The sequence below is a fragment of the Chlorocebus sabaeus genome, chromosome 8 (assembly GCF_047675955.1).
Source record: "Chlorocebus sabaeus isolate Y175 chromosome 8, mChlSab1.0.hap1, whole genome shotgun sequence".
In the NCBI taxonomy this organism is placed as follows: Eukaryota; Metazoa; Chordata; class Mammalia; order Primates; family Cercopithecidae; genus Chlorocebus; species Chlorocebus sabaeus.
This window is the reverse complement of record NC_132911.1, coordinates 29,095,110-29,239,288: the sequence shown is the minus strand read 5'-3', so window position 1 is coordinate 29,239,288 and position 144,179 is coordinate 29,095,110. Positions and strand designations below refer to the sequence as shown.

General features: G+C 44.1%; 1 long non-coding RNA gene across 1 annotated transcript; it reads right to left on the bottom strand.

Annotated features, from left to right (window-relative positions):
- Positions 1–87,504: 87,504 nt before the first annotated feature.
- On the bottom strand, positions 87,505–132,171 carry LOC140712297 (uncharacterized). Its single transcript, XR_012093825.1, has 3 exons — positions 131,792–132,171; positions 129,861–130,003; positions 87,505–88,512 (listed from the first exon to the last, which is right to left on the bottom strand). It is a non-coding gene; the product is annotated as an uncharacterized lncRNA (long non-coding RNA).
- Positions 132,172–144,179: the final 12,008 nt, after the last annotated feature.

Here is a 144,179-nt window from a genome sequence, read left to right as displayed (position 1 = left end):
GGAGGCCGAGTCGGGTGGATCACCTGAGGTCAGGAGTTCAAAGGCAGCCTGGCCAACATGGTGAAACCTCGTCTCTACTAAAAATACAAAACTGAGCCGAGCGTGGTGGCATGCGCCTGTAATTCCAGCTACTCAGGAGGCTGAGACAGGAGAATCGCTTGAACCAGGGAGGCGGAGGTTGCAGTGAGTCAAGGTGGCGCCATGACACTCCAGCCTGGGAAACAAAGCAAGACTCCTCCTCAAAAATAAATAAATAAATAAATAAATAAATAGTAAAACTTCACAGAAATAGCATTTGTCTCCTAAACTTCAGCAAAAATCCAAAGTTTTCTAGCCCACTGTGTGAGCAAAGGTGTTAACTGAGAAAGAGGCGCCCTTACACACTAGCAGGAGTAGAAATTGCAACCTCTGTGGAGGGCAGTAGGGCAAGATTTAGCAAATTACAAATGCTGCCTCTGCCCTGTGACTCAGCAGTTCCACTTCTGGGAATGTCCCTTATGGATATACTTAAGCATGAATGAAATGACACAAAAGTTTATGTAACATTTTTATAACGGAAATAACTCAAATGCCTACCAGTACGGATCTTTTAAAAACAAATGACAGCAAATACAATCAATGGAACACTATGCAGCTGTTAAAAAAAACAGGGAAGCATTTTATAAACAGTTATAAAAACAACCTCAAAAATATGTTCCTCTGTCACAAAAAATCAGGGTGCAATTATCATGTTAGCACCCCCATATCCCTGCTTCTGTATGCACTGACCATCCCGAAAAGGATAAGTAAGGAATGGGTGATGCTCACCTCCTCTGGAGATGGCTGAGGGGTCAGGAACAGGAGGAAAATTACACCTTCAGCACCCTTTTGTGCCTTTTGCATTTTAAATCATATATATGAATCAACAATGGAAAAAATAAAAACGCGATTATGGCATTTCTCTGTTAAGTGCATGCACGTGTGCGTGCTCTCTCTCTCTCTCTCACACACACACACACACACACACACACACACACACACACACTCTTCTGTTGGATACCACACAGCCTTCCAGATACAAGACAAATTATTTAGAGTTCTTCACCAGGCCCTTCCCAGTACAACCCCAGCTGATCTCCCAGCCAGACTCTCAATTTCCCATCCTCTCTCCCTCCACCCTGAACTTCTCACCCACTTTCCAACCCAGGCAGAGGGAGTGTGATGAGGTGCCATGAAAAAAATGAAGGCATTGAATCAGAAAAACTTGAACTTTAGTTATTTCTTCATAACTGACAGGCTTTGTGACCTTAACCACTCTGAACTTCAGTTTCTTCATCTATCAAATGGGAAGAATGATGTCCACTTTCCCGAGGTTCTGGGAAACATGAAACGAGATAACCCTTGTGAAGCATTTGGTACATAGGGCGCATTCAACCAGTGCTCCCTCCCTTCCACCTCCCTTTCCTATTTGTGCCTCTGTATAATTTCTCAATACTCTCTGCCTGCCTAGAATCTCTTTCTCCTACTCCTCTTGGCAAACTCCCACTCAGACTTAAGGTGAAATTCAAATGTCATCGCTGGTCCTTTTCTCTGCCCTGCATCTCTTTTCTTACAGGATGGATCAAGCTAGATGTCATTTTCTGCTTCCATTTCTGTCTCTACCACCAGAATGGAAGCTCCACAAAAGCAAAAACTATTTCGTCTTCCCCCCTCCAAGAGCTTAGCAGAGCATCTAAGGTTGAAGAACTTGTTCGAGTTCAGAAAAATCACTAAAACAGAGAGTCCTGTTAGGGACTTCCTGCTTTCTTACCCATGCTTGCCTGGCCCATTACCTTTGGCTGTTAACACTCTCATGGCATCTTGCTCCCTTGTAGTGTATTTCTCTACAAAAGGGAAATGGACTTTTAAACAGAAGGAAAGATTCATAAGATGAACACTTTCTTCATGACTGCCCACCAGCTACCCATGCTGCAGAGAAAAGTTGCAGGTGGTAGAGTAATGGGAAGGTGAACATTTCTTTAGTGCATTTAACACCTGCTTGAAAAGCAAGAAGCCCTTGCCCAAGCGATTTCTTCACATCAAACCCTCATATAGCATTCTTGCGCTTGTTAGCCATGTGGCATTTTGCAGTTTACTGTGGGGTTTAACCTAAGCTCTTCTCAATTGATGAGAAAGCAAATGAAAGCAGAATTCTGAAGCCAAGAGGGGTCTAAATTCCAGTCACCAGCATAGTGTTAAGGAATTCTTGGCCGAAGAGTGCAAGTGGTGTCAGAACATCTGACCCTTTGTCAAAATATGTGTCAAAATTCATGGCCCATTGCATCCCAAGGCAATCTGCATAGGTGAGTTCCTGCTTTCCTTGATCTGAAATTCTTGTAGGAAGCTAACATATCATCCTGTAAAAAACGCAATGAGAGGAGTGCTTATGGGAGCCTGACCCAGACTTGAGGGATCAAAGAGACTACAGCAGCTGAAATCTGAGGGTCTAGCAGGGTTGGCCTAGGAGTGTGGACAGATGTGTGTGTGTGTGTGTGTGTATGTATTTGTGTTAGTGTTGACAGGAGATAAGAATGGGCCTGACCATAAAGGGCCTTGGGAACGATGTTAGTTTATCCATTCAACAAATATTTATTGTGCTGTCATAATGCACTGTGATTGAAATATAACATAGACTGGGTGCAGGGGCCTTGGTTGGGCCTGACTTAATCACTTGAGCCCTTTAATTCTGGGTAGAGAAGCCAGAGACAGAAGTCACCCGTGAAAGGGATTTGATGCAAGGGAGAGTCGGCATGGCTAGCTTTGAAGATGAGTGACCTAGAAACAGCATGTAGGAGTTGAGAATGGTCCCCCAATGGCAGCCAACAAGGAAACAAGCACCTCTGTCCTATACCTGCAAGGAATTCAACTCTGTCAACAACTTTCTTGAGCTTGGAATAGAACTCCAAGCTTCAGACAAAAACACAGTCTGGGCGACATGTTGATATTGGTCTTGTGATATCCTGAGCAGAGAATCCAGGCACACCATGACCATATTTCTCACCTATAAAACTATGAGCTAATAAATGGGTGTTGTGGAAAGCTGCTAGGTTTGTGATAAATTGTTACACAGCAATCGAAAGCCTATATATGACATTTCACCACAAACTCAGATTTGACCAATATTTGGACATGTCCTCATAGGTTAGGGATGTTCATATGTGCCAAAATTTTTAATTTTCCCTTTAATCCTTCATGAACAATGGTACCTTAGTTGATATCGCCAGCAAACCCCTTCTCTACCATGAAGCAGTTGTACTGTTTAAATGGTATTCCTAAAATCCCCAGCTGAAATCCATTAGCAATTCCATCCCACATGCTATGGTGGTTGGTATAGAGAATGTGTGACTGAGGGAGGCCTAAGACGAACAGTGCCTGGTATCCGCCAAGTCAAAAAACTGGTTTAGGAGTTAGCACATGATGTAAGTTGGTCCAGTCAGGATGATGTATAATAATTTTGGCCAGTGATTGGGGAAGAGAAGTTCTTTATGTGATATGCCTCTGGGAGGCCTGGAACAGCTGCCACCATCTTTCTTCCAGGAGAAAAGCAAATGAAGAAGGGCAGAAACCAGAGACTCAGAGAGAAATGCATCTGGAACCCTGATCAAACCATGCCTGAAGCTTATGCCACTTACAAACTTTTTAGTAGCCGTGAGCTAATCATTTCCTACAGTATTTAAACCGTTTTGAATTGGGTTTTCAGTTATTTGCAAATAAAGCCATCCTAATTAATACATTATTATTTTTATTAGATAGATGAGAAACTGAAACTTAGGAATTATTTGCTAAAAGTTACAAAGCTAGTAAGTGGCAGAGTTGAGATTTAAAATCTAATCCTTCAGCCACAAGTTGATTGCTTGTTCTATTACACAAGTTGCTGCACCTGATTTTCCTTTGTCCCATCCTACTGGTAGATATGCTTTGCTCCCCCAGGAAAAAAAAAATTACTCTAGCCTTAGGGATCCTCGCTTCTAGTCACTGCTAGAAAGAGACCCCTGGATTTACAATCTACATGTTTTCACACCTCAACTTCTGGCACCATGCTATTTTCCCAGTCACAATAATTTTACCAGAAAGGGGCCCTAATCTAGACCCCAAGTGAGGTTCCTTGGATCTTGCACAAGAAAGAATTTGGGGCTAGTCTATAAGATGAAAGCAAGTTTATTAGGAAACTAAGGAGTAAAGCATGGCTACTTCATAGGCAGAGCAGCCCCAAGGCTGCTAACTGGCTATTTTTACGGGTATTTCTTGATCATATGCAAGATAGGGGGTGGATTATTCACTAGTTTTCTGGGAATGGGGTGGGCATTTCCTGGAACTGAGGGTTCCTCCCCTTTTAGACCACATAGGGTAACTTCCAGATGTTTCCATGGCATTTGTAAAGTGTCATGGCACTGGTGAAAGTGTCTTGTAACATGCTAATGTATTACAATTAGTGTATAATGAGCAGCGAGGATGACCAGAGATAACTTTCCATTGCTATCTTGGTTTTGGCCGGCTTCTTTACCTTATCCTGTTTTATCAGCAGGGTCTTTATGACCTGTATTTTGTGATCTCCTATCTCATCCTGTGACTAAGAATATCTGACTTCCTGAGAATGCAGCCTAGTAGGGCTTAGCCTTATTTTACCCAGTCCCTATTCAAGATGGAGTTGCTCTGGTTCGGACGCCTCTGACAATGTAAGCATATCTCTAAAGAGAACTTTCTGGTTTTACTCACTGCTTTTTCTCCAAAGGGTCATAACACGAAGTGCTGTGGGAATAGCACAGACCATTCCAGTTACGGGGAGAATGGGGGCTCAGGCCAGCACAGCAAGTGAGGAAGAGCTCCCCAAACACCCAGGGAGCCACTCTCTGGAGAAAGCTTCAGGAGGTGGGCAGTGAGTAAACAAAAGAGAAAACTCAGAGATAAATGAGAAAGCGCCGCCCTCTTCAGCAAGAAAATATCCCATTCATCAATGTCCAGACACCCCCACCTCCTACAGGGCTGGCATCTGAAACAAAATTAAGTAACCAAATACAAGTTCCTTCCTGTCAGTAGAAGGCAATATTATTAGCAAATTAGCGAACACATCCATCAGCGGTAAAAGAAAATCAATGGATTTTGGAGTTTTACAAAAACAGGAAAAAGGCTAGAACGAACAGCAGAAAGGTGATACACCCCTAAGAGAGCTTGACGTTTCTTTCATGGACATTATGGTTCCAGCCGGTTTCACACCCCCACTCCCACTTCCTTACCCAGAAAAGAAAGGACCTCGCCCTCTTTCCAGATACTGCAGTGGTTTCCCTCTGCTCCCTGCTTTCAGGAGCTAAGCTTAGGAGTTATTTCTTTGCTGGCACAATGGCTGGCCAAAGCCATGAGCCCCCCGCCCTGAGGGAAGTCTGTTGGAGACATCTCTTTTGAAGTCAGGGAGCAAGGGTCGACCTGGTGACTTTTTCATCCGGCATTCCCCCTCCATGGCAATGAATGGATATGCAGTCAAGAAAGAGCCTTCAAATGGCTAAGCCGGCAGGAGGGGATTGTACAGTCCCCTGCTTTTGGAAAAGGAGGTAGGATAAGAACAGTGACAGCAGAGACCGAACAAGGAATGGCCCCACTCAGCCCCTGAGCTGTGAAGCAGTTGGTGGACCTGGGAAACGGGCTTGATCTCCCCTCCCCTCCTCTCCTCTCCCCTCCCATGTCTTTTTCTTTCTTCTTCCCTTCCCTTTACCACCCTTTCCTTCCCCTTTCCCTTTTCCTTTCCTCCCCTTTCTTCCTTCCTCCCTTCCTTCCTTCCTCCCTCCCTCCCTCCCTTCTTCCCTCCCTCCCTCCCTCCCTGCCCTCCTTCCTTCCTTCCTTCTTTCCTTCCTTCCTTCCTTCCTTTCTTTTTCAATCTGGTACAAGCTACAAACACTATCCTTAAAAAAAAAGAAAAAAAATTTTCTGAGGATTCATGCACACATTGGGGGTTCAAGTACCCTTTGCTTTAAGAAAATTCACCATGCCCTGGAGTCAGACCCACCTGGCACCCTTCTCCACTGAAGTGCAGCTGAGGGCATGAACCTGGCACTTTCCATGAGGGCAGCAGGGGTTGCTTTGAACTAACCAAGGGGCGTTTAAATCATGGGATGGAGCGCAGCCTCCTTCCGACATCTGGAATTTTAATGAGCTCGGATCAGGCCGGCAGACCCTGAGAGCATGTTTAGGGCTCACAGAAAAGTTTTTTTTATAAGAATCTTTGTCCATTGTCCAAGCATTCAGTAGACACTAAAGATGTTTAAGAATTAGTTTGTTTTGTTGAAGAGCAGATTCCCTTAGCAATGGCCATTGCTAAATGCCTTCACCTCTAAGGAATTGGGCAATGTACTAAAACCCCCTCCCTCGTTCTACTCAATCATCTTATTTTTGCCTCACATAAAGCCTGGCTTAACTTTCAGGGGAGCACATGACTATCAGAGGCTGAATGGCCTCCTCCGCTTCCAGGGGCACTTGCACAGGTAGAGTACAGCTAGGCATGCACACATCTCCAGCAGGGTTCACCTGCCTTTCTGGAATCCCATTAGGTCCCAGGGGACAAGTAGAGAGCCTGATAACACTTGCCCTGATCCAACCCCAATCCACTATGTGAGGAGAGAAGAAAGCAAAGACTCACAAGACCCCATCTTCCCCCACCTTAAATACAAGCATTCCCTGAGTAATATTCCACATTTCCAAAGTCAGCCCTCTCTTCCACTTCTCTGCTGTGTTTCAGACACTGACTGCCCCTTTTCTTGGAGCCATGAACCATTTCTATAACAGGAGCACCCAAAAGGAGGCTGTTCTTGGTTCCCCTTTAATTAACCTCCTCTCTGCTCAGAACAGGCTTTTCCCTCCCATGTTACCCAACTCAATCCCCCCTCCAGGAATTTCTCTACCTTACGGGGATTAGGAGAGTGTGTGGGGAGCCCATTTTCTAATGGTGGCCTTGAGCATCCAGGAGTAGAGAGAATGTCTAAGGGACAGGTGCAGAAAGATCTCAAGCACCTTCCCCACTTCCGTCCCCTGTACAGGATGGGCCCCTCATCCCTGGTTCAAGATGTGTCCTCCAGGGTGCAGTGTGCATGACTCATTTCCTGAGTCTCAGTCAAGAGAGCTCTTTTTCCTGCCTCCTTGACAGGCTGGGGACTCGGGGGGATTTTCAGTTTCTTCCCTGATATAGGTATTGCCACAGCAAGAATTGCACCTGTTCCAACAGGAAGTACTGTTTATGATAATACAAAACTCAGAGAGATTCAAGAACATCAGAGCCTGAAAATAACTCTAGAAGATTCCTCCCTCGATGTCTGCATTTGATAGATGAGGACACTGAGGTCCAGAAGAGTGAGGAAAGAAAATTTGCTCCACTTGACATCATCCTCCACCTGATATTCAAGTGCTTTTCAACTCTAGACTTAAGTTGCTGCATCTAGGTCTTTCCATCTTAAATTATTATATTTTTTATTTTTGTAGAGACAGGATCTCACTATGTTGCCCAGGCTGGTCTTGAACTCTTGCCCAAGCGATACTCCTGCCTCGGCCTCCCAAAGTGCTGGGATTAACAGGCTTGAGCCACCACGCCCAACCAGTAGCTCTTTCCATTTTAGAAATGTCCATACCGAGCAAGTTTGCTGGAATGACTGAGGGCATAGATAGTGTGTCTGGATTTTTTTCCTTCCCGTGGGTTTGTGGTCTCACTGACTTCGGGAATGAAGCCATAGACCTCTGTGGTGAGTGTTACAGCTCTTAAAAGTGGTGCGAGCCCGAAGAGCAAGCAGCAGCAAGGTTTATTGTGAAGAGCAAAAGAACAAAGCTTTCACAGTGTGGAAGGGGACCTGATCGGGTTGCTGCTGCTGGCTGGGGGTTGCCAGCTTTCATTCCCTTATTTGTCCTGCTTATGTCCTGCTGATTAGTCTATTTTATAGAGTGCTGATTGGTCCATTTTACAAACCTCTAGCTAACCACAGAGGACTGATTGGTGCATTTTTACAGAGCACTGATTGGCGCATTTTACAAACCTCTTGCTAGCCAGGGAGTGCTGATTCGTGCGTTTTACAACCCTAACTACAGAGTGCTGATTGGTGCGTTTTACAAGCCTCTTATAAGACAGAGTCCCCACTAGACCCAGGATATCCAGCTGGCTTCACCTCTCAATAGAACAGTGCAAAAAGTTACCTAGCACAGACAGAAGCCAGGCTCAGAAGGAGGTGAGACTCCTGTCTCCCTATCACAGATAAAATGTGGTAGACAAAAGCTGATGACAACTGGGACAGTGTTAACAAGGACAGCCAGTTAAGCTAATTCCTCTTCCACATGCTGCATCTCCAGTGTAGTTTGCCACTCCCGGGCAGTCACTGTGGACCTGCTTTTCAAGTGGAAACCATAACTCTTAACATGTGAGCAGGAAATGAATAAGCAGGGAAACGGATCTATTCCAACAAGGAGGATGCAGCTGACTGTGGCCTTTTGGCCTTTTAAAATCTCTACATAAATAAAACTAGTTCTAATGTACCAGTTAAGTATTAAAAATAAGCTTTAAAAAATTCTTACGATTTAGCTAATAGAACAGTGCAATCAAGAACAGAGAAGGCCCCCAGCCGGTTTCCCTCCTTTCAAAGATGGTGGCCGCCGTCACCACCACCACCCAATCAGCAAGCAGGGCACATTTCTCTTTGCTCCACATGGACAGTTCATCTTTTTCTTCTCACGCCACCCACAAATGTTTGTTTGGCTTCAGAATTTTCAAATAATTTCTCGTTTTGGTCCGCAGGTTCCCTGGTGAAGTCTCTAGTCCAATAGAAATCACCAGAAGTGCAAGGGAAGTTGGATCTCACTGTTCGTCTGTCCCATCAGGACTCAGCTTGGGGGTAGTCAAGGCTTATCCACAGGAGGATGTGGGTACTGGGATTCGCTGGGGGCAGTCCGCAGCTTCCATTCTTCTCTAGCTAGGGAGAGAAGGAAGGCACAGCCATGGCCCTGGCCCTGGCCCTGGCCCTGCATGAGGCAGCCACAAGCCCACCCTGGTGGTGACTGTCTACTCTTCTGACAGATTTTCTTTCTCGTTCTCTGACAAGGCAACCCTAAGGTTTTTATTAATAGTGACTCTTACAAATGAGGGGCTTCAAATGTAATCTGGAGGAGAAAATGTGGTTTAGAGAAAGCGCGAGGAGAGCCGTAGGGTACCCCAATGCCAGTCACTGCATTCTGCAAATATCAACATCGATTTAATGCCTGCCCTGTACCTGGTACTATGTCCACAAGTACATGAGTAGGACAAAGTCCCTGTTTTCTAAGAGCTTGAAAGCTACTGGAGAAGACGGAGAGGTAAGCTTGTATTTTTAGCATATGATAATGGTTATAATAAAGGATGAACAAAACTTGATAGGGACCCAGAGTAAAGACCTCTTGTCTGTTCTGGGTGAGAGGGAGTTTCTGAAGGGGTGACACTTGCCCCCAGAAGGAAAAGATGACTAAGAGGTCAACGGGGAGAGGAAATGAGAATGTGGATACAGCAAGGTGTTGGGGGCATTCCGAGCCTGGGAAACAGCACACACAAACCCACAGGAGCTCAACCTGGCATGTCAACAAGTGTGAGCCCTGAATCCTCTCACCTTCAGGTTTTCCTCTAGACAACAGTTCCTCCTCCAAGCCGCCCTCTCTGATTATCCCCACCCAACCTCTCAGGGATCCCTTCCTAATCACAGTCCCCCTTTCCTGCCTTTTTGCTGATTTGAATTCTCCACTTAGCGTAAGCTCCATGAAGCAAAGTCAGTGTTGGTTTTGTTCACAGTTTTAGCTCAAGGCACACTGGCATGTAGGATGTGGTATGTAGTAATCTCTCAAGAAATAGTTTCTGTAGGATTAAGTCAAAATTTCTACCAAAATTGTATTGCATACATTTTCCGTATATTGCATATTGCGGTGTTTGCTTGTGTACATATATATACAAGCAGGAAAAAAAATCTACAATGTGCTCAAGGAGTTAGTTAATTTTAACTAACATTGTTAGGAGTTAGTAATTGCAAACGAAATTGTCCAGCATTTGCAATTTCCCTTATGTGAGATCTAGTTGGAAGAACAGGAGGCCTCGAGACTCAAGGTCTATCTCTATCACTAAGAAGTTCTGTGACCTCAGATAAGGTACCTCACTTCTCTGGAACTAACTTTCCTCCTCTGCAAAATAAGGGGATTTCAGAATTGTGTTTAACACTTATTCTTATCCTTATCTATGACTCTTATTTCCAGAAGCCTAAAGCAAAACCTGCCTCCAGAATTTAATGCAGCTGAAATTATGTTCAACCACTAACGCTCTTGAAATCTTCTCTTTGAAACACCTCCTGAAACATAAGCTTTCTTTTTGCCTTTCAAATAAAAGCTTCCTATTGAGCCCAATTCTCTATGAGAACACAGGACTCTGGCTCAAGGAATGACAATGACGTGGCGTGGGTGAGGATGTGGAGAGAACAGAGCTGGTAGAGCTTACTTACTTAATTAACTGAGAACAGAGGGACATCTGTGACCGTGTCCTTCTGTTCCCGGGACCTTTAGGAACCACAAAAGCGTGGCACATGCTGAGTTGGAGGATGTAACCTACCAGCAAGCTCTGGACTGAAAGCACATTCTCTTACTTTCACTGTTATTCAAGGAGTTCAGGTATATTTAAAATAAACAAACAAAAACAAAACACTTTTGTATAACCACACAGTATCTCCTCCAGCTTACTGGGGAAATTGCAGTTGTGTGTTCTGAAACTATAGAAATGACTTCTTTAGCTATAGAGCCTAGTGATATTTTAAATTAGAACCAGATTCAACAGATGAAAATTACTAGCTGAATGGAAGACATTGGCCTCCCAGTGAAATGAACGCGCCAGCTATATTCAGGGTTTTTGAAACTGTAAGATTCAAATGGGGAGTCTCCTGAGTATGGGATGAAGGTTAGAATCTCTCACCATCATGACTTGAAAGTAACAGGAATCCAGGAAAAACTGGATATTTCCCATTTTCCTCCCCCTAAAAAATTACACAACAAAGACAGATGTAAATGTGTTGCTAATGAGGCTAGAGCCTTTTCTAAACATTAGCCAAGGATTTAGAATATCTCTCCAAAAGGAAAACCTTCATTTAGAGAGCAAAATGAAAGATGTTATAATCTTGGAAACTGAAGCCTATCTGTTATCAGAAGTAATGTCACTATAGAAGTTTTAATAACTGGCCAGGAAGACTGGAAATGGAGAGAGAAATTATCAGAATGTGTTGGTGTCTCCAGTGCTGATGAGAGCAGAGCACTTGCCCTTTCTGGACTGCATTCCCTCTAGGTAGAATGGGTATATCAAGCAATCATAACTTGAAGGCCTAATTTCTTTATTAAACTCTATACCCACTAGGCAGCTTTCTTACATTGATTTGGCTTCTTAAGTACATTTCCATATGGAAAGAGAATGTGCAAACCTGCCAACAAGAGCCTTTCAGGACCTCCTTTGGAGATCTAGTTTTCAATAAAAATTGACTATTTGCTATTTTTGTGTCTGTAACTGGTTATAGGGAGAAGGCCTGGAAATTATCACCAGGCCTACGCAAAATTACAACGTTTTCCAGAGCTTATACACCTTCTAAGCTATATGTCTACTTGTAAGTGTGCATTCGTCTAAAGACGTACGTGATTAACTTCTTTTAATCTATAACTAAGGTCTGAGTCCTAAGAACCTTCCTTTGGAGCCTCAGTAAATTTATTTCATCTAAATGGGTCCAGGCGCTGGGGTGATGACCCTTACCTTGTCTCCTGCTAAACCATGGATGTTTGAGGGATTTCTTGTTAGTGGAACTTGTTTGTGGAGGCCCAGAGAGTTTCTTCAGACCCCCTATAAAACTTGTTTAATCCTAAATGGATCCTGTTAAGAATTCCTTCATTATTTTGTCATGCTTTAAGGCCCAGGAAAGGCCTAGGCAAAACTCTTGATGGGCTTTTGTTATATCCCAGCCTTTGTATGAGGGCACTGGCTTTTACAAGTTAACTTAACAACACAGTACTGAAACAGTTGTTAGTGAGACCTGGCTTGCACACCTGAAGAAACTGACAATAGTTTCTGAACCTTGCAGCAATGCCAGTAGGAAGCAGGCGTCCTGGGAAGCTGACATATTTCCTTGCTTCAATTTCAAGCTTTCTGTGCCCATGGGATGAACTAGTTTTGGCAGGATGCACATCCCAATGTATTTCCTCTGGAAGATTTTCTAGAACATTTTCCAAAGGAATGATTGAGAAATAAACAGATATTTATGGACAGGGAAGACAATACACATGATGCTCTTTTGAGTTACTGATTTGGTAACTTGCAATGAGAGGATCAAGCCACAACAATTACCATGGAAAGCACTCAATGGATATTTATTGCTCACGCCTGTAATCTCAGCACTTTGAGAGGCCAAGGCAGGCGGGTCACGAGGTCAGGAGATTGAGACCATTCTGGCTAATATGGTGAAACCCCATCTCTACTAAAAATACAAAAAAATTGGCCGGGCATGGTGGCACGCTCCTACAGTCCCAGCCACTTCAGAGGCTGAGGCAGGAGAATCGCTTGAACCCAGGAGGCGGAGGTTGCGGTGAGCTGAGATCGCGCCATTGCACTCCAGCCTGGGCAACAGAGTGAGACTCTGTCTCAAAAAAAAAAGGAAAAAAAAAAGACATTTATTTATGCAGTGCCTACCATGTGCAAGGTACTGTGAGGGATGTGAAAGGAAAATAAATCTGGGGGCCCCCAAATCACTAAACTAAAGGGAAAAGCAAAGCTGGGAACTGCCTAGGGCAAACCTGCCTCCTGTTCTATTCAAAGTCACCCCTCTGCTCATTGAGATAGAGGCATATCTGATTGTCTTTCTTGGAAAGGCTAATCAGAAACTCAAAAGAATGCAACTGTTTGTGTCTCCCCTATCTGTGACCTGGAAGCTCCCTCTGGCTTTGAGTCTTCCTGCCTTTGCTTCAAGTTGTCCCACCTTTCCAGACCAAACTAGTGTACCTCTTACATATATTGATTAATGTCTCATGTCTCCCTAAAATGTGTAAAACTAAGCTGTGCCCTGACCACCTTGGGCACATGTCATCAGGATTTCCTGCAACTGTGTCACGGGCACATCCTCAACCTTGGCAAAATAAACTGTCTAAATTAACTGAGACATATCTCAGATTTTGAGGGTTCACAGGGATATGGAGCTGAAACAAACACAGGTTTCCTTCCAGGAACTTTCAGCCTAGAAAAGGAGAGAAGATAATTTATGTAATAGAGAGCAGACACTGGTATGCACTATAAAAGATATGATTGAAGCCGGGTGCGGTGGCTCATGCCTGTAATCCCAGAATTTTGGGAGACCGAGGCCAGTGGATCACGAGGTCAGGAGTTTGAGACCAGCCTGGCCAACATGGTGAAACCCCATCTCTACTAAAAATACAAAAATTAGCTGGGCATGGTGGTGGGCACCTGTAAATCCAGCTACTCGGGAGGCTGAGGCAGGAGAATCACTTGAACCCAGGAGGCAGAGCTTGCAGTGAGCAGAGATCACACCACTGCACTCTGGCCTGGGCAACTAAGTGAGACTCCGTCTCAAATATATATATATATATATATATATATATATATATATATATATATATATAAAAATTGAAATGCTAATCGTTCAGAAAATAAAATATTATTTATTTTAACAAACATGTATCCCGTATGGTTCTAAGCACTTACTATGTATTAACTCACTTAATCTTCCTAACAACCTATGAGATAAGTACTATTTTTGTTTTCATTTTACAGATGGGGAAACTAAGGCACAGATACAGTAGGAAACAGCCAAAGTCCCATGGCTAGAAAGTGGCAGAGCTGGGATGTGAATTGCACTGGTCTCGTTTCAGAATCCTTGCTCTCTGCTACTACCCGCTGTCTTGCAACTGGCAGCTGGAGGGACCCAAGGAAGCTTTCAGGAAGGTGGGAATATTTACATAGAACCTCGAAGAGGGTGGGTGGCATTTGGATATGCAGACATGGAAGGAAGTACATTCCGGGTAAAGTAAACAGTGTGAAGGAAGGCAGGGAGTCTAGCATGCTTGGAATTATTGTTTCCTAGTAAGCCAACAATAGTCCCATAGCCTTAGCACAAGTTCAAGTTCAGAAAGAATAACTTGTCAAAATAAAGAATCTGAATAAAAGGTCAAGCATGAGGGCCAAACAATGGATGAGAATCTAGCGTTTTGAACTTCAATTTCCACAATTTCCATTAATTCTCTCTATCCCAATCTTTAGCTGAGTAATTGACTCAAAAAGAAGGCATGACTTTGATAGGAGCAAACGTTATTAGAGCCATTCAGATCATATCCTGACATGGCATGGAGCCAAAGGCAGGGCTAACCATTGCCCCAGAACCTTAGTTTGGTATTTCCTGATCTATGGGGAGGGGTTAACCGACCACATTTATTTTTATATATCCTACAGCAGAGAAGGAGGCAATACTAGGTAACCAGGGATCATGTTCTCTTTCTTAAAAAAAGTCAACCCTGTTTCAAAAGTAAGATCTATTCCAGAGTTACAAGGTCGTCTCATCAGGCTGTAAAATCAACTGAATCACAATGGTTGCACTCTTCATGAGCAACGAGATTACTTACTGAGTATTAATTAGCACTGAGTACTGAGCTTGAAGAAACTGTTAAAGGAAAATGCATATTATTACCTTTAACTGAATGTTGGGTTGCTTCATTTCTACCTCCTGAACTGGGATCACAATTAAAAACCGGGAAGACTGGCCAGGCGTGGTGGCTCACGCCTGTAATCCCAGCACTTTGGGAGGCCGAGGCAGGCGGATCACGAGGTCAGGAGATCGAGACCATCTGGTTAACTGTAAGATGTGAAACCCCTTAAAAGTATAAAAATTAGCCGGGCGTGGTGGCGGGCACCTGTAGTCCTAGCTACTCGGGAGGCTGAGGCAGGAGAATGGCATGAACCCAGGAAGCGGAGCTTGCAGTGAGCCGAGATCACGCCACTGCACTCCAGCCTGGGCTACAGAGCAAGAATCCGTCTCAAAAAAAAGAAAGAAATGAAAAAAACAAAAACAAAAACGGGGAGATTGAAGAACAGGTACATGATCCCTCAAAAGTGGACTCAGGACAAATGAGTAAGTATGCTAAGGTTAGGGAGCCAGACCCTTCCCTTCCAGGGCAATGTGTGTATGGTTGTAGTTTCTTCTTCTCTTTTTAGTTTTATTTTTATTTTTTGAGATGGAGTCTCGCTCTGTCGCCCAGGCTGGAGTGCAGTGGCACAATCTCGGCTCACCACAACCTCCGCCTCCTGAGTTCAAGCAATCCTTCTGCCTCAGCCTCCCAAGTAACTGGAACTTAGATACATACAACCATGCCCGGATAATGTTTGTATTTTTAGTAGAGACGGGATTTTGCCATGTTGGCCAGGCTGGTCTCAAACTTCTGACCTCAAGTGATCCACCCGCCTCAGCCTCCCAAAGTGCTGGGATTACAGGTGTGAGTCACTGCATCCGGCCTGCTGTAGCTTCCTTTGACGCATGCACCAGCCTCTGGCTCATGGCTCCAGATTCTTGCAGAAGGCACGGGAGGTGCATGGGGATGATGCCAGTAGATCACATTTGACTGAATGTGGTCCAGATTTCAGATTCTCAGGTTTGCCATCCCCATCCCTAGAGCCTGCCTGAGGAGAGGAGAATTTTGGCTCCAAATAGACCTTGGTGCAAATCCCAGCTCTGCCACATACTTGCTGTGCAGCCTACAGGAGGTGACTTCTTGACTTTGCTTGGGTGAATCTCAATTTGCTCACATGGAAAGTGGAGATTACAACATTTTATTTAAGAGGTGATTTGAAAAAAATCAAATGAGGCAATCTGATACATAACAGATGTTCAAACTCTTCCTTCTCTGACTCGATAAAGTCACCACATCCTTAGAGCACCAGGCATTCAGGGCATACAAACATTACAATCACTTCTCACGTCATTCAACAAGAGGCAAAACCTTGAAAATCAGAGACTCAACCCTTGCAAAGTAGAAAAGAAGCAGAGCTAAGCCCTAAAAGTAGAAGTGAAATTGGAGGCTGTTGGAGGCTTTGATGGGAAATGCCAGTAAGAGAAAGCCATCAAGATATAGTTGTTAGCATCTTACTCGTTATTTTCTGCATCTATTCACATAGATATGTTTACATAATTGAGATTAAATTATGCATAAAATATCACTTGAAATTTTCAGTTAATATATCATTAATAATTTTTCATGATGTTAATTATTATAATGTGTTCAAATGGAAAATAACTGCTTTTCCTCCCAAAGTGCTGGGATTACGGGCATGAGCCACTGTGCCTGGCCTACTATAGCTTATAAAAAAGAGTACATTCAAAAATTGTATCATAAATTGAAGTAAAAATCATGCCATCAATTCATACTTGACAAAGGTGATAGTTCCAAATGAGAAAAAAGAAAATGTTTTCATCTAATGGTGTGAGAGCAATTGGTTATTGATTTGGGAATTTTTTTCAGTTAAATTTTTATTTTTATTTCATAAACACAAAGAAATAATAGATGTATTATAGTGCTAAATATGAAAAGCAAAACTGTAACAACAATTAGAAGAACACATAGAAACATATTTTCCTGATCTTGAGGAAGAGAAGGTTTTAAATATGTAAGAAAATATCAATAATCAAAGTATTCATTGTTAAAAATCTTGTAAACCCTTAATTAAAAGATAAACAACCAAAGAAGAAAAGGGATGAAGCTTATGAACATGAATTTTCCAGAAGAAATGTCTAAAAAACATACGTAAAAGTGATCAACTTTGTCAGTTATCAGAGAAATGCAGATTAAAACAACATAAAGATGCAGTCCTTCCCTGTCAAACCAGCAAAACATTAGGAGATTTGTGATATGATTCTGTGTTGACAAGAGGGTAGAGAAATGGCTTTCTCACCTAAGATGAGGGGAGAGGTAAGTTAGTGTCACCTTTGTGAAAGACAGTTTGGCAGAAACTATCAATACTTAAAATGAATGCATTATTTTACCTGGCAATTCCATTTCAAAACCTTTATTCAGAGAATACACGCAACATTTACAAAGGGAACCAAACAAGGTGTTCACTAGTGCACTGTGGCTTGCAATTGCAGAAGACTGGATGCTTACTAAATGCCCATAAAACAAACCAGAATGCATCTATATTTGGTAATACATGCATATTAATGATGACCATGCAGCAGCTAAAAAGGACAGGAGGTCGGACACAGTGGCTCACGCCTGTAATCCCAGCCTGTAATGCCTGAATGTGGTCCAGATGTGAGACCCTCAGGTTTGCCATCCCCATCACTAGAGCCTGCCTGATGAGAGGAGAAGCCTGTGAGCTTTGGCTCCAAATAGACCTTGGTGCAAATCCCAGCTCTGCCACATACTCGCTATGCAGCCTACAGGCGATGACTCTGGGAGACCAACGTGGGTGGATCACAAGGTCAGGAGTTCGAGACCAGCCTGGCCAACATGGTGAAACCCCATCTCTACTAAAAATACAAAAATTAGCTGGGCGTGGTGGCAGACGCCTATAATCCCAGCTACTCAGGAGGCTGAGGCAGCAGAATTGTTTGAACCAGGGAGGTGGAGGTTACTGTGAGCCGAGATCACGCCATTGCACTCCAGCCTGGGTGACAGGGCAAGACTCCATCTCAAAAAAAAAAAGGACAGGAAAGTCATATGTACTGAAACAGACAGAAAGAACTTCAATATTGCCAAATGAAAAAAAGTAAACTGCAGAATATTATACATTGACTAATCTCACTTAATTTAAAGAATACATACAACTAAAACTGTGTCTGTCCATATGTGTCTTAAAAGTCTGGAAGGACACAAACAAAACTGAAAATGATAGTTATCTCTGGGGAGGAAGATAGGATTTGGTGGGGTGGGCAGAAGAGAGAAATAAAAAGAAATTCTGTGTTTTAATCTATGCAGTTTATTCCGTATTGCTGGGAGTTTAAAGATTGACAGTCTATTCAGGCTGAGTGAGGTGACTCACACCTGTAACCCCAGATCTTTGGAAGGCCAAGGCAGGTGAATCACTTGAGGCCAGGAGTTCAAGATCAGCCTGGCCAACATAGTGAAACCCCATTTACACCAAAAACTACACAAATTAGCTGAGTGTGGTGGCTCACACCTGTAGTTCCAGCTATTCAGGAGGCTGAGGCACGAGAATTGCTTGAACCTGGGAGGTAGAGTGCCAAGATTGTGCCACTGTACTCCAGCTTAGGCAAGAGAGCGAGACCATCTCAAAAAAAAAAAAAAAAAGAATGAGAATACATTCATATATTATTTTTGTATTTATGGATATGTAGACAGAGAGCCAGGATTGAGGGGTGAGGGAGACAGAGAATTCCAACACATAGAGCCAACCAATGCCAGCCTTTGGGTGAATTATCTTTTCATACGTCCCTCTACATCATGTATATAGGGACAAATTGAGATCCATAATGTGCAGAAGTGGAATTTATTCATAATTTACGCAACAAATACTCATGATGTTCAAGGTTCTGGTGTGCAACAGTAAGCTTACATTCCCTGACTTTAGGTTAGTGAGGGTGAAAGATAATAAAAAACAAAAACTACATAATTCAAGTGGATGTAAGTGCTAATAAGAAAATACACCAGTGACCATAATAGAAATGCAATCTATTCTCATCTTGTCATTATATTTTAATCCTTTTATGGCCTTTTGTTCTCATATCGGTACATACAAGTTTAAATCCTAATGTGTTAAAAAAGTTTAAAATACCACCATAATTTCAGAACTTTATATCATGCTTATCATACCATCCCATAGTATGAGAATCTTTCCATTTCAGTAAATGTAGATCCACAGTAATATTTTTAAGGGCTTTGCATTCCATTGTCTAGATGAACCACGGTTCATTGAAACGACTGTCGGATGATGAATGCTGAAGTTGATTTTACGACTGCATCTTTGTGCACTTATTATTTTCTCAGAAAATTTCTAAAAGTGGAATTTCTGGATGTTTCAGTGGTGATTATTTATGTCTAAAGACATTAATTTTGCATTTAAAAAATCTGGCAACCTTACGGAATTCAGTATTTCCAATAATTTTATTTTCTTGAGCATTTCAATGATGTGATCAGATCCCTTACAAATAATGAGTTTCCTTCCTTTATAAAATATTGAAATTATATTTCTTCACTCTTTTGTCTAATATATATATTAGACAAAATATATATGTATTTATATTAGACAAAATATACACAAATATATATTGTTAGACAATATATATTTATATTAGATAAAATATATATGTTTATATTAGACTATATATATATATATATTTATATTAGACAGACTATAGTCTCACTGTGTCACCCAGGCTAGAGGGCAGTGGTGCAATCTTGGCTCACTGCAACCTTCGCCTTCCAGGTTCAAGTGATTCTCCTGCCTCAGCCTCCTGAGAAGCTGGGATTACAGGTTTGTGCCATCATGCCCAGTTAATTTTTGTATTTTTAGTAGAGACGGGGTTTCACCATATTGCCCAGGCTGGTCTTGAACTGCTGACCTCAGGTGATCTGCCTTCCTTAGCCTCCCAAAGTACTGGGATTACGTGCATGAGCCACCGCACCTGGCCTTGTATAAATATATTGACTAGCACTTTCAGAGCAATGTTTAAGAAAGTAGGGGTGCCTGGGACATTGTTTTACTCCCAATTTGGGAGAGCATGTGCCTCATGCTTCACCAGTCCTATGCCTTGATTTCTCATGGCTGCACTGAACATGCAGGGTGTGATGGTAGACACAACGCAGTGGCACTGTGCACATGATACTGAAGATACTGAAGAGCCTCCTTCCATGCGATAAATCACCCTGTGGGTGGGGAGGGGAGCTGTTCTAAATGTCTCAAACTTCAGCAGAGAGCTGGAGATTCTTGGGTGAATCAGGGCTACCGTGGTCCTGTGTATATGTGTAATTTGCTCCCTTAGAGGTCCCAGAATTTCATACTGCATCGGGGTAGGCTGGAAGCAGCTGAGGGTAATTTCTATAATAATAAAGGAGTATTAGGAAACACCTGCTGTTTTTGGCCTCTTTCATTGCTACCTAACGCAACAGAGACTGTGACCAGGACACTGTGGGCAAATCAAGTCAGCAAGGCAGTGGGAGGACCCTGAATCCCACCTTCAGGTTTCCCTCTTAATTTGCCATGCTACCCAGAAGGTTTCTGGGGGAAGATTCTCTCTCTCTACCATATTGACATCAGAGATGAAGGGCCGAATGGAAAAATGTGCATATTGTGAGTCAAGCAATTGCTGTGTCAGGCTTTGGCCACAGCTTGTTTATGATGATGGCACTCAAATGTCCTAGGAAAGAACAATCACAGTTGCTGCCCTCTGGGTGATGACATGGGGTCTAGAACAGGGTAGTAAACATCACTCCTATCTTCTCTCTAAGGAACTTTTTCTTATGAGGGAAGCTATTATTAACTCAAAGACGAAGGTCACTCAAACAGGAATATCACTAGGAGTACTGAATCAAACCGTAGGGATGGCCGTACCATTTTGGGTCCTAATAATAGAATTGTAGCCCCATGAGGGAGAATGTTCCCTTTGGTGATCTCCTTGTACCGTATGCAGCAGAGAAAGGGCCGGAACGAGGGCAGAAGGATAGCCTCAGCGCAGAGGCTCTCATGAGTGCTGACCAGGAGATGAGACCTCAATCTAGTAACTGGAGTGCAAAGGAGCAGAGATGGTGAGGTTGCAAGGAAGATCATCGTGCTGTGCTCTCAGTAGGAGCCATGAGCCACCCCAGGAGCCCAGAGAAGCCAGGAGGGAACAACTTGTAGGGTTAGGGTCTGGTGTTTCAGCTCACAAGAGAAGAGCCAAAGACCATCACTGAACATCTCTCGAGGTCAATCACACTCAAGAAATGCCTGCCTTACACTCCTTCCAGGAAAAGACAACTTAAGCTTCCCAATGGCATCCATAAATTCTCAGTTTCAGAACTTCCCTGTGAAATGAGCCCCCATGGAAGCCACTGTTACTGTTTGTTCTTCCCTAAGTTAAATGTCGGGAGTGGGCTATGTTTGAAGGGACACTAACCTTCAAATTTTGCTATCATACCAGAAACCATGAATACAAGGAAAGTAAAATCCCCAACTGGCCAAGATGTCCTGTGACACCGGGCCACACTTTCCTAATCTGGTTTCTTCAGTAGTTGATCTCCAGAGTGGGAATCTGTGGGGTCAGTAGGTGTCGCCTCCACCAAGTAACAAAAATGGTGGTGAAAGGAGACCAAGGATATAAATCACAGTGTTCTAAATGTGTCTTGAGGCAGAGGGACCCTGCCACTTGCTGTCCTTATCTCTACTCCTGCGGCAAAGCCTCCCTCAACAGATACCAGGTAATGGCTAACACATGGAGAAAATCGAACACTTTGGAGCACTAGGTAGGTGTTCCATCAGGAAAGATGACTTTTGCTTTTTACAGAAAGCAGCCACCTCTACACCTGGAGTGAGAGCTGCCCTCAGGGTGGATTGTAAAAACAAGACTGGAATGGAAGGAAAAACTTACTCCTTTTGAAATAATAAACAGAACACAGAATAAGCTAGCCCTCCTCCACATGCAAATCATTTCCCCCTATATTTTAGCCAAAAGGCCTTTCTTGTATTTGATCATTTTTCTGCTTCGTCTGAAGGGCAGACCCCGCGAAGGCCCCCATGAGCACTTCAAAAGAACAGGGAAAGCCAATCTAGCCACATTGAGCGTGAAGGTTTCTGATTAGGCCGAGTTCTCTCTGCTGCAAATCCAGAATTACAAACCAGAGAAGTTAGCCTTGGCCTCCGCTTTTAATTGGAACTGGGGTGAAGCAGATTCTGGAGCTGCAGGCAACCAGGAGGCCAGAGAAGGAGGCCAGTCAGCCCACAAAGAGAGACGGAGAAGGCAGGTGGGCAGCAGGGGGCAGATCTGACCAGAAGACCACACCGGTCAGAGTCAACATCCCAGGGGTTTCCAGTCCCTGGTTCCAGGTCATTCTTTGACTTGGATTCTGGGAGACACCCTAATAACAAATTGACCCTGTTCAGTGCTGAAGTGAATTTGAACTGGGCTTTTATTGTTTACCACCAAAAGGGTTTTTTCTAAGACAGAAGCCAAGGTCATTCTTTACCTGGGCTGCTCGCCCACACCTACATCTACAGCGCTGACTTCATCGCCCTTGTTCTTGGTGTTGGCCACATCCCCCAGCCACTTCCACCTTATGGTGGTTGGCGTTCCTATATATATATATATATATATATATATCCTGCTTTATACCCAGCATTGAGGAATATACACAAAGACAGTTCTTGCCCTTGAGGAGGAAGAGAAAACGAGCACAAATGAAACAATTACTGATCTATGAATTCAGTGAAGAGAGAGAGGTGTGTGAGGCGGGATTGTCTGAGAATCTTCCTGGAAGGGCTAGGAGATTGAGATCAGCAAAGGAAAGAGGTAGAGAGCAGGAGAACCAGGAAGCTTGAGCAGGAAGGCAAGAGTGAGGCTTCTCAGGGCTGGGAGAGAGACAAGGATGACCAGGATGGAGAGAAGAGAGCAGTGGAAAATGAAACCAGACAGGGGAAGGGATAACTTATAGAAGACCTTAAAGATCAGATTGAGGAGTTTGGATTTGAAATGGGTTTTCTTAGGCTAGGCTGGGCTGTGGTAATAAAGAGACCCAAATATTTTCAAACACAATGCAGTTAATTTCTTGCTGATGTAGCTCAAAGTCCAATCTCATTGCTGGGTTGCTTTCCTCCTCTCAGGGATTCGGGGACCCTGGCGCCTTCATTTCCAAAGCTGTCATCTCCTAAGCTGCACTGTTGTCTGCTGATAGCTGATGTTTTTCTTTAAGTGTTGTTCATTTCACTCACATTCCACTTCCTGGAACTCAATTATCTGTTACATCCAAATACCTGGGAGACCAGGAAATGTAGGAGAGCCATGAGCCCAGGAAGAGGAAATGGATCTTTGGTGCCCATGCCCTAAGGAGCTGTGATAGCTGTTCTTGACACTCAGCTCATCACTTCATCATTTTAGCAGGACTTGGGAAGGTTTGGGGGAGAGAAATACCCATTGCAGATCGACAGCTAGGAGACCATGCATGATGTCCGGAGACCCAAAGCTGTCTGATGGCAAAAGAATGCAGAAGAAAAGAGGGTTCAGAAAAGAACCATGGAACTGGGGCAGAGGAGATTGACTTGGGGAATGAATAAAATGATGTTTAGTGAATTTACTAAATCCAAAGTGACTGCAGGGTCTGTGATGTCACAGCCTGGAGAAGGGTGAGAACTGTGACAGAGATTGACAGAGATGTTGGTGGTCAACACTAGACTGGGGCGGTCAGTCCGGGGAGAAAGAACAATCAGGAAGGGGACCAAGTGTCTCACAAAAGCAGTAAGAGTGAACTTCAACAAAACGGGTCAATGCCAAAGCATCTCAACTTTCTTTCTTTCTTTCTTTCTTTTTTTTTTTTGAGATGGAGTCTTGCTCTGTTGCCCAGGCTGGAGTATAGTGCATTGGCATGATCTTGGCTCACTGAAGCCTCTGCCTTCTGAGTTCAAGCGGCTCTTGTGCCTCAGTCTCCTGAATAGCTGGGATTACAGACATGCATCACCATGCCCAGCTAATTTTTGTATTTTTAGTAGAAACAGGGCTTCACCATGTTGGCCAGGCTGGTCTCAAACTACTGAGCTCTAGTCAGATGCCCACCTCAGCCTCCCAAAGTGCTGAGATTACAGGCATGAACCACTGTACCTGACCCATCTCAACTTTTTTTTTTTTTTTTTTTTGAGACGGAGTCTCGCTCTGTCGCCCAGGCTGGAGTGCAGTGGCCGGATCTCAGCTCACTGCAAGCTCCATCTCCCGGGTTTACGCCACTCTCCTGCCTCAGCCTCCCGAGTAGCTGGGACTACAGGTGCCCACCATCTCGCCCGGCTAGTTTTTGTAATTTTTTTTTTTTAGTAGAGACGGGGTTTCACCGTGTTAGCCAGGATGGTCTCGATCTCCTGACCTCGTGATCCGCCCGTCTCAGCCTCCCAAAGTGCTGGGATTACAGGCTTGAGCCATATCTCAACTTTCTTACAGAAACTGTGACCTCAACTCCTCAGGACTACGTCCCCCGTCCTCAGGTGATGAATTGAAAGACCACAGATCCACAGATCCTCAAGGGCTTTACCAGATAAAATAGTGCTATCCTAACCTTCCAATTGGCCCTTGACCATTTTAGACCTGGAGGAACCCATGCTCTGTTTGAAAAAGACCCCTGAAAAAGAGATGTTCCTTCCACCATCAAGTCTAATACCACAGCCCACAGCTGCAAATTCTAGCCACTTTCCACTAATCGTTTCCAAAGGCAATGGTTCCATAAACCAGCCATGGGGTAAGGTGTGCAGGATCTCCCACACAATAGGCCCTCAGTGATGTATATTGATGACATCCCATGAATCCAAGTGACCCACAGTTGACTCTTGAACTATACCTAATAAGTGACCCTATTAGGTGGCAGGTCATGTGGCTTTCTCAGACCTGTTGTTCCTAACAAAATCCCTACCACCACCCTTATACACACGTGGCCTCTCTCAGAGAGGGCATCCTTTTCCCTGGGTTCTGTGACTAATGTTTGATTCAGCTGCGTGCTTAGCTTCAAAGCTAAAAGCACATCCACCTGTTCTTTCCTCTCCACGTCAGTCTAGGGGAATGACTCACCTGATGTTTGCTGTTCCCCAACTCTTCCGACCTCCTCAACCTCCAGAGGCTGAAAGGGCTGTAGTGAGGAGCAGAGAGGAACTCCCTAGGAGTGAGAGAGCCCACAGCTACACCCTGGATGGAGAGCTGCATGATCCGAGGCACAGTGGCAGACCTGGGAGGAGGGTCTGGGAGCAGTAGTGGGCTGCGAGGGCAGGGGGAGCTGGAGAGGAGTGAGGAGAGGTGGGAGATCACAGCCTGCCTAAACCCTGAGTACACGGAGACGGCATGACATCCTTTTGTCCCTGCCAGGGCCTCTCCATGACACCCAGAACACCCTGGTGGGCTCAGTCCATGATTCATGATATGCAGTCCCACAGTGGCATCCAAGAAGTACTGGAACAAAGGAAAAACCAAAGGGAGAATGTTCTTTTTTTTTATTTTTTTATTTTTTTTTTTGAGACAGGGTCTTGCTCTGTTGCCCAGGCTGTAGTGCAGCAGTGTGATCTCGGCTCACCACAACCTCTGCCTCCTGGGTTCAAGTGATTCTCCTGCCTCAGCCTCCCAAGTAACTGGGATCACAGGCATGCACCACTATGCCCAGCTAATTTCTTTTTTTGTAGTTTTAGTAGAGACAGGGTTTCACCATGTTGGCCAGGCTGGTCTCGAGCTCCTGACCTCAGGTGATCCGTCTGCCTCAGCCTCCCAGACTTCTGGGATTACAGGAGTGAGCCCCTATGCCCGGCCCAAAGGGAGAATGTTCTAATGCAGCCCTGTGGGATGACTTGGCCACAGGAAGTTACATAAAGGTGACTTAGGTGTTACAGTGACATGAGAGACCTAAAGGCTGTCACCTCCACCCCACAGAGGATGTCCATCACCTGAGGATGAACCCACACTCCAGATCAAGATATAAAGGAGCAGGGTTGCAGCTCACCTGGGCTGGGGATTGCCTGGACTCTTCAGAAAACAAAATCTCCACTTTGTCATGGAGCAGCTAGAAATTCACCTCAACATACTCAATAATTCAGTGTATTTGGGCGCATATTCCATACCAGGCACAGTAGTGGAATAGGGACAGCTGGAAGGAAGTGGGAGACCCTCTAGCCACCAGGATCCCAGAGAAGAACCAAAGTGACTTGCCTAGAATACCAACTGGAAATGACAGAGCCAGAAGGAGAGCTCCTATTTCCTGTTTCCCGTTACCATCCGCTGCATCCCATCTTCTCCCAGGAAATTATTTTATAACACAGGAAACATGTTTGCTTAGGAAATCTCAAAATTAAAGGTAGGAGCGAGAAAATGTCCAGCCACTCTGCTGTGGTTTCTGGGCCAGTGAGGGCTGACCATCACTGTGGGGAGAGCCCAGTATTCTTGGTCCTGACCCTTTCTTTTGTCACTGGACGCGAGTGGACCTGTTTCCCCACTTTCTCTGCAAAACCATCTCCTACTCAAATTCATTCATAGCCCTAGAATCAGGCAGCCTCCTCCACCTGGTCATCTCTTAAATGTGAACAGCCACTAAGAAATGCAGCAAGGAAATCTGGTGGATCCATTTCCATAGCTCTTAATCCCTCTGTTCATCCTTCCTGGTATCAATATCACTTCCCCATTCTCCATTGCCTCCCCCCAGTTCGAGGAAATCTGACAAAGCAATGAGTCTACAGCAGAAGAAATTATTAGCATCGGGTGGACATCATTTGGATGCAACCTAAATCACTTACTGGCTGTAGGACCATGAGCGAGTTATTTAAGCTCTCTGTCCCAGTGTCTTCATTCACAAATTGAAATGGACCATGCCCACCCCTTGGGGGATTTGTGACAGTAAAGCCAAATAACTAGCACACAAATGGTGCCCAATACATAGTGTAGCATGCAAGTGGAACTCAGTAAAGACTCATTCCTTTAGTTGACAACTTATTCCAATCTATCATAGTTTTTTGTTTTTGTTTTGTTTGTTTGTTTTGGTTTGTTTTTTGTTGCTCTTGCTTTGTTTTGTTTTTTAAACCACAGGGCCAGAGCTGGGTCAAGGAGGAAGGAGAAGGAAGAGCATCCTTTAGCCGCCCTCTGACTCTGACTTTCCGGGTCTCGCTCCTGGCCTCACTTTAGACATCATCCCCAGGCACAGCTCCGCACCTCCTTCCTGCTATAGAGTGCAGTCCCACAGGTGAGCCAGCCTGGTCACAAACGCCCTGAGACTTGCCTCTTTCTCCTGAAACGGAGTGCTCTGGCCAGCTTTCGTATCCCCCTTAGCCCTGCTCCTCATCTCTGGGGCTGCTTTACCTGCAAAGCCCAATCAAGAAAGGGATGGGGACGCTGAGAAGGAGTCTTTACCCGAATCCTGTTCCCATTTCTACCACGAGCAGCACCCCTTAGGCAAGTTAAGTTTTGGGACCAAAGGGGTCCACTCGGTTTCTCTGAGAAACTGGCAGATCCTATTTTTCAGAGTCATCTGCAGCAATCCCACCTGGTCTCCTTGCAAAGTGGCTTTGACTCCCCCATAGGGAGGTGGGGCCTATATGTTCCCTCCCTCTGAACCTGGCTGTCACAGAAAGAACGCTCCCGTGACCGCCAAGCCCAGGTTGTAAAAGGTGCTACCGCTTCTGCCTGGCTGCCTTCTATCATTATCAAACTCACTGACCTGACACAGAGAAGTTCAACGTCCAAATGTTCAAGAAAGTGGAGGCGAGACAGGGACGAGGACTCGGCCACACTGTGCCCTGAGTCAGGATGCAGGGCTGGTTGTGGCTGATTCCCACGCCCCACAGCTCAACCCTTTTCCCCACTGGCACTTCGATCGACCTCCCAGGCACCTGACCTAAGTCCCTCTGGGGCGCAATGCTAAACAGGTGACATGCACCCAGAGACAAAAGGGGAAATGGAGCATCTCCCTGGGACAAGGCAACTGGTATAGTTACTGTTGGGTGACAGTTGCCCTGAAGAAAGGAGGGCTTGGTCCTGGGGTTTGGTCCTCCTACCTCTACCTTCACTTCCAAGACTCCTGCTGGCCTCAGAGCATGAAAGGTCCTCTGACCCTGGAATCTTACCTCGAGCACCTCTGCCAAGGAAAGGGGAGAGAAGTTGCCTTTCCACTGTAGGCCAACTTTTATGTCTTAGTAGAGTGCTGGGGTATTTTGATCCAGGGAGGCAGAAGGAGGCACAAGAGGAGACAGACAGACAGACAAAGGGAGGTGGAGACTGTTGACAGCTCAGGAGATGAGACTGGCTCAACGGGGCCTGCGGTTTGCCAGCTCTGTGCTCTGCACCAAGGGTAAAAAGATGCCCTGTCCTCAGGATACTTGAAATCTAGTGGGGATTTGGACACCAACATAAACAAAGTCATGCACTAAGGAAGCTGAGTTTGGTAAAGAAAGCAGAAGAGCTGGGCCCCACCAACTCTGAGCTCCGGAGAAGGCTTCAAAGAGAAGACTGAGTTCTGAAGGCTCTGTCCAGGGCATTTCACTCCTAGGCCTTTGTAGCTTTAACACAACATTTATGTCTTTAAGTCCTTGCTATGCGTCAGGCATGGTTCTATGCCCGTGACTTATTTGACTTCATTTAATCATCAACAAGCCTAGGTGGTTGATACTCTTACCTGTTTGTTTATTTATTTATTTTTGAGACAGGGTCGCTTGCCCCAGGCTAGAGTGCAATGATGTGATCACAGCTCACTGCCGTCTTGAATTCCTGGGTTGGAGTCATCCTCCCACATCAGCCTCCCAAGCAGCTGGGACTGCAGGTGTGCACCATCATGGCCAGCTAATTTTGTATTGTCTGTAGAGACAGGATTTTGCTATGTTACCCAGGCTGGTCTCAAACTCCGAGGCTCACGTGATCCTCCTGCCTCAGCCTCCCAAAGTCCTGGGATTAAAGGCATGAGTCACCACGCCCAGCTAGTGGTTGAAACTCTTAATATGGCCATTCTGCAGATGAGAAGACTGAGTCATCAGGAGGGCTTGCCAAGGTCACTCTGCTGGGGAAATACAGCCAGGATGTGAACTCAGGCTCTTGGGGTCCCTGCTGGTCACTGTAGCCCAGTGGCCCTTCTGAAGAATGTCACAGGAGAGCAAGGCTGAGAGGGTCTCATGAACTCATCCACGGCTGTCTCCCACACTGACCTGCACCTTTGGTTCCAGAGGTGCTTCTGAAAGACAGATCCTCAGATCCCTCCTTAGAGAGTCAGATTCAGGAGGTCTCATGTGAATGCCAGAGAGCTGCAATTTTACTGATGGCCCAGATAATTTTTATGGTCAGATACTGACCTAATTCCACCCAATTTCCCACTAAATTTTATAAATGAGGAAAGCAATGCAGAAGAGTTACAGGAAGGCCCAGTGTTACATGCCCAGGTCATGGCCCAGGGCCGAGTCAGCCCCAGAGGTAGAACCCTGGTTCTCTTGGCCTTCCCCAACACCTGTCACCCTGGCTGCTCCTCCAGGGAACCCTCTCTCAGGAGAAGCTTGAGCAAATGTTGATCTTCCCAGAATAGGAGTCTACAGAGTCTAGATGTGTTGTCAGCAGTCACATGTGTCCTGTGATTTGAGCGATTCTAAGGGATGCTACTCCACTGCCCAGCTCCTCCACAGCTCTGAAGTTCCCATCATTAGATTTTAGGCATCCTAGAAAAAGCCACTAAAATGCAAATTGCTTACTGTAAACAGTGAGATGCTGACAGCTGTTAGAATTTTGGTTCATCCACAGATCCAAACTTTGAATCGTTGAGACAAAAGATAGCTGTGCTTTGATAGAGAAGATAGATAACAAGAAAAGGGTGTGAAATCTGAGTGTCACAACAGAGGCAGAAGCAGATGGAAACTAGGTTTCTGGAGTAGGGGAGGTGGGGAACCAACTTTGTTTCTCCCAATTTTACCTTGTCCTAGTTGGAATCATCTCTCCTCATCCCAGCTGCAAAGCCGGAGAGGATTTACAGTCAAAGCGTCTACACCAGCGGTCCCTCTTACTGACCCTGATCAGACAGGGAGGCAGAACTGACAGAAAACACAGCATGGCATCAGAAGCACAGCTTGGGAGCTTATTAGCAGCAAAGTGCTGTTCTCTGGGGCATTTTCTGGGTGTTCCAGAAATACATCCCCTTGGATGGAGATACTACCAGGCCACCTAATGTGAAATTTTCTACCGGAGTGGTTAATGCTAGAGATTTCCTTGAAAAACATTGCCACTGAGAGAGGCTGGCTTCAAGTTTCATATATATGTATATGTATATGTATGTGTGTGTGTGTATATGTATGTGTGTGTCTGTGTGTGTGCATATATATTATATGCATATATATAATATATATATGCATATATATTATAAATTTATAATATAGTATATAAATATTTATATATAAATAAGTATATATAGATATATTTTTTTCAAAGTCAGGGTCTTGCCTGTCACCTAAGCTGAAGTGCAGTGGTGTGATCATAGCTCACAGCAGCCTCAAACTTCTGGGCTCAAGCCACCCTCCTGCCTTAGTCTCCTGAGTAGTCAGGACTACAGCCTGGCTAATTATTTTATTTTTTGTAGAGATGGGATCTAACCCTGTTATTCCGGCTGATCTCGGACTCCTGGCCTCAAGCAATCATCCCACCTCAGCCTCCCAAAGTGTTGGAATTACAGGCATGAGCCACTGCACCAGGCTGATGTATTTTTCCGGTGCAGAACTTGGGGGCCATTCCAAACAACCACACCTGCCTCCCACATGGGTAATAGTGACCGTGGCTATGACACCCCCACTGCAGGCCTGTTTATTTCTTCTGTTCTGTAGGAAAGGGCCTTCTCACCCACAGTCACCAGACACTAATTTTCCAAACTCACAACCTCCCATCTTCTAGAAGGAATGACAGAAAGCCAGCCATGAGACAATAATTTTTTTTATTAAAAATCACCAGAGTGGCCACTTCTGAAAAAGGCATCACACCACCTCTCAAGAAGAAATTTATTTCCTCCGCCATGGTAAATCAGCCAAGCTATTCAAAGGATGGTAGAGTACATCATCCCCAAACATGCTCCAAAGGTTTGAGGTAACCCACCTTCCCCACCCCCCTTGCTGGAATAATAAGATGTCAAAGATGGAGAAGACTGGAGAGGTGATGTTACCCAGAGGACACAAAGTTAAGATGCTCATAGGAGGCAGATAGCTAAAGTAATGAGGGACTCAAGCCAGGTGGGGACTACTGTGACTCAGAGAGTTCACATCCCACCCTAGGGAGTAACATTCAAAAAGTTCAAGACACCAGTCTGTCTGTCTCCAGATCCCATGCATCTTCCCTTAAGCCAGGTATATTAATTTCCTAGAGCTGCTATAATAAATCAACACAAATTTGGTGGCTTAAAACAATAATAATTTATTGTCATTCAGTTCTGGAGGTCAGAAGTCCAAAAATGAAGGTGTCAGCAGGGCTGTGCCTCCTCCGAAGGCTCTGTGGGACAATCCCACCTTGCCTCTTCCCACTCCTGGTGGCTACAGGCATTCCCTTTATATCTGCATGTTTATGGATGTGTCACTCCAATTCCTGCCTCCATCTTCCCATCACTTTCTCCTCTGCATGTCTCTCTTTTCCTCCTCTTTTGCCTCTTATAAGTTTGGATGTCATTAGATTTAGGACCCAACCAGATAATCCAGGACGATCTCATCTGGATATCCTTAATTTTTTCGAGATGGAGGGGGTCTCTCCCTATGTTGCCTAGGTCAGTCTCAAACCCCTGGCCTCAAGAAATCTTTCCCTGTCAGCTTCCAGAGTAGCTGGGATTACAGGCGTGCTGCCACAATAAGATCACGTTCACAGATTCTGGGGGCTAGGATATCTGTCGGGGGAGGGGACCATTATTCAACCCAGTACTCCAGAGAACAAATGAGCCATGCCGGGACCTGCAGGTGAATCTCAGCAATGCAACTTCCCTTTGTCTGATTTCTAAGAGCTATTTGCATCCACATTTGTTCTTCACTGTTGTTAGTGGAGGCGGTCCGTCCAACTTCTGTGTGACACCAGTGTCAGGTGTGTGCTGATCAAGAGAATCCAGGTTACCTTGAGCTGCAGTCGTTGTGACTAGTGTATTTTTTATTCTGGTAGCTCTCATCACGTTTTCTTCTTATGGAGAAGAACTTCTTTCTATTTTTTAGTTCACTCCCCTTGTCCCCCTGTGCTTTCAGGGCCATCTCCTCCTCATTCTAGAAGTTTCCCTAATCCCCCCCTCCCTTTTTTTTTCTTTTTTTTCTTTTTCTTTTTCTTTTTTTTTTTTTTTTCTTTTTTTTTTGAGATGAGGTCTTGCTCTATCACCCAGGCTGGAGTGCAGAGTGTGATCTCGGCTCACTGCAACCTCCATCTCCCAGGCTCAAGTGATCCTCCCTGATAGCTAGGACTGCAGGCGCATACCAGCATGCCTGGCCAATTTTTGTGTTCTTTGTAGAGTCAGGGTTTCACCATGTTGCCCAGGCTGGTCTTGAACTCCTGGGCTCAAGCCATCCTCCTGCCTCGGCCTCTCAAAGTGCTGGGATTACAGGTGTGAGCCACCGTGCCCGGCCCCTGGCTCAGCCCCTAATTCCTACTCTTTGCGGTTCCTTAGCAATTGCCTCCCTTGGGGTTCCCTGACTCAGTGTTTCTTAAACTTTAGTGTCCATCAGACTCACTGGAGGACTTATTCAAGTACAGCTTGTTGGGCTTCAACACTTGAGTTTCTGATTCAGTAGGTTTGGGAGAGGAGTTAAGAGCTGACATCTCCATCCTGGGTGCTACTGCCGCCACTAGTCCAAAAACCACAATGAGAACCACTGCTTTTGCTTGGCCCTTCCTCCTGCTCCTCTAGTGGTGTTCATTTCTGACTGGGACCTCATTACCACATCCGCCTCCCGTCTGCCACCCTCAGTGCCCTGTGGTCGCTTACTCAATCCCATCTGCTGGCATCATCTCCAAACAGCTGGGGCTACAACTAATTTAGTTTCTCTCCTATACCTTTAGACTCCCACTTAACCATTTCAGACCTCTAGGGCCCATCCAAAAACCTTTCCTCCAATTCTCAACCTTCTTTCTTCATTAAATCAAAGTTGTGGAAACCCAAGGAACTTCCAACTTACTTGGAAGCCCTCAGAAAACAGGAAAATCTGGTCCCAACCAGGGGAAATGGCAGCTGTGCTGAGAAGCCTGATTTTAGATATTCTCAATGGACTAATAAAGTGGGTAGTCTGGGGCTGGCTCCAGCCTGGCCGGAGACGATTACAGAGAAAACATCCACCCTCATCTCCACCCACCCATCCGCCCATGCTTCTCTGTCCTCACCAGACCCATGTGCCCTGGAGTACAACCACTCTTCTCTAGGGTGACCCCTCAGATGCCAGCAGACCGTCTTCCCAGGACATTGAGTAACTCTTGGTGAAGCATTTCCAGCATTCACGCACTCCCCAGCAGCCTGTAAGACATTTTCTCTAAGGAATTTCAACACACATAACTAGCGCTTTGTTCTGATGTGAATGAGGGTTTGTCTGGGTGCCAGCGTTTCACCATACAGGAGATTAGCAAACATGAGCTGAAGCCTCTTAGCAGACACATTTCAGCCTTAATGATCTTTCTTCATACTATGGACAAATGTCAAACCACTCTAGAAAAAAGAATGAGAGACGATGTCAGTCCCATTTGAAGATCTAATTAATCTGGACAATATGCTGCTACAAACCCTTTTAATGTCAAGTATCTGCTGTCAGTGTCGCTAACGATGGTCTGAGCTAAGCATGGCCAGGTACTGTCGTCAGAGTTCTGCTAATAGTGTGTCAACACTCAAGAGCTTCTCATACTTTCTCCCTATGCCCTCATAAATTCAATTTTTTTTAAAAAAAATAAGAGGTAGAGCATTAACGGTGATAGTTCACATGTAGCTGTTATGTCCCAAGTGAATGGTGGACTTCTCTACAAACAGCCCAGGAACCTAAGTGGAATGGAAGGCCTAACTGGGTGCTGGAATTAGATACAAGGGACAGCTGGGGTTGGGTTGACAGGTCTCTTGTTAAGGCATGATGATCCCTTATCTCAATGCCTTGCTCTGTGCTCTTTGAAAGTTTTAGTAAGAGGTCTGTATGAGTTGTCTAGGGCTGACATAACAAAGAACCACAGACAGCATGACTTAAGCAACAGAAATTTATTTATTCACAGTTCTGGAAGCTAGAAGTCTGAGATGAAGGTGCAGGCTGGGTTGGTTTCTTCTGAGGCCTCTCTCCTTGGCATGCAGATGGCCACCTTCTTCTCCCAGTGTCTTCACATGACCTTCCCTCTATGTCTGGGTCTGGGTCTAAATTGTATCTTCTTCTAAGGATGCCAGTCATATTGGATTAAGGTCTACTCATATGACTTCATTTAACCTTAGCTACCTTCCTAAAGATCCTATCTCCCAATGCAATTACATTCTGAGGTACTGGGGGATAGGACTTCAACATATGAATTAGGGGAAAAGACACAATTCTGCGTGTACCACTATGATCATTCATTTAAACTAATACTACACATGCAAAGGGTTTCATTATTTCTAAGATACATATTATTCCCCATTCTAACATCTGGGAAGTCAGGCTCTATCTAACAATCTATGATGCGGTCTTCATCAGTGGTATGTAAAGTAGTGATGCACCTTACAAGGGGTGGCATCTTGAATTTAATAAATTATGGTAGTCCTTGCAGTACCCCACTGAATTAGGTACTATTTTCATCATCATTTTACACGTTACAATTGAAGTACACAGGATAAGCACCTTGCCCAAGGAAACCATCCAGTAAGCAACGGAAGTGGGTTTCAGGCCCACCCAGCTCACCACTGTGCCAAACTGTCTTCACAGTGTTGATCTCAGGCTAAATGAGTTAGCTTCTACGAGGCACTTAGAACAGTGCCTGGAACAGAGTATGTGTGCAACAAATGTCAACAATTATTATTCCTTCTTGGGGGAAATCTAAATGGCATGACTTTACCTTATTATCACAGCACACTGAGTGTGTGCTCCTGAGAGCAGGGCCCCCTCCACAGTCATGTGTCATCCTGATGCCTTCTTTCTTCATGAGCGAAAATATTTGGCCTAACAAAATATAATGGAAGTTTATTTATTTGTCCCTTTCACCTGAATGTGTGTTTCCATACACAAGCTTTATCTTCCATAGGCAAGCTTTGATAAGCTTTGAAGGATTAAAGACAATGAATAAGGAAGGTCACCGTTTTTGAAGGACTTAGTATCAAGTAGGGGAAGAAGGCAGGTAGCAAGTCAGTACATGCCAAGGCAATGACAATTGCCACATAGGTGATAAAAGGGAGGCATTGTAGGAGTGGAGAGGATGGACATTGCTTCTGGCTGGGTGACCAGGTAGATGGTGTCTAAGAGATGAAAGCATTATTTGAAAAGGTTAAGAATGGGTCAGGAAGGTAGTTGGTGCTAAACAATAACATGGACAAAGGCCCAGAAGTGACCAGTTCCTATGGGAAGAGTTAGCTCAGTTTGACAAAGGCAATGTGCAGGGGAATCATGGAAGATGCATCCAGTAAGGCAGTGATACTGAGTGAATGCTTGTATCCCCAAAAATTCCTAAGTGGAGACCCTCACGTGATGGTATTTGGAGGTGGGACATTTGGGAGGTGAGGAGATTTAGCTGAGATCATGAGATAGGTCCCCATGGTGGGACAAGTGCCCTCATAAGATGAGGAAGAGAGATCAGAGCTCTCACTGCCATATGAGAGTGAGAAAGCAGCCGTCTGCAAGCCAGGAAGAGAGCCCTCACTGGGAACCAAATCTGCTGACACCTTGATTTTTGCCTTGCAGCCTCCAGAACTATAAGAAGTAAACGCTTGTTATCTAAGCCACCCAATCTGTGATATTTTGTTATGGTAGCCTGAGCTGACTCAGACAGTTTAAGGCCAGATTGTTGGGGGGCCTTGAATGCTGCAGAAATTAATTTAAACAAAGAAGAAAGCAAATTAAGTTCTTGAAGCTTGAAAGTTTTGGAGGCAGGAACAATGACTTCTTCAAAATTATGAATGGTGAAATTCAGTCAGAGACAGTGTGGGTAGGGACAGCTTGTGGAGAGAGGAGATTAAAGTCTGGGAGGCCAAGGAAGAACTCACTGCAGTAGTCTAGGATAGACAACCAACTCGTTCCGGTTTGCCTAGGGCCTTTCTAGTTTTAGCATGAAAAGTCCTGCTTCTCTCAGTCCTAGGCAACCAGGATGGTTGGAGTCCCCATCTGTAGGAGGGAAGGATGCCCTAAACCCAACTTCAGGAAATGGAGCGGGAGGAACCCCATAAAAGTGGGAGATACTGTGAAGGAAGAGCCCATCCCCGTGGGAGCTAGTTAGATGGAGGCAGGGCTAAAGGACAAGGGAAGTTAAGAATATGTCAGAGGTTTGGGGCCTGGCTATTGAGAAGAAGGAAGGGGGATGTCACGGAACGAAGCTGGGTGTGGGGAACCAGATGAAGAATCTCATTTTTACTCCATGAGTTTAGGTGGTCTAGAGCCAACCAATTGGGCTGTGAGTGTGTGGATGTGAGGATAGTCAGAGCTTCTGAGGACAGACTCCATAGCCATCCCCTGGAATGAATGGACCAAGGGCAGCCTGGCACAGGGACAGCAGAAGAAGAGTCCACTCCTCAAAGGAAAGATGGTCCATGGCCTAGACAACGTTAATCTTTACCATGGGAAAGAGTCACCAGGGGAGTATGTAGAAATGCAGATCTCTAGGTCATATTCCATTCCAAATCAGAATTTAAGGCTCAGGACCCTACACTTAAAAAAAAAAAAATGGAGACATAGTCTCACTGTGTCACCCAGGCTAGAGTGCAGTGGCAGGATCATAGCTCTCTGCAGCCTTGAATTCCTAGGCTCAAGTGATTCTCCCATCTCAGCTTCTTGGGTCACTGAGATTACAGGCATAAACCACTGCACCCAGCAAAGGATCGTACATTTTAAACACATTTTCCAAGTGATTCTTTTTCAGATAGTCCAAAGCCTCCAGTTTGAGAAACGGTGGCGCATGGGCATGGGATTCAGAAAGCAGACAGTGTCTGTGCTAAGTCACCATTAGTGGGGTGTCCTCTCCCACTTTCTCAATTCCTTTGGTGGACATATGGCTTGTATCTTGGCTGCTGTGCTGATTGTAAGCTCTGGTTGGTGGTGACACCTCTTTCGCTCCTTGACTGCCCTGTTCCGCAGGCCTCCTAGGTCTGGATGTGCCCAACACCCTACTTCCTGTCCCTGGTGTTAAGGGCCAGGAATAGCAGTTTGCTTCCATGAAAAACTCTCCTCCCCTCTTCCATCCGACCCCTAATTTTCCAAAATCCTTTTCCCTGCCCTCCAAAGACTGCTTCTTGTGTGTTCTGGATTTTATCCAGAGGGTCACTGTAACCTAAGCTCAAGAATTCTGTGGGTTCATCTAGCCAGGTTACCTGTTTGAGTGAATCACTTCCATCAGTCACCACCGCCGAACAGAAAGGGATGGCTGAGAAAGAGCCACAGTCAAACAAAGGTAAATCATATCTCTGCCGTTCTCCAGGGCGCCTGTGCTCAGACCACCAGAACAGGTTCAGTTACCAGCTGGGAGCTGCAGCCTGGAACAGACAATAAACAACCTGTGTGGAGGAAGGAGCAAACTGGCTCCACTCTGACACCTCTCCACCAGCCCAAGAGATTCAGTCAAAGCCGTAGTGCACTTCTCGAACACTCTCAATCGCATTCTACTTCAGAAAAGGGCAGGGAGGGAGATCAGAGCCATCACTGGTTGCCCCAGGCTACTGACAGAGCAACAAACCCATAGTACAATGTTCAGCATACTACTCAGTATACACTAATAATCTCATAAATGCCTGGGAGTATTACAAGGCCCAAGAACAACAGAGTGTTTGTTACTTCCAATGAACACAAAGTAAGGAAGCTAAGCTCTGCCCTTTTCACTGAACTTGAGGTTGAATTTATTCAACTTCACTTAAAGGAATCACAGAAACGGCTGGGCACAGTGGCTCACGCCTGTAATCCCAAGCACTTTGGGAGGCTGAGGCAGGCAGATCACGAGGTCAAGAGATTGAGACCATCCTGGCTAACAGGGTGAAACTCCATCTCTACTAAAAATACAAAAAAATTAGCTGGGCATGGTGGCAGGTGCCTGTAGTCCCAGCTACTCGGGAGCCTGAGGCAGGAGAATGGTGTGAACCTAGGAGGCAGAGCTTACAGTGAGCCGAGATCATGCCACTGCACTCCAACCTGGGTGATAGAGTGAAACTCTGTCTCAAACAAACAAACAAACAAATCACAGACACTTTCCTATTAACAAACATCAACATTCATGCTCTTATGTACAAAGCATCATACCTAGTGACTTCATGTCACAGTGTGCTACCAACAGATGATGTGGGTGACCATATTCAGTTATTTCATTTCCTGCCATTGGCTCCAGCCTCTATGACTTAATTTTCTTATTTTGTTCATTTAACAAAGATACACTGGGCACACACTGCATGCCAGGCATTTAGGATACGTGAATAAGGAACACAAACAAAATCCCTGCCCTGGGGGAGTCACAATTTATCTAGGGAAGGGTGAGAGTGAGAATGGGGAGACAGGTGATGAACAACTGACATGATAAATAACTAAATTATAAAGTAAGTTAAAATGAGGTAGGGGCTATGGAAATAAAATAGAACAAGTAAGGAGAGTGGGGTAAGCAGGGCAATAGCATGCAACTCTAAATAATGGTAGGCCTCATGGGAAGGCAACGTGTGAGTAAAGACTTAGGTTTTCTGGCCTGAGCAAGTGGAAAGATAGGGTTGCTGCCAACTGAAATCAAGGAGCCTGGAGCAAAGCTGGCTTGGAGAAAGAGGTCAAAAGCTCAAGTGTGGGACATGTTCCACCAAGTTCTAAGTAGACGTGTCAAGAAAGCAGTTGGATTTTTTAGTTTGGGGTCCCAGAGCAAGGACTAAGATATACTTTGAGATTCGGGAGCCTTTGGCATATAAATGGAGTTTAAAGCTTTGGTACTTACTGAGATTGCCAAGGAAGGGAATGTGGAAAGAAAAGAAAGGAGGAACAGAAAGTGGGCGGGAGAAGCCAGCAGAGAGGACGGAGACAGAGCAGGAGCATGAGCCACATAGGAGGAAAGGCAAGGGCACAAGTCCCTGGAAACCAACCCAGGAGCTTGTTTCCTGGAGGAGGAAGTGAACAACTGACCAAATGCTGTTGATAAGTCAACTAGAGGAGGAGGACCATTGGCCACGATCAGAGTCAATAATGTGACCTCACCAGTAGCCCCTGCTGATGAGTGAGGGATGTGAAAGCCTGTTGAGAGAGAATGAAAGAGGGACAGGAAAAACTGAACACAGTTAAGTTCAAACAATTCTTTCAAGGAATTCTCTTGGCAAAACACAGGGCAATAGCTGGTGAGGGAAGTGGGGTTAAAATAAGACTTTTGTTTGCTTTTTTAAGAGGGAGAAATGATGCAAAAGGGAGAGGTGAATAGTTGTAGAACAATAACTTCGGGAAAGCAAAAGGGGGAAAAGATCCAGTTGAAAAACTAATAGATTAACTTAAGATGGGGGCACAGAGAGTCCTTCTGCAGCAGGTGGAAAGGCAGAGGCATGGGCGCAGATGGGGGTGGGAGGCGATGGGGCTGTGCCATCTGCAGACGTTCTCTCTCAACCACTTATGTTTTCTCAGGAAGGAAGAAGCAAGTCATCGGCTAAGAGTGAGGCCAGATAGTGAGGGTTTGAGGAGGGAAGAGAAATCATGAGCTAATTGTTTGCGATTGTGGGAGAGGAATTGGGAACATGCTGTGTTCTGTTTTCTGACAGCATTAAAGACCTGACTGAGGATTGTAGTCATGACTTCAAGGTGAGCCCAGTGAGTGAGGCAGAGGACTTTACTCCAGCCATGTTCAGCTGCTCAGCTGCACATGCTTAACCAGGGCTGTGGTTCTGGCCAAAGGAGCTAAAGATTTTTGCAAAGGACTAATTATAACAATTAGCCATGGGGTATAAGCTGGGTAAGGTGGGGAAAAAAAAAAGGCCCAAAGGGATGCAGAATAATGAACAAATGGTAGGATAGAGGGAATGGGAGTTTCCAGTGAGGTCATGAACTCTTGGAGTCAGGCTCTTGGAGAGACCAAGCTGGACAGAGAGGAGGTGGTGGCCTGAGATTGGGATGCACAAGCCTGAAATATAGGGGAGTTGCAGTTGTTGAGGACTGATCTGGAATTGGACCGGGGAAGGAGGGAGGTAAGGAGCGGAGGACAAATCATCAGAGGAGAGGTCAAGATATGCAGAGTCCTGGGCATTAGAAAGATTATCTATGAGAATTCCAAAATCACAAACATTAAAAGGAGAGGAATAGTAGTGAGACCAACAGCAAATCAGGAGCTAAAATCTCCAAGAAATCAGAGAGGGACCCCCTTCATCCACAGCAGAAACAGTGAAGAGTATTGATAGTGTGATATAATCTGATGGGGGATTCAAAGCTGGTGCTGTTTGCAGGGGAGAGTGGGGAAAGGTCTTTAGGAGGCAGTGAGGTTCGGGGAGAACACTTAGCTCTCTTCCAGGCAGGCCCAGGGATACAAAGGCTATAGGAGAAAAACAACCTCACCCTAAGGGGCTGTAGGGTAAGCATTGTCCTGGGGAGAGATTTGGAGGAAAGAGAAGAGATTAAGGATGTATGGGATTTTGTTCATAATGGAACAGGAATTACAGAGGCACAGAAGACAGATTCAGCAAATAGGAATGGGAAAGAGGACAGAATTGTGGGGATGCAGAACCATAGAGGGATTAGAAGTTGTGAGAGGAGGGTGACCTGCCAGGCTGGCACTCCTGTGATAACTGAAATACACATGAGATTAGTCCTGCTGAACTCAAAACAAATATTGGTGCTCACACTGTAAGTATGGAAAAGTAGAGAGACGTGGGTACCTCAGGCCTCCCCTTGAGTCCCCAAAATGGAGGGATAGATGGCCAAGGGTGGCAAAGTCATAATTCCTGAGCTCAGGGACTGTTCTTTATGCCTGTAAGTGACTCGGAGATCCAACTGTCCTCCTTGAATCTTGTATATGAGGCTGCAGACATTTAGGAAAGCACAGAGAGACCTCTGCCTCACCAAGACCAAGTCTCCACTTGATCTCAGTCAATGAAGGGTAGAAATTTTGTTGGGTTTTTTTTTTTGGTATTTTGCAAATATTGTTAACTTCCTCATGTCTGATATAATAAAAAATATGAGAATATCCTAGTAACAAGAGAAAGAACTCTTATGGAAATGGATACAGAAATTAAAGAGAAAATTGAGAGTGGTGAAAAAAAGGCCAATTATCGCTTGTTAGGAGAAACTTTGAACTTGCAAAGAACTTAATTTAAGAAGAACCTTAAGGATCTAACCTGTTTACAAGTAAAGGAGCTCATAAATTCGCTAGCCAACATTTAGAACATCGTGTGCCCCAGGTAATAACACATGGCCATATTGCAGATAACTGATCTATAATTCACATCATTGTTACTCTTTTGAATCATTTTCTGATGTTAGTGCAATCAGAGGAAGAGAAGAAAGCCTGTTTGGAAGACAAAGCTCTGACCGCAAAGTACTTGTTGTCAGACTCACAGAACGATGGATGTAAAAACAGGGTCAAGGAAAATCATCTAGTCCCAGTGGCCCTTTTCTTCCGTTTCAGAAACAATCCTACCACTCAATACTTGGGAGATCTCAGTTTACACTTGCATTGAAATTTCCTTTTTCATGTATCTGCTTCTTTACTTTGAACCTGCTCACAAGCTTCTTGAGAGGGGGCTGTCCTGTGTATAATTCATGATGCTCGAACATTTCATGGTCAGTTGTATTCATTCAATCCCAATCCACAGACTCCAAGGGACTGCCTGAGTTTTCCTACACTACTGCTTTACCTATAGGATTACTTTCTTTTACCTATAGAGCTATGTATAGAGAGCCTTTCTCTTGCGACTCTGCGTTGGTGTTGACATAGACAGCATTTTTGCCAGTTTGACTCCAGGGTCCTGGAGCTTAGGTCTTCTGGCCATTTCAAAAGAGATCCTTAGTGAACATGAGTAGCATGAAACACCAGCAGGAGGAAGGTAGGTGAGAGCCCTGGGCGAGCCTCTGAAAGTTTGGAAAGTTTGTACCTCCTGAGGGGGTTTGGGAGGTACATGCCCTAATAAGACTCTCCTTTGCCCTTGACATAGTGCCTCTTATTTATGGTAAGGAGATGTTCAGACCTCTGCCACCTGGCTTGGAGTGTTTAGGCAAGTATCATGGAGGCAGTGACATTTAAGAGATGAACAGAACGTTCTTAAGCAAACAATGAGGGGAGCTGTCATTCAAACAAGTGAATAACAACATAAAGGATCTGTGCATAGGACAGAGTACAGGGGATAAGAACAAGGGACAGAGAATAATTCTGAGGGCAAAAATAATTTGGCAAGCACAGAAGGAAAGATGGATGTCCACTATTCTTTGACTTCTGAAGTCTCCCTCGTCGTTCATGCCCTGCCTAAAGACAACTCCTGCACATAAGGTATGCTTCCCTCATCTCTCTGCTCCCAGTCTCTCAGGGTATTCCTCCTGGTGCACAGATCATATTCTGCCTTCATTGTACCAATGCATCACTCGCAATTTTTGTCCTTCTCCTTTAGATGACGGGGATTACATCCCCTGGGTAGCCGTCTGTAAGCTCTGCTCCTAGCTAAGACAGTTTTCTACTTTTTAGAATGATAAGTGTGTGTGTATCCTACTATAGACTGAAAGCTCCTTGAGCACAGATACTTTATCCTTTGTGTTGAATGACAGCATTCCCTCATTGTTTGCTTAAGAAAATCCTATTTATCTTTTTGTTTTGTTTTGTTTTGTTTTGTTTGAGATGGAGTCTCGCTCTGTCACCCAGGCTGGAGTGCATTGGCACGATCTCAGCTCGCCAAAACCTCTGCCTCCTGGGTTCAAAGCAATTCTCCTGCTTCAGCATCCCAAGCAGCGGGATTACAGGCTCATGACACTGCACCCAGCTGATTTTTTTATTTTTAGCAGAGGCAGGGTTTCACCATGTTGGCCAGGCTGGTCTTGAACTCCTGACCTTTGGTGAGCCACCTGTCTCGGCCTCTCAAAGTACTGGAACTGCACCCAGTCCCTATGTATCTCTTAAATGTCACTGACTCTAATACCTGCCCAGATGCTCTGTGTCCCCAGCCCTCTGGTTCACATATTTCATAAATAAACTGATCGATTATACATTAACGGTGTTCTAATTTCATTAGTTACAAATCTATTATTGTCTTTTACTGAAAGGGTGAGACTTTGATGTTACTCATCTTTACATCTCTAGCTCTTTGCCTAATGACTGGAACATATTAGGGCAAAAAAAAAAAAATCCTTGTTGACCCAAACTGAAGAGATTTCCTGGGCAGAAGCCCAAGTAAATAAGGTAAGAATTACACCATATGACTTTAGGATGCTGAAAGATCTTTCCTTCCCCCAACAAGTTTTTTCTTAACCTTTGATCAGGGCAGGAAATTGTACCAGGAGGCCTCTGCCTCTTTAGTCTTGGGCTTTAATTACATTGCAGAGTGGTTGTCCTAGGAAGAGTTTCCATTTAAAGCCTCCCTATCCTGGAAGGTCGTGACTCTGAGCTTCCCAAGGTTGTGGGGTAACACACACTGGGCCCACTATACATCTTTTCATGGTATCAATGCCAATATCATGGTTCCCTAGAAGCAGCCCTGACCACGGTCAACAAGGGGAACAGGAGCGTAGACAGCTCAACCAGGGAAAATCTTTGGAGGAAGGAAATGGACTGCAAAGGAGATAAGAGAGAGGAGAACCCTTAGTTGGAAAAAATTGATTTACAACTCATTTTACACCATCATCACTACCACCCTTTCACCCACTCTGTTGTTTAAGTCCATTGCCCTATAACTTAAAAAATTCAAGGACTTCTCACGTTGCAGTGCATTTAACATACATTTAGAGGAGCAACTTAAGGCTCTCCAATGCCAACTCTCCTTACACAATTTAGAGATAAGAATCAGAAACTGGCCTCACCCTTGACAGAGTAATGCCGATTGCTTTGGGCAAGACAAGAGTAGGCTGACACACCAGTGCCAAAGTGAAGCCAACCTAGGAAGAAGATAGGAGGAAAATGAAATTCCATGCTGTTCATGTAGAGGCAAGTGCCATGTAAGAAGTGACTTTGCTTTTCGTTCATCTTCTGCCATGGTTGTGAGGCCTCCCCATCCATGTGGTACTGTGAGTCAATTAAACCTCTTTCTTTTATAATTCACCCAGTCTCAGGTTTGCTTATTACCAGCATGAGAACAGATGAATATATTCTTCTTTTGAAAAGCTTTAACTGGAGGGAAGGAGTCATGTGGTAGCCTAGAGAGCAATGTGGGATCGAGGGGGTTTTCCCCCAGTTTTTTTATGGTCCTTATTGTTGCTACTGCCTTAAGATGGGTTCAACATGAGCATATTAACAATCTAGGACCAAGAAGCCTATAGACCTGGCAAGGTTGAGAATTACAAAGAGGATAATTGATGGAGCAAGAAACTGAAAGAGATGAGAATTAGGAATTTAGATGGAGTTTTCAGTCTTAAACTTATTTCCCTGGCTCTAGAGGAAAAGCAGCCAAGGGTAATTTGACATGTGGAAGTGTGGTCTGAAGGTCTCAGGGTCTTTCCCAAAGGAGGAAAAATCATTATCTTCTGAGAGTGAGGGGGAAAGGTCTGAGAGGTGAGTTGGGAAAAAGTGATATAATTTTAAAAAGTGTAGATAAATGGGAGAAATGGTTGACTGAAGACAAGAACAGAATTGTTGGTTCATCATTCAAGACCCAGCTGAGAGAGTATGCCACTTGTAATAGTCTGTTCACATATTGCTATAAAGATCTTCCTAAGACTGAATAATTTATAAAGAAAAGAGGTTTAATTGACTCACAGTTCCTTGGGCTACACAGGAAGCATAGCTGAGGGAGGCCTGAAGAAACTTACAGCTATGGCAAAAGGTAAAGAAAAAGCAGGCACATCTTATGTGGCTGGAAAAGAAGAAAGAGGGTGAAGGGAGAAGCGCTACACACTTTTAAACAACCATATCTCGTGAGCACTCACTCCCTATCATGAGAACAGCAAGGGAGATATTCCTTGCCATGATCCGTTCACCTCCCACCAGGCCCCTCATTCAACGTTGGAGATTACAATTCAACATAAAATTTGGATGAGGACACAGATCCAAACTCTATCATCACTCAATTATGCACCCATATGCACGGTGTCTTGAGTTTCTGTAGATGTACTCGGCAACTGCTACACTCTACACTAGTTAAGAGTAGAGAAACAAGATCACAAAATTGATGGCTGTTTTCAGGGTTTGTTTATTGGGCCACTGAGCAGAATTTGTCTCCGTGTAATACATGCTGAATGAGCCTGTGATATGGATTAGTCTTTCCTACCTACCGTGCTTCTGCCAACAAGATCCTGTATGGACTTACTCAATGCCCTATTCACCATCACTGTATCACACAACATTCCCTCTCTCAAAGGAACTTACGGTGAAAGAAGTAAGGCCATGTGCTCATCCTCACAGAATTCATGGGTCTTACCATGTGCCCTTCAACCAGAAACAGATGGTCTCATAAACATGGAAATGGCCCTCTAAGGCCCAGTTACAGCATGAGCTGGGAGATAACACCTGACAAGGTTATAGAATGTGGTATATGCAAATCAGCAACACATAAATCACCATTTCTAAAACTGCAGCATCACCATTTATTTGTTGGCTGTGGTATATGCTGTATTAGTCCTGTATTAGCTCATTCTCACATCATATGCAAATCACATGCTGATTTGTATATACCATAGTCCACAAATAAATGGTGACTCTTCTCCACCCCAAATCAACAGAATATACATTCTTCTCAGCACCACATCGTACTTACTCCAAAATTGACCACATAATTGGAAGTAAAGCACTCCTCAGCAAATGTACAAGAACAGAAATTATAACAAACTGTCTCTCAGACCACAGTGCAATCAAATTAGAACTCAGGACTAAGAAACTCAATCAAAACCGCTCAACTACATGGAAACTGAACAACCTGCTCCTGAATGACTACTGGGTACATAACGAAATGAAGGCAGAAATAAAGATGTTTTTTGAAACCAATGAGAACAAATATACAACATACCAGAATCTCTGGGACACATTTAAAGCAGTGTGTAGAGGGAAATTTATAGCACTAAATGCCCACAAGAGAAAGCAGGAAAGATCTAAAATTGACACTCTAACATCGCAATTAAAAGAACTAGAGAAGCAAGAGCAAACACATTCGAAAGCTAGCAGAAGGCAAGAAATAACTAAGATCAGAGCAGAACTGAAGGAGATAGAGACACAAAAAACCCTCCAAAAAATCAATGAATCCAGGAGTTGGTTTTTTGAAAAGATCAACAAAATTGACAGACCACTAGCAAGACTAATAAAGAAGAAAAGAGAGAAGAATCAAATCGATGCAATTAAAAATGATAAAGGGGATATCACCACCGACCCCACAGAAATACAAACTACCATCAGAGAATACTATAAACACCTCTACGCAAATAAACTGGAAAATCTAGAAGAAATGGATAATTTCCTGGACACTTACACTCTTCCAAGACTAAACCAGGAAGAAGTTGAATCCCTGAATAGACCAATAGTAGGCTCTGAAATTGAGGCAATAATTAATAGCCTACCAACCAAAAAAAGTCCAGGACCAGATGGATTCACAGCTGAATTCTACCAGAGGTACAAGGAGGAGCTGGTACCATTCCTTCTGAAACTATTCCAATCAAAAGAAAAAGAGGGAATCCTCCCTAACTCATTTTATGAGGCCAACATCATCCTGATACCAAAGCCTGGCAGAGACACAACAAAAAAAGAGAATTTTAGACCAATATCCCTGATGAACATCGATGCAAAAATCCTCAATAAAATACTGGCAAACCGGATTCAGCAGCACATCAAAAAGCTTATCCACCATGATCAAGTGGGCTTCATCCCTGGGATGCAAGGCTGGTTCAACATTCGCAAATCAATAAACATAATCCAGCATATAAACAGAACCAAAGACAAGAACCACATCATTATCTCAATAGATGCAGAAAAGGCTTTTGATAAAATTCAACAGCCCTTCATGCTAAAAACGCTCAATAAATTCGGTATTGATGGAACGTACCTCAAAATAATAAGAGCTATTTATGACAAACCCACAGCCAATATCATACTGAATGGGCAAAAACTGGAAAAATTCCCTTTGAAAACTGGCACAAGACAGGGATGCCCTCTCTCACCACTCCTATTTAACATAGTGTTGGAAGTTCTGGCTAGGGCAATCAGGCAAGAGAAAGAAATCAAGGGGATTCAGTTAGGAAAAGAAGAAGTCAAATTGTCCCTGTTTGCAGACGACATGATTGTATATTTAGAAAACCCCATTGTCTCAGCCCAAAATCTCCTTAAGCTGATAAGCAACTTCAGCAAAGTCTCAGGATACAAAATTAATGTGCAAAAATCACAAGCATTCTTATACACCAGTGACAGTCAAACAGAGAGCCAAATCAGGAATGAACTTCCATTCACAATTGCTTCAAAGAGAATAAAATACCTAGGAATCCAACTTCCAAGGGATGTAAAGGACCTCTTCAAGGAGAACTACAAACCACTGCTCAGTGAAATAAAAGAGGACACAAATGGAAGAACATACCATGCTCATGGATAGGAAGAATCAATATCGTGAAAATGGCCATACTGCCCAAGGTAATTTATAGTTTCAATGCCATCCCCATCAAGCTACCAATGAGCTTCTTCACAGAATTGGAAAAAACTGCTTTAAAGTTCATATGGAACCAAAAAAGAGCCCGCATCTCCAAGACAATTCTAAATCAAAAGAACAAAGCTGGAGGCATCACGCTACCTGACTTCAAACTATACTACAAGGCTACAGTAACCAAAACAGCATGGTACTGGTACCAAAACAGAGATATAGACCAATGGAACAGAACAGAGTCCTCAGAAATAATACCACACATCTACAGCCATCTGATCTTTGACAAACCTGAGAGAAACAAGAAATGGGGAAAGGATTCCCTATTTAATAAATGGTGCTGGGAAAATTGGCTAGCCATAAGTAGAAAGCTGAAACTGGATCCTTTCCTTACTCCTTATACGAAAATTAATTCAAGATGGATTAGAGACTTAAATGTTAGACCTAATACCATAAAAATCCTAGAGGAAAACCTAGGTAGTACCATTCAGGACATAGGCATGGGCAAAGACTTCATGTCTAAAACACCAAAAGCAACGGCAGCAAAAGCCAAAATTGACAAATGGGATCCCATTAAACTAAAGAGTTTCTGCACAGCAAAAGAAACTACCATCAGAGTGAACAGGCAACCTACAGAATGGGAGAAAATTTTTGCAATCTACTCATCTGACAAAGGGCTAATATCCAGAACCTACAAAGAACTCAAACAAATTTACAAGAAAAAAACAAACAACCCCATCAAAAAGTGGGCAAAGGATATGGACAGACATTTCTCAAAAGAAGACATTCATACAGCCAACAGACACATGAAAAAATGCTCATCATCACTGGCCATCAGAGAAATGCAAATCAAAACCACAATGAGATACCATCTCACACCAGTTAGAATGGCGATCATTAAAAAGTCAGGAAACAACAGGTGCTGCAGAGGATGTGGAGAAATAGGAACACTTTTACACTGTTGGTGGGATTGTAAACTAGTTCAACCATTATGGAAAACAGTATGGCGATTCCTCAAGGATCTAGAACTAGATGTACCATATGACCCAGCCATCCCATTACTGGGTATATACCCAAAGGATTAAAATTATGCTGCTATAAAGACACATGCACACGTATGTTTATTGCAGCACTATTCACAATAGCAAAGACTTGGAATCAACCCAAATGTCCATCAGTGACAGATTGGATTAAGAAAATGTGGCACATATACACCATGGAATACTATGCAGTCATAAAAAAGGATGAGTTTGTGTCCTTTGTAGGGACATGGATGCAGCTGGAAACCATCATTCTCAGCAAACTATCACAAGAACAGAAAACCAAACACCGCATGCTCTCACTCATAGGTGGGAACTGAACAATGAGATCACTTGGACTCGGGAAGGGGAACATCACACACCGGGGCCTATCATGGGGAGGGGGGAGGGGGGAGGGATTGCATTGGGAGTTATACCTTATGTAAATGACGAGTTGATGGGTGCAGCACACCAACATGGCACAAGTATACTTATGTTGCAAACCTGCACGTTGTGCACATGTACCCTACAACTTGAAGTTTAATAATAATAAATAAATTTAAAAAAATAATAATAAAAAAAATAAAAATAAAAATAAATGGTGACTCTGCAACTTTAGATGTCGTAGTTCTCCGGGGGACACCAAAATGCTCCCATTGAACTAGAAGTTGAGACAGCCATTTAGCTAGTTTGAGCACTTCATGCCATTGAAATAATAGGCAAAGAAAATAAGGGAGATGATTGGTCTTCATGATCAAGATAAAAAAAGATTGTTGTTACACAATGAAGGCAGGGAAAAATAGGCCCAGAATGCAGGGGAACCTATGTCCTTAAAATGGACGTACCTATGGTGACAGTTAATAAAGTCTGTAGGAACCCTGTACAGACAAGACTGTCAAGGTCCAGACTACTCAGGAATAACTGTTTAGAGCACCCCACTAAGTAAAGAACCTTGACTGATTGAAGTATTGGCTGAGGGCAAAGGTATTAGCAGTAGAGGGGGGAAACTATAAATAGAACTATAACCTTGGTTGGGAATTTACAGAAACAAGGACTATAACAGATTCTCACATTTTCTTTCATTCACTCTCTCTCCTCTGCCTATTTATCTATCTATCTGTCTGTCTATCATCTACCTTTCTATCATCTATCTGTCTGTCTGTCTGTCTATCTATCTATCTGGTAACTTCTTTTATCCCTTTCTCTTTCTTTTACTGCTGTGATTGTGATGGCTATCTTTCTAACTTATTCCCTAGGTTAGAGGACAATAAAATTGGATTGTAAATGAGCTACAAGAGGCATAACTATTACTCAGAGATGGATGCTCTCACCAATAAGACTTTGGAGAAGGTAAATATGTGTATTACAGTCATTAATAGTTAATATTAAGCCCTATGAATTTGACATTTTTAGGTCAAGAAGTCAAATATCAGCAATGTCAAAAGCTTTAAACTAATACCTTAAGTTAGGCAATGTGATGGTTAATTTTGTGCGTCAACTTGACTGGGCCATTTTATGCATCAACTTGACTAGGCCCAGACATTTGGTTGAATATTATTCTGAGTGTGTTCATAAGGGTGTTTCTGGATGAGATTAACATTTCAATTAGTAGACTGGGTATAGCAGAGATGGCCCTTCCTATTCTGAGTGGGTCATCCAGTCCATTAAAGGTCTGAATAGAACAAAAGGCCGACCACCCATAAGCAAGAGGGAATTCCTCCTGCCTGATTGCCTTTGAACTGGGACATTGATATTTTTTCCTGCCTTTAGACTGGAACTGAAGTTTCAGCTCTTTCTAGATCTTAAGACTGCGAGCATTTAGATTGGAACCAAGCCATTGCAGGCTGCGGATCTTGCAATTAGTCAGCCTCCATAATCCCATGAGCCAATTCCCTAAAATCAGTATATATTATTGTTTCTGTTTCTCTGGAGGATCCTGACTAGTACAGGCAGAAACATCAGTTATTGTTTGGAAATTTAAATATAAGGAAAGATGTGTATGAATGTTGAATACCAAAGTGGCAGACTGTCACATTACTGGGGATTAGCTTGCTCAATACCCATTCCAACCCTCTCTGGTCCTGTGAATGCTAAATTTCTCAGACTACCTAGTAATGATGATTCTGTATATAGCTTGGGATCTACCGTTCTATTGTACTTGTATTGGTCTTCAATTGTGAGTTGACTTATGTGAGAAGAAAGACAGAGTGCAAGGCATTTATTTTCTGATGTGGATCAGGGTAGAGGTGTGCTTCTGGAGCCAGTAGCTACAGTGATGGCTTTCTGACTTCATGCCCTGATCTGGTGACTCCCAATCACACCAAAGGCAATAAGATTCTGGAACCAACCACTGCCTCTTCATGCTGAGGAAGCAACTCCCTTGGCAGTGCAGTTCTGCAGTGCGGGTTTTGGGAGTTGTTCCTGAAAGTTCTGCCTAGACTAGAGCATGGTTTCCAGCCCTCTCAGTGATTCTATACGCTATACACACCTTTAATAAATCTCTCAGCACTTAAACCAGCTAGAGTAGATTCTACTGCTTGCACCTAAGAATGCTATTCAATGTACAGGCCATTTGCAACTCAGCCCTGAGTTCTGACCCAGCTCTTCTCAACTCTTCCCATCCATGATGCATATGACTCTGACATGCAGCAGGAGAGCACCCACCATTCTCCCCTTGCCTGCTGTTGTCCTCATCCCTTCTCCCTACATAGCACCTTAATGTTTGACAAGGTTAGGGAATGAACAGTACTCTGGTCGATGTAATGATTTTGTTTAGTGATCTTCAGAATGTGATCCATTGGAAACCTAAGCAAACATAGACAGGTTGCAAAGGTTTCCTTCTGAACTCTTTTACATCAAATGCTATAAATTGCGTGGTATAGCCTTTGCTAAAAAACTATTTACCATGTTGAGATTCTGCCTAAGATTTTCTTTGAGAAAGAGAGTTCTACCACTAAAACGTTTTTAAAGCACTGTTCCAGTTACCAATTGCTGTACTAAAAGTGAGAGACACATTGAAAAATGCTATGAAGAAATGGCCTTGAAGCCAGGGCATCAGGCTTGTGGCTTTCTAGACAGATGAATTGCAATTACCTGTAGGCACGATTCTTTCTATGCAAATTCATTATCTGCAATAAGCCCCACACTGATAGGTGTGGGGCACACAGAGGTAAATCATATATAGTTTCCAATTTAGGAGCTTTCAACCTGGGACTTAGTATTTAACAGAATGCTATGTTAAACTTGTTTTGAAATGCTTAATAAAAGTGCTCTGTTCTCTGTGAAACCCAGTGAAAAGAGCTCTGGATTAGGAGCCAGATGCCCTGAAAATCTCTCCATCTCTTCATGCCTCAGTTTCTCATTGGTGACGTGGAGCTAATAATTCACTAAGCTACTGTGAGAGGCAAATGAAATATTAGATGTAAATTCACCCTGGAAACGTTCCTGTGCTCCACAAAGGTAAGGCGTTCTGATGATCATGACCTGAATCTTTCCCTGAAGACTTCAGAGTCAGGGATCTCAGAGGGCCTGGCTTATTCCAACGTCCTCCTGAGCTCAGGAGTTGGTCGGCTGTGGGACGATGGGAACAGCAGAGGCTTCAAAGTAACCTCTAACTTTCATTCTACCATTTACTAGCTTTGTGGCCTCAATCAGGTGACTTCCCCTCTCTGAGCCTCAATTTCCTCATCATTAAAGTGAGGCCATAGTTCCTCGGCAGGAGGCTCTTGTGCAGATAAAGTGAAATGGTGCATGCAAAGTGCCTCGTTCAGTGCCTGGCACACAGCCACTGTTGAGAAGAACTAAGACTTGCCCACTTCTTCAACTTCCCTCCCCTACCATCTCCAAGGCTCTGCCATGTGGCTCAGTCCGATCTAGCCTTCCAAACAGGCATCTACTGTCCAGGGGCAACAAAGAAAGAAAGGGTTCTAGGCTTTGTCATTTACTTTCAGCATAGCTTCTATTTAAGACAGATGTGCCACCACATCGAGAATCTTCCAGAGTGAGCAAGTGATCCAAAAACTGTCCCATTTATCCGATTTATTCAACTGATATTTATCGATTTCCTTTATCAGTTTCCCTCTGTGACATTCACATGGGGTACTCCTGGAGGAGAAAACCTCTGGGGAAGAACAGGTCGCTATTATTTCTCTGGCAAGAGCTACAGAGAGAGGAAAACACACTGTGCATGATAAGGCTGTCAGAGGACAATTGTTTCCAGGGCCAAGTAGTAAGGAACCAAACAGCATCTCAAGCCTCTGCGGGTGGCATTGGCGGCCTCCTGGGCAGCCAAAACATCTCGCCAACACAGCCCTGACACAAGTAGAAAGCCGGCTTGGCCCACCAGATCTTGCTGAAGTTCTCCAGCCAGGAACATGGCGCATTGAATGAAATCCAGACTGTGCACCTGGGTGACAGAAGGTGACAATACCGAAGGAAATGAGCACTGTCCCCAGGGCCCTAGCATTCTCACTAACACATGCATTTAAAACGTCTGGAGATGAGTGAGTTAGGCCAGCTGTGGGCTCCAGGAAACCCTATGCAATTACCTGGAGAGAGAGAGAAGTGCTTAGCATAAAGGAAGGGCACTGGCAGTCCTTGACTTTGGCACTGGAAGTGAATGCCTGTCAGGCAGCTGTCCATCCTCGGAACATATCCTGTCGCTACTGACTAGGTCTTGCCCGCTTTCTGTGGCTGACCTGTCAGCTCTCCAAGCCACCAGCAAAGGCTATGTTTGTGGTGGCAGACATCCACCTGAGGACTCAGCGGGCTTCACAGCTGACTTCTTGGTGAGTAACGACCTCAGGGAGTCAGGTAGACAACCTACAAGTTCAGTAACTCCACTGGAAATGATGCCATGATGTTTGAGCATCCTACAAAAAAAGGATGAGAATCAGAAGACATTCAAGGCATCCTTATTTCTGTGAAGTTCAGACCCATTATCTCTTCTCTTGACCATAATGGCTTTCATAACCCAAGAGCAAATATGCTAAAGACAGTTAAAATGAGTAATCCATGGTCACAGTGATCGCCTTAATTTTAGTTCTGTCTACTTAGACAGAACGAAGTGAAAACTCTCTCTTAGACACATTGGGACCATTGAGTCATTGGGTATTTCTCAGCACAAATCTAGATTAACCTCTTGTTTTTCTTTTTTTTTCTTTCTTTTTTTTTTTTTTTTTTTTTTTGAGACGGCGTCTCACTCTGTCACCCAGGCTGGAGTGCAGTGGCGCAATCTCGGCTCACTGCAGGCTCTGCCTCCCGGGTTCACGCCATTCTCCTGCCTCAGCCTCCCGAGTAGCTGGGACTACAGGCGCCCGCCACCATACTCGACTAATTTTTTGTATTTTTAGTAGAGACGGGGTTTTACCGTGTTAGCCAGGATGGTCTCGATCTCCTGACCTTGTGATCTGCCCACCTCGGCCTCCCAAAGTGCTGGGATTACAGGCATGAGCCACCGCACCCAGCCTTAGATTAACCTTTTTCTACAGAAATCCCACATGATCATTACAAAGTGCAAGAAGGTGAGAAGAAATGTCCTGGAATGTGGGGAATGGAGTTAAGGGATAGAATTGCAGAATAGACTATCTGTTGGTATAGACAAAATCCTAACACACAGTAAATTGTTTTCTTCTCCCTTTTTCCCTTGAGTCTCAAACAATAATAGTTCAAAATCCAACAGGCGGTGGAGTTCCAGACACCCAGTGCTATACTGGGAAATCCTCATTGAACAGGAAGCACCCACATATTCTGTGCAGACTCTACCCTACTACCTGGAACTTCATTTTCTGCAGTGGGGCACATTGCATTATTCAGAAGCATAATCAGCTGGTGAGTATGAGTGAGGTCAGAAACTCATCATCCCTCTTGTCTGTGTAAAATCCTCCCCACCAAGTATTTCTCAGCGCCCTCTGGCATGTATTTCATGTTTGTGAATAATTCTGAGCTTGTTGTTCTCCCATGGAGTTCTGCTGGGCATCTGTCGGATCTCCACTGTGGAGAAGCTGCTGTCTAGGGCCTCCACTGCTGTCTAGGGCCTGTATTCCTGAGTTCCTAAATTTGTGCCTGAAGGTTGTGTTTCCCCAGCCCTCACTGAACTAGAGCCAGGCTGGTGCTCTGCAGAAACGCAGAAATAGGGAGGACACTGCCCCTTTAGGAAGGGATTGAACTGGATAGCACTCAGTTGCCACCATCTCTTTCCTCTGTCCCCAGGTGTCTTAGCACCTCAGGCTTCCTACTCAAGGGTCCCCTTCTGGATCCTCCTCCCATGCAAAACAACTCACCTGGGACACTTGGGGGCCCCACGTGCCTCTTATCCATTCTCAGATTAAACTCAGCCAGGACCACGCTGCTCTAAGAAACCCAAAAAGCACCCAAGGACCCACAAGGCAGACATTTAGAAAAGACTTACAGGAGATGAGAGTTGAACAGGATTTTGAAGCAAAGGAGATAAATAGAAAAGAGGATGAGAAGATGGCACAAGAACTCAAGGATGTGTCATATCTGCTTTGTCATTGAGAAGAAAAAGGAAGAATGGCCAAAGAACCTGACATTTCCTGGGAACCCAGCCCCGGGCAGACTCTTTCCCCATGTATTATTTCATTTAATCCTGAAAACAACCTTATTAATTCCTATCATTGGTGCTTTACAGATGAGAAAACCAAAGCTTTGACTGATTAAGTCACAGCCTTTCTTAATACCATGAATTATACTTTGGGAAACGGTACTCCAGAGAAGTTCTTCTCAACCAAAGAGTCAGGATCTGGGGGGAAAAGGGGCTAAGCACAGACTGGAGGAATGAAGACACTTGGCTTCCAGCTTTTTGCATGTCAGTCTCTGTGGTCCACACCACAGAGCTCCTTTGGGCATCATTATATCTGCAAGATGATTGTTGTTTCTTTGCAGGCCAAGCAAGGTACCAAGTGCCAAAATGTTAAAAGAGGGGGCATTGGATAGAAATTACTGGACAACCTCTTTTCCTAAAAGAAGAAGATCTTTATAAGAAAATAAAGCTATTAATACCCCTGTTTCTAAATACAACCATTTTTATACCTGCCCTCGAGCTGGTTCACAGAAGAGGATACCAATTCCATGGCTTTCTTTGAATTGGCATATCTAACTTCAAACTAGAGGAATTAGTCAAAGTTCTTTAACACTCTAAACCACCCATAGGAATGGAACTCACCAATATAGGGGACAGACAAGCAGGTTTCTGGGTTCTTTAGTCATTGATGCAGACACTGCATTTACTGAGTGTCCTCTATGGGACAGCATCATTCCAGGTGCTGGACTAGGGATGGAAGCAAGAGGCAAAGATAAATAACTTAGGGTCCCTACCTTCAAGTGAATCTCTCTCAGTCTCTCTCTGTCTCCCTTTCCTCAAAACAGCTTTGTTTGGTCCCCACAAAACACAAGACGTCCCCTGAGATGGTGACATCATCAGGGCATCTTTCCTTATTGAAAACATTCTGGCCCATTTATACCCTCAACGGTTTTCAAACTCACTGGCAGTTCCATTCCTATATCCAAGTTTTAAAAACTAGTACACCAATGGGTTAAAACAATGCCACTGATGAAACAAGGAAATATTCAACCGGGCTTTGCAAATTCCAAACACAGTTTTCTCTGTATACAAATAAACCCGGAAGCATGGCTTGGAACAAAGATGACCCTGTAACACAATCCTCTCTGTGCAAATAAGAATGTGTGAGGGGGGTGATGTGCTCTTTGACCAAACTCCTATCCAGGGGGGTTGGGTCATGCCTTGGCCTTTCACCACAGTTTTCCGGGAGGTCAGCAGCATCCCAACACCTCAGGAGCAGAATAAGCTAAATTATGGAGGCTCAAAATCAAGGCTGTTTTCTTGCATGGCAGAAAATGAAGAGCACCAGACCAGGGTTCAAATAACACCGACCCGATATTTCAATTTGAATCACAGCTCTGCAACTTACTGGCCATGAGTTCCGAGGCAACTCACATAAGCTCTTGGATCTTCAGTTTTCTTATCCATAAATGGGGTGGAGGAAGCGGGTACTAATGCCAGCTCTGACGACCTCAAAGAAATATTGTGAGATTCTAAAGACAGAATGTGCTTGAAACCATGCTGTAAACTGCCTAATGCACCCCAAATATAAGAGAGTTCCATCATTATTACTCTAGTAGTCTCTACAGTGGTATGTTTAGAAAATTCAAGTAGTTCCAAGTGTGGCTCTATTTGCCTCCTACCATTTCCCTTCCACAGAAATAAAAAGTAGCTACCAGGGCCAGGCATGGTGGCTCACGCCTATAATCCCATCACTATGGAAGGCCAAAGTGGGTGGATTGCTTGAGCCCAGGAGTTTGAGACCAGCCTGGGCAACATGACAAAACCTCGTCTCTACAAAAAATACAAAAAAAATTAGCTGGGAGTGACGGTGTATGCCTATAGTCCCAAATAATTGGTAGGCTGAAGTGGAGAGGATCACCTGAGCCCCCATATGTCGAGACTGGTGAGCTGAGACTGTGGTGAGCTGTGACTGCACCACTGCACTCCAGCCCATGTGATAGAGTGAGACCCTGTCTCAAAACAAAACAAAACAAAAACAAACAAACAAACAAAGTAGCTACCTGCTAAATAGAAGACCAGCCCAACAAATAGATAGGCAATGATTTATGAATTCTGTTGAGTTCAGCCATTCTGCTTCCATCTAGTGTCAACTGAAGAATGTCACAAACATGCTTGTTACTATCAGGTTTCCTGCTGAAAGAGCAATCTGGACTTGATTTTCATTCTTGCCAAAAATCTGACTTCTTTTCTTGTACTACAGGCAAAGGAATCTGCCGGCTGGAGGCCCCTTGAGGCCAAGGAAGGAAGCCCAAGTTTTATTCCATCCAAGCACTACTATGTTGATGTGAGTGACAGCCCTTACAGGAGGCTGCAGCAAAGCCTCTACTACCATCCCTTCTGCCTTGTCCTGGGCTCATGATTCCCACTCCCTGGAGCAAAGCCGGCTGCTGCTATGAGAACAGGTCCTTTTGGTTTCACAGAGGACTTTCAGCAACTATGCCCTTCCTGTTTTATGATTAATAATTCCCACTTAGTTCCCCCAAAGCAGATAGGAGCTCAATCATAAAATACTCATCCTAACACCATAGTAATGGTTTTCTGTTGGCCAAAGAGAAAGTGTCAATTCCTCAGCTAGGTATACAGCCTCACAATTTGCTCCCAATCTGGCCTTTCAGCCCACACCAGTTACATCTGTCTCTCTATTAATATATCGTTCTACCTACCCATCTAGCTTCCTACCTATCTACTCCATCTACCTTTTCATCTGTTAGGTATACAATAAGAAGGAATTATTCCAAGTTCCAGAGGGACACACTGATGTAATTGTACCTGAAATAATATATATTTATGTCAGGTGCACCTAAACAATATATATTTATAATTAATTTGTGCATTGATTATCTCTGATAGCCATGCTACACTTATTCAGATATAAAACATAGTTGTTCAGATATTACACATACACTCTCAGTGTGGGCGGGAGAAGCTTTTGTCAGCTTTATTAACTTATTTTAGAGTGACCATTTCTTGTTTAGAAAAGTTGGATTTGAGCTGCCTTTTTAGATTACTCTGACTTGCAAAGATCTCCACTTGCCTTGTAATCCCCCGATACTCATCTGTTGTTCACACACAGTTTTGTGTTATCTCTAAGGAGGTTGAGTGTCCTCTTTCTGTCTTTGTCTTAGTTCCTGGTGAGTTTGCATCCACATCCAAATGGTCAGACAGCTACAGAACGTGCCCAGGAGGTGCCCAGCTTTACACGTAGAGTCTCCTGCCACCACCATACTGTGCTTGTGGATCCACTCCAACCACCTTTGTGAATTCACATTCTCATATTTTCAATCTATGATGCATGCTCAAATGCCTACTGACCAAAATTTGATTTACATCATGCCTTCAGTGGGTAGCCTCCATAGTTTACACTCATCTGAAAGCTGAGATCAAAACACCATCAATTTCTGCTTTAGTTCACAGCTCCTTGTAGATGTCCCAGCAAGCCTTGACTGGGCTTATATTTGGGGCCCACTTGACTCTGTCTTTGGTCCATTTGTGACTTCCATCTAGATTGCTGCACTCTATCACTTTTCTTATCAGAGTCCAACCCTCCTTCAAAATCCAACATAAATCCCACTTCCTCTGATCCTACTTCCTCTGAGAAGCTTTCTGCATCTATTCACAGCCAGATCTGACATAGCAGAAGCAACCACAGCACTTTCATCCTCTGTCCTGGTGTGGCACTTACTATACTAGTACCTATTTGTTACTACTTTTTTCTCTGATAATAGTGCCTGGAAGGCAAGGACTGTCTGCCCCTACATGACACTTTGCTCCTGGTGAGTGAGAGCGACTCCATTCTGGGTGCGATGACACAGGCATCTTGCAGGGCTGAGAAGATGAAATGCAGAAGTGTTCAGTGGAGGCCACGTGGTGATCTTGATTTCCCCATGCCTGCTTTTATGAAGAATGCTAGTTCTGGGGTCCCCAGATGAGCCTTGATCATAGAAACTTTGACTATACAGGCTCTTTGGAGAAAACAATACCATGCCCCTCTTTGGCCAAATGAGTCTACTAAAGCCAAGGTCAGGGTGGCAAGTTCTCATTCATGCAATTACGTAAACAACAGAGGTGAAACTAGAATAAGATGAAAAGCCACAACCATCCAGAATGAACAGTACCAATCTAAGTTCCTCACTGAAGAGTCTGAAGATTTAAAGAACACCATTCTTCTTCTTCTTCTTCTTCTTCTTCTTCTTCTTCTTCTTCTTCTTCTTCTTCTTCTTCTTCTTCTTCTTCTTCTTCTTTCTTTTTCTAGAGATAGGGTGGGTCTCACTCTGTCACCCAGGCTGGAGTGCAGTAGTGCCATCATAGCTCACAGCAACCTCAAACTCCTGGACGCAAATGATACTCCTGCCTTAGCCTCTCAAGTAGCTGGGGCTACAGGCACGTGCCATCACACCTAGCTATTTTTAAAATTTATTTGTGGAGATGGGGTCTCACTAAGTTGCCCAGGCTGGTCTCAAACTCCTTGGCTCAAGCAATCCTCCTGTCTCAGCTTCCCAAAGTGCTGGGATTACAGGCATGAGCCACTATGCCTGGTCAAAACATCATTCTTAATATTGGCTATCACTGTCACCAACATTTACTGAGTATCCTCCTCAGTCGAGGCTCTCCAGAGTCAAGGTAATGAAAAAGAGAAAAATTGGCCAAGCAAATCCACCCCTAGTTCAACAGGAGAAACAGAGTTATCACTGTGTGGGGGCTGTTCAGAGACCAGATGAGGCAGATGACCCTGGAGACGCAGTGTGGTCAATGGGGGAGGGAATTGGCTTGCCATTTGGGATCTGTCCCAAGCTAGCTGTACCGTCTTTGACTGGTTCTTCAAGCACTCTGAACTTTGGCTTTCTTATCTGGAAAATAACTGTGACCATCTTTTTTTTAGCTCGCACATTCTAAGACTGTTTCTCATGTAGTATATGGATGACAAGACCTCAAGCTTTTTATTCTGTGGCAAAAATTCAATGCCCGTTGGAGCCAACCTTATGCCTGTGTGTAGCTGGTGTTTACATTAAAGCCCCTCCATCTTAGGACTAAGTAAATGATTCCTGAATGTGAAAAAGGAGGCACTCACTCATGTCTTCCTAGCCCTTCCACAAGTTGACTTGATCTACTTTTCCCTTGCTTTGAATCTTATGGGAGGGAGGAGACATGCTCAAGTATAAAAGGTTGTGTTAATTGTATTTCTCAGCTCACACCACATTATCATCATTAGGCCCTTAGAAGGCCCCTCTCCTGTTTATGTGTTTATTTATTGTCTTCTAACTATATTTTTCACTCCTGTTTCCACCCCCAAGAGCAATCATCCAATGGATTTAATATATATCATTTTGCTTGGTTGTGCCCTTATAAAATGTGGATATTTGCTTTGCGTGTATGTATTTTTAAACTTCTATGTCCCTACATGACACTTTGCTCCTGGTGAGTGAGATCTGCTCTTTCTAGGTTGTATACTAGGTATTAGGTTGTACATTTCTATTTTCCTGGTAAAGTTGTTTTCACCAGGAAACAGCTTTCCTGTCTATTTTCCTGGTTGTATATTTCTATTTTCCTAGTGAAGCTGGCAAGAGAATTCCTACCTCTGAGCCCCTTCCTCTCCACCACAGAAGATGTGTTCAAGCAAAGGAGATCTGCCAAAACCACACTTTTCATTAAGTGATACAGCATATATTATTCATCCATACAACAAAAGGAAGGGGGGCAAGATGGCAAAGTGATTAACAACACAAGCTCTCGAGTCAAACGTGCTTTAGTCTGAAGCCTGCTTTTCCACATTTATATAACCACAGGCCAATTACTCAGCCTCCCAAAAATCTCCATTTCTTCATCTGTAAAATAAGGATAAGAGTAAATCATGAGGTAATGGTAAAGGTTAAATAAGATAGGCTTAGAAAAACAGGGGCTGGCACTGAGTACATTCTAAATGAATGACAACTGAATTTAGTAATAAATACTTACTGTAGTGCTCACAGATGCCAAGCCCTGCAGGTCTTGTGCAGGAGAGAGAGCTTAGAATGGAAGACAAACAGGAAGTGAAGACTTTTAAAGGCATGTCTGGGAACACAGAAAATTATACCATTAAAGTCTTCTAACTGTTAATCCTTTAAGTTCCAGGGATACAAGATTCCAGTGAAGATACTTACAAGTGTCGTTATTGGTCATTTCATTTTGTACACTGGCACAAAACGATGAAAGGAAAGGATAGTCTTCCATGTGTGAAACTTCTTTTTTTAAGGATAAAATCTATACTTGGAGGCATAGGTTTTGTGTCCACCTAACTTTCCCCACTTTCAAATGAGAGCCTCTCACACATGTAAATTGCCACCTGTCTGGTATCAGCTTGGTCAAGTATGTCATCCCAGGCTATCTCTATTCTGAGGCTTTTTATTCAAGGAAGCTTAGTGTTATAGAAAGTTGGCCAGAGCCTGGGGATAGGGGAGTCCTTAGAGACCATCTGCCCTACCCTTCCTTTGCACATGAGGACTCTGAGTAGATTAAGCAACTTCCATCACCAGCAGTGTTTTATATAATGTGCTCCAACAGACATGCAGCAATCATACAAATATGAACTCCCGTGAGTGATAATACTTAGCACGTTCTGCCATTGCCTCCAAGTTCATGGGCACCTGCACAGAGACAGCAGTGGAGGTCATGCACGACCTTGCCTTAGGACCAAGAAATACTCCACAAATCATTTCTGGTGTCCAAATATCTAGGAAAGAATGTGACCTAAACTTAGCATATCATGTGTTCTTCAGCCCTAAAGCCTATGCCATCTCGCCATCGATTTAGCCTTTAAAGGGCACACCCTGGGGAAACAATGATCTCAGTCATTGCCCTTCAGCAATGTGAACTCTGGACTGTGTATCTAAAACAGCTGGAGCCAGGTGCGTCAGAAAAGTGACGCCCAAAGCCACAGTGATCACTGCATGATTACGAAAACCACAACCTGTAGCGTTAGCTCAGAGAAGCAAGTTGAGTGCTTCCTCTAAGAAAAGTCTTTTGATGAGCCTAATGAGTCATATGAAATCAGGAAATATGTTATTCTTCCATTTATACTTTCCAAACTGGCTTAACTGTCTTTATTAACTGTTGTTAGCCCATGAAAAATGTTGTCGATTGACTTTTAGCAGAATGATGAATTAAACTTATCTTTTCTCATTGTTTCTCAATATAACACTGGTGTTATTACCCTCTTTTAAATGTCTGATCAGCATCTACAGATATTCAACCCCTTAAGTGGAGATTAGAAGAGTCGATACACACATAATTAAACCTAAACAGCTGAGATCCACCCTTGGTGGACGTTGGTCAATGAACTGTTGTCATAATTAATGTTAAATGTATAAGAAAGAACAATTTGACTTTATACTTTTCATGTTAAGGCAGCTAGATAGAAAAAAATATACAAAATCTTCCAGAAAAATCTTGAAATGGATACATTTTAGAGTTTCCTATGTCTTAGCATTCTACTTGTTTAAGATACTTATAGGGAGTTGTGAAAATGTGTCATATTTTGTTCTGATTAGTTTCAGGTTTTATAAATTTCTGCCTATCAAATAAACTGAATTTATTAAGACATAATTAACCTATTTTCACATTTTAATCATCTAAGACATATATAACTGTAATCAAAGTTTCAGATCAGCATGATAATCAATGTTATCAAACTGAATTAATTTAACTCTAATCAAAAGCAAAAATATCATGACATTCTGGTTAATTCATGCAGTTTTATTTTGGGAAATGTGCGATGTCTGTTGAACTTCTTGAAATAATGAAAATTATTCAAAAATCTCTCTTTCTTCCTTTAAAGAACTCCTATGGGCTCAGGTCCCCCAGGGGATGAACCACTGAGTTAGTGTTTCATAGAAGGCTCAGTAGTAGAATTCACATAGCCTTGTATTGGAGAAGGAGATCTGTCTTTTACTTTTCTGTCTTTGTGCCCCAAAAGCTGTGTTTGTGACCAAGACACAAGTCCAATGCTTACCTTTCCAATGTTTAAATTTCCCCATCTGAAAGTAGGAAAACTATGAGATAATTTAAGAAAAAAAAAAAAAAAAAAGAAAGGAAGAAAAGAAGAAAAGAAAAGGAAGGAAGGAAGGAAGGAAGGAAGGAAGGAAGGAAGGGAGGGAGGGAGGGAGGGAGGGAGGGAGGGAGGGAGGGAGGGAGGGGAAGGAAAGGGAAGGGAAGGGAAGGGAAAAAGAAGAAAGAAAGAAAAGAAAGAAAAGAGAGAGAGAAAGAAAGAAAAAGAAAGAAAGAAAGAAAGAAAGAAAGAAAGAAAGAAAGAAAGAAAGAAAGAAAGGAAGGAAGGAAGGAAGGAAGGAAGGAAGGAAGGAAGGAAGGAAGGAAGGAAGGAAGGAAGAAAGAGGGAGGAAGGGAGGGAGGGAAAATTTTGCACCTCAGGGCTTAACAAAAATTCTACAGGAAGAAAACAATTTGGGTGTTCTGAGTTCAGAGAACACCTTAGGATATTGCTCATTCACAACTTCTTCTGAGCACCAGATAAATGCAACCTGCTTGAGAATTTAAAGAATTCCAAAAATTCAACTAGACTTGATGGGTTCCATTTCAAGTTATTTGAATTCAATAATCTTCAGAAAAAAAGAGTACAATTCCAGAGGGAGAAATCGTTTTGAATTCTGGACCAGGGAACAAAGTCAAAAGTTTTGACTTGAGCCCTAAAGAGTTTCCAATTGCATTTCAATTGGAAATAAAAATGTGCCTAATTATGTCCACATCTACTTCTTTTGTAGTTTATATCGTAGCTGTTTGGGGTGACTTTCCTTAGGAAACAGAGCTTATGCCTTGATAGCTAGTGAAAGGGATGCTTTAAAAAGTGTACTCACATAGACAATAGTCCCCTCTGACTTTAGACTTTTCTAAAAGTCCCTCTCTGGGTTGAATCCCAAGCTACACATGTTCATTCTTATGCAAATAAACCAAATATCCAAACCAGGTGCAGAAAACAGGAAATTCCAACACAGAAACAGAAACTTTATTTACTCACAGAATTGCAACATTCTCAGTATTAACTGCTCTAACCTCATGAAGAATCACGTGCTGAGGGAATCAGGTGCTGGGGACTCACGACCCATGAATTTCAGCCTGAGGAGACGATGATGATCCTAACAAGATGAGATGCCCCAAGGGACCACAATTTCTGACCTTTGTGTACACAGTCCATTGGCCGACCATCTCCTCTAAAAGAGTCCATCTTGCAAAGAAGTGCTCTTGTTTCTCTGATGTTCTCATTGGAATCAAAAGAAAAGAAAACCTACAGACATGGTGTGTATCATGCTGCCATGGGTGACCTCCTGGTTTGCAGCCAACTGATAATCCAAAACAGTTGAGACGATGATTGTGTTAAAACACTGGTTTAAAGAAAGGCTCTTATTTTGGCCAACATGAGGCTGAAAAAAACCTAGCCAATGCCATTTTGAGACCAAATGGAAGAGCAGCAGGAATTCTGTCTGATTTAGAATGTTCCATGACACAATCTTTCATTAACTCCCACTTGGTTTACTTGTTATTTATGCTCACTGAAATAATTTTTAGAGAATATAGAGAGAATAATTTTTAGAGAAATATGCTAACCATGACTATTGTCATTTGCACCACAGAACCTTTAAAAAGCTCAGAAATTGGTGATACCAGGTTACTTTGGAAGCAGAGTTAATGGTAAATAGAATTGTTTAAAAGGCTGTTGACAAGCTGTTAGGAGTTCACTTCTAATAGAATAAACTTCCACTGGACCTCTCTGCCTCTAATAATAATAATAAACTCTGGACAACTTAAAAAAAAAAAAACTGAAAGCACTGCAGAGTGAACAAAAGCAGGGAGACTGTGGAGGGGAGTTGGCATTTGGAGGGAATGGCACAAGGTAGCAGAGTAAGTTTCCCTTTTCTTCCTATTTCTTGGACCTAAGGAAGGTGGCCAGGTGGCACTACTAAAACTCCAATAGAAATATCTGCGGTCTTTCTGGTCTGAAGAACCAGAGAAAAGAGTTCAGGGCCACTATAGCCACAACCACAGGGGAAATAAAGAGGTAATATTGGAAAGGAGGGGCCAAAGAAAGGGAGCCACAAATTAAGTGTGTTAACTCTGAGTGACTGCCTAGCTACACATGCACAGGGCAAACTGCACACAGAGTAGCTAAGTATGCAGTAACTGAAAGGACACAAAGATAGATGTGTACCCGCCCCCCCGCTACACCCTTTTGTTCTGCTCTCTAATCTTTGCACATACCAGAGATTTCGTAAGTTCTGTGAGTACCTGTTTTTTCTGCACGTACCAGAGATTTTGTTTTGCACATACCAGAGATTTTGTTTTGCACATACCAGAGATTTCGTGAGTACCTGTTTTTCTGCACGTACCAGAAATTTTGTAAGTTCTGAGGCAAGGTCACAAGATGTGTTTTAAGTAAGATAAACTATTGCTGCCATAAACCTGCTCTCCCGCCTCAAAGGTTGAACCGAAATATCAGAAATGGCGGGAACCAATCATAGTTAGCCAAATCGCCTTGTTCAAACACTAGCCAATCATATATCTGATTTGTATAATAATTCTATGCCCACTTTTTTAGACTATATAACACGGCTCGGAGCTCAGTGGGGGAGCTCTCCTGCCCGTCTCGTTTCGCGAGCGAGGGAGAGTTCCAGGTTCGAACCTGTAATAAAGATCCTTGCTGCTTAGCTTTGACTCTGGACTCTGGTGGTCTTCTTCGGGGAATAAACGGTCTGGGCATTACAAATGGGGGCTCGTCCGGGATTTCCCCCAAGCCCACCAGACCCCCAAGTCAATGGATCTTAATCTGTAGGTAAGCCGGCTTTGTCACTGTCTCTGTCTTTGTCTCTGTTTGTCTCCCTGAAATTTCGCGAAATCTGTAATCTGTAATCTGTATTGGTCTGTTCTGTAAGTGGCACGGTCTTGGCGGACGCGCTAAAAGACAGCCACTCGGGACTGGTGGGAGACGTCCCCCAGTGCCCATCTGGGGGCCTCCATCCTTGGTTGCCCCGTCTGACTCAGGTCGGAAGTCTGACGCGCGCTCGCGAATGCTCATCGTTTATCACTGTCTGTCTGTTATTGTTAAGTGTAAGTCCAAAACGAAACATAAAACCTTTTCTTCCCCTTCCAGGACTGGACCTGTCGGATACTCCCCTCTGCTTCACACTCATTTTCGTCCCTCCTTCTCTTTGTAGGAGCAGTCCAAAGATGGGCAACAACCAGAGCACGCCGCTCTCACTCCTTGTTACTAATTTCAAAAATGTGAAGGCTCGGGGGCGTAACTTAAGCGTAGAACTAAAGAAGGGAAAGCTAGTTACTTTCTGCCGTTCAGAGTGGCCCTCTTTCGGCGTAGGGTGGCCCTCCGAAGGAACTTTCTGTCTCTCTATTATTACTAAGGTAAAAACTAAGATTTTCTTGCCAGGGCAGTCGGGACATCCTGATCAAATTCCTTATATTCTAGTGTGGCAGGATCTTGTGGAAAACCCACCGCCCTGGGTAACTCCATTCATCCCTGAGCCCTACAAGGTCCTAGTAACGCGACCTACAAGACAAAGGACTCCCTCTGCTCCCTCGGCCCCTGTGCTGCCAGACAGCCAAGACCCCCTAACATTAGAACCCACACTTCCCCCACCATATCCGCACCTTATCCCGCAGGACCCAGTCCCCCAGGGTGGTGCTTCCGTAGAGGGAAACCGAGAAGCAGAAGCAGCCGAGAGCGAAAGTAACCCGGGGGGGCCGGCTGGCCGAACGCAAGGCCGTGTACAGCGGGACCAAGCTTCCCGACTCCCTGACTCCACTGTAGCCCTGCCTCTCAGAGAAATAGGATCGCTCGATGATACTGGGCTCTCCCGTCTCATGTATTGGCCTTTTTCCACTAGTGATTTATACAATTGTAAGTCCCAAAATGCTCGGTTCTCAGATAATCCCAAAGATCTAACCTCGTTGTTAGACAGTGTCATGTTTACTCACCAGCCGACATGGGATGACTGTCAACAGCTCCTCCGAATCCTGTTCACAACGGAGGAGCGGGAAAGAATCCAAGTTGAGGCCAGAAAGTTGGTTCCAGGAGATGACGGCCAGCCAACTGCAAATCCTGACCTCATTAACGCGGCTTTTCCTTTGACCCGGCCCAGATGGGACTACAACACGGCAGAAGGTAGGGGACGACTGCTCATTTATCGCCAGACTCTAATGGCGGGTCTCTGGGCTGCAGCTCGCAAGCCCACCAATTTGGCTAAAGTATATTCTGTGTTACAAGGTAAGACAGAAAGCCCCACTGTGTATTTAGAGAGGTTAATGGAAGCCTTCAGACAGTTTACCCCTATGGACCCGGAAGCACCGGAAAATCAGGCAGCGGTAGTAATGTCCTTTGTAAACCAGGCAGCGCCAGATATTAAAAGAAAACTCCAGAAATTAGAAGGTTTAGAGGGAAAGCAGATTCAGGACCTCCTTCAGATGGCCCAGCGAGTTTATAATAATAGGGATACTCCAGAAGAAAAACAGTTCAAGGCAACCAAAGAAATGACCAAAGTCTTAGTAGCAGCTTTCCCCCAGGCAGGGAATGGCCAAAGCAGAAAGCAAGGCTCTAGGCAAGGATTAGAAAAGGATCAGTGTGCTTATTGCAAGGAACGTGGTCACTGGATTAAAGACTGCCCAAAGAAACGGAGACCAGCTAACCCTACCTCCGTACTCGTTACCCAGGACTGTGACTAGGGGGAACGGGGTTCGGACCCCCTCCCCGAACCCAGGGTAACTTTGCAAGTGGAGGGGTCCCCAGTTCGCTTCTTGGTCAATACTGGGGTGGAACGCTCAGTCCTAACCAAACCAATTGGAAAAATGTCTAAGAAAACATCCTGGGTGCACGGGGCCACAGGCATCAAAAAATACCCCTGGACAACCCAGAAGACTGTAGACTTAGGAATGGGAAAAGTCTCCCATTCCTTCCTAGTCATCCCAGAGAGCCCCTGCCCTCTACTAGGGAGGGACTCGCTGACAAAAATGGGGGCCCAAATCCACTTTGAGCCAGAAGGGCCCAAGATAACTGATTCCCAAAACAGGCCAATATCTATCCTGACTGTCACCTTAGAAGATGAGTACAGACTCCATCAAGAGCAAAAGCCCCCCGATCAGGAAATTGACTCTTGGCTCCAGCGTTTCCCTGAAGCGTGGGCAGAAACTGGGGGCTTAGGGCTAGCTAAACATCGACCTGCCATATTTGTGGAAGTTAAGCCAGGGACGGACCCGGTTCGGGTTCGGCAATATCCTATGCCCCTGGAGGCAAGAGAAGGAATTACGCCCCATATCCGCTGACTCCTAGACCAGGGAGTCCTACGGGCTTGCAACTCATCCTGGAATACTCCACTGTTACCTGTTCGTAAACCCAACAGTACGGACTACAGGCCAGTACAGGATTTAAAAGAAGTTAATAAAAGGGTCATGGACATACATCCCACTGTGCCCAACCCATACACCCTTCTGAGTGCTTTACATCCCGAAAAACAGTGGTATACCGTTCTTGATCTAAAAGATGCTTTCTTCAGCCTTCCTCTGGCTCCCAAAAGTCAAGAACTCTTTGCATTTCAATGGACGGATCCTGAGAGGGGCATCAACGGTCAGCTAACATGGACCAGGCTGCCACAAGGGTTCAAGAACTCGCCAACCCTGTTCGATGAAGCCCTTCATGAAGATCTGGGTGAGTACCGGCAGCAACACCCTGAAATAACTCTTTTGCAATATGTTGATGATCTCTTAATAGCGGCCAGATCCCCGGAAACTTGTGTTCAAGGGACTGAGGACCTCTTGAAGACTCTGGGGGAGCTAGGCTACCGAGCCTCAGCAACAAAGGCTCAGATCTGCAAGTCGGAGGTAACTTATCTGGGGTACCTATTAAAAGGGGGGCAACGCTGGCTAACCAAAGCCCGAAAGGAAACAGTCCTACGCATCCCTAGACCCCAGTCGACACGGCAAGTGAGAGAATTCCTGGGGTCGGCAGGGTTCTGTAGGTTATGGATACCCAGATTTGCTGAGTTAGCCAAGCCCCTATACCAGGCAACAAAGGAACGGCAGCCCTTCAATTGGACGGAAGAGGCTGAGCTGGCCTTTCAACAAATCAAAACTGCCTTGTTATCAGCTCCCGCGCTGGGGCTCCCTGACGTCTCCAAGCCCTTCCACTTATACGTGAATGAAAGTAAGGGTGTTGCAAAAGCCGTGTTAACACAGTACCTAGGCCCCTGGCAGAGGCCAGTTGCCTATTTGTCAAAAAAATTAGATTCAGTGGCTGCTGGCTGGCCACCCTGCCTGCGGATAATCGTGGCGACCGCCCTAATGGTCCGAGACGCTGATAAACTTATCATGGGGCAAGAGTTGTGCGTTATAACCCCGCATGCCATTGAAGGCGTCCTCCGGCAGCCGCCGGACCGATGGATGAGTAACGCCGGCTCACCCACTATCAAGGACTGCTGTTAAACCCCCTCAGAATAACTTTTCTGCCCCCAACCTCTTTAAACCCTGCTTCACTGCTGCCAAATCCAGACTTGGACGCCCCGTCCCATGAGTGCACTGAGATACTGGCTCAGGTGCATGGGGTGCGAGAGGACCTGCAAGATCGTCCGCTCCCCGACACAGAACTCATCTGGTTCACTGATGGCAGTAGCTACGTCCACCAAGGCCAGCGGTATGCAGGAGCGGCTGTAACGTCAGAGACTGAGGTAATCTGGGCGGAACCCTTGCCTCCAGGGACATCGGCCCAAAGAGCCGAACTGATAGCACTCACACAGGCCCTCACCCTAGGGGCAGAGAAAAAACTAACAGTATACACGGATAGCCGCTATGCTTTTGCTACTGCGCACATACATGGGGCCATCTACAGAGAGAGGGGACTATTAACAGCCGAAGGTAAAGAAATAAAAAACAAGCAAGAGATCCTAGCTCTATTAACTGCTTTGTGGAAACCAAAGAAATTGGCTATCGTACATTGCCCTGGGCATCAGAAACCAACTACGCCAATTGCTCGAGGCAACTTCTTAGCCGACCAAACCGCAAGGAGCATAGCAAAAGCTCCCAGTCAGCTCCTCGCGCTCCAGCTCCCCGATCCTGGCCCGCGAAATTTGCCATGTTTTCCTGACTATACCGAACAGGATCGCGAATGGATGGACACGCTTCCCCTAAAACAGGTTAAAAATGGGTGGTGGACTGATATAAATGACCAAACCATTCTGCCAGAGAAATTAGGACGGCAGGTGTTGGAACACATCCACCGCACAACTCACCTGGGTGCCCGGCGAATGATAGATTTAATCAGGCACGCCAAGTTCAGAATCAGGCGCATAGCTGAACTGGCCAGCGATGTCACAACAAATTGCAAAGCCTGCCAACTGAACAACGCTTGCCCCCAAACCCAGACCACCGCAGGAATTAGGTGTAGAGGAACTAGGCCTGGTATCTATTGGGAAATAGACTTTACTGAGATAAAGCCTGGAAAATATGGGTATCAGTACTTACTTGTCTTTGTAGACACTTTTTCAGGGTGGACAGAAGCGTTCCCAACTAAGAGAGAAACTGCTCAGGTTGTAGCAAAGAAAATTTTGGAAGAAATCCTCCCCAGGTATGGCTTTCCCGTCCAAATAGGGTCAGACAATGGACCAGCCTTCATTGCTAAGGTAAGTCAGGATTTGGCTTCCATTCTTGGGGCAAATTGGAAATTACATTGCGCTTATAGGCCCCAAAGCTCAGGACAGGTAGAAAGGATGAATCGGACTCTGAAGGAGACCTTAACTAAATTGACCATGGAGACTGGCGCTAATTGGGTAGTACTTCTCCCCTACGCTCTGTTCCGGGACCGAAATACCCCTTACAGACTGGGCCTCACACCATATGAGATCATGTATGGCAGACCCCCACCCTTGGTCCCCAGTCTAAAAGATGACTTACTCAAACCTGAAACTGAAAATGTCCCTGAGCTCTTGTTCTCCTTACAAGCCTTACAGAAAATTCACCAGGAAATTTGGCCCAGACTACGAGAACTGTACGAAGCGGGACCCCCGCCGACGCCCCATCCGTTCCAGCCAGGAGACTGGGTCCTAGTCAAGCGCCACCGGCAAGAAACTCTTCAACCCAGGTGGAAAGGACCACTGCAAGTACTCCTGACTACTCCCACCGCTCTCAAGGTAGAAGGCATCGCTTCGTGGATCCACTACACACACGTCAAACCAGTGGACCCAACATCCGACCTTCTTGTGCCATCTGGAGCACCGGTTACATGGACTGTAGACAAAGCTAAGAACAATCCCTTAAAGCTAACCCTGCGCCATCATCCCCATAGCCGTAACCATGTCTAACTTACCTATGCTTTTATGCCTTATGCATCTGACTTTCCTCTCTGCTGCGCTGTCTAATCCCTATGTCTGGCGGTTCTGGCTCTATGAGAACAAAACTCACCCCGGGGAAACCCCCCAGGCGGGTAAACTGCTAGCCAGTGCAGACTGCCCCCCCTCCGGGTGCAATACTCCAATTTACCTCAATTTCACTAAGTTCCAGATTGCCCAACCAGGGATACCCATGATCTGTTTTGAATATGATCAGACTGAATATAATTGTAAAAATTATTGGTGGCACCAGAATGCAGGTTGCACATACCACTATTGTAAAATGCATTCAGCCAGGGTATGGGACGAATACCCGAGAAAGTCTAACCTCCTCAGGACTCGCTACCCGACAGGGACTCCTAACATATACACTTGGATAATAACAGATCCAGGGCACTCCTGGTGGACATCGCCCCAACATGGGGCAGTCTACTACTATTCCAGTAGTAGCTGGCCTAGTAGCCATCTGTACCTGTGGTGGAGTCTAGTCCAGATTCAACCCTTAATCCATACACAAATCCACAGACAGGAAACCAAGCTATCACAAGACTTGCAGCCCTTCTCCTGGCTAACCCTATTACAAGAAGGGCTAGCATTCGCCAACCTCACCAGTTTAGGCGATCTGTCCTCTTGCTTTATGTGTGCAACCTTAGGAAGACCACCATTAACCGCTGTTCCCCTATCCTCCCCTCCCACAAACTATACGACGGGTTTTAATTCATCAACAGTCACAATACCCGATGTGGCCCTGTACCGTGACCCATACCAAGAGAAATATCCCTACTGTTATTCGGCATTTAGCAACAGCCTCTGCAACCAATCGACTACATACCCTAATAGCCCCATATATGCTCCCCCTGGTATATTCTTCTGGTGTAATATGACTCTGTTAAAAACTCTGTCCAAAAGCATCTCTGACGGACAGTTGTGCATCCCTGTTACACTAGTCCCCCGACTGACCCTGCTAACTCCCGCAGAGTTCATAGGCTGGGCAGGGACTGCCCCAACTGAAACTGCGCGACATAGACGAGCAGTTTTTCTACCACTAATTGCCGGAATATCCTTAACCACCTCTGTCGTCACAGCGGGGTTAGCAGGAGGGGCCCTACAACACTCCATGATAGAAAACGACAAGCTGTTACAACAATTCTCTGTTGCTATGGAAGACTCCGCCTATTCCCTAGCCTCCCTTCAGCGGCAGCTCACCTCCCTAGCACAAGTCACCCTTCAAAACCGCAGAGCCTTAGACTTACTCACGGCTGAGAAAGGAGGTACCTGTATGTTCCTCAGAGAAGAATGCTGTTTCTATATAAATGAGTCAGGGTTAGTTGAGGAAAGAGTCCAACGCCTACACAAACTAAGCTTAGAAATGAAAAAGCAACAATTTACTACAGCCGCTAACAATTGGTGGAGCTCTTCAATGTTTTCCCTTCTGGCACCCCTTTTAGGCCTCCTAATGTCTTTACTACTTCTATTCACTATAGGCCCCTGTGTGGTAAATAAAATTTTACAATTTGTCAGAGAAAGAGTTGATACCATCCAACTAATGGTCCTCCGTAGCCATCACCAGCCTCTCCTGCACCCAGAAAGTGAGACTACATTATAAAACTCTGGAAATCCAAGATTGGACATCCAGTTACTTATGTGAGGGGGAAATGAAAGGACAAAAAGATAGATGTGTACCCGCCCCCCCGCTACACCCTTTTGTTCTGCTCTCTAATCTTTGCACATACCAGAGATTTCGTAAGTTCTGTGAGTACCTGTTTTTCTGCACGTACCAGAGATTTTGTTTTGCACATACCAGAGATTTTGTTTTGCACATACCAGAGATTTCGTGAGTACCTGTTTTTCTGCACGTACCAGAAATTTTGTAAGTTCTGAGGCAAGGTCACAAGATGTGTTTTAAGTAAGATAAACTATTGCTGCCATAAACCTGCTCTCCCGCCTCAAAGGTTGAACCGAAATATCAGAAATGGCGGGAACCAATCATAGTTAGCCAAATCGCCTTGTTCAAACACTAGCCAATCATATATCTGATTTGTATAATAATTCTATGCCCACTTTTTTAGACTATATAACACTGCTCGGAGCTCAGTGGGGGAGCTCTCCTGCCCGTCTCGTTTCGCGAGCATGGGTGAGTTCCAGGTTCAAACCTGTAATAAAGATCCTTGCTGCTTAGCTTTGACTCTGGACTCTGGTGGTCTTCTTCGGGGAATAAACGGTCTGGGCATTACATAACTACAAGGAGATATGAGCTGCCACCAAAAATCAGAGTTTTTAGCTTGAATCTATCCAAAGCAATTGCCTACTAAAATAAATAAATTCAACAGCAACGCTCTCCCAGATTGTCCAAACATAACATTCACAACGTCCAGAATACAATCCAAAATTATTCCATATATGAAGTAACAGGAAAATGCAACTCATTCTCAAGTGAAAAGATAATTAACAGAAATTGACCTTGAGATGACCCAGATGTTTGAATTAGCAAACAAGGATTTTATGGAAGCTATTATAACTGTGTGCAATGATGCAAAAGACAATACTCTTATAATGAATGAAAAGATAGGGAATCTTAGCAAAGATACAGAAACTTAAGAAAAATTCTAGAACTGAGCAGTATAATATCTGAAATAAAATATTTACTAGGTAAAAGAGTAGGAAGGAGATAACAAAGGAAAGCATCAGTAAACAAGAAAACAAATCAACAGAAATTATGCAATTTAAAGCATAGAAAGGCAATTAGAACAATAGATCCTTTCCTTTACTCAACCAGATGACTTTCCCTCCTCCACCCCAACAGAACACTAAAGGCTTAACATTCTCTAAAGGAGGTAAAACAGAGTCTCTGAACCTAGTGACCAAGCATATTTGAAGATGGTAGTACAATAATAAAAACAGAAAATTTAAGTAGAAATTGGCATACTAAATAGAGACAACACTCACTCCCAAGCTTGCTCTTTTTCTCAAAATGTTAGCAGCTAGGCTTATGCCCTCCAAGCAAGATATTAAAATATTCTGCTATGAGGACTCTTACCAACCCAGGAGAAAAGACCCAGTGATATTGACAGCCAAGGTTATATTCTCCAGCAAAATAATCCAACCATTTCCTACCTAGGAGTATATACCCCTGGATGATTGCTTTCCAGGAACAAGATGGAGAAAGAAAACTGGGACTTCCATCATTCAGTGTGCAAACTTCCATAAAATACTTCCGCTTGTTAGCCCTAACCCTCTGTTCCCCTCTGTGCTGTCCCATCTGTGAATATTTATCCCCACCAAGTAGATGAATTGGATATTTAAGGAGCAAGGATCAGAAGGAGGCTAACTTCAGCTGTAGGTTGTAGCTGTAGGAGATTGCTTGAGGTCCACTCCAGACCCTGTTTGCCTGGGTATCAGCAGCAGAGGCTCAGTTGAAAATGCAGAAATCGCCGGTCTCCTGTGTCGCTCGCGCTGGGAGTTGGAGACTGGAGCTGTTCCTATTCGGCCATCTTGCTCCGCCTCAAGGAGGCTAACTTCTATCTACATTCTCATTAGTAATTTTGAATTTTGTACCAAAAGCATATATTATTCATTCAAAAAACAAAGTATAAAGTTTCCAGTGCTCAGTAAAGGGAATGACAGATAAATTTGAGGAAAGAGCCCACAAAGGCCAGAAAATACAAAGAGGAGAAAAGTTGAAGAATAAACATGAGAAATGTAAAGAATCAATACAAGAAATCTGACAAACAACTAATAGTAGTTCCGAGAAAATAATAAAGAAAACAAAGAGAGGAAATTGTCAGAGAAATAATAGAATACTTCTCAGAACAAAATAATGTGAGTCTCTGGACTGAAAGTAACCACAAAGTGCTCAGCATAATAAATGAATAAACAATGATCCGAACTGAATTATGCCAGCCATTTAAAAAGAAGATACTAAAAGCACTTAAAACAAAACAATCACATGCAAAAGAAATGAAATTGGAAATACATCAGAATGCTCTACAGCAACACAGGAAGCCAGGAGACATTGAACCAATCCTAACTTCAACATTCTGAGGGAAGTTATAGATGTACCTGGAATTCCATTACCAGTTAAATTATCAATCAAGTATGAGAATAAAGATATCTTCAAATATACAAGGACTCTGGAAATTTTCCTCTAATGTACCTTTTCTTAATAGGCTTCTAGAGGATGTGCTCCAGAAAAATAAGGGAGTAAAATAAGGTGAGGATGCAGGACACAGAACAGGTACAAGGAAAATCCAGGAGGAAACTGGGGAGTAGGCCTATGGTAGTAGTAAGTACAGACTGGACTAGAAGGGTAAATGGCTCAGGAGCAGATGTCTTCGAAGCACAATGGGATTGGCCAATTATCAAGAATATTTGACCATTTGAAGGTAAAATGGAAGGTGTTGGATAGACCTGAGTGATCGTGGGTGTGGTGGAGAATTAAATAAATTTAAGTAAATGTTAAAAAATAATTATTATCTCTAATAAAAACAAAAATTTCTAAAGCAAAATGTAATTATAGCACATCACTTGGTTCAAAAGTGAACAACACATATATAACCGTAATAAAGTAAATGCCAAATCTGATTTAACCATAAATTTGATAGAACCTCATTGTACCGGTAGATATCAGAGAAATGAGAGAATGAACAAAAGCTCAACTCAACAGCTATAATACATATAGATAGATAATGTCTAAAACTGATAAATCAAGAAATAACCATTTATACTTATTGTTTAAAACCAAGGAACTAAAAACCAGAATAATCAGCTAAAAGAATGGATTGGAAGTAACTGCCTCTGGACAGCAAGATCACAGATTGGTTGTGAACATGGAGACTGTTATTTTTCATTACTACCCTTTAAATACAATTTGACTTTTAACCAGGTTATGTATAACTTTGATAAATATAAAAAGTAGTTTAAAACAAATAAGTACAATAAAGGCTGAATTATTCTAAGCAATGATTCTGAGAGGGGTAATAATCGCGATAGCTAAGACTTAAGTCATGTTCACTACCCGCCCAAGTTTTCCTTAGCGTTTAATATATATTAAATCATTTAATTCTCATAACATTATATGATGTCTCCATTTTGCAGACAATGAAACTGAGGCAGAGTAAAGTTAAGTAACTCATCCAAGATTCATGCAACTTTTAAATGGTCTAGTCAGGAATTGGACTGAGACAGAAGGTTCCAGAATCTGGGCAATTTACTACCATTGCCCTTTTAGGAAAAAATGCTTTCTAACTCCCCTCTCCCTTCCTTCTATGTACTATTTAGGTTCAGTGATTCTAGTTTACATAAAATATACTAAAGTAAACAATATTTTAAAACATTCAAAAACATTTTCTTTGGAAGACTTTTTTAAAAGCAAACATTTTTATTACTATAAATTGTAAAATGATGATCCATCGTATAAGATTTATTTTAAAAATCAGAAAAATATAAAGAACAGATTACCCTCTTCCTCAAAGGCTCAAATTCAGTGCATCTCCGGAAATGGGCAGAGAGGTGTGAAGACTACTCAAAGACCCTGGATTTTTAGAGCTTCTATTGTATTAAAACTCTTAAAGTTTGAAGCTATTTAAAACTCAAAGCATTTCCAACAGAACAAGGTCCCAATTTCATATCATCATCCTTTCCATGTCGGAAGGTATCATTTCCCTAAGTATGGGCAGCAGAGCAATCATACTAATCATTTCGCAGGAAGAGGAAGTACTGCTACCATGACTATCTCAATTATTATAATTATTATGGTCTCTAAGCTACTTGATCAGGTAATCCCAGGCAAGCTGGTGGTGGTACCCCGAGGCATAAGTTTGAAAATAGATGCCAGGACCCTTAGGTTGGCATATGCTAGATTAGTTTGTCAGAAACCATGACATTTTTTCAGAATCCATGTATATGACAAAGTTCTCTTTGTCTCTTAGCTCCTCTGCCAATACTTCAGTCTCAGTTCTGAGCTCTAAATTCTGAGAAGACTCTTGAATTACTATAGTTGGATTCTTTCACTGTATTCTGTGTGACAAGAAGCTTTAGAAAAAAAAGCACTCTGGCCGGGCGCAGTGGCTCACGCCTGTAATCCCAGCACTGTGGGAGGCGGGCAGATCACTTGAGGTCAGGAGTTGGAGACCAGCCTGGCCAACAAGGTGAAACTCTGTCTCTACCAAAAATACAAACATTAGCTGGGCGTGGTGACTCATGCCTGTAGTACTAGCTACTCGGGAGGCTGAGGCACAAGAATTGCTTGAACCCAGGAGGCAGAGGCTGCAGTGAACCAAGATCGCACCACTGCACTCCAGCTTGGGAGACAGAGTGAGACTCCATCTCAAAAAAGAAAAAAGAAAAGAAAGAAAATACCCTAATGCTCATTTATTGAACACTGTGCGCACACACAAATCCATTTATTGCTTACAATAAGCATTCAGGATAGTCGCATTATCCTTATTTTAGAGATAAGAAGACTGAGGTTTAGAGAGGTAAAGTAACTTGCCTAAAATTACACAGTGGGATCCCAATCCGGTTGTGTGAATTGAAGCCAGTAGTGTGATTCAAATCCAGTTGTATTCACAGGTTTCTCCATTATCCAGATCATTCTTGGTTTCCCTTGTCTGCAAGAATAAAGCTACAATATACTTAGATGATTCAGACCCATGGAATATTTTTTAAAGGTCAGATGTCTTTTCTTCACAAGCAGGTGCAAGAGCCTTAATGAGAAATCATTACTTTTAAGAATGGTTTGAGATATATTTAGAAGAAGAGAAATGTCTTTCACTAAAATCACATATGCTAAAAGGTCAGTCTAACATTATAAGCATTGTCTTGGGGGATTTTTGGAGAAGAGGAAAAATATGGTGTTTAAATCATTTAAGTGGCCTCTTAAGTTTCCCTTATTTTTAACATAATTCCTTAGTAAGTTGACGGTACTTCCAGGTTTGAAGGGTTTTTGCATATATTTGATGTTCTGCTACTTCCCCTTCCTTTTAAAGAAATATTGGTTGTCTTCCAGAGAGCTCTGGAAGCATTTTACAGGTCTACGTATCTCTGGGGGAAAATGGCTTCTTACATAAAATATTGTTTCAAGCATTTGAAGCTGGCTTTGTTAATCTTCCATTTCTTAAAAATTGGGACATCACAGTGACATTTTAAGAGAGCAGTTGTCTATAATTTGCATGGCTAAATTTGGTTTCTGGATTGTCAAATATGCAAGTGTATTGTTTGGAATAATAGTTAATAATAGTTTCCAAGCAAGTCGGAAATAGAGCCACTATCATTTAAAGGCTGAAGCCAAAATGCAACTGCTTCTCCAGCAAGATAATAAATTAATGAGGAGGACCCCTTTCAAACCAACAAACACCATCATTCAGAGTTATCTAGGTGCCCACTACCTTGAACGTCCAGTTGCTAACCCATAACAAAACTAAGAATAGATCCATTACCACCTCTTCAGCAAGGGTGTGAGCTAAACAGCTGGCTCTTGTGTCTGTGCTCTGCAGGAAAGGGTGACTACAATAAGAATAAGGTCCTGGGATTACAGAGCTTTCCTGAGAACCAGAGCAAGCTGTTGGATTATGGAAGGGAGTGACTTTAAGACTCTGAGATTCTAAGGCGCCTGCAATAGCTCCTTTAATGCACTCCCCCAGAAAACTCTTCCCAGTTTCCCCCGGCATGGATTTTGCACTGGATAGTCTTCGTCTGTCCTGCCAGAACCACCCTCTGTCCATTTCCTTTCAGCACTGTGCTCCAGCCAGGAAGCTGACCTCTAAGGACTGCAACCACACAGCTCCAGTGACCTCTGGCTTCCAGGGCACCAGGCGCATGATCAGAGGATATTGGGAGAGCGAGGATGGCATATTGATAACTCTGATGCAGCAATAGCTGCGCTTCTGTACCCATAGCTGACCACGCCTCACCTACCACTCCCTACCCCTTGTCCCTCGGTGCCAGTGGCTTCCTGTTGCTGCTGGTTCTGAGGCTTCTGCATCCGTTGTTGCTTTTCTCCAAACCAGCTCCACCTTTGTCAATGGCCCCTCCGTGGAACTCTCGATCACATATTTTGAGTGTGTCACTGGTTTCCTGTGGGACTCCGATTGATACCATAGTCCTCATTGTCCTCCCTTGCAGCAAACTGATGTTGACTCCTGCCCTAAGGAGAGTGCAGCTTTTAGAGAAGACAGAGGTTGGTTAGATGTTAACCATCCAGGATGCCTAAGACATAGTCCCAGCCCAGCTATTAGCTCTTTGTGTGAACTTGAGAAAGACATCAAAACCTCAGTGTTTACAGATCAGATTCCCAACGACACATGCGACTTCGCATCTAATCCTCCTCCCGCCAGTCAAGCTCTTTGGAAAGCACGCTGCCCTCACAGCCGCCACTACACACAATTTCCACTTAATGCTTCACTTCTCTGGCAACATGATACAGGCTTTGGTACTAGATGCTGCTTATTTTGTCTCTGCTAATGTGCAGAGCACAATTCTTAGGCCATAGTAACTTCTCGGTCCTTGTTAACTTGGGAATAATTCAGTAGACATAAATTTATATCAGCAGTAAAATACATGTATCCATGTATTTTGTAACCATTTGCCTTCATGTTCTATAGACTGCTATTGTTTTTTTCCTAAGGCCTTCGGAAATGAATAAAATGTAATATACAGCACATCCTGATACGCAAATATATGTGTGTGTATCTGTATCTATCTATCTACCTACTTATCTATCTATCAATTGTTAATATTATCTAGGGGTGGGGGAAGAGGGTAGGGCCATGAAATAGAAAGGATGGGCTCTAAAACAATATAACTCTGGGTTTCAACTCCAGTTCATGCCACTTACTGAGTGACCTTGGGCAAGTTTCTTAGGCTCTCAGATCCTATTTCCTCTTCTGTAAAAATGGTGATAATCCCATCCCTGTCACAGGTTATTGCTGAAGATTAAATTCCTTGTTTTATATAAAGTGTCTGACCCATAGAAGTGCTTAATAAGGGTTCATTTCCTTCTTCCCAGAATTACGGCTTATAAACAATGGAGATCCTGAAATTCCATGGCAGTCCTGTTTCTTTTTCCAAGAGTCCCTTGGTTCTTTGAGTCAAACAGCCCTGGACCAGAAGCTCTGACACTAGAAGCTTTGCAGATTGACAAAATAAACTTTCTACTGCTGAGAACTTCAAATTAACCTTATCAAAGTCCCTTGAGTCCCAATGATTGTCAGAAATTTAAGTGATTAATAAGATTTAGGAGTAGTAAAGAGGTATGTTTGTTACCTGTCTCATGGATTCTTAAGAAACGAAAGCAGCCTCAGCTGGGTGCAGTGGCTCATGTCTGTAATCCCAACACTTTGGGAGGCTGAGGCAAGCAGATCTCTTGACACAAGGAGAACAGCCTGGGAAACATGGTGAAAACCCTGTCTCTACAAAAAATAACCGGACATGGTGGCACACCACTGTAGTCCAAGCTGCTTGGGAGGTTGAAGTGGGAGGGTTGCTTAAGCCCAGGAATTTGAGACTATAGAGAGCTATGATCATACCACTGCACTCTAGCATAGGCAACAGACTGAGACCCTATCTGAAAAAAAAAAAAAGAAAAGAAAAGAAAGAGAAAGAAAGAGAGAAACAAAGAGAAAGAAGCTAAAGGAGTCTCTAAGAAGGAACCATGAGGGTGTGATCAGCTTACTGCTAGATGTCTTCAACCCAACTTATCAATCTGCTCGCTTTTACAAGCTAATAAGAAAATATAGAGGACAGAGGAAACTTTATTTATTTATTTAGAGACAGGATCTCACTCTGTCACCCAGCTGCAGTGGCATGATCAGGGCTCACTGCAGCCTCAACATCCTGGGCTCAGGAGATTCCCCTGCCTCAGCCTCTTGAGTAGCTGGGACTACAGACATACACCACCTAAATTTTTGTATTTTTTTGTGAAGATGGGGTTTTGCCATGTTGTCCAGGCTGGTCTTGAACTCTTGGGCTCAAGTGATCCTCCCACCTTAGCCTCCCAAAGTGCTAGGATTACAGGCACGAGCCATCACACCTGGTCTAACAGGAAACTTTTGCAGGTGATGATTATTTTCATTATTTCAATTATGGTGATGGTTCATGGGTGTATATATATATATTCCAGTTTATTATTATATATCAATTGGACCTCAATAAAGCCCTTTTAAAAGTCATACAAGAAAAATAAATTTTAAAAAAGAAAAAATTCACTGGCCTATGCATTATGTTGTGTATATTTTACTATACATGTTATGTCTCAATAAAGTACAAATAAATACAGCAACGTGTCAAGCAGTGAATATGCTACCTTGTGTGTAAGAAATAGAGGGTATAAGAATATAGATTTGTATGTGTTGGTATCTGCATAAGAGTTTTATTTCTAAAAATAAGTAAGGATCGAATGACAATTATCACTTATGGTCCAGGGCGAAGAAGATAAGGACAGAAGCAGGACTGAAGCTTCTCAATGCATATCTCGTCATATCATCTTGCTCCTTGAACCCTGTGAAAACAAAAAGTAAATAAAGAATTTTAAAAGGAAGATGAGTAACGAAGTGACTGGAGTGGGAGGTTGGGGAGTTCGTACAGAAAAAAGAAAAGGTCAGATGGGCGTTTTCTAAAATAAGAAATACTTTGAAAGCACAAACAAGAAAAGCCCACATCGGAAGGCTCTGTGACGCTCAGTGACAGCGCCATCACGATTTGAGGGCATGGAGTAAACGTGACCTGCAATCTGCTTGCCACATGATCTATCTACTCTGCCCAGGAGTAGAAACATTTTGTTATACTCGAAACAGATTTGACAGGTATATTTAAAATTAAACAAACCCAAAGCACCATATTATGTACATCTGTTATGAACCAAATCAACCAACCAGGACATATGTATTAAGCGACCTCTACATATTAAACACACCTGCAGCAGTGCTGTCAGGGACCCAAAGAAGGGGACATGCAAGACGAGGCTCATTCCCCTGGGGAGGTCAGGTCAGCTCAGGTGAAATGGCAGGGGACAGTTCTTGACAGTTGTCAGCTGTAGAATGAGGAGGTGCAAGTTCAAAGGGGCCAGCCAGAGATGGCTTCAGTGATTCAATTTCTAGATATTAACTTTTCGGTCTGCACTGTTAGGCCCCACAATTGAAGGGGAAAAAATGAGTTCAGCTTCTTGTCAGCCAGAATGGGATACCACACAGCCCACACATTGCTCGGCTTTTCCCCTTGCCCAACTTTGAGTCAGTGCCGGGTAAGCCCTTCTGAGAGCCCTTCTTCCTTGGTTCCCCTCCCTCCTCTCTCTTCTAGGCCCCTGTGCACATGTCCTGGCTTTATCCTGCCTCAACTGCCTGGGCTCCACTATGAATTAGTTCCTTAGGACTGTTCTAAGGAAGTATCACTAACCAGGTGGCTTAAAACAACAGATATCTATTCTCCCATCCTTCTAGAGGCTGGACGTGCAGAATCAAGGTGTCTGCAGGGCCACACTCCCTCCGAACCTCTAGGGGAAGACCCCTCCTTACCTCTTCCAGCTTCTGGTGGACAGGGCATCCTTGGCTTGTGGCAGCATCACTCCAATGTCTGCCCTGTCACAAGTGTTGTCTGTGTGTGGCTGTGACTCTTCTCTTCCTATAAATGTAACCGCCCAGTGGGTTCCCCTTGCCCGCTGCCTAGACAGAACCAATTTATCAAGACAGGGGAATTGCAGTTGAGAAAGAGTAATTCACACAGAGTCAGCTGTGCGGGAGACCAGAGTTTTATTACTACTCAAATCAGTCTCCCCAAGCATTCGGAGATCCGAGTTTTTAAAGATAATTTGGCAGGCAGGGTCTTAGGAAGTGGGGAGGCTGACAGGTCAAATTGGAGATGGAATCACAGGGGGTCAAAGTTAGGTTTTCCTAATGTCTTGTGTTCCTGGGTGGGATGGCAGAGCTGGTTGGGCAGAACTGGTTGGGTCTGGGTGGTGTCAACTGCTCCATCAAGTGCAAGGTCTGCAAAATATCTCAAGCACTGATCTGAGATTTTACAATAGTGATATTACCCCCAGGAGCAATCTGGAGAGGTTCAGACTCTTGAAGCTAGAGGCTAATTTCTAATCTTATAGCTAATTTGTTAGTCCTGCAGAGGCAGACTGGGACCCCAGACAAGAAGGGGGTCTTTTTGGGAAAGGGCAGTTACCAATTTTGTTTCAGAGTCAAACAATGAACTGAATTCCTTCCCAAAGTTAGTTTGGCCTACGCCCAGGAAAGAACAAGGACAGCTTAAGAGTCAGAGAAGCAAGAAAGAGTCGGTTAGGGCTGATTTCTTTCACTGTCATAATTTCCCCAGTTATAATTTTGCAAAGGCAGTTTCATAAGGGCACTAGTTACACTGGATTAAGGGCCCACCCTATTCCAGTACCTCCTCTTAACTTCTGTCTTAATTACTTCAGCAAAGACCGTATTTCCAAATAAGGCCACATTCACAGGTACCAGGCATTACCACCTCAATCTGTCTTTTTGGGGGACACAATTCAACTCACAACACCCTGTATACCTATATTCTACTGAGAGGGATCCCCACCATACAAACAGGTCTATTCTGTCATTTAAATAGAATCCCAAGGCAAAACTTCCCAAGGGTGATTCTGTTAAAAGCCTCCCTCCCTGCTGTGGGGCAGGATGGAGATGAACAAAGGGGTAAAGAGGATGGAAAAGCCACTTCCTTCCATGTTGGGGAGGATGAGTATAAGCAGAGGAGAAGGGCAGAGAAGGCGGCCCTGCCAAAGTGTATATTGTGCGTTGATACCACCTGCTCACCTGCTGGTTAAATCTCCTCTAAAGTGATGCTGACTTTAAGCCTGTAATGGAAAGAAGGGTAGAACTTGCTCTACCACTGCCTTTGAGAAGTCATTTAACCTTTCTGATCTCTGGTTTCCTTGCCTGTAAAATGAAGGGGTTTAACTATATTACCCGGGGTGTGGTGGGGAGGTTACCTTAAAAATGTCCCCAGTTTTATGGTGACATTTGGGGGTTTCCTGCTGTCACTGACTCTGGGTTAACCAGAGGCAACTGACTCAGGATGTGGCAGACGTCCCAGGCAGGGGTCTCTGGATGGAGACGCTGTCTCTTAGCAGCTCCTGGCCCCTCTGCTGGCAGCACTCAACAGTGTCTGGGCTGGTAGACCAGAAGACTGAACTGGCGGCATGGAGAGGGTGGCTTCAAAAGGCTGTGGAAACTGGTTATACAGAACACAGCCCTGGCTCCCTTGGCTCCTTGGTTCTGGGAGGGAGCCAGAGTTCCAATTAGGGAGTTATGTGGGTTCCTGCCATTCCCATTTTTCTGTCAGTCACTTTACCTGCCTGCTGGCACCTCCCTTCAGAGCAGAGCAAGGGACATTGAAAATGACCAGTTAGGGCAGGGCATGGTGGCTCATGCCTGTAATCCCAGCACTTTGGGAGCCCAAGGGGAGGCAAATCACTTGAGATCAGGAGTTTGAGACCAGCCTGGCCAACATGGTGAAACCTTGCCTCTACTAAAAATACAAAAAAGTTAGCCGGGCCTGGTGGCGCGTGCATGTAATCCCAGCTACTCGGGAGGCTGAGGCAGGAGAATTGCTTGAACCCAGGAGGCGGAGGTTGCAGTGAGCTGAGATCACACGACCGCCCTCCAGCCTGGGAGACAGAGTAAGACTCTGTCTCAACAAAAAAAGAAAGAAAGAAAGAAAAAAAAAAATGAGTGAGACTTCCTCCCTATTACCACTTGATTAGAAGGACTTCCACAAGGCCTGAGATTTCCTAAACTTGACCTCTCCACATCCCCACCTGCATGGGTGATGTTTCCCGTGCAGTCCCACTGCCCTCTCCTTCTGGAGGGCCCCTCTGCATTTTTCCAAGGCCCTCCCGCACCACTGGGCACTGGGTTCATTCCCCTAGCCAGACATTCATCCACCCAGTCAATAAGCAGTTTTTAAGAATCTCCAGTGTGAGTAAGATGCTCTCACTGCATATAGGGAGGCTTGCAGCACAGTAAAGATAATTACAGTCCAAGTAGCTTCTATTCTGCCTGGGCCTTTCTAAAAAGGGCACCAGGAGGACAATGGAGCAGAGGGTGAGGTGTCACAACAAACATTGTGACTCCCAGACTCTAATTTCAACCCAGGCTCCTTAAAGCTTGAAGGCCCTTGGCTTAGGGAGATGGAACAGTTTGCATAGAGAGTTCCTATGGTTGGTAGATGTGCATCATATCCCTTGGGCCATGTCTTTAAATTGGTATCTCCCATGGTACCAAATACTGAGCCACTGCATAAATGTGTTTCCATCATATCTCTGCCTAGCAAGTGGCCCTCCCTGCCCAAGGGAACGTTTTTCTCTGGCAAACAGTCATGGCTTCCATACCTCTCCATGCCTCCCACTCCCAGCACCCGCTACGGATTCAGAGTCATGTGAATCGTGTGCCTCTCCAATAGTCCTCGCTGACATCCATTGCTTACGTGATCACTAGCGTTTCATTCTGATTACAAAATTTTTTCCGCATTGCAACACAAGCCCCTACACAAGATTGATCTCTTCCCTTCGCTGTTACCATTTCTCATGTCTTGTTTTTATTAATACATTGGTTTCATCCTAGCAGCTTTATTTCAAGTGAGTCCAAGCTGACTTCCTCTTTTAACTTAATTCAATCTCAGGGGAAACTGGCCTCCGACTGCATTTGAAGAGCTCTGATCCCATGCTGATGTCCTTTAAGCACAGAGACTACACACTTTCTTCCTATTTTTCCCTCAGCGACATCCAACCCAAAGCCACTTCTCCTGTGTGCTGCTCCTGTGTCCTGGGTTCAGTTCTTTGAGATAAGCTCCTTGGAAATTATTTCTCTCTGCCTGAAGACCTGTAAAGACCTACGAACTGATGAGATCTGGATAGAAGAGTGAGTGACTACTCTGGAGGCTGAGGCAGGAGAATTGCTTGAACCCAGGAGACGGAGGTTGCAGTGAGCAGAGATAGTGCCATTGCACTCCAGCCTGGGTGACAGAGCCACACTCTGTCTCAAAAAAAAAAAAAAAGAGCGAGTGACAAGGTCATTGGATGCATGGGGTCCTAGACTCATTACTTACGTGACATTTCGTAGAACTACTAATCAGCTCCTATGTTTCTATTCGGCACACCAAAACCTAGTGGCTTAAAACAGCAATCATTTACCTGTCTCACAAGGGTGCAATTGGCACAAAGCTTGAAGGAAAGTTCATCTCTGCTTCATACAGTCTCACCTGGGGTGGTTCAACTGGGAATTGGAGGATTACTTGTAAGATGCCGTATTCTTGCCCCTGGAAAGTTGGTGCTAGTGGTGGGATGGGAGCTAAGCCAGTGCCCCCAACCCATGAAGGTACTGAAAAAAAATGTGTAAAAACAGTTTCAAGAGTATAACCTGGTGTCTGGGGCTCTAAGGCCCAAATTAGATATGAGTCCTGTTTCTGAGCTCAGACTCAAAAACACTTATCACTTGAGGCAAAATGCTCTTGCTCCTCTGCCTGTTTCTCAGGGCTCCACAGTCGGCAATCTCCAGCACACAAAACCCAGCTGACTTGACTCTCCAGAGGCACACCCTCTCCCCCACCTGCCTCACTGCCTTGCTTTCCCTAGCATGTCTTGCACCTTCTTCTAGATTTACACTTGTTCTGTTTTATGCACAGGAATTGCCTTCCTCACCTGCCTCCAATTTATTCAAATTCTTGAAGGACTGACTCACGTATCAATGTGTCCAGCAAACCTCTGTTGAGTGTTTACTGTGTGGCAGGCCTGTGCCAAGCACTATTATGTAGGATACAACAGTAAAAGGCCTGGTCTCTGATTCAAGGAGCTTACACTCTGGTGAGGACACACACACACAACACACACACACACAATTTATAATACCCTCAGATAATTGCCATAACAGAGATGTGTATTGAGAGAACCCAAGAGTAGCTGCCCGGGCTACTCAGATAAGTTAAGAAAGACTTACTTCAAAGGTGGAGGTAGCATTTGCATTCTCAGATGTCTTTTATTAGCAACAGAAACATCTCTGCATACATAGCCCAACACCTCCTTCCCCAACTTCTCTTCTCTAAAAATTTGCTCTTTCCTTGGAAAATCAACTTCAACAGTATCTCCCAGCTGTTAAGCGTGTTCTAAAGTACAGTGCTACTTAGCGGGGATCCACAGATCAGCAGCATTCACAGTGCTTTGATAGAAATGCAACTATATGAGCCCTGCTCCAGATTCACTGACACAGAATCTAGAGGAGACAGGCAGAAATCTGTGTTTGAACAAGCTCTCCTGGCCAGGTGCGGTGGCTCCCACCCGTAATCCCAGCTCTTCGGGAGGCCAAGGCAGGCAGATCATTTGAGGTCAGGAGTTCAAAACCAGCCTGACCAACATGGTGAAACCCTGACTCTACTAAAAATACAAAAAAATTAGCTGGACGTGGTGGCACACACCTGTAATACCAGCTACTTGGAGGCTGAGGCTGAATTGCTTGAACTCAGGAGGCCAGGGTTGCAATGAGCCAAGATCGTTCTACTGCACTTCAGCCTGGGTGACAGACTAATACTTCGTCCCAATTGGAAAAAAAAAAAAAACAAATAACAAATAACAACACCAACAAAACAAGCTCTCCCGGCTCTCTTGGGCACACTCACGTTTGAGGAGCTGTCCTAGGAGACTTGCTCCTGGTCTGCTAATCTCTCTCTGCCTTTCCTTCTAGCTCTGCTCCACAGTGCTAGCCCTCAGCAAGTTAGTCTGCCTCCTGGACATTAGCAAATTAAGTAACTCAGCCCCACTCTCCTCCCCTCCACTCGCTTCGGACGTCCAGGTCTCCTCTTGAAACAGCACCATCAAGCATTCATCAGTCATTCCCTCCAAACATTGTTCCCATCACAGTTTCTTCTGCCTCAGTCAGACAAGCTGCAGGTGTTTCTGTTTTCTTCCCATAGAACATGCCAGACTCATTGCCTGCCGTCTCTTCAATAGCTGACCGGTTGAAATCTAGAGAAGAAAACATGACTTTTGGAGCAAATCTGCTACAATTTGGTCCCAGTGCTTCAGAGATTTAAGGCATTGCCACAACAAGGTTTTTTCTGTAGATGCTTCAGGTTCATCTATTATACCAACAATCTTACCAATTTTCTTTAAAACTCTTCTTTTTTCTTATTAAGTTCAAATCTGAGACAAGATCTAAAATATTCCTGGTTTTAATTAATTCCTTTTTTTTTTTGTCCGTGATAGGGAGTTTTGTTTGTTTTCCCAAGGGACCAAGCTTTCTTTGGGATATGTATTACTAAGTAGAACCCACATATTATGTTAATAAAAATCCAATATTATATTACATAATACATTGTATATTAACTTTATATAATTTATTCATTATCTATTTATCTATGTAATATATTTATGGTCTGAGTCACATATTTGTCTCATTTTGGATTTCTATTATATTAAATTATACATTAGAAATATAATATATAACTTATTAGAACTCCAAAATGAGACTAATAATGGCCCTCGCATTTAACCACATGGCAATGCAGTAGAGGGCTACTAGCTTTGGAAATATCCAGATTGTTCAACTGCCTTGGGCTCCTGGGATTGAAGTCATCATCCTGGCAAATTAGCACTAAGTCTGCTTCTCAACCTCAGAAGCTCAGAAACTAGGTTTTGTTGGCACAGATATGGTGGCTGCTCCTCCCCTAGCCAAAATCTCAGGGATGGACCATGACACTGATGAATCAAACCAGAAAGTCAATTTATTGGCTCACCATCAGCAAACACTCTCTCCGGAAATGCAAAACCCTGGTCCACATATAATCGATGCATTCTTTTTCTATCTATAGTCTGATGACACGGGAAGCCAAACCATTCTCTGAGTCTAATTTATGTATTTTACAACAGGAAATCACTGACACAGGAACTAGAATACTTAAAGTCTGTATGACTAAGACATCTTTTCCTAGAAGGAAGTTTCCATGGGAGCAACATCATAATCTAAGGGTTGCTATTATGAGTTGAATTGTGTCCCGCAAAAGGTCTCTTTAAGTCCTAACCCACAAGACTTTGTGATTATGACCTGAGTTGGAAGTCAGGGTCTTGCAGATGTAATTAATTGAACCTGCGAGGTGGAGGTTACAGTAAGCCGAGATCGCGTCATTGCACTCCAGACTGGGCGACAGGGCAAGACTCCCTCTCAAAAAAAAAAAAAAAAAAAGAAAGAAAGAAAAGAAAAGAAAAGGAGAAGAGACAGATATACACAGGGAAAAGACAGCCATGTGACCACAAACGCAGGAATAGGAGTGAGGCATCTACAAGTCAGGGAGTGCCAGCAAACACCAGAAGCTAGAAAAGCAAAGAAACTTTCTCTGTTTCAAGTTTCCAAGAGAGCAGGACTTGCGGACATTTGATTTCAGACTTCTGGCTTCCAAAACTGTGCAAGAATACATTTCTATTGTTTTAAGGCACCCAATTTGAGTTTGTGGTACTTTGTTATAACAGACACAGTAAACTAAAACAGCTGCTATTTCCTTTTTTTTTTTTTTTTTTTTTTGGAGACGGAGTCTCACTCTGTCACCCAGGCTGGAGTGCAAGCTCTGCCTCCCGGGTTGTTGCCATTCTCCTGCCTCAGTCTCCCGAGTAGCTGGGACCACAGGTGTCCACCACCACACCCAGCTAGTTTTTTGTATTTTTAGTAGAGATGGGGTTTCACCGTGTTAGCCAGGATGGTCTCGATCTCCTGACCTCATGATCCACCCACCTCGGCCTCCCAAAGTGCTGGGATTACAGGCGTGAGACACCACGCCCAGCCAAACAGCTGCTTTTTCAATATGGAATCTGAATGAAGGGAATTAGGGAGACTCCCGTGTTTAAGGGAATCGAGCTCTGAGAGCCAGCTCACCTTTCTCATTACACAGAGGACTTTTCAACTGAGACTGAAATATTCAAAGGCCCATTATGTGAGATCCAATCTTACATGGACAGTACTCATGAGATTAGGTAGTACTTATGGGGTCAAATTTCATGCTTAATAGAAATCCCACACGTTGAGGCACATGCCCTCATTTCCAAGTAGCAAATGAGACTGGCTGGGCCTAGTACAATCCTTAAGAATAAGCAGGGACTCTCAAGAATAACTTATTCCATGGCATTCCTCCCTCCCCTTTTTTTTCTGGAAACAAGGCCCATGGACAATGCCTTGCAGCTGGCAAATATCTTAGAAAAATCTCCCTGAGGTTCATGTCACAGCTTTTATGTAGTGGCTTCTGATGCTTCCTTTAGGGGTCAACAGACTATGAACCAAATAAATGGACTTCTTTTTTTTTTTTTCTCCTTTTTTAAAAGACACGGTCTTGCTCTGTCATCCAGGCTGGAGTTCAGTGGTGCAACTTTACTTTACTGCAGTCTTGAACTGCTGGGCTCAAGGAATCTTCCCACCTTAGCCTCCTGAGTACCTGGGGCTACAGGCACACACCATCATGTCTGGATAATTTTTTTGTTTTTTGAAGAGACAGGATCTCACTGTATTGCCCAGGCTGGCCTTAAATTCCTGACCTCAAATGATCCTCCCACCTCAGCCTCCCAAAGTGATGAGATTACAGGGATGTGACACCACACTGGGCCCTCTTTATATCTTTTAAGATGACTCTGCATATCTCTGCTCTGATTGTAAGTTAATCTTACATTTAACTCTCGGCAACCTTGTTCCCCAATTTGGACAGGAAAACCACTGGCGTTCCCAAGTACTGATAACACAGATGCCACTACTACATGGCCTAAGGTATGAGGGAAGAATACCAGAAAAGGCCGTGAAGACGCTGTTTCAAAAGTTGTTGTGTATTATGGAAATACTGTTCATTTTTTTAGGCGGTAATGGTATGGTGGTTTGTAAAACATCCTTATTCTTAGGAGATGCAAGTTGAAGTATTTCGGGATAAAAGATCATGATGTCTGCAACTTACTTTTAAATGATCCAGCCAAATATGCGCGTGCGCGCGCGCGCACACACACACACACACACACACACACACACACACAGCTGCATATACAGAGATAAAGCAAACCTGGCAAAATGTTATCACCTGTTCATTCTAGGTACAGGATATATGGGCATTCATTCATTGCAGTACTCCATCAACTTTATGCATATCTAAAACTTTAAAAAATAAAACATTAAAGGAAGAAAGTCATATCCTTTAGGGTACTGTAGGGTAGAAGCAGGATGGAGAGAATCTTCCTTTTCCCCAGCAAGTCGTCTTCTTGAAACAAAACAAAACAAAACAAACAAACAAACAAAAACAGTGGTGTAATCTAGATGCAACTGCTTCAGACTGACATGTTAAGTAGAAATCCATCTTTGTTTCAGACAGGGAGTCTGTAGAAATTATTTATGGAATTAAGGCATTTTTGCTTCCTCTGGCCGGAGCAAGGAGATAGGGAGGAGCAAGGGGCAAGGGATAGGGAGTGTACAAGTCCTGAGTTCATCATTTTCTTTCATAACTTTGTCCAGTGAACTTAGGAGCAACCAATCAACTTCATTACGTTCCTTGGTTCTCCACATACAGTCAAAGGTATTATGTATAGAGTCACTAAACTCCTTACCTCTCACGAGGGGTGAATCAGGAGTATCAAATGCATTTATTTTCCATAACTCTCTGAAGAGTTCACACCAATGACTATTAGTGTTCTCTGTACTATTAGCAGCAGAGTCCTTAGCATTTTGGGTTCTAATCATATTAAGGAGCCAACTCCAGAAGCCTCAAAACCAACTAAAGAACTCCATCCTTAATATTCTGTTCCTCTAGAACCACTCCTGGTACCAAAATCTGTATTAGTCAGGGTTCTCTAGAGGGACAGAACTAATAGGATAGATAGATAGAAAGGAGAGTTTATTAAGTAGTATTAGCTTAGAGGATCACAGAGTCCCACCACAGGCCATTTGCAAGCTGAGGAGCAAGGAAGTCAGTCAAGTTCCAAAGCTAAAGAACTTGTCCAATGTTCGAGGGCAGGAAGCATCCAGCACATGAGAAAGATGTAGGCTGGGAGGCTAAGCCAATCTAGCTTTTTCATGTTTTTCTGCCTGCTTTATATCCTGGCCACACTGACAGCTGGTTAGATGGTGCCCACCCAGATTAAGGGTGGGTCTGCCTTTCCCAGCCTCAAGTGTTCCTCTCCTTTGGCAACACCCTCAGAGACACACCCAGGATCAATTCTTATATCCTTCAATCCAATCAAATTGACACTCAGTATTAACCATCACAGGGAGCAAGAGATTCTGGGCCAGGAGGTGACCTCCAGCGCAGGGCACGAGCAGGCAAGGGTGGAGGCAGAGACGATCAGGAGTGAGAGCGTTCACTGTTTTCCAGGGAATGGGCAGGGGGCTCCTGTACCCACCTTACTGCAGAGAGACTGAGCTAAGGGCACCACTGCAGCACAGATTAGGAACTGCTAAAAGGCCAGAGTTAACCTGTAAGAGGACCCAAGCAATGACTTCTAGAGTAAGACAATGGGTAACTGGCCCTTCCCTAAGGGACCCTCAAAAATATGGGGAGGTGAGAGGACTGGATTTGCTGCAGGGCCACAGGAGTGGAGGTTCAAGCCTTTTCTGTGGACAGAGAAGGCTTGGGGATATGTGGATTACATACGCAGAACGGACACATTTTTGCTACCCAGTGTACCCTAACACCAGATGGTGTTAACAGGAAGGCCTCTATTTTGCCAAGTGCTTGGTGGGCTTGTGAAAGTCAACTGGGGACAGAGGCTGATACCTCCAGGATATTGGCCTGTACAGTAAGGCCTCAAAGGAAAGTAAATCCTTCGCATTGAAGCAATGAAAGAATTGGAGCACCCAGGAGCCAATCCAGGTTAGAATGAGTGAGAACCAGAGGGACCAGGCATGGAGTGGTTCACACCTGTAATCTCAGCATTTTGGGAGGCCGAAGCAGGTGGATCACTTGAGGTCAGGAGTTTGAGACCAGCCTGGCCAACATGGTGAAATCCTGTCTGTACTAAAAACACAAAAATTACGGGTGTGATGGCACATGCCTGTAATCCCAGCTACTTGGGATGCTGAGGCAGGAGAATGGCTTGAACCTGAGAGGTGGAGGTTGCAGTGAGTCGAAATTGTGCCACTGCATTCCAGACTGGGTGACAGAGCGAAACTTCATCTCAAAAAAAATAAAATAAAATAGGACCAGAGATAGGGGATGGCAGAAGGCTCAGGGCTCCACAAGGGGACCCCATCCCACAAACTCCCCAAATGTAGTAAGTTCTACTTAAATTCAGGATGTTTGGCATGAGCAAGTCCCTAATGAAAACAAAAAGTGGCTTTCAGCACCCCGAGACCCATGTTGCCCAACTGAACTGAGGTCTGTGCCTCCAGGGCAGTGAAGCCAAACATTCACACTGAGGTTTTGTAGTGAGAGGAAACAGGGTGTTTATTTGCAGGGCACCCAGCAAGGAGAATCAGGCAGCTCACCTGACCTTCCCAAAGGCAAGCAAGGGTTTCTTTCTAAAGGCAGGCAGGCAGAGGTTACACGCAAAGTCATAAGTCAATACATGGAGGCTACCTGTTGGTTTGACCTTAACACACAGGATATCTTGAAGCAGGGGCTTACAGGTCACAGGGGGATTCAAAAATTTTCTGATTTTGGAAGGAAGGGAAGCTCTATTTAAAAATTGGGAGTTAGCAGAAAAGAACGTTAGATCTGGCCCATGGGCATGACTTCCTTCAGGTCCTTCAAGAAAAAATGTAGAACAAGAAATAGCGGTCAGAGTTCAGTCCTCAGTTTCCTTTTTTCTGAGGTCTACGTGCCAGCAGATCCATTTGGTGGTGGTCTAGGTTTCTGAAAAATAACACAGGGACGTATGTGAAGATGTATCTTTGGTTTCCATAGGGAACCAAACATCTCATGGCTGTAATTTTATGGCTATTGTTTTATGCTGCGATTACCTTTTTGCTTATGAAGTTGCTCATTAATTTCTCAGGGATAGCTAGGTGCCTGGAATTTTCCTTAAAGGAACTCAAGGTTTTTATTTCCACACTGTGGAGGAGGGGTGGCGCGGCAAGCCCCTAAGAGGGACAGAGACAGAACATTCAGACAGACCAGCGGGCCAGGGAAATCTGCCTCACATCTGCTGGCATACACAGATGTATACGGTATTTTCAAGTCTGATGAGAAATGGCTTGAATATATGTCATTCCCTAGCATAGGCACCAATATCTTCCCAAGTAGTTTCCTTCCACTAGTGCCTTCTCCCTGCCGTCCCCTCCAGGGTTCCTGCCGTTTCATGCCAATAATTTAATTACTCTCTTTGCAGAGGCTCAGTTCTACAGACAGCCTAATTTGAGGTTTGCCTTACTCTTAAATATGTATATCATTTCAATGGATTTATGAAGGGGAGAAAAGAGTGCAGAACCAATTAAGGAATCAAAGACAAGTTCATCCAAGCTCCCAAGGACCAAAAAATAAATAAATAAATAAAAATGGAAGGACCGGGCCAAGGACCTCTTCCCTCCTTTCGTCCTCTCTGACAGTGACCAACACCAGGCTTTCTGGTCAAACACCCTGTGCTGCTGGGTGGATTTTCCTGGTGTTTTCAGCAGAAGGAACAGCTGTCCCGGGATTTGCTGCTATTCCCAGGGAGCTGGAGCTGAATTGTTGCCCAAACTGCAGATGATTCGTTTAAGGCTCGGAATGAGAGACGGATAGGGTTTTCGGAGATAGATAAATAATGAACTCCACGTGGGTACACCATTGAGCCGTGTGTCCTCAAGGGTTAACAGCTTAAAGGTTATTGGGGTTTCTGGCTACACGTTGAGAGTCCTGCTTCCTAATGTAAGCTTCCCCCCCCCACATTCTTTAAACACATTACTTCCTCAAGCACTTCCTCTGGCTTAGGGGCGGGGTTGGGGGGAGAAGGATGCAAATGTATCTAATCTCTAAAAAAAACCTCTGGTATTTGCAGTGAGTTTCAGGCTGAAGAGAAGAGAGAGACCTGAGGCTGTTTCCGCCCACTCGTCCCAGCTCAGCCTCCAGAGAACGCCGCGTGGTTTGTTGCTTGGACCCTCCCAGAGCCTCTTCCAGATGCTGTTGGAAAAAAAGAAAAGAAAAGCTGGGCAGCCAGTGTCACAGCCCAGATGCCATCTCGGTCTATCCGCGGAAATGCAGGCACGCAGCGCCCAGCCCAACCCAGTAGGTGCCAAGCCCTGGGTGCAGACTTCAGCTTCACGCCGCATCCTCTCTCTCTTTTCAGTCTCTGAGTGACTTGACTCAGCCAGGGAGAGGAGATACCTACACATCCGCATGAAGGCGCGTGGGAGGAAGCCGAGAAATGAAGGATGGCGCAGGGCCTACTGCAGGCGCACGTAGACTAGCTCCTTCTTTACCGGCAAAACCCCCTACTCGTCTGCAGTTGGAAAGGAATCCGTTCAGGGCAGGCTCTGCTCGCTGAGCTATGGATGTAGATAGTAACTAGGCGCGTGGAGGTCATTACACACCGTATTCGGATGGTGGAAATTATTGCTTATTTCAGGACACGAAAATGGCCCTTTTTTTTTTTTTTTGAGACGAAGTCTTGCTTTGTCGCACAGGCTGGAGTGCAGTGGCGCAATCTCGGCTCACTGCAAGCTCCGCCTCCCGGGTTCACGCCATTCTCCTGCCTCAGCCTCCGGTGTAGCTGGGAGTGCAGGCGCCCGCCACTGCACCCGGCTAATTTTTTGTATTTTTAGTAGAGATAGGGTTTCACTGTGTCAGCCAGGATGGTCTCAATCTCCTGACCTCGTGATCCGCCCGTCTCGGCCTCCCAAAGTGCTGGGATTGCAGGCGTGAGCCACTGCGCCCGGCCCAAAATAGTCCATTTTTATGTCTTAAAGTTATTAAGAATGAACTGGCTGGGCTGGGTGTTGTGGCTCACGCCTGTAATCCCAAGACTTAAGGAGGCGGAGGCGGAGGCGGGAGGATCATTTGAGGCCAGGAGTTCAAGACCAGACAGAGCAACCTAGTGAGACATACATCCCACCGCCGCCACCACCCCTACAAAAAAACAATTAGTGGCCGGGCGCAGTGGCTCACGCCTGTAATCCCAGCACTTTGGGAGGCCGAGACGGGCGGATCACGAGGTCAGGAGATCAAGACCATCCTGGCTAACACGGTGAAACCCCGTCTCTACTAAAAATACATTTTAGAAAAACTAGCCGGGCGAGGTGGCGGCGCCTGTAGTCCCAGCTACACGGGAGGCTGAGGTAGGAGAATGGCGTGAACCCAGCAAGCGGAGCTTGCAGTGAGTGGAGATCGCGCCACTGCACTCCAGCCTGGGCGACAGAGCAAGACTCCGTCTCAAAAAAAAAAATAATAATAATAACAATTAGTTGGGCTTGGGGGTACGTGACTTACTCCCACCTACTCAGGAGGCTGAGGTGGGAGGATCACTGGAGCCCAGGAGCTCCAGGCTGCAGTGAGCTATGTGATTTCACCACTGCACTCTAGGCTAGGCAACTCAGAAGAAAAAAAGAAAAAAAAAATGGCTGGCTCACTGTAAGGAATTTTGGGATTTTATCTAGTTAAAACAGGCTCTTCCCTCCCACTTCCTCACCGGTCTAGCTATGCCCCAGGCCCACCCTGAGTGGTAGCTTACCCAGGTGTGGCGGCGCTGTGGTCAGCTCGGGAAGCATCTCTGAGTGGGAAGGTGACTAGTTGTCTCACAGTAAAGTTACACTGGGCCTCAGTAGATAGTCTTTGGACCCCTGCATCAGCATCCCCAGAGAGCTGTGGAAATGCAGATTCCTGGCCCTATGGCACTCTAAGTTGGACTCTGGGAGTGGCATCTCAGAAGCTTTAGTATAAGCAAGCTCCCTGGCTGTTTCCTGTTGCAGATTAGGGTTTGAGAACCACTCCTCTTTCACCACATTGGAAACTCACTAAACGCTTGCCTAGTGAGTAAATAAATATAATAGCTTCTAACTCCTGCAAAGGTATTAACCAGTCTCTCTAACAAGGATGGACATTTTTGTAAAGGAACTCTTGAAGTTTCCAAAACTTAAGTTTAAAATGGCAGCTCCTTGGGTATGTGGGGAGTGCTGTCAGAGTGGATACCACGTCCACATCCCCTCCGAATACTCACATACACCCACTACTCACAGACTCCCAATCCCATGGCGAAGAACACGATCTTGGTGTTCTTTTCTCACTGCCTACCAAGCTGCCCAGCAGGCACTTTACAGACTCCATCTCCATATTCACATCAACGTACAAAGTACAAGTCCCAATTTCCAGACAGGGAAACTGGGGTTCAGAAAGATTAAATAATTTGCCTTCTTATATTGCTACTAAGGGCCAAGGTGCAGATTCAAATCCATTCAAGTCTCAAAGCTTGCATGATCTTACCACACCCACCAAAATCTATTTCATAAGTTCAAAATGGCATCAGAGGTTCATAAACAATCAGGACAGGCAAGGCCCTGCAGGTTTATCTAGAACAACTTTCCCACTTTACAGGTAAGAGGCAATGCAGTATGAACCTGAGGCTAGCTGATATGTTTTGTCTGAGCTGCTTAGTTTTGTTTAAGAAACTTGAATTATTCAACATTGAAAATCCTTGAGATTTTACATTAAAACTCAGACTTTTTCTCCCTTATAAAAGCAGATTTTTGTAACCCTGAGCCCCGTTCCTGATTCTGTTCATGGTTAACTGTATAGGTTTTGAAATCCACAGACGTGGGTTTGAGTCTTGGCTCTAGGCCTTAATGGCTATGTGACCTTGAGTAAGTCACTTAGCCTCTCTGGGCCTCTTTTCCTCAACTGTAAAGTAGACACAGCAATAGTATCCACCTTACACGCTGGCTGTGAACATGGGATGAGATGACATGTGTTCACTGCTTAGCACTGTTACTTAATAAATCTTAATCAGTATAAGCTTAGATTGTGCAGGCCTTGACAATGGCAATACACCTAGTCTATGACAGAGCCAAGACTCACACCCCGATTCCAGATCCCAATCTGCAAACTGCTTCCACTGATCATCCCTCAACCACCCTCATGCCCCTCACCATTCCCCATGAAGTACCTAGGTAATCTTGCAAGCAATGAAGAAACCTGAGTTTTCCAAATGTCTTCGATGGCACTAACCAGATACATCATTTCGCCTCAAGAGACAAAGTGTTCTTTGTGTAAAGAACACCCAACTGAGATCCAGATTCTAGTCTCAACTGGCGTACTAACCCTATGCAAGTTATATGTCCTCACCGGCCCTCAGTTTCCTCTCCTGTAAGATAGGTAGTGCTTATATCATTTATATCATTGACTGAACTGTGTCACCCCAAATTTCATATGTCAACGTCCCAAACTCCAAAATTTCAGGATGTAAGTATATTTGTAGATGAAGTTTTTAAAGAGATGATTGAGTTAAAATGAGACCATTGGGGTAGGACTGTAATCCAATGTGATTGAAATAGATTCAAATCCATTCAAGTCTCAAAGCTTGCATGATCTTACTACACCCACTAAAATCTATTTCATAAGTTCAGAATGGAAGCGGAAGAGACACCAGGCACACATATGCACAGGGGACAACCAGGTGAAGAGGGAAGAAGAGGGTGACCATCTGCAAGTCAAGGAGAGAGGCCTCCAAGGAAACCAAATGGGCCGGCACCTTGATCTTGGACTTCCAGCCTCCAGAGCTGTGAGAAGATAAATTTCTGTTGTTTAAGCCACTCCGTCTGTGGTGTTTTGCTGCCCTAGCAAACGAATACAATCTGTTTTACAGAAGAATAATTGAAGAGCCTGCTACGTAGTAGGTATCTGGTTAGTTCTTGTCCTTACACAAGCTGTGCCCTTACACAAGCTGTGCAGGGGGCGTGGGATCCGCCTGATGGGGACTTTTGCTGTACTGAGGCTCCTTCACTGAGGGAGTCTGCCAAGCACCCTGGAACGCGTATGCTGTCTGGCAAGAACGCCCTCTGCCTTGGACAAGACTAGAAGGATAATGACAGATTTGTCAACTCTCCTTCAAGCCACCACCTTCCTGTTAGCACTTGTCATTACAACAAACCCTTTCTTCATTTCAACATCTTTCTTAATGTGCCTCAATCTCTAAATACCAACTGAATCTCTAAATACCAGCTCAATCTCTAAATAGCAACTCAATCTCCATGACATCTTTTAAAAGTTCTTAATAAAACCCAGGAAGCTACTTGGACTCACAGATAAAATTTCTCTCAACGTAGAATGAGTTATTCATCGGACACATTCATTCTAGTTTTCACACCCCTTGGGTGCTGATTTTGCTCATTCTAGGAGCCCTGTGTTTCATATCTGATTGCCCTGACCTGCTCTTGTCCTTGCATCTATGGCATCTTGTAATTCATAGGATCACCATCTGATCTTCTGAAATTTACTTGAACCTCCAACTCCATGAAAGAAAAAAAGACTATTCATATTTTTGGTTGGCACCACTATGACTACCTGTATCTCTCATGTTGTTTAAAGCAGACATTCACTCAACTCTAAAATATTACACAATACTCTTGAAAACGGAACCACACATCCATTATACAGAACTGCTGTGTTGGCTAGTGGCTGCTGAGCGCTTGAAATGTGGCCAGTCTGAATTAAGTTGCACTGTAGGCCGGGCGCGGTGGCTTATGCCTGTAATCCCAGCACTTTGGGAGGCCGAGACGGGTGGATCACGAGGTCAGGAGATTGAGACCATCCTGGCTAACATAGTGAAACCCCGTCTCTACGAAAAAATACAAAAAATTAGCCAGGCATAGCGGCGGGCACCTGTAGTCCCAGCTGCTCAGGAGGCTGAGGCAGGAGAATGATGTGAACCCGGGAGGCAGAGCTTGCAGTGAGCCGAGATTGCGCCACTGCACTCCAGCCTGGGAGACAGAACGAGACTCTGTCTCAAAAAAAAAAGATGCACTGTACATGTAAAATAGACAACAAATATTGGACTTGGTATGAAAAATAAGAAAGTAAAATGTTTCATTAGTAATGTTTTAGGCCGGGCATGGTGGCTCACGCCCGTAATCCTAGCACTTTGAGAGGCCGAGGTGGGAGGATTGCTTGAGCCCAGGAGTTTGAGACCAGCCTGGACAAAATGGCAAAACCCCATCTCTACAAACAAAATTTAAAAATTAGCTGGGTGTGGTGGCATGTGCTGGGTGTGGTCCCAACTACTTGGGAGGCTGAGGAGGGAGGATCACTTGAGCCCAAGCAGTAGAGGCTTCAGTGAGCCATGATCGTGCCACTGCACTCCAGCCTGGGCAACAAAATGAAATCCTGTCAAATAATAATAATAATGTTTTATATTGATTATACCTTAAAATGATAATATTTTGGATATATTGGGTTAAATAATGTATATTCAAATTAACTTCACTTATTTCTTTTTTGTTTTGTTTTCAACACATCCATCACCATCCATGCTGTATATTAGATCTTCAGAACTTGTTCCTCTTACCAAGTTTGTACCCTTTGACTAACATCTCCCAATTTCCTGGAGAGCACTGTTCAGTTACTCTCTGCTTCTGTTAGTTCAACTTTTTTAGATTCCAAAAAGTAAGATCAAATGGTATTTACGTTTCTGGGTCTGGTTTAGTTTTTTTACTCTTTTAATGTGAATTCTAGAACGTTTGAAATTATGTATGTGGCTCACATTCTGTTTCTATTACCAAGCTGTTAAAGAAGGGAAATTGAGGCACAGGAATATTGTCAAATGACTAGCTCTGGGTTTCATGAGATTCAGAACTAAAATGAATGACTGATAGCCTGGGAAAACGTCACCCACTAAAGGAATATGGCCAAATGAAATAGGAATGGCAGCATTGGATGTGATTCCTTTGAAATATCTCTCTAGCCCTGAGATCATTTATCACTTAGTATCTCCTGAGAAGGAAGCAGGTGCATATGAAATCAGCCCAGAAGATCAACAGAAAGCCGTATGGCATATGAGTCTTGAAGGGTAATGAATGAGCTAAGAATTTTCCATCTCTGATATCTAGAACAGTCATAAGAGAATTCTTTACACCCACTACCACATCAGAACATATATGACTAAAAAAAATAGTGAAACCCATATGACAAATATTTTTACTCTGTTATCTCTTCTTTATCAACAATAGTTGGGGTGGTTGATAGCCACTCAACAAATCTCCAAATGATGTCATCTAAGGTTCTGAAAGGATCATTATCTTGTGGAGGGACTCACCTGGGTATGTGCATTGCATCTAAGTGGAAATATGAGGAAAAGATAGGGTGCCTCAACTCATTTTGCCTCAGCCTTGAGGAAGGATAGCCTATATAGAGAGAAAACACCAGCATCCAGTGTGCCAAATGTCACTGAGTTTAGGGGCTCAGCTCCCAGCAGAGAGGTTCTCTTCTCAGCCAGATCTTGTCTGTGCCCTCGAACTCTCAACCTAATCAGAGCCATTCAGAGAAGACCCCTGCTCACCTGTCACAGCCTAAAATGCCTTCCTTATCTGGAAGTCACCACTGCAGCATCCTCCGCAAGACAGGCAGAAACACTGATGTAAGAAGAAGACAAAAACAAGCCTGGGAACAGCCTGAAGAGCTATCAGTTAAGTTTATAGAAAACTTATTAGGTTCTTTCCAGAGCTTGTTTACTCTTGCCCTCATATATGACTGTAATGAAGTAATTTATCAGTTTCAGTAGAAAGGAGTGGGGGAGAAAAAAGGAAGAAAATACCAAGACTGACCCTGAAATGATGTCAAAGCAGCAAGGAAGAGAAGGATGATGAAAAATAAATTCATGAATTCAAAAAGCATCACAGTTTATAGCTGGTCGATGTAGTTCTATAAGTTTTAATACAGTGTTTGTTTTTTGTTTTTGTTTTTGTTTTTGTTTTTTTGAGATGGAGTCATCCAGGCTGGAATGTGGACTACAGTTGTGCTATCTCAGTTCACTGCAACCTCCACCTCCCAGGTTCAAGCAATTCTCCTGCCTCAGCCTCCGTTGTAGCTGGGATTACAGGTGCCGACCACCATACCCAGCTAATTTTTGTATTTTTAGTAGAGACGGGTTTCACCATGTTGGCCAGGCTGGTCTCGAACTCCCGACCTCAGGTGATCTGCCCACCTCGGCCTCCCAAAGTGCTGAGATTACAGGTGTGAACCACTGTATCAGGCCCACAATACAGTGTTTTGAACACCGAAATAAAATAGTAGTTATGATCATTGATTATGCTTAAAATTTGATCTTCATATTAATGACCCAAAACATTCATAGAGGTTTGTATTTTGCTCCCTATTTTCTGCTTTAACAAAGATATACGATGTTTAGAAATAGTTTGGTCACATTTCCTTAAATGTTTAATCCCTTGCAGAGAGGAGCTTGTATATTTTCCGTTCCTCCAACAATGCCCCACAAAAGAGGCTTTGTTAGAGAAAGCATGCTTATGGTGGTCACAGAACATATGTCTCAGTAATCCCCGGACAGAAGTCAGTTGTCCCATCCTTAAGAGCTCTAACGTACCTCCTGCACTCTGCACACCATTTGTGCAGTGGCCGCGTGGGCCAGGGCCTGGCTGGCTCGGCTTCCTGAGTCAGCACACTCTCCTCTCCACGGAGCAGATGGGCCAACCCTCGGGGAAAGGAAGCTCTTCTAAGATCCTCCTGTCTTCATTCTTCCCAAATGGGCTTTGCTATAAAAAGCAAATTAAACAGCCATTGTTCCTTTTCTCCATGACGCTGGCATGCTAACATCCTGCCTGATACCAAAGGCTCCCGGATGTTTGTTGCTGGCCTGGGGATGCCTGCCACTGCTTACAGCAATAAGAAAAAATCATGCCTTCCACTTGGGAACAGAATCTCTCTTAAAAGTTCCAGGCCTTTCTTTCTCATCGTGTCCCTCCCCTCTTTTTTTAATGTTATGACATATAGTACACAGCAGAAAAGGGCTTTTTTGTTAGCTCAGCATTCTTCTCCGTGCCTGGCGAAGTACTCCCACGGCCTCACAAATAGGCTTAGGCATCTAATCACAAGAGATCCTGAAGGCCTGGCCCTTAAATCTTCCCCGCTACGTGATGTTTCTCAGTGCAACACTTATTGCATTGTGTTCCGGAGTCCTTCTGAAATACCAAGAAGTCACCCTCCTCCCAACCTAAAGAAGAACACATAAAATACTTTCTAAAAAGACAAACAGCCGAGGGTAAAATAATAAAGCCATATGGAGCCCCTACAAGGCAAGGCCCTGAGGGGGAAAAAAGGGAAGCAAAACTTATCATATGTCTTCAGGCAGATTTTGGTCTCTGCAGAGAGAAGAAAAACTGGGAAAAAGAGAGAGAAGAGAGAGAGGGAAATTGAAAGAGAGAGAGGAGAGGCAACCTGTATTTACCATTTATCACATTGTAATGTAATTGCTGGTGTAATTTTCTCTCTCCTCTCGCTATACACTCCAGGATCTATAATTTAGGCTTCTATTTTATATGTAAACTTTATTTCAAATTCAATTTGTTCTGAAATCTGATATTTATCAGCAACTCACTGAAAGTCAAACCATCCTGAAGTGGCTCATGGGGCTATTTCTCCTAGGAGAGTATCTCTGCAGCTTCTTTGTGGACCATCCAAAGGTAATTCAGCACTGGCTGAAATTCTATTCCATAAGCTGAGATCCCTCTTTTCACACTTCTGTCTAGTCCTGTGAGTGCCATTAACCACACAGCTCTCTCTCTTCCTGATGGAATTAACAACTTACTGGCCAGGCACAGTGGCTCATGCCTGTAATCCCAGTACTGTGGGAGGCAGGCAGATCACTTGAGGTCAGGAGTTCGAGACCAGCTGGGCCAAAATGGTGAAACCTTGTCTCTACTGAAAAAAAAAAAAAAAAAATTCTGGGCGTGGTGTCATGCGCCTGTAATCCCAGCTACTCGGCAGGCTGAGGTAGGAAAATCACCTGAACCTGGGAGGTAGAGGTTGCAGTGAGCCGAGATCACACCACTGCACTCCAGCCTGGATGACAGAGACTGTCTCCAAAAAAAAAAAAAAAAAAGGGGGGGGAATTAATAACTTACCACAAACAACTCAAACATTCAATTCATTACTCTTCAATAACCCTAAGGCAGGAATTCAACAATGCAAATAAACCTCAAGAGAATTCCAGATACAAGGTACCAGAGACAGGCAGTTCTAGGAAAGTGAGTCCCAGGAGGAAAAATATGGCAGAACAGTAGGCTTTTAGCCAAAAGGATTTTCAAAACTAATTACTCTTCCATCTTTTAGAGAGAAGACTAGATATTTTAAATACTAGTTTTTGAAAGCCAAGCGGATTCCTGGGACATTTCAGTTACTTATTCACTACACCACTGCTAAACTTGGGGGTCTTTGAGGTTTCCAACCTCAGCTCTCACATGAAGCTTTTCAAAATGAAACCTTGGTAGGTGTTTACTGAACAGCTTCTCTCTACATGGTCAAGCGGACTTGTTCTCAGAAAAAGGACAGACATTTCTGGTAAGTAAATGACCCAAACAGGAAGTGAGCCCATGACAAGTGCGCAGAATGTGCTGGAAAGTGTGCAAAGATGAGGAAGGTCCTTGGGGACATAACTCATGCTTTTTCCAGCAGAGCTCCTCAGCATCGTGGTCTTCTTCCCCTCACCCCCCTGCGAGGAGAGTCCTGGCAGGAAGGTGCCAGCCAGGACCTGTGTGACCAGTAGGAGCTCATTTCCTGGCCCATGGCTTCTACCTGATGGTGTGATATTGACCAAACTAACATTGTAGGAGATGCAAATTATACGTTTCCTATGACTGCTGTCACAAATCACCACAAACCTGGTGGGTTTTTGTTTGTTTGTTTGTTTGAGACAGAGTCTCACTCTGTTGCCCAGGCTGGAGTGCAGTGAGGCAATCTTGGCTCACTACAACCCCTGCCTGCCAGGTTCAAGCGGTCCGCCTGCCTCAGCTTGGGACTATAGGCACGTGCCACTACGCCCAGCTAATTTTTTTCTGTTTTATTTTAGTAGAGACAGGGTTTCACCATGTTAGCTAGAGTGGTCTCAAACTCCTGACCTCAAGTGATCCGCCCACCTAGGCCTCCCAAAGTGCTGGGATTACAGGCATGAGTCACCGTGGCTGGCCCAAACTTAGTGGCTTAAACAAACCACTTATTATCTTTCAATTCTGGAAATTGGAAGTCAGAAATGGGTCTCTCTGGGCTAAAATTGAGGCATCAGCAGGACTGTGTTTGTTCTGGAGGCTCTAGGGAAGAATCGGTCTCTGTGTCTACAAGAACACCCTCAAGCTGTGCCTTCCTCTATCTTCAAAGCCAATAAGGGTGGTTGGGTCCTCCTCGCGTTAAGTACCTCTGACCTACCCTTCTGCCTCCATCTTTTAAGGCCCTTTGTGTTAACATAAGATAGACTAGGATAATTGTTAAAGTCAGCTGATTAGCAACTTTAATTCCATCTGCAATTTTAATTCTCCTTTTGCCATGCAGTATAACACTCACAGATTCTGAGGATTAGGATGTAGACATCTTTGGCAGCCAGTGGGGAGGAAGGTGGTAGGGCACACATTATTCTTCCTACCACACAAGCAAACCAACATAAACAGGATGTAAGATGGGGAGGCATGTCCTCTAGATTAATACACATGAAAATGTGAAAACACCAGGCAATACAAGGTGCAAGCTTTAAAGTGAAAAAACACAAGACAGTCATGGGCAGGGGCCAGAATGCCCCCGTGTGTCAGGGGAGATCATAATGAAATCAAAGAAGGATGAAGCCCTCCCAGAGATTTTTGATCTGTGAGAACTGATAGGAACCTCGAGAAGTCATAGCGCTACCTTTATTGAGTGCTCCTACACATTCGTGGTCAAAAACTTTGGTGCAATGTTTGAAGATATTAAAAGACGCAAACCAGCCGGGCGCAGTGGCTCACGCCTGTAATCCCAGCACTTTGGGAGGCTGAGGTGGGCAGATCACGAGGTTAGGAGTTCGAGACCAGCCTGACCAACATGGGGAAACCCCATCTCTACTAAAAATACAAAAATTATCTGGGCGTGGTGGCACCTACCTGTAATACCAGCTACTCAGGAGGCTGGGGCAGGAGAATCGCTTGAACCTGGGAGGCAGAGGTTGCAGTGAGCCAAGATTGCGCCACTGCACTCCAGCCTGGGTGACAGAGCAGGACTCCATCTCAAAAAAAAAAAAAAAAAAAAAGAGGCCGGGTGTGCTGGCTGATGCCTATAATTCCAGGACTTTGGGAGGACAAAGCGGGCGGATCATGAGGTCAGGAGATCAACACCATCCTGGCTAAGATAGTGAAACCCTGTCTCTAGTAAAAATACAAAAAATTAGCCAGGCGTAGTGGCAGGCGCCTGTAGTCCCAGCTACTCGGGAGGCTGAGGCAGGAGAATGGCGTGAACTCGGGAGGCAGAGCTTGAAGTGAGCTGAGATCGTGCCACTGCACTCCAGCCTGGGCGACAGAGTGAGACTCTGTCTCAAAAAAAAAAAAGAAAGAAAGAGAGAAAGAGAGAGAGGGAGGAAGGGAGGGAGGGAGGAAGGAAGGAAGGAAGGAAGGAAGGAAGGAAGGAAGGAAGGAAGGAAGGAAGGAAGGAAGGAAGGAAGGAAGGAAGGAAAAAAAAAGGACCCATAGTTTTCACACTACTTACTCAATTCCTACCCCTATTGCTTTCAATTCTAAGTCAGGATTGAAAAGAACTGTTTACAGCCCTGGCGGCTGAGAAGGCAAAGTTCTCACATGGCCCAGTAAACACATGTTTTTTTTTTTTTTCCCAAGCGTTTGCTCATAGTAAATTGTTTCCCTATTAGCCTAAGTGTTGAACTGGATTTGAAAATCTGGCAAATATCTGGTGCCCATTAGAGTCACAGTACAGAGGGGACCTCCCCGAGAAGGGCTTGAGGGATACCAGTGTATCTTTGCACACTGATTGAGACCCATGGACTTCTTAAGAGCCAACTCAATTCTTCTTTCCTCTCATCTGCCCAGCAAAACTTTTTGGCAGGTAAGGAATGCTGAAGTTCCAGCAGACCTGAGATAGAACCTAGGTATGCGCTACCTACCTGTAAGTCAGAGTGTTTCTGCTGTGTTTGCTGTCACTCATGTAATCATCCCTGGTTGCTCTATTCTTCCTATTGCATTAATTATGGAGAAGATGGATTTCCTGGCTGTTATATTATAAACCATATATATATATATGTTATCTGGATATGCAGTGGCTGTCAGTAAATAACCCTCTCAATCTCTTCTCTAAATTTTCCCAAATTCAAAACTTCATTATTTTTAGTTTTCCTATGAAATGTTATATCCGTTAATCTCTGTGTCTCTGTTTCTGTCTGTTGACCTCTCTGTACTTCTGTCTTCAACTCTGTCTCTGTCACTCATCTCTTCCTCCATCGCTCTCTCCCTCTTTCTCTCTCCCCATCTCTCATTATCTCTTCCCTTGCTTTAGAAATTCACCTCATGGTGTCAGATCCATTTTTGTAGACAAGAAGAGACAAGTATTATTCCAAAGTAGATTTGGGGGTACTTCCTTATCCTAAGCCACCTCATTCATTTTGTCCCACCACTGTTGGGCCAAACAGTCTCAGGTTTAATGCATTTCCCTTTCTTAATATGACTTACTGCTCTGTTCTTAGTCTCAGCCCAAACCGTTGGTCAGGTAGTCATCCATTCAAGCCCCCCAAATCAATCTGCTCTGCAGATTTCTGCCTTTGCCTTCTTCTTTGTTCCTTTTACCCACACTTTTAACGTTCCATCCAAAGTGTTCTCATGGGAAAGTTTTTTGCCCAGACACCTACCCACTTCACTCCTACCCTTCCCCATCTGGTAAACTCCTCTCATCTTCTAGAATTTCCATCTTTCCTGCAAAATTGTCACAACTACTGTGTTTAACAAACACACACTTCACTGTAGGGCACAGGGATATTTGCATAAATGCCAGGTAGCAGCTCTTTTGAATAAAATTCAGAGAAATGATCCAATATTATAATTCACGAATGTAAATTCATTCAGGAATGGTAATGTGTTAATCAATGCAGGCTCCTCCCTTCTTCTTCAGAGAGGGATTTTGCCCTGTCAAAGAAAAGAGAACAAGTCTAATCAAGATACTCAATCTACTCAATTCACTTAGTTGCAGAGGTTTGTAACACTTCTCCTGTGAGAGTTTTTGCAAAGGAAGAGCTTTGTTCAAAGGCATCCATGCTAGAGAAAGCTCCAAGGTTCAGGAGAGCAATTGAAATTAAAATCAGCCAGGTGGAGATGAAGCAAGAAGAGCAGAGAACTGATTGTTTTCCCGGATGAGGTGGACAGCTGAGGCAGGACAGGATTTTGTGAAGATCTGAGGGTAGGGGAGGCAGTCCCTGGCTGATCTAGAAATCTACGGTTTCTCTGTGTAGGGAGGGGAGGGAGAAGATACAGCCTTGCCCAGGTGCTTGCTTTGGTTAAACTGGGATGTTTTACCACACTGTCTGGACACGAGACGTAGCTACTGTCCAGAAAGGTAAAATTATTTTGTTCCCACCTTTAAATGCTTAGGAAAAATATCAAATGGGAAAACTGAACCAGGAAAAAAAATAGTTGATGCCTTGAAACAGAACCCAGTAAAAGTGAGAACATTTTCTTTTCTTTCTTTTCTTTTCTTTTTTCCTTCCTTCCTCTCTCCCTCCCTCCCCCTACCTCCTTCCTTCCTTCTTTCCTTCCTTCCCTTCTCCTTCCTTCCTTTCTTCCCATTTCCTTTCTCTCTCTCTCACTCTCTTTCTTTTTTCTTTCTTTTTTTGAAAAAGAGTCTATTCACTCTCACTTAGGCATGATCATGGCTCACTGCAGCCTAAATCTCCTGGGCTCTCAAGTAATCCTCCTGCCTCAGTCTCCTGAGTAGCTAAGACTGTAAGTACATACCACTATGCCCGGCTAATTTATTTTAAATTTTATGTAGAGACAGGGACTCACTCTGTTGCCCAAACTGATCTCAAACTCCTGGGCTCAAGCGATCCTCCCCCTTCAGCCTCCTGAGTAACTGGGACAACAGGCACAAGCCACTGTACCTGGCTAGAGGTAGGAACCTCATTCAATGCTTGGTGATGAGGTCCCTGAGAAGAATGCCCCAAAGCGTTCCAGACTACATAGAAATTCTAGGAGCTTTCTTACACCCAAAAGAGGAAAAACTATAATTTATCAGCAGTTGTTATGTGCCAGGCATGATTTAGTGCTCCAAAAGTATTGCAAGTCTTCAAGAAAAATATTTTTAGGTCCATTTTACAGTTGTAGGAACTAAGGTTGTACTAACTAAGAAGTTGGTAGAGCCAGGACTTAAAACCAGCTCAGCCTAATTCCAAAGCAGATGTTCTTTCATTCTTTAGGGGAAGGAGAGAAATGTACGTTCCTCAGTACACTGTAATTTAAGAGACTTCCTGTAAGAATTCACTAGTTCCTACCTTTAGGAAATTGGTCTGAATGCAAGTCCCAGTTCAAATGCTTTTCTCCATCATTCCTGTAAACACTTGTATTATTGAATCATTACTCTTGATGATACTTCAAAATTATGAATATTTAGAATGAAAACTTCAACTGTCAGCACAGAAGAAAGGATTCTTCAAGAGACAGATACTACACGGATGATTTCTGATAGGCCTTTTGTAAATCACCTGTATCAGTGATCTCGGCTGCACGTCAGAATCACCTGGTGATATTTTAAAACTAAATGCCCAACCTTAGGCCTGGAGCTTCTGTTCTGTAGGTTTGGATCCAGGATTAGCAATCTTTCCTTTTAAAAAGTTGCTATGCTTGTGTTGATCTGCAGCCGGGGCTGATACCCACAGACACAGGGCAAAAACAGACTACAGATTTCGTCTCTGTTCTGTCACTTGCAAATGCAATCACAATGCAATCAAAGAGAGGCACAAATCCCTGATCAAGAAACTCTTCCCAAGCAACACAAAGCAATCACAGAATCATTTTTTAAAAATGCAGGCCAAAGCTAAGCATAAACTAGGGCAGGAAAACCACCAGATGTGAACATATTAAGCTTTATTTTAAGGGATCTCAATTGGAAATTGTTTAAACAGGAGCGTGAGTGCAGTGAGGTGGCAGATGGTGAGTGGCCCGAAGGAGAAAGGCAGCCTCCTCTCACAATCCTACATTAATCCAGTCCCACCTCTCTGGTCACCACTATGGGAGGTGCTGTACTGTTTCTTTGGCACAACTGCTCTCTGGCTATACGGGAGCCATTCCCATTTTAATCCAGACTTGATCCTTTCAAATAGACAAGGTCTCAAATGTTACCATTTTCAGAACTGTAACTGTAACAGTAATATCCCAAAATGTATTATGCATTTGCCCTATGTACAGAAGCTCATCATTATCCCCATCATCAGCTGTCTCCATAAAAATCTGGAGTTTTATTTATTTTTGTTTATTTGTGGGGAAAGGATGGTCTGTACAATTTTTATTGGAAAACCACATGCAGAGACGTACCCAAGCATAAGGACTAACTTGATGAATTTTCACAAAGTGAACACAGCTACGATGGAACCAGCACCTATATCAAGAGACAGAATGTAAGTGTGGGCTGTTTTTGGACTTAATACAAATGGAATCATATATATGTACTCTTCGGATCTGGCTTCTTTCAATATTATTCTTTCAAATATTAGGTTTGTAAGATTCATCTGTGCTGTGGGTAGTTCCTTCCTATTCTTTGTCTAGGGTTCCAAAGTATAGTATATCACAATTTATCCATTCTACTTCTTAAAAACCTTTTTTTAATTTTTAACTTTTATATATTTAGAGAGAAAAGTGCAAGACATCTTATATGCATCTACTATTGCACTGGGGTGAGGTCTGGGCTTTTAGGGTGCCCATCACCCAAATAGTGAACATGGTACCCAATAGGTAATTTTTCAGCCTTCACCACCCCCCCGCATCCTCCCACCTTTTGTGGTCTCCAGTGTCTATTATTCCACTCTGTATGTCCATGAGTAAGCATTGTTTAGCTCTCACTTGTAAATCAGAACATGCAGTACTTGAAAGGCTGAGCTTTAAAACCAAATGCACAGAAAGAAGAATGAAAGTGTTTCCCATGGGCCATAGAATGTCAGGAAGAACTGTCCACTGTGCATGCTGTCTTCATGGATGGTAGTCTGAGGACAGTATACCAGCGCCAGGATCTCCCACAAGAGCTGCATCCGCCTGCTACAAGGTCCAACTTCTGGGATTCACCAGGTTAGTTCAGAAGAGCTTTTGTTTTTTGTTTTTGTTTTTGTTTTGAGAGAGGGAGTCTCACTCTGTTGCCCGGGCTGGAGTGGAGTGGTGTGATCTCGGCTCTTGGGTTCAAGCGATTCTCCTGCCTCAGCTTCCCAAGTAGCTGGGACTACAGGTGTGCACCACCACACCCAGCTCATTTTTGTATTTTTAGTAGAGATGGAGTTTCACTCTATGTTGGTCAGGCTGGTCTCAAACTCGTGACCTCAGGTGATCTACCTGCCTTGGCCTCCCAAAGTGCTGGGATTACAGGCATGAGCCACTGAGCTCAGCCCAGAAGAACTTTTGATGTCTTCCAATAGTGTTGTTTTAAGAGTTTGGTGGATACATTTCAGGGTCACAGAGAGACATCGCAATAGCCTCTAGTAAGCAGAATAGATGTGTCAGCACAGAGGGTCATGTAACGTGAACAGATGAGGCTCTGGAAGGAAGCAGGCTGTGCATTCCCTGACAGCCCTTTCCTTGAGGGGATGAAGCAGAAAGGTGAAGGAAACATCCCAGGGAAAGTAAGACTTAATGAACCGTGCTGCAAAGGGCGGGTAAGAATGAGCCTGCCAACACTGAGACTGGGAGAGAGGACGGCCTGTGAGAAGTGAGGTCCATTCCAGGCAGCAGAAGTTCAGTGTGACCAAAATGCAGAATGATAGAGTGGGAAGCCCCAGGAGTTAGAGATGAGGCTGTGAGGCAGGCCCCGCAAAGAATGGTGGGAAGTTTAGACTTCACTCAAGATGCCATGGGGTACAGCTGCAGGGTACAGCCGATGAGTGATAAGAAAAAATATGCAATCCAGAAGATTATGCAAGCCAAGAAATGGACTAAAAGTGTGAGTCACCAGTAAGAGGAGATGAGCTAGGCGGCCAGAAGGGAGATAATGGTAGCCAGGGTGAGAATAAGAGAACAAAGCGAATAGAAGAAACAACGGATCTCACAATGCTCAGAGGCACTGTCAGCAAGATCAGAGGGTTCATTTGTTTGATGGAGGCAGGACAGGTGAAAGACAGAGAGAGAAGAGAGAGTAAATACTTCAAGATGATTCCAGCACCGTTTAATGGGAGCAGAGAGATACTGGGACCATTTTGGACTTCGGCGTTTGGGTTCCTGGGACATCCAAGCAGAGGTGTCAAGTAGACAAGTGACTAACAAGCCTGGAGCTCGTTCAGGACACTTCCCTTCACCCCATCAAGTTAATTTTGCTCTTATGTCACTTCTTTATATTTCCCTCCCAGTGACATATAACCAACACCATCAAATTCTCTAGCAAAAGCTAATGCCATAGGCAAATGCCCAGTGGTATGCTGGTATATGTTGACAATTGCTTATTCCCATCCTACCGTCCCTCAAAAAGCCCTGATTTGTAGCATTTGCCAGTTTCCATGGTGTCAATATTCTCCATATGGCCAGGTTCAAGACCTGTCAATGTGATGTCACTGAATGTGGAATTGGGAAGAGATGTGTAGAACCAGTGTTCACAAGCCTGCATGAACCAGTTCCACAAACCAAGGCACACACCCATCAAACCTGAAATAAATAACACCCCAAGCAGAGTGCAAGACACACTGGCCCATCAGGCCAACCCAAGCGACCTCTGCTCTCGAAGACCTGTGTCGTACAAAAGTCCTAGAAAAAAATAATTTTGTGGGTGCCTGGGAATACCATAGACCTTCACTGAAATTGAGCTGAACCCTAGTTTGATCCCTGTTCTCTAAAGCAAGGATCAGTACTTTACAACCTCAAAGTCAAATTTGGTCAGCAGCCTGACTTTAAAGTCTGTCTGCTAAGAATAATTTTTACATTTTTTAACTAATTTTTTTTTTTTTTTTTTTTTGTTAGAGGCAGGGGTCTCACTGTGTCACCCAGGCTAGAGTGCAGTGGGACGATAATAGCTCATTGCAGCCTCAAACTTGTAGGCTCAAGCAATCCTCCCACCTCAGCCTCTCAAGTAACTGGGACATATAGGTGTACGCCACCATGCCTGCTATTTTTTATTTTTATTTTTTATTAAGAGACGAGATCTTGCTATATGGCCCAGACTGGTCTTCGACTCCTGGCCTCAACTGATCCTCCTGCCTCGGCTTCCCAAAGTGCTGGGATTACAGGCATGAGTCACTGTGCCCAGAGAGTTTTTACATTTTTAAATGGTGGCATTTTTAAATAGTTCTGTAAGTACCTACATAATATCCCTGATTTTGCCTCTTAGCACACAACCCCCAAAGCCTAAAATATTTACCACCTGACCCTTTAAGAAAAAGTGTGCTGACTCCTGTTTTAAAGAACCCTGAAGACAAAGCCAGATCTGCTTCCTAATACTTCCTGGGCACCACCAAAGCAAGTATTTTTTTTTTTCCTCTCCTCTCCCAGGCCATCTCCCAGCTCCTCAGACTGGGAAAACCCACATCGAAATCAGGAGGCCAGATTGAATTAGCCTCTCCGCTCTCAGGCTCCTTTGCCACTTACTCCATCCAGGGCTCATCCTGGGCCTCTCTGTCTGCTCCCTCCCCTGCTGGATTTTGCTGAAGCCAAACCACAGGGTGTGAGTCAGGCTTTCCCAGGGCTGACCTATGCAACGTGGAAGTGCAGGGCTTATCTGCCCACGGAACAAACCTTGACTTACAGGACACAAAAGATACAAGGGAGCCAGCAACTAAATCGCCTCTGCACTCTTCCCTCCAGCGGATTGTTCCAAAGCATGATATTCCTGTGTAACCTGTCTGGATTTATCCCGTGGAGTCAAGCACCTAGCTGTGTGCCTTGTGAAATAGCAGCTGCTTCAAAAAGCCACCTTCTCCACCTCCTTTCTCTTTCCCTTCATTCTGGCTTCCCTGGGATTGCACCTCTTAATAAAGTTTTAACACTTAAGCTGAGCATTAGGCTCTTTTTTCTAGGAGACCTGGCTAAGAAACCAGATGGTAAGGTATTATTTCTGATAATCCATCCCTTTCCTAAAGCAACAACAAACTAGGTCACCATGCCATACCCCTTGAATAACTTCAGATGGCATAAAGCTTTAAAAAAAAAAAAAAGCACAAGAACAGCTTTTTAGAAGACTACAGAAAACCAAAGTGTTATGTGATGCTCTTTTTGAAACCATAAGATACATCCATTAGAAAAGAAAGCCCTGAAAAAAGTATGAAAAATAATAGTGGCAACTAAAAGAAAGCCACCAGAGGCAATGAGCCCAGGAAGGCAAGACTAATTCAGTGAAATTTCTCAGTGGAGGCCAAAAGACTCATGACTCAGGATATTTGGGATGCAATCTGACCTCAAAGGTGAGGGCCAAATAAATCCATTGGAATGAATCTTACTCATTTATTGACTAGGGAACTTGAGGAAGAAGTTTTATCTGGGACAGAAATGAAAGGAAAACAGAAACCCAGACAGATAAATAGAAATCAACTGTAGAAATATAGTGGGTTGGCCAGGCACGGTGGCTCACATCTATAATCCCAGCACTTTGGGAGACCAAGGTGAGCAGATCACCTGAGGTCGGGAGTTAGAGACCAGCCTGACCAACATGGTGAAACTCCACCTCTACTAAAAATACAAAATTATCTGGGCATGGTGGTGCACGCTTGTAATTCCAGCAACTTAGGAGGCTGAGGCAGGAGAATCACTTGAACCTGGGAGGTGGAAGTTGCAGTGAGCTGAGATCGCACCATTGCACTCCAGCCTGGGAAATAAGAGTGAAACTCCATCTCCCACCAAAAAAAGAAGAAAAAGAAAGAAATGTAGGTTAAGGTAATGTGATAGTGCCGATGTATCTGTAACTTACCCACTGATATGGTTTGGATCTGTGTCCCTGCCCAAATCTCACGTTGAATTGTAATCCTCAGTGTTGGAGGTGAGGCCTGGTAGGAAGTGACTGGCTCACGAGGGTGGTTTCTCATGAATGGTTTAACACCATCCCTTGGTACTGTCCCTTATGTTACTGAAATTCCTGCAGTTCAATCTAGGTCCTATTATTCACTGCACAGAAAGACAATCACTGAGACAGCCATTATTGCTAAGAAAGAAGGTTTTAATCAAGTGCTGCAGCCAAGGAGATGAAAGGTCAGTCTCAAATCCATCTCCCTGACCAACTAAAATCAGGGCTTTATATAGCAGGGAAGAAATGTAACTATGTGCAGGAAAACAGGAATCAGGGAAGGATAAGGAAGAAGAGCTGGTCAACAGGAAGCAGGTGGTTGGTTAGAAAGTCATGATGAGTGAGGGATCCAGCATCTCATTGTTCAGATGCAGTGATCTGGTGAGTTTCAGTTCCTTGATACTCTGTGGGAGACCTGATAGTTGGTTTCCTGAGAAAGGAACTCAGATAAGACAGATAAGATAGTGAGTGAGTTCTCATGAAATCTGGTTGTTTAAAAATGTGTAGTACCTCCCTGATCCCTCTCTTCCTCCTGCTTAGCCATGTGAAGTGCCAGCTTCCCCTTCAACTTCTGCCATGATTGTAAGTTTCCTGGGGCCTCCCCAGAAGCCAAGCAGATACTAGCATTATGCTTTCTGTACAGCTGGTGGAACTGTGAGCCAATTAAACGTCTTTTCTTTATAAATTACCCAATCTCAGGTATTCTTTAAAGCAGTGTGAGAACTGATGAATACATCTACATATCTGCTGTTTTGTCCCACAAGTCTTCTGCAGGAATCTGTGCTCTGCTTCAGAGGCTCTGCCCAAGGAGAATTCAATCCTTTGGAGGATCATACTAGATCTCTAGCAATAGATTCTTAGGGATGGAAGGGGGCTCTAAGTCCATTTTGCACATCCTTTCCCGTATCTTCTAACTTTCACCATTAAACTCTATCAAGCATGAATTGCTTTCCTCGGCCCTAGATGAAGATGTTAAAACTCAATTTGTGCTGCAAGTTCAAGAGTATCTCTAAACTAAGTGCATCAGCAGCAATGTAGCAGCACCCAAACACAGATTCTGGCCTAGGGAACACATAATAATTATGGTTCAAGAAATTAGGCCGGGTGTAGTGGCCCACACCTGTAATCCCAGCACTTCACGAGGCCCTGAGGTGGGAGGATTGCTTGAGGCCAGGAGTTTGGGACCAGCCTGGACAACATGGCAAGACTCTACCTCTGCAAAAAAATTAGTTGGTTGTGGTGGTATACACCTGTGGTCCTGGCTACTTGGGAGGCTGAGGGGGGAGGAGGTGAGGGCCGCAGTGAGCTATGATTGTACCACGGCACTCCAGCCTAGATGACACAGTGAGACCACTGTCTCTAAAAAAAACAAAATTATTGAACACATGACCAGTCCTTGAGTGCCTATTTGTCCTTTTCTTAGGGCAGAAAGTGTAAATCAATTTCAGTGGACTTTCCATAGAATCAAATGATATCCTCCATTGAGAAAAGAGTGGCAAGCAGGCCTACATAGTCCCCTTACCATAGCACATGGCTTAAATTCTGCCATTTGGGCTAAGAAGTTGAAAAATAAGGAGGTAAGAGACTCTTTCACTGCCTCCTTGCCTAGATAACCATTTGATGTGTCTCAAGGATTAAGTGAAGTAAGGTTTGCAAAGCTTTTAGTACAATGCCTGGCACATAATGAGGGAGAAAGAAATGTTTGTTAATGTGGTGGATTTTACTATTGTCATTGTTGCTGTGGTTGTTACTTGTGTGTTGCGTATTCAGGTGGAAGAGTTAAATTAGCAATCCTGTCTTAGCCTTTTCATGAGTTCCATCTAAATAACAAGCTTTATGGTAATCCTTTATCTAGATCTGCACAGGCTTTCCTGAGATGATTTCCAAACACAATCACACAATTTAAGCTTTAAAAAGGTGGAGGTTTTAGGAGTGCTTTCTGTTCAACAAAAGCATTTAGGATTTTACAGGGGCAAAAACATATATATATACAAATATAAACCTTCCTTGAGCCTAGCACATGGCAGAAATTTCCCAGAGGGCAGTAAACACTTGTCCACGAATGACATGCACACCTAAAATTCAAGACAGAAAGACCTCCCCTGAATCCCTTCCTCTTGCAGGGTTCAGGGGTTATTGAAGTTTGCCTCTATTCTCAAAGACATTCTGACCTCCCCATGTCTAGCCTGCCTTCACCCAAATTGCTCCCAGTTTCAAAGAATAAAAGCACACACAGAGATAATAGGTAGGATGCTGACACTTTGGTCTTACTCACACAGGGTAGCAGTGCGCTGGCAAAGTTTATGGCATTTGAAAATGAAAGTAAAGTTTTGCATTTTCCTGATGGCTGCCAATATCCAGGCACAGAGTCATTGCTTTGCAAACTGCATCCTTACCAACAAACACTCCCCATATTACCTGATACTAGAACTATCAGTTGGTGTATTAAATAGAAATTTAGGCTCAGTCAGCAGAATTATACCACCATTTCATTAAGGCAGAATACACAGGTGTATTGTAAATTGTTAAAACTTTATATTTTCCCAATGCCTCAACATCCCCACAAACTAGCTGTGAACACCCCACCCAGGTGACCAGGTACATTAGGGTGACAAAGCTGGTCCTAGCCCCACGTTCCTCTTCTCACCCTCACATAACTATGACCTAGTGACATTCAAAAGCATCAATGAAATCACTCATTTCTTACGGGATACTCTTCCAACTTCAAATAAAGGCACTTGCCTATGAGTTCTCACTCTCTCTCTCTCCCTCTCTCCTCCCCACCTGCTTGGTTGAGTTCCTTGGAGCTCCTTCCCTATGGCCCCTCCTTCTCTAGGTGCCGAGAGTATAATAAATCCTTTAACTTCCTATGCCTCCACATGCAACTTCCACAGTCGTGTTGGAGTGACCCTTAAAGGCCCCACAACCAAGACCTGGCACAGTGGCTCACACCTGTAATCCCAACACTTTGGGAGGTTTAGGCAAGAGGATCACTTGAAGCCAGGAGTTCAAGACCAGCTGGACAACATAGTGAAGCCCTCTCTCTATAAAAAAAATTCAAAATTAACTGAACATGGTGGCACATGCCTGTTGTCACAGCTACTCAGGAGGCTGAGATGGGAGAATTGCTTGAATCAGGAGGTAGAGGCTGGAGATAACCATGATTGTGCCACTGCACTCCAGCCTGGGCAACAGAGGGAGACCCTGTCTCAAAATAAACAAACACACACACACACACAAAAACACAAGGAGGACTTGCTATCCATTTACAACATAACAGGGATTCTTGGGTGCCTCCTCTGAAGAGAACAATAGAGATTCTCCTCTCCAAGTTTATTCTCCCATGACTGTCCTGCTGAGCCTGCAAACCAGAAACAAATAGACACCTGCCTGTCAGCCCTGAAAAAAAAGAATCCTTTTCCTGTTGCCATTTACTCTTTCTAGCACACACACATTTATGCAGATTAACAGCATCCCCACTGGCCCCATGGCCTCCACTGGCATTCATGGAGCATAATGCTGTCTTAACATAGATTTTACACTGTGCTATTGCCTTTTAGAGTCAAATGGACACCCCTCCAGGACACTGAAAGCTGAGCACAGAATAAAGATGAAGAGGAGGAGGTGGTTGGGCACTTCCCATCACCCCAGGCCCCTGGGACCCTGTGCCCCAGGCCACAGCCCTCGTGTTACTGAAAGGCCTGCAGTTCAATCTAGGTCCTATTGCTCACTGCACAGAAAGACAATCACTGAAACAGCCATTATTGCCAAGGAAGAAGGCTTTAATCAGGTGCTGCAGCCAAGGAGATGAAAGGTCAGTCTCAAATCCATCTCCCTGACCAACTAAAATCAGGGATTTTAACAGGGAAAAAAATGTAACTATATGCAGGAAAACAGGAATCAGGGAAGGATTAGGAAAAGGAGCTCGTGAACAGGAAGCAGGTGGTTGGTTGGTTGGTTGGTTAGACAGTCATGATGGGTGAGGGGTCCAGCATCTCGTTGTCCAGATGCAGTGATCTGGTGAGTTTCAGTTCCTTGATACTCTCTAGGAGACCTGATGGTTGGTTTCCTGAGAAAGGAACTCAGATAAGACAAATGTAACTTTATCAAATTTTAAGAATGGGAGGGTCAATTTCTATATTTATTCAAAAGAAACCATAAACATCAGCTCTATGGGACAATTGAGCCCATTTCACCTGGGCCTTCATCTCAGGACCCAGGGAAATCTGCCCAGAAGAAGCAGGGAGAAGGTTGTCACCCTGTGGCCCTCACCCATTAGGAATAGTGTGGATTGAGGACTGAGAGGAAAAGGATGATGTATGGGGGACCCTGCAGCCATGAGGGGTAGCCGTATAGACTTGTAGGACATTGCAGTAGACCCACCCTGTGCACAGCTGGGGAGGGGCAGACATCCAGGAGTGAGACACGTCCAGTGTGGATTCTAGAAAGCCCCCCTCCCAGAGAGTCGATGGTGCATCCTCTTGGTGACCTGACCCCAAAGTGGGAGGAGGGTGCTCTCCCCTGGGAGTGTTCCCTCTTCTCACTGGGAGTTGACAAGGAAGGAGAATAAGCCACATGCATATAGACTTCACACATTGCCAAAATCACTCTTTCCAGGAATCTCCATAAGAAATGGGTCTCGGAATCCAAAGAACTTAAAACAGAACTACCATTGGACCTAGCAACACCATTACTGGGTATCTACTCAAAGGAATATAAATCATTCTGCCAAAAAGACACATGCACCTGTATGTTCATCGCCATGCTATTTGCAATAACAAAGACATGGAATCAACTTAGGTGCCCATCAACTGTGGACTGAATAAAGAAAATGTGATACATATGCACCATGGAATATTGCACAGCCATAAAAAAGAATGAAATCGTGTTCTTGGCAGCAACATGGATGCAGCTAGAGGCTATTATCCTAAGTACATTAATTCACCATTTCCTTTGAATTTGTGAGACTGCAAAGTAACAGAAAGCCAAATACCACATGTTCTCATTTATAAGTGGGAGCTAAACATTGAGTACACATGGACCAAAAGATGGGAACAAAAGACACTGGGGACTACTAGATGGGGATGGGTGGGAGGCAGGGCAAGGGTCTGAAAACTACCTATTAGGTAACTGCTCAGTACCTGGGTGATGGGATCAATCATACTCCAAACCTAGCTGAATCTAAAATAAAACTCAAGAAAAAAAGAGAGTCAAATTAACTGGAGACTTTTCTCTTACCTCTGACTTTGCAGTGGTGTTTGTTTCCCTCTTGTCTCCTTGTTCTGAGATGAAAGAAGAGCCTTACCCAGCTGCTAATCGCCTGCTCAGAGGCACTGACCGTCACTAGGAAAGGGTGGCAGGGCTCTAAGAGAGCAGAGGCCATGCACATGTGGCTTGCAACCCTGCAAGGAGCTGGAGGAAGCATCCCTAGAGGAGAGAAGTTGTTCACCATCCTTTAGCAGACTTCCTACGCTCAGCTGCCTTTGTGTGAAGGTAAAATCCTAAGCACCTTCTTCATAAAGCTGTTAAGAAACACAGATTTCTTCTGGGCTTCCACGGCCGATGTCACCAGTCCTCCCCTGCACGTGGAGACTGACTTTTGGGCATCTGTAATGAGCTTCTGTGGTGCTGCAGAAAGAGCGCTGCAGCCACAACGCCTGGTTTTAAGAGAGGTAGACTAGATATCTTAAGAACCTTTCTAGACCAGCAACAATTCTAACACTGAGTGAATGAAGAAGAGCACTTTAGATTTTGCCCGGGACCCAGAGTGGGAGAAGGTTGCCTTCCTTGGGACTTGAGCTCAACTAAGGCAGCTAGTTATACCAGACTCACACCTGGATGAGATCAAAACAAGGGGAGACTAGAAAATGGAGAGAAACAGCAACACTATGATTTTTAGTTGTATTCAGGATTGTAAGTCAATACTAAGGAAGCTCCTGGGAAAGTGAGTGCATCCATTAATCAACCTAAACTTAATTCAATTAAGGTTAAAAAGGGGAGGAAAGGGAGATGCTAAAATTTTACCCCACCATTTTCTAGAAATGTCCTAACTATCCAGTTGAGACCTGGGGGAGAAGGTTGGCAAGGGTTCATGTTGGACCGGTCACCTAGGCTCCCAGGCTTGGGATCATCTTGATGAACAGCTGGGACCATCACCCTGTGGCTGCCACTCCCCACTGCTCAGCTGAGTCTTCAGCAGCACAAGGGCTGTCTGTCCTCCTTCCAAGTCTAGACACAACCTCTTCCCTCCTAAGGGGGACGCCACTTTCTAGTCAGCAGGGAAAAGCCAACAGCAATAGTTTTCACATGAGAGAGGTGGGAAATCCCTAAATAAAACAGAAGTCGGTCCAACAGCCCTTGCAATGCCCTTTAAACCCTGGCAAAACAACAGCTGCCTTGTTCTGATTCAATCTAATCTTTCAGAATTTGTGTTCCTGAATTCTCTTACTTGGCCTCAATATAGACAAAGGAAGTACATGACTTTGCCAAGTCAGGTCCTACTGCCCTGCCAAGTCACAAGCATTCTCAAAAACCAGGAGGCCCATATTCCTCCAGGCAGCTACCCTGTGACATACCTGGCACACTGGACTCAGATATCAAGTGGGTTAAAGGGGAATCTGTCTGGGAAGGTTGGACTTTTCGAAGGATCTCAAGGGGTGGTGATGTTTCTTCTTGGGAGTCACTGAGATTTCATGGATGGACTCCAGTGTCATTCCCTGAATTGAAACTCACAGACTGACTGCTGCCTGATGAAGTATGCTCTACAAGAAGCGGATTTTGAGACGAGACACAGGACTGTGTCACAGCAAAGTGGGAAGAATATACTCACCCCTGGGGAGCTAAACTGAACCCCAACATCAGCCCTAATACACCTCCAAAGATGGATATAAAAGTAAGAATCCCATGAATGCTTTTTTAAAGCACTGTGATCTAAAGAGGTTGCAGATTGGGATGGGGTCATCTAGATCTATTTTAAAATAGCCCCGACCCAGAAGCAGGTAATATACAAACTATTTGCTTGTATCCAGAGCTGATTTTGAAAAAACGTCACATCAAAGTAGCAGTGCTGCTGAGTGCTGAGTCTGTGTTATTTGACCACCCTCCATGGCCTTCGTGGTCACACCAGGACACATAAGTCACCCAGGGCCAGGAGAACTTGGTGCAAAGCTCAAGACTTTTAGTGGGTGAACCACTAAATAGAAGCAAATTACCTCTTCTGAAGACCCAATCTTCTCAAACAAAGGGAATTTACTTCATATAAACAAGCACATAAGTGACAAGAAGGCACACACATTTCTAAATCCCTCACCATTATTGCATTAAAATGGCTGGGTGCCAACACCACAATGGTCCCTCTGAGAACAGGGAAAAGGCATGGTCTTCACATAGAGTTTCATGTGGCGAAGAAAAATAAAATGACCCTCGTATTTGGAAAACATATGATCCCCACAAGTGAAAATCAAGCGGATTCCATCCTGTTAAGAAGGAGAGGACGGATTGATGTCTGTCTGCATTGCCGTCCCTTGTTCTGCGGTTGCTTTGGGGAGCTGGGGAAGACAGAATTGGAGATTAAATATTTCCTGTTCCCCTTCAGCAAGCATTCAAGAGGACTTATAGGGCCAGTTGCATTTGGGAAGGAATTGGAGAAGGGCAAACAGAGATATGAAGAGAAAAACAATCATGACACTAGATGAAAGATACAAAGACAAGTGAAATGAAAGATTCCAGTTGTTCCCAAAAGGAAAAGGGATAACATACTTGCAAGTAGCAGTGAATCCCATGGGCTGGAAATCTAAAAGGGAGGGGTCAGTTTTTCCAATATGAGGGATGACAGGAGGGGTCTGGTTCCCTTTTCTTACCCAATGTCAAATTTTCACATTCTAATACCCTAGAACACACATGCACCAATATTAAAAATCATCTCTTTTAAGTGGTACAATAAGGTACAGATTCATGAATTACTTGCATAAGGTAACCCAGCAGAGACTCAGCGCCAGAACTAGTACAATCCTCTAAATGTCCAAGACAGTGGCATCATGATTTGAATTACCCACTTTGGACAGGTAAGTTTCTTGGATGTTAATACACATATGAGCACACCCCAATAAGGTCGCCACATACAATAAAGGACAGTTGGGTACATTTGTATTTCAGGTAAACAATGCATAATTTTTAATATACATATGGGCCAAATATTGCATGAGACATACTAAAACTTATTTGTTATTTATCTGGAATTCAAATTTGCCCAGGCATCCTGTGTTTTTATTTGCTAAATCTGGCAACCTTAATACCAATGGTCTTTGCTCCCCTTTCATTCTGGTCTTCCTGCTAGAAATGCCATCCCCTCTCCTTGTACCTATTTCAATCATGCTCATTCTACAAGGTGTAGGTCGCACCTTGCTGACTTTGCGGGTCTTCTCTTGACTTCTCCCACCCATGCTATTTGTCTCCCTTTATCAACACCTAAAACAGATACTGACGGAACAGCACGAACCAGACTGGGATATGCCGCTGTGTCGTTCTCAAATTGTTTTATAAGCTTTCATTCCCTCTGTCCATCAACATTGCAAGCTACTTGGATGGAAGCCATGCCTGACTCTTTCCTCTGTTGTATCCGGTGTGAGGCTAGGCAGAAGAAGCTTCTCAATAACTGATGGAAAACTGCTTTAGGGCATACAGAGAAGTTGACCTGGGGAAGCTGATGCTATCTTTTTTTCCCCAAGTTTCTCCCAAGGCAAAGGGTGGAGAAGGAAGGGTCTAGAACAGGGGTGTCCAATCTGTTGACTTCCCTGGACCACAATGGAAGAAGAAGAATGATCTTGGGCCACACATAACATACACTAACACTAACAATAGCTGATGAGCTGAAAAAAAAAATCACAAAACAATCTCATAATGTTTTAAGAAAGCTTACGAATTTGTGTCAGGCCACATTAAAAGCTGTCCTGGGCCATATGCGGCCCATGGGCTGCAGGTTGGATGAGGTTGATCTAAAAGGCTCAAAAAATGATTTGCACATAAATTAAAGATGACATTTGTGTGTGAGGTAAGAAGCCACAACCAAATTTTGAAATAGGAAAATTACAAGAGCAGGTGATATTACCGACCTGTAGATTTGCTTCTATGGAAATCTTCTCTCCTTCCAAAGTCTGCAAATACCATGAGTTTCCCTAAGCATCAGAGCTGGAAGGACCTTAAGCATCACCTGGGCCAAACTATCATCATACAGGAGAAGAACTGAGACCTGGAGAGGCAAGTCACTTGTCTACAACCCTATAGTGGACTAGAGACAGCCTCCTGGTCCCCAGGCCAAAGATCTTTCTGTTTGTCAAACTGACCTTCGGTTTCAGGGTCAGAGTCTCATGCCTGGGGGCAGATTTTCAGCTCTGCTCAATTTTTAAAATAACATTTATTGTCTTTTTCTTTCTGTGAAAGGCATTTACTTTTAGTAGAAAATCTGGAAAATACAGAAGTACATAAAGAAGAAAATTCAAATTACCCACCAGCCAGAAAAATGCTATTATGAATATTGGATGTATTTGCTATTATGTCTTTTTCTATGCTAGATTATAAGGGAGACAGGAATTAAATAAATCTTCCTCATCTCTCTAACCTCAGCCCCAGCCCAGTGTCTGGTACATAACAGGCATGCAATTCACACTTGTTGAATAAATGCCTGCATCACTATGCACATCAATATATACATTATAGATGCATACATATGTTTATATAATTTTAAAAGTGGAAGTCATACCATTATAGTTCATCCAGTTTCTTTCACTTAATATTGCATTATAAATATTTTCCAAAAAAATCTTCCTATAAAAATATTTTCAATCACTGCATAGCAGGCTGTTGCATAGCTAAACTGTGATTTACCCATCTCCAATTAATAGACATTTAGGTGATTTCCAAATTATTCTGAAAAACAAATTGTACTAAAATATCTACTTCTGGGCATGAGTCTTTGTGAGAATCAGTCTGTGGGGAAACTGGGTCTTTACTTTCACTATTGGGAAAAGTTTGGGCAAAAAAGTCAGAGCGAAACAGCTACCTAGGATCATTTAATCATCCCTGCATAGGTCATTCAACTCAGCCTCCCTTACAAATCACAAGCCTCGAGACAGACGATAGCATTAGATTATCGACTTAATTTTATCTCAGTTATTGCTTACATGGGGAAGTCACCTCATGTGAGGGTGATAAGAATATCTGAAACAAAGGGCATTTTAGAGGTGATTTCATCAGTCCCACTCTTAGCCAAAGAGCACTAAAAAGTAAATAAATTCCCTCCTCTCCCAAATAAGTTCAAAATATATATTCTAGGACTGTGGCTTTAAATTCAAGAAAAATAAAATAAGTGACTCAAATTCAAATCTAAGTATGACATTTATTTTTTCTAAAAGAAATCTGTCTGTAAGTTCCGTGCAGAACTCACACTTGGCTGGACTTTTTTTCTTTTCTTTTCTTTTCTTTTCTTTTCTTTTCTTTTCTTTTCTTTTCTTTTCTTTTCTTTTGAGACAGGGTCTCACTCTGTCACCCAGGCTGGAGTGCAGTGATGTGGTCACTACAGCCTTGAACGCCTGGGCTCAACGGGTCTCCCATCTTAGCCTCCCAAGCATCTGGGGCCATAGGCACACACCACCATGCCCAGCCAATTTTCTAATTATTTGTAGAGATGAGGTCTCGCCATGTTGCGCAGGTTGGTCTCAAACTCCTGGGCTCAACCAATCCTCCTGCCTTGGTCTTCCAAAGTGCTGGAATTATAAGGATAAGCCACCACACCCGGTTGGTTGAACATTTTTCAATGATGGTACATTACACATCCACTGACATTCAGCAACCTATGAGTTCACGTTGCCGCTTTCACTTTCCCTTTCAGCTAAAGCAAAGCAGAACAGAGCGGATCTTTCAGCGGCTAGGGTCCTCAGTTCTAAGAAGTAAAGGGGATCTTCATGGTATTGTTTTGTGTGCTGCTCTGAGCACTGACATTAAAGAAAGCGGCCAGAGAAGAAGTGGGCAGAGCAGGTTCCTTCCTCACCAGCGTCACCCGCTTTTCTCTTTCGAGTTCAAACTCGGCTTAGGTCCTGGCCTGGGGAAAAGGACATCAGATTCCAGGACTGGCCTGCTGCACCAGGCGGAGAGCATGAGTGCTGTATGGTGTTTAGGCATAGATATTCTGGATGTGACCTGAGACTGCTTGCTGTTTCAGGACCATTTACACCTATTGTTGTCTTGTGAGCCCAGCCATGGCCTGACACGGAACGCCTCTCACGTAATCTTCTCATAGGAATATAACTAATGCAGAGTGCTGTGGCATTGCCAGCCCTCATCTTACACACTGCTCAGGCTGCCAAGGTGGCTAGGATAGTAACATCTGTCTGTTCAGCAAGAGCCTCATTTGCTCCAGTTCAAATATAGGGAGGGAGCTGAGTGCAGTGGCTTATGCCTGTAATCCCAGCATTTTGGAAGGCCAAGGCAGGATGATGGCTTGAGCCAAGGAGTTCAAGACCAGCCTGGGCAAATTAGCAAGACCTCATCTCCACAAAAATTTTTTAAAAAAATTAGACAGAAGGCCAGGCCCAGTGGCTCATGCCTGCAATCTCAGCACTTTGGGAGGCTGAGGGGGACAGATCACTTGAGGTCAGGAGTTCGAGATCAGCCTAGCCATGATGGTCAAACCCCTTCTCTACTAAAAAAATACAATTACAGGCACGTGGTGGCGTGTGCCTGTAATCCCAGCTACTTGGGAGGCTGTGGTGGGAGTGTCACTTGAACCTGGGAGGCAGAGGTTGCAGTGAGCCAAGATCATACCACTGTACTCTGGTCTGGGTGACAGAGTGAGACCCTGTCTCCAAAAAAAAAAAAAAAAGAAAAAAAAATTAGAAGTGGCGGCAGGAAGATCAGTTGAGCCCAGGAGTTAGAAGTTGCGGTGACCTTTGATTTTGCCACTACACTCCAGCCTAGGTGACAGAGCAAGACCCTATATCTAAATAAATAATAAATAAATAAATAAAACAAATGGAGCTATTGGACAAGGAGAGCAAACATTTTTCATCTTAGGAGCTGGTTCTACCTGACTAGTAGTAACCCTGGGAGTACTATCTGAAAACTATCAGATCTTATCCAGAGCGTAGGGAAAAAAGAGTTTAGAGTCACCGAGTGACAGGGCCTGAAGGAAAACCTAGCATACCCAAACCTCAAGCATGTGACCCCTGAGAGCAGGCATTCGTCTGATTTATCTCCGACCCCCAGATGCTGGCACAGTGCCTGGCACACGGTGAATACATGATTACAATGAGACAAAATGAAGACATGGAATACACCATCGATGGAATGAATAAACAAATCCTAAAAGTCTGACGACAGAGCTTAATTCTCTTTATGTTGTTACTGTTGAGTACAAACAAGAAAACCCTCCCTAGCAGACATATTGCCACCCCTTCAAAAGATCAGAATGACTCTAACATGAGACACATCTTGCCAGGGCTGCTGAGGACTCACAGGGCAGGAAGAACAGGACAGAGGAGGTGCTGTCTCTCCTCCACCTCGGGCTCAGCTAGCAAGACTCTGAGTATGCTCCTTGCTGTGGCACCACATTGACTTTTAGATGCTTGCTGGTCTTCTTTGGACTTTCCAAACCTGGTGACTGGCCGCCCTTAGAGCTTCCTAGGTAAGCTCTGTTTTCTCCCAGACTTGAACAACAAAACAAAGATGACACCAAGGGCATTTGCGTAGCCAGCAAGTTCCGAGCATTATAGGCTGAGTGCAGGAATGTGCACCGGTAGCCCGAGTTACTCGGGAGGCTGAGGTGGGAAGATAGCTTGAGCCCAGAGAGTTGGAGGCTGCAGCGAGCTGTGATCATGATTGTGCCACTGCACTCCAGCCTGGGCAACAGGGTGGGACCCCATCTCAAAAAATAAAACAAAAAACGAAACAAAAAAACAATCATTATAACACTCTATTGCTGGGTTTATGTCCTCTACGGATGGATAATACATGACAATGACAGCACAAGGAAAAGCGTGAAGGAGAATATATTAGAGCAAAGTTGTAACATTTTACCTGAATGAAGTCAGTATTAACCTGAGGCAGATTGTGCTGAGTTCAGATGTATCTAGTAATTCCTAGAGCAACCAATGAAAAAATAACTAAAAATCAAAACACTGGAAAAAAAATCAAAAAAGGAACTAAAGTGGCTCACAAAAATATATTTGTTTAACATGAAAGAAGGTGATAAAACAGATACAGAAGACTAACTATTAAATGAGTTAATATCTGTAAAGCTCTCGGAACAGTGCTGGCTACACCAAGTACCCTTGGTGTCATCTTTGTTTTGTTGTTATTTAACTCTGGGAGAAAACAGAGCTTACCCAGCTTTGGAAAGTCCAAAGAAGACCGGCAAGCATTTAAAAACCAGTGTGATGCCACAAGCAGGGAGCAGCGCTCTGACAACCTCAGAATTCTTAAGAAAATGCAACAGTTGACCGGGCGCGGTGGCTCATGCCTGTAATCCCAGCACTTTGGGAGGCTGAGGCGGGTGGATCACGAGGTCAGGAGATCGAGACCATCCTGGATAACACAGTGAAACCCCGTCTCTACTGAAAATACAAAAAATTAGCGGGGCATGGTGGCGGGCGCCTGTAGTCCCAGCTACTCGGGAGGCTGAGGCAGGAGAATGGTGTAAACCCAGGAGGCGGAGCTTGCAGTGAGCTGAGATGAGATCCGGCCACTGCACTCCAGCCTGGGCGACAGAGCCAGACTCCGTCTCAAAAAAAAAAAAAAGAAAAAAAAGAAAATGTAACAATTGTTGGGGGAGAAAGTGAGAGAGGATGGAGATGGCATTGACCTTAAATAAGCCCCCAAGTGCATGGGTCCAAAAGATGCCTTGGAGTTTTAGCCAAGAGAGAAGGCTTGCACAAAGGTGTCAGATGCTGAAAGGGATTTTCTAAAGATGTGTCAGTAACAACAGGGATCGACTGGAGTTGAGCCCGATGGTCACATTAATGAATGACAAGGATAAAACAGAGTTCCAACCTCTGCTCCCGTGCTTCTGCCTTCCAAGGAAAGCAACATTGATGGGCTTGACTCCACAGCAAAAACTTTTCCCATGGGTTCATTGAATTCCAAGCCCAGGAAGTCAGAAACTAACATCCCCAACTAAGCAATGGAGAAACAGAGTCAACAAAAGAAATTGCACTCTCTTGAGGACACACACCAATAATTGACAAATCAACATTCAAGTCCTACCTTTTTGTCTTCAACACCACAGCTCCTATCTCAGTCAAATAAAAAGATCTTTGGTACTGGGCGCGGTGGCTCATGCTTGTAATCCCAGTGCTTCGGGAGGCCTAAGTGGGAGGATCTCTTGAGCTCAGGAGTTCAAGACCAGCCTGGCCAACATAATGAGATTGTGTCTCTATTTAAAACATTTTTAAAACATTAAAACAAAATCAAAATTAAATAAAAATTGTAAGAAAAAAAGATATTTGGTCAAAAATTGGCTTATTGAGAAAGACCTCAAGACTGAGCAAAATGAGTGAGGGTCTATAAGGAAGCACTGAATTGCCCCACATAAGTACAGCCTCCTGCCTTTAGTGAAATCTACCCAATGTATGGAGAAAGCCTGTGTTTTAATTTCCTAGGACGGCTGAAACAAAAGACCATAAAGCAAGAGAAATTTATTCTCTCATAGCTCTGGAGGCTAGAAGTCCAAAATCAAGGTGTTAGGAGAGCCATGCTCTCTCTGAAGACTCCAGAAAAGTCTCTTCCTTGCTCCTCTCCTAGCTTCTAGTGGTGGCCAGCAACCTCAGCATTCCTTGCCTTGTGGCATCGTGATTCCAATGTCTGCCTACGTTGTCACATGGCATTCTCCCCATGTGTCTGTGTCTACACCCAAATTTTCCTCTTCTTACAAGGATACCAGTCATAAGTTAAGACCCACCTTAATACAACATGACCTCACCATGACTTGATCATATCTGCAAACATTCTATTTCCAAATAAAGTCCATTCACAGGTACCAGGGGTTAGGACTTCAACATATCTTTCAAGAGGACACAATTCAACTCATACCAGCCAGCAAATAAAACCACAACTCCATTGCAGGAGGAGCCACAAGGCTGGAGAAGAGATAAGTAGCCCTTACATTTGCTCTCCTGGCCTCCTGCCTCTGCTCAGAGAGCCCACAGGAAGTAGATTGCCTTTCACAGACCCCTTCCCATTGGTGCAACCCTGACCTTCTTTTAACTGTCGAGCTATTCTGCCTCAGAAGCAAGAAACAGGCTCTACCCTGTCTTTTTCTTCCTCAGGGCACCTCACAGATGGGTAAGGAGGGCCAGGACACCATATTGGTTCACTCCTCCCATGTGGACGACACACTGAGGTAGGCCCTTCTTTCCTAGAAAAAGATACACCATTTTCCAGCTTCTTTGCCTGAAACTGGTGAAACAAATTCAATTTCAAATGAAGATAGAAAACCTTATTATATTTCCCAATCTTTGTATGCAGATAGTGGTCCATCATGAATAAACTTCTACTTGCATTAACCACCCTGTTACATCTCAAAATGCTATCACTTATATTGCTTTATTTTATTCCTATAAGCTTCTCTGGAAAATTCGTAGGTATCGTTATGCTCAATTTACAGATAAAGAAAAGCGAAAGCTTGGAAGGAGTATTTTGTTCAAGATTGCACAGACAGTAAGTATAAGAACAGGATATGAAATTCAGCAACTTGGACCCTAAAGTCCATGCTGTTTCCTAACCATTACTTCTCTCCTGGCCTCCCAGGTCCCAGTGGAAGTTGGCTTACTCCTAGACTGATTAGATGAGGAAAATTCATTAGCTATCAAGTAATAGGACATTATCTTGTCTGTAAATTGATCACAAAAAACTTTTTCTTGTCTTGGGCTGGATGCTATTATATCATAATAGAAAGGTGTATAACTGGTGGAAAGTCCTGAGTCCCCAGATGTTCACTGATGGACTGATACCTGAGATTCTAAATATGGTCAGTTCAGCTACCTTAATACCTATCCATGTGCTCCTTTCCCCATCACAGTCTTTTGCCTGATCATCTCTTACTCATGGTCACCCTGCTAACAAGTGGTCAGGGCTCCAGGCCTGCCTCCTACACCCATGATCACTCCCCTAACTGGTGGTCAGGCCTCCAGTCTTACCTCTTACACCTCCTGCATTTGAATGAGGAGAAAGGATGGAGAGTGAGCAAACCACAGTCTAGGTTTGAATTCAAGCTGGAGACATAAGGATGGAAGAAGTGAAGGTTGCCGGAGATGTTATGAAGGTAGAATTGACCCAATGTCGTGATTCACTGGATACAAGGGATGAAGGAGAGGGAGTGCAAAATGACTCACGAGTCTCTGACTCAGATGGCCGGGGTGGCGGAGGGTATTACTCAGGATAGCGAATACAGGAAGCTGTGCAGGTTTAGGGGAGGACCCAGGCATGCTCACTTGAATGGGCATGTTGTATGGGCCTGGGTACTGTCCCTCAGATGCCTAGTGAGCAGCCAGCTCTAGAGGAGAGCTGTCAGGGCCAGAGACTTGGGTAAGAACATTGGATTTATGTCCTGGAGCTACTATGATAAATTACCACAAACTGGGTAGCTTAGTTTGGAGTCTAGAAGTTCAAAATCAAAGCATCCACAGGGTTGGTTCCTTCTTGTGGACCCTGAGGAAAAGCCATGCCATGCTTCTCTCCTTTCTAAGGTTGTGGCCATTCTTGGTGTTCCTTTGTTGGTAAAGAGATTACTCCAATCTCTGCCACTGTCTTTATATGCAATCCTCCTCTGTTCTTCTTGTAAGAACAGGCTTTCTTACAAGGCCATCAGTCTCTGGATGGAGGGCCCACCCGAATCCTGACGACATCATCTTAACTAATTTTATCTGCAAAGACCCTGTTTCCCAATGTCACATTTAGGGTTCTCGGTGGGCATGAATTTTGTGAAACACTATTTCATCCAGTAGAGATGTTATTATCCACAGGCAAATGGAAAGGCAGGCTTGTACACATGAGAAAGCCAGAGAGAAAGACGCAGGAGGAGAGAAGAGCAATGAGTGGAGGAGGCAGGCCAGTGGGAAGGAAGTGGGAGGGTCAATTCCAGGTGTCAACTTGACTGGATTGAGGGATGCCTAGATGGCTGATGAACTATTGTTTCTGGGTGTCTGTGAGGATATTTCCAGATAAGACTGGCGTGTGAGTCAGTGAACAGAGAGGAAGACTAGCCCTCAGTGTGGGTGGGTGCTGTTCAATCTGCTGGGGGCCTAGTTGGGACAAACAGGAGAAAGAAGGGGATGATTTATTCTTTCCATCCCTCTCTCTCACTCTCTCTCCCCTTTCCCCTCCAGAGCAAGATGCTTTTCTTCTCCTGCCCTTGGACATTGGACTTCAGGTTCTATAGCTGTCAGACTCTGAGGCTTGTTCCACCAGCTTCCCAGGGGCTCTTGGGTCTTTGGCCTTGGACTGGGGACTGCATGGTCAACCTCCCTGGTTCTGAAGCTTTGGATTTGGACTGAGCCATGCTACTGGCTTCTGTGGTTCTCCAGCTTGCAGATGGCCTAGCATGGGACTCCTCCATCTCTGTGATTATTTAAGCTAATTTCTTCATAAATTCCCTCTAATGTATCCTATTGATTGTCTCTCTGGAGAATGCTGACTATTACAGGAGGCAAAACAGAACTCAGAGACGTGTCCTGAGAACAGGAGACAATGGCATAGAAGTCAAAGAAGTGTGGGTTTCCAAAGGGAAGAAGTGGTAAATGTTGCAGAAAAGCCAAGCAACAAAAACCAAGCAACCCAAACCAATCACCCCATTGGGTTTGGCAATTAAAAACTCATTCCTGACCTTCATTGCATGCTTTCTGTGGAGCAATGGGGCAGAGGTCTGATGGCTATGGGCTGCAGAAGAGAGGGGTGGCAAGGGGGTGGGGCAAGAGCAAAGACTGCTCTGAGAAATTTGTTTTGTGATGAGGGGCAAGGAAGGTAGACTCTAGAAGGAGTGCCAGGCAGGGGGAGACTTCTTATATATTTACTGTTTTGAAAATGAGAGACACTTAACCATAGTAATATGCTGAAATAAGAGAGCCCAGAGTAAAATATAGATTTTATATGTAAATGAAGGGGAAATTGATTAAACAGGAAACCTGAAAGGGTAAGAATTAGGGCAGTTTGGACAACAAGGCTTAGACAAAAAGGAGAGGCAGTGTGGTATAATAATATATTCAGGTTTTCTCCCCAGTGCCTGGTACAGAGCCCCTAAAACCCTTGGGATTTCCTGAGTGATAGGAGTGCCTTTTGTTATTAATAATAAGTCCCTTCTGATTATTCCTGGGTTTATGCCAATGAGGTGACTTACATAGGGGACCCTGATAGCTTCAGGATGGGGATAGTCCTCAGAAAGACCAAATGATTAGAAGGCTAAAACTTTCAGACCAGGCGCAATGGTTCACACTTGTAATCCCAGCACTTTGGGAGGCCAAGGCAGGTGGATTACCTGAAGTCAGGAGTTCAAGACCAGCCTGGCCAACGTGGTGAAACCCCAACTTTACTAAAAATACAAATATTAGCTGGGCATAGTAGTGCATACCTGTAATCTCAGCTACTTGGGAGGCTGAGGCAGGAGAATCACTTGAACTTGGGAGGCAGAGGTTGCAGTAAGCCTAGATCACACCATTGCACTCCGGCCTGGGAGACAGAGTGAGACTCTGTCTAAAACACAAAACATAACAAAACTTTCGGCCCCACCCACTGACCTCTGGGAAGAGGTGTCAGGTCCTGGGGGTTAAGCGCTATAAAAACTACTGAAGGACAAGACGTGGTGCACTTCCAAATGGCTGAAACTGTGCAGGTGGTGGGAGGGTGGTGTGCCCAGAGACAGCATGGAAGCTCCATGTCCTGCATCCCTAATGCCTTACTCTGTACATCTTTTCCATCTGCTCTTCCTGAGTAAACAGACCTAAGTTCTGAGTGCCTGAGTTCTACTGATAGCAAGTCACTCGGCGTCCTGAGTCCCTGGGAGTACAGGCCTGGACTTCTGATTGGCATCTGAAGTTGGGGGAGCAGGCTTGTGAGACTGAGCCCTGAACTTGTAGGATGTGATGGTAACTCCAGGTAGACAGTGTCAGAATTTAATGAAATTTTAGGACTCCTAGCTGGTGTTCAGAGAATTGGACACTTGCTTGGGCTGGAAAACAAAACAAAACAAAACAAAACCCACACATCTGTTAGAAGTGCTGTGTGAAGGTAAAGAGAAACTGTGTTGTTCTCTAGGCAGAGAATTACTGGAGACAAAACGAATTCCTGGAGGGAAGGATGAGCACAGTTGAAGAATGAGAGGACTTGCTGGTGTTTTAACTTGACGGCCTCATTCGTACTGATAAGAACAATGTCAGCACTATTATTCATATTTGCTGTGATGGAGAGGCCAGATCAAGTGCTGAGGCTGACAAGAGGAAACCAGTCAAGCTTCTATGCAGAACTGCAGAGGCCCTGCTGTGGTTGGAGACCACAAATTTGTAGTCACACCCACCTGCATTTCCTCCAACTGGGCTGTTGTTAGAAGGAATTATTGCAAGGTCCAACATTTGCACCCCCAAACCACCACAAAAGTACAGGCTGGTTAATGTATTATTTTAGTGGGAGCTTGTGAGAGACAGACCTCAGAGTGTCTGCCAATCTAAGTCTAGTCATGATGGTGCACAGAAGTTCATGCTTCCTCATACCCACTCTGTTCTGAACACATTAAAATGATAGATAGAATATCGGAAGAGGAACCCACTAAGACACAGGTGGTCTCAGAAATAAGCTAAACATCTCCAAAAGCCGGAAGCAGATCCAAAAGCAAGCAGTGTGTGGAATTGAAGCCTTTAGCCTGCAGGGTTCTGGGGCCAGAATCAGGTTGCTGAGAGGTCAGCTGCTTGAATAACAGGGACTCAACCTGTTCCTGCTTGAGGCTGAGAGGGAATCAGGCCTGATGACACTCAAGAGGCAGCTGAAAAAAAATGGCACCTGCCCAATGCCTGGGACTGTTTTAGGGAAAACGGAGGGAAAGCTTCAGCCTCAGTTCCAGGACCTGTGTCCACCACCTGCTAACAAGAACATTGGACCTGGCACATCCCCAAATCCCAGGATGTAAAGAAAAATCCCACCCAAATGACTATAGATGGGGTCCTGGTCCTAAGTTGAGGCCACTCAAACTTACTGAACAGAGATGAAGACAGTAGCAGATGGGAGGTCATGGCATGTTTGAGCAATAGCAAGGGGTCCAGAGCAGGGAAGGCAGAGAAAATTCAGGGCAGTGTCAGGAGAGGAGGTGGAAGAGCAGCCAGGGATACATGATGCTGGTCCCTGAAGACAGTAGTGCTTGGGATTGGGATCCCAATACAAAGAACAGCAGAACTTTTTCTTAGGAGGAAAGCACACCTGGACAAGAGAACCGTGAAGTGAATGCAATGGTTTGAAGGTGTTTTCTTTGGGCCCTACAACATTGCAAAGAATAACAGGCAAACAAACAAACAAAAATAGTTTACAAAAAAGGTAATCCAAATGGCTCGTAAGTACATAAAATGGCATTCAAAAGAAATGAAAACAGGTTGAGGTGACATGTTTCATCCACCAGATTAGCCAAGACCAAAGGATTGGATGACATGCCGTATTGGTGAGCTTGCCAGGCATTTACCTATTTTGCTGTCAAGCCCCTTCCCAGCTCTTTTCCACCCTGCTGCTTTTATCATGTACCCTATCACCAAGAAGCCTCTGGAAGAATGACCCTGCTGAAAGCGCAATCATTCTCCAGCTGTGAGACCACACACCATCAGGTGGGTAAGCTCTCCTAACAGGAGGTAGCACATACCTTGAACCAGAGATCAATGTATCATATAGTTTCTTAATACCTGGGGACAGGAGCAAAGTGATGAAAGAGTGGCTTCTCTCTCTATACCCAATGGCCATTCACAGAATTTTTGCTTCCCAGCTTTGCAACCTTCGGTTCTGCCCAATTAGAAGTATTGATTTCTATATTTAAAAAAAAAAAAAAAAAAAAAAAAAGGAGGCCGGGCGTGGTGGCTCACGCCTGTAATCCCAGCACTTTGGGAGGCCGAGGAGGGCGGATCACGAGGTCAGGAGATCGAAGCCATCTTGGCTAACACAGTGAAACTCCGTCTCCACTAAAAATACAAAAACATTAGCCGGGCGTGCTGGCGGGCGCCTGTAGTCGCAGTTACTCGGGAGGCTGAGGCAGGAGAATGGTGTGAACCTGGGAGGCGGAGCTTGCAGTGAACCGAGATCGCACCGCTGCACTCCAGACTGGGCGACAGAGTGAGACTCCATCTCAAAAAATAAAAATAAAAATAAAAAAGTATTGATTTATAAGGGAAAAATGCACCCACCAGAGATACAATGGCTTCACAGAATTGGAAGTTGAGACCACCATCGGGCTGCTCTGGGATGCTCATGCCACCAAACCAATGGGCAGAGAAAGATAGCACACGGAACGTCGTATTGGCTGAGGAGAATAATCTCAATTTCTCAGAGAAAATCGGCTTTCTGATGTATTATGGGGCAGGGAAGTCTACATCTGAAACTGAAGAGGTTCTCAGCAGTGCCTCTTAGTATTTAATGATCGATAGTAAAAGACAATGGAAGGCACTGCAGACCTGAAGGGGAAATCGAATAAAAAGACAGGACTATTAAGAAACCAGATCCTTTGGGAACAAAGACTTGAATCACTCCGCCAGGTAAGGATTTCCAAACAGCCAAGTGCTGGCAGAGGTCAAGGGGAGTATGCAATGAGCGGTGGAAGAAGACTGCGATAAATGTCAACTTCAACCTCGTGGCCAGTGGCAGACAAGAGGACTGAACAGCTATACTTACTTTTGTAGGCACGTATTAACCTATTTTTTCTTTTTCTTTCTCATTCCCTGACAGTTTTGCATGAGAGATGTTCACAATAATTACATTTACAACTGGAAGAACGACGTCCACGCCTGAGACCCTGGACTATCAAGGTGCACATAGTGAGAGCGAGACTTGACTCATCTCCTTTTGGGGTCTGGGCTAAGTGTCAGAGTTGGTACAAAGGACAGTTACATTCTGTTAGGTAGAAGCGCCAAGTCGTCGTTGTCTGGCAGTTAAGTATGAAGCTGAGAGCAAACAAGATTAGATGGTGCCAGGCCAGGGGAGGTGGCTCATGCATGTAATCCCAGCACTTTGAGAGGCCAAGGTGGGTGGATCACCTGAGGTCAGGAGTTCGAGACCAGCCTGGCCAACGTGGTGAAACCCCATCTTTACTGAAAATACAAAAATTAGCTAGGCGTGGTGGTGGATGCCTGTAATCCCCGCTACTTGAGAGGTTGAGACAGAAGAATCGCTTGAACATGGGAGGCGGAGGTTGCAGTAAGCGAGATCACGCCATTGCACTCCAGCCTGGGCAACTCTGTCTGGAAAAACAAAAAAAAAAGAATAGATGGTGCCATACTTTTTATTTTTGATTTGTTGTTGTTGCTGTTCCTGGATCCATTTTCCATCCTTCTCCACTCTGGTCTGCATCATGGGAAAATGCATTTATTTCCCAAGCTGAATTCAGGTGGTTTGCAGGAATGGGAGACATTGGTAGAAAACAGGAGTGTAGAGGCCAGGGCACTCCTCCCCTCCACTTTGCTTCAGGAGGCATCTCCATCAGCAGCTACTTCTCCTCCGCTCCCTCGTGACAGCCCCTCACTCCATCACCAGTTCCTGACAGGCATGCTTGCTGGGATCCTGGCTTCCTCAATGGCCCTGGCTCCTGGACCCTATGACACTGCCAAGTGGTTCTCTAGCTCTGGGGGTAGCAGCTCCTGCTGTTGCCTTTCCCCTGGGCTGCCTCATTGTCCCATGTTAACCTTTCCAGCTCTCCCATCACCTGGGTACTCGTTTCCCGTTTTATGTCCCCCTCTGTTCAAAACCCCCAGAGATGTCTCCTTTTCTTGACTGGCCCCTGGCTGCTATGGTAAGGACATGGGAAAACCAGCAAGTAGGAGTATGAATTAGGACAGCCTTTGCTGGTGGGAGTGTAAACTGGCAAGCCTTGATGCCGGAAAATTAGGCAATCTCTATGTATCTATTAGAATTACAAAAGCAGAAGCCAGTTGTCTCGGCAATTCCATTTGTAGAAATTTCTCCTATAGATATACATGTTTAAATAATGTTTGTATAAGATTATTCATTACAGCATTGTTTGTCAAAGTAAAACACTGGAAACCACCTAAAAGTCCTCTGATGGGAGGTAGGTTAAATAGATAAGGAAACATTCATAAACTAATATGTAGTCATTGAAAAGAATGAGGAAGCTCTTTATTCACAGTTAAATTGCTAAGAAATGAAAAAACAAGATACTTAGCAGTGCCTACACTGCCACCATAAAAGGAATGAATATACAGAGTATATTTACTTATATTCACAATAATTATTTGCAGCAAGAAACTATTAATACTGGCTACCTCCGGAGAGAAAGACTGAGAAGATGAGAGAAAGAGATGAGGGGGAAATCATTCACTGTTTACTCTTTAGTATACTTAGAATTTGATGATATATGAGGGATCACATATTTCAAAAATAAATAAAATTTAAATTTTGTTAAAATGCAGCTCTATGCTGCTTACAAGAGACATGTAAAACACACATACAAGTGCAGAGAGAGATTGAGATTTGAAATAAATGAGTGGAAAGTATATTCTATGAGAAACCTAGTAGAAAGCAACAGGGTTCTGGGAGTGACATTTAAATCAGACAAAATTAAAAATAAGAGAAAAGCATCAACGGGACAAAGATTGACATTATAAAAAAAAAATAGAAAAAATGTACCAGTCATAGGATAAAGAAAATGTGGTACATATACCCATGGAAAACTATTCAGCCATAAAAAGGAATGAGACCATGTCCTTCGCAGGGACACGGATGGAGCTGGAAGCCATTATCTTCAGCAAACTAGTGCAGGAACAGAAAACCAAACGCTGCATGTTCTCACTTGTAAGTGGGAGCTGAACAATGAGAACACATGGACACATGGGAGGGGAACAACACACACTGGTGCCTGTCGTTTGGGGGGTGATGGGAGGAGAGAGAGCAACAGGAAGAATAGCTAACGGATGCTGGGCTTAATACCTAGGTGATGGGATGATCTGTGCAGCAAACCAACATGGCACACATTTACCTGTGTAACAAACCTGCACATCCTGCACATGTATCCCCGAAACTTAAAAGTTGAAGGAAAAATGAAAATCTACCAGTCATAAATATGTATATATGTAACAACAAAGTCTCAAATATACAAAAAAAAAAACAAAAACAAAAACAAAAATAATCACAGAGAAGAAACTGACTGTGCCAATAAAAAAATTAGTAATGGCAAAAGGTTAGAACAATAAAATCAAGTCCCATCTGATAGAAAACATAGAATCTTTCACCAACAAGTGCAGACTCTATCTACATCCTTTTCAGACACGCATACAACATACATTAAAAACGGATGCAGGTCCTTGGGAGATGGACGATATCTCAGTACACTTCAAAGAATGCATGCCATACAGACCACGTTCCCTAACCATGTGTTGATCAGAAATCAATAATAAAAAGATTGTTTTGCAATATGTTTGGAAACTTAAAAATTCACTTCTGAGTAACTCATGAACTTAAAGTAGGATCATGGTGGAAATAGTTAGATATTTGGAATTTGCCAATACTCGAAATACTAAATATCAAAATTTGTGGAATGATTGTTTAGTGGGAAATTGATAACTGAATGCACCTATTTAAAAAGCAAGAAAGATTGAAAATAAGTTAAGAAATCATTTCTCAAAGCTAATAAATTTAGAGAAAATGGAAGAAAGGACTCCGCATTAGGATGTTTAAACACACACGTCTACTTTCTCTCCCTCCAGAAACTTCACTATATAAAACTGTAGTAAAAGGATTTTTTTTTCCAGACAAGGTCTTGCTCTTTGGCCCAGGCTGGAGTGCAGAGGCATGATCATGGCTTACTGCAGTCTACCTTCCAGGCTCAAACCATCCTCCTGCCTCAGCCGAAAGGGTTTCTTAAAAGAACAAAAAGCCCAGGTGTGGTGACTTGCACTTATAATCCCCGTTACTCTGCAGGGTGAGGCAGAATGACGCCTTGAACCCAGTAGTTCAAGACCAGCCTGGGCAATATAGTGAGACCTTATCTGTTTTTGCTTGCTTGTTTGTTTGTTTGTTTGTTTGAGATGGATGGAGTTTCGCTTTTGTTGCCCAAGCTGGAGTGCAGTGGTGCGATCTCGGCTCACTGCAACCTCTGCCTCCCCGGTTTAAGCAATTCTCTGCCTCAGCCTCCTGAGTAGCTGGGATTACAGTCCTGTGCCACTACGCCTAGCTAATTTATATACATATATAAATTTAGTAGAGATGGGGTTTCATCATGTTGGTGTGTTGGTCAGGCTGGTTCCAAACTCCTGACCTCAGGTGATCCGCCCACCTCGGCCTCCCAAAGTGCTGGGATTACAGGTGTGAGCCGCGGCACCAGACCTTTTTTTTTTTTTTTAAGATAAAAAAGCACAAGCACAACAGAGAGGACAGAGGAAGAGACAACAACAATAAGAGATGGAAGCTGGAATGCGTGTGATGGAATCATAAGTGACTCTGCAGACCTGTGACAGGCACATCCTAAACCTGCAGTGGGAAGCCTGGGAACAAACCTGGTTGACATGGTGGCAACTCTCTAGGGCTAAGACGCTGGCAGTACCAAATGCTTCCGGGTTGAAAAGGAAGGGGGTACTGCATGAAGCAGGATTTGGTGAAAGCTGTTGAGAAACGGTAAATCCTTCGAGTCCCCCCCTGGTACTCCACACTGCGTATAACCACCCTCTTCCACCCTGGCAAGGGACCTCTACACGGGGGGCCACCAGACACAGCTGAAGATACAGATGTCCTGCTCCAAACAGGGAGATCACGTGTCATATGCAACTTGGTTGAGACAGGAGATCATAAGATTTTTCTCCATGGAATCCAAGAGACCTAAAGAGACTGACATCAGAGGTTTCCCCAGTAAATAGTCCACTGAGGTCACTCCATGGCAAAGTCAAGGGATGACCAGCCTCCCTCATTCTCTCAGTGCTTCCAGCCTCCTTTTTAATCTCCTACTTTTAACTATAGAATCTTGGTAGCCAAGGATCACTTTCTGCAGACGGGGCTTTTGTACATTCTCAAGAAATCTAAAGCCACAGCGTGACTCGAAGACCCTATTCAGCATTTCTTCTCTGGCTGTGGAACTATTGCTCTTTCTTTGCACAACTAGATTTGGGTTGGTCCCCCAATATTTCAAAACTGATCTCCAAAGCATACTCAATACATATGTAGGTGGTAAAACTATAATGAAATGGGTGGTGCATCTCTGGGAGAAGGACACATTAAATGAGGTCAGTGCACCCCGGGAAGAGCTGTGTGGGCCACCTTCCATTTGCACTCTCACTGGAATGCCTTCTCTGCCCTTCCCTGCCCACTCTGAGCCCTGGGGAGGCCTATCCCTACAGACCACATCATCAGGGCACCCTTGCCCTCTGAGTTTAACTTCTTTGGAGTTTGACCAATGGGAAATAACAGCAAAAAAAAAAAAAAGGAAGCCTGGAGAAGACAGATGTCGAGCTATTTATTCCCTGACATGCTCCTACTTTGGCACGTTTCTACCATAAACTACATCTCCCTAGACGATCATTCTTGTAGCATGGCCCGTCTTCAGCTCCAAGTCTTCCGTGGGTCCCACTACCATTATCCCCCACCTTGCTCTTACAAGTGGAATTGGATCAATATGGGGAAATGGTATTATGCAAAAAATATTCTGGGGCAATTGGTGATCTTTATGAAAAATACAAGAAAATTAGATTCCTACATCATATCACACACAAAAATCAATTCCAGGTTAATTAAAAACCCAAATTAAGGTCAAGGGAACTATAAAACTTAATGAAGAAAATATAGAATAACATTTATAACCTCTGGAGAGTAAGAATATTTCCCTTAGAAAAAAGAAAGAAAGAAAGAGGGGAAATCATTAAAGTGTATTTTATGACATTAAAATAGAAATATTTTGTTCACTAAAAGACTCATAAACTGTTAGACAACAATGTGTAGTCTCTGGGAAATGATACTTGCAGCACTTTAATAAAGGGTGATGTCCAAAATGTTAAAAGGATTTCTACAAATGAATAAGAAAAAGACTAAGGTCCATAGAAAAGGCAGCAAAGTATAGAAAGAGGCAAACCACAGAAGAGTAAAACTGAAAATAAGCATGTGAAAAACACACTCAGCAGCCCTGATAATCAGGGAAATGCAAATTAAAACAATGGATACCATCAGACTGGTGAAAAATGTTGGTGTGGCAACACCATGGATAGGTAAGGACGTGGAGAAAGGAGACCTCGCACTTGTACGGGGAGCTACGAACACGAGGCAGCAGTAGACCCGGAAATTCTACTTCTAAGTGCACATGATAGAAAATAAATCTTCCATTTGTATGCTAGAAGACAGGTACTTGTATGTGTGTGTGTGTGTGTGTGTGTGTGTGTGCGTATATATACTTTTTTTTTTTTTTGATACAATTTCGCTCTTGTTGTCCAGGCTGGAGTGCAGTGGTGAGATCTTGGCTCACCACAACCTCTACCTCTTGGGTTCAAGCAATTCTCCTGCCTCAGCCTCCCGAGTAGCTGGGATTACAGGCATGCACCACCACATCCGGCTAATTTTTGTATTTTTAGTAGAGATGAGGTTTCTCCATGTTGGTCAGGCTGGCCGCGAACTCTCGACCTCAGGTGATCTGCCTGCCTTAGCCTCTCAAAGTACTGGGATTACAGGCATGAGCCACTGGGCCCAGACTACTTTTTTGTTAATTTGTTTGTTTGTGTTTGTTTTTGAGATGGAGTCTCACTGTGTCACTCAGATTGGAGGGCAGTGGCATGATCTCGGCTCACTGCAACCTCCATCTCCTGGGTTCTAGCGATTCTCCTGCTTCAGGCTCTCAAGCAGCTGAGATTACAGCTGTGTACCACCACACACAGCTAATTTTTGTATTTTTAATAGAGACAGGGTTTCACCACATTGGCCAGCTGCTGACATGTCCCACTGCCTATAAAATTTCAGAAGGTCTTTGACTCCAGGCTAAACATCCCAGGTGCATTCTGTTTCTTTTCTGATCTAGTTTGTGTCCTCTGACAGGTCCTGGCTAATGTGTCTAAGTGCCTAGGAGCAGCAATCTATTCACATTCGCTGCAGTGAACCAATAAATAGGCAAAGCGCTCAAGTGTGGCACTAAGTACAGCTTCTCTCTAACATGAACAGTCAAAAACGAGCTCTCAATCATTTCTATTCCATTAAACATTGCAAATTGGAGTCCAAGGAAGAAGCTAATTTCCAATCAAACAGAAGAACTGGGGGCCTGAAATCTGTTCTCCAGTTTTTGCCCAGATGGCCACATAGGCCCACTCACACAGGCCAGTTCACCCACTTCAAAACATAACACAGCAAAATACATGGAAATAAACAAGTGGC